Source organism: Panthera tigris, chromosome E2 (genome assembly GCF_018350195.1).
Source record: "Panthera tigris isolate Pti1 chromosome E2, P.tigris_Pti1_mat1.1, whole genome shotgun sequence".
Classification (NCBI taxonomy): Eukaryota; Metazoa; Chordata; class Mammalia; order Carnivora; family Felidae; genus Panthera; species Panthera tigris.
In genome coordinates, this window is record NC_056674.1 from 7172414 (window position 1) to 7307904 (window position 135491).

General features: G+C 52.6%; 10 protein-coding genes, 1 long non-coding RNA gene and 1 pseudogene across 24 annotated transcripts; 7 read left to right on the forward strand and 5 right to left on the reverse strand.

The window, feature by feature from the left end:
- Positions 1-2865: 2865 nt before the first annotated feature.
- On the forward strand, positions 2866-20504 carry LOC102954774 (sialic acid-binding Ig-like lectin 10). 6 transcript variants are annotated; one of them, XR_006212120.1, is made up of 13 exons: positions 2866-3243; positions 9349-9729; positions 9884-10168; positions 10448-10495; positions 10638-10901; positions 12221-12268; positions 12400-12657; positions 12745-13029; positions 13343-13436; positions 13532-13733; positions 16376-16692; positions 17420-17718; positions 20101-20504. XR_006212120.1 is itself a non-coding variant. In XM_042970334.1 (13 exons), the coding sequence occupies exons 1-12, from the start codon at positions 3012-3014 to the stop codon at positions 16658-16660; spliced, it is 2346 nt and encodes a 781-aa protein (XP_042826268.1). In that variant the 5' UTR covers positions 2866-3011; the 3' UTR covers positions 16661-16692; positions 17420-17682. The 6 variants fall into 6 exon arrangements, 5 of the variants coding, with proteins under 5 accessions (XP_042826268.1, XP_042826270.1, XP_042826272.1 ...); XM_042970334.1 differs by lacking the exon at positions 20101-20504 and having other exon boundaries at positions 13532-13559; positions 13596-13733; positions 17420-17682; XM_042970336.1 differs by lacking the exon at positions 20101-20504 and having other exon boundaries at positions 10058-10168; positions 17420-17682.
- LOC122234360 lies at positions 17224-24591 on the reverse strand. Its single transcript, XR_006212136.1, has 3 exons — positions 24256-24591; positions 17634-17810; positions 17224-17388 (listed from the first exon to the last, which is right to left on the reverse strand). It is a non-coding gene; the product is annotated as an uncharacterized LOC122234360 (long non-coding RNA).
- A 45-nt stretch (positions 24592-24636) lies between these two features.
- On the forward strand, positions 24637-30356 carry CE2H19orf84 (chromosome E2 C19orf84 homolog). Its single transcript, XM_007074216.3, has 3 exons — positions 24637-25239; positions 27945-28055; positions 29185-30356. The coding sequence occupies exons 2-3, from the start codon at positions 28021-28023 to the stop codon at positions 29711-29713; spliced, it is 564 nt and encodes a 187-aa protein (XP_007074278.2). The 5' UTR covers positions 24637-25239; positions 27945-28020; the 3' UTR covers positions 29714-30356.
- A 675-nt stretch (positions 30357-31031) lies between these two features.
- LIM2 (lens intrinsic membrane protein 2) lies at positions 31032-36865 on the forward strand. The gene is made up of 4 exons (XM_007074215.3): positions 31032-31206; positions 35443-35592; positions 36095-36229; positions 36460-36865. The coding sequence occupies exons 1-4, from the start codon at positions 31032-31034 to the stop codon at positions 36519-36521; spliced, it is 522 nt and encodes a 173-aa protein (XP_007074277.1). The 3' UTR covers positions 36522-36865.
- Positions 36866-43228: 6363 nt separating this feature from the next.
- NKG7 (natural killer cell granule protein 7) lies at positions 43229-44241 on the forward strand. Of its 2 annotated transcripts, none has more exons than XM_042970434.1 (4): positions 43229-43385; positions 43467-43613; positions 43698-43832; positions 43952-44241. In XM_042970434.1, exons 1-4 carry the CDS (start codon positions 43229-43231, stop codon positions 44170-44172), a joined length of 660 nt encoding a protein of 219 aa, XP_042826368.1. In that variant the 3' UTR covers positions 44173-44241. The 2 variants fall into 2 exon arrangements, with proteins under 2 accessions (XP_042826368.1, XP_007074276.1); XM_007074214.3 differs by having other exon boundaries at positions 43924-44060.
- A 970-nt stretch (positions 44242-45211) lies between these two features.
- On the forward strand, positions 45212-47340 carry CLDND2 (claudin domain containing 2). The gene is made up of 5 exons (XM_042970052.1): positions 45212-45276; positions 46004-46185; positions 46520-46657; positions 46882-47001; positions 47226-47340. The coding sequence occupies exons 1-5, from the start codon at positions 45212-45214 to the stop codon at positions 47297-47299; spliced, it is 579 nt and encodes a 192-aa protein (XP_042825986.1). The 3' UTR covers positions 47300-47340.
- A 20-nt stretch (positions 47341-47360) lies between these two features.
- On the forward strand, positions 47361-61375 carry ETFB (electron transfer flavoprotein subunit beta). 2 transcript variants are annotated; one of them, XM_042970414.1, is made up of 7 exons: positions 47361-47379; positions 48098-48171; positions 55399-55557; positions 55670-55828; positions 57939-58001; positions 60447-60605; positions 61162-61375. In XM_042970414.1, the coding sequence occupies exons 2-7, from the start codon at positions 48115-48117 to the stop codon at positions 61330-61332; spliced, it is 768 nt and encodes a 255-aa protein (XP_042826348.1). In that variant the 5' UTR covers positions 47361-47379; positions 48098-48114; the 3' UTR covers positions 61333-61375. The 2 variants fall into 2 exon arrangements, with proteins under 2 accessions (XP_042826348.1, XP_042826349.1); XM_042970415.1 differs by lacking the exon at positions 47361-47379 and having other exon boundaries at positions 48031-48171.
- Positions 59282-59377, reverse strand: LOC122234463 (annotated as a pseudogene).
- A 3081-nt stretch (positions 61376-64456) lies between the features above and the next one.
- On the forward strand, positions 64457-72433 carry VSIG10L (V-set and immunoglobulin domain containing 10 like). Its single transcript, XM_042970333.1, has 11 exons — positions 64457-64583; positions 64664-65494; positions 65928-66221; positions 66382-66666; positions 67581-67835; positions 68284-68562; positions 68787-69083; positions 69911-70024; positions 70242-70396; positions 71123-71188; positions 71882-72433. The coding sequence occupies exons 1-11, from the start codon at positions 64544-64546 to the stop codon at positions 71972-71974; spliced, it is 2709 nt and encodes a 902-aa protein (XP_042826267.1). The 5' UTR covers positions 64457-64543; the 3' UTR covers positions 71975-72433.
- Positions 72434-74913: 2480 nt separating this feature from the next.
- IGLON5 (IgLON family member 5) lies at positions 74914-90895 on the reverse strand. Its single transcript, XM_042970385.1, has 8 exons — positions 90817-90895; positions 83042-83120; positions 81631-81863; positions 80110-80229; positions 78569-78703; positions 78284-78404; positions 77597-77751; positions 74914-76312 (listed from the first exon to the last, which is right to left on the reverse strand). The coding sequence occupies exons 1-8, from the start codon at positions 90893-90895 to the stop codon at positions 76224-76226; spliced, it is 1011 nt and encodes a 336-aa protein (XP_042826319.1). The 3' UTR covers positions 74914-76223.
- Positions 90896-100672: 9777 nt separating this feature from the next.
- Positions 100673-115302, reverse strand: LOC102968421 (SIGLEC family-like protein 1). Of its 6 annotated transcripts, none has more exons than XM_042970401.1 (6): positions 115181-115302; positions 108469-108749; positions 107839-108120; positions 107590-107692; positions 102696-102834; positions 100673-101831 (listed from the first exon to the last, which is right to left on the reverse strand). In XM_042970401.1, exons 2-6 carry the CDS (start codon positions 108488-108490, stop codon positions 101562-101564), a joined length of 816 nt encoding a protein of 271 aa, XP_042826335.1. In that variant the 5' UTR covers positions 108491-108749; positions 115181-115302; the 3' UTR covers positions 100673-101561. The 6 variants fall into 6 exon arrangements, with proteins under 6 accessions (XP_042826335.1, XP_042826337.1, XP_042826334.1 ...); XM_042970403.1 differs by having other exon boundaries at positions 107590-107680; positions 108469-108754; XM_042970400.1 differs by having other exon boundaries at positions 108469-108754.
- Positions 115303-116779: 1477 nt separating this feature from the next.
- Positions 116780-132513, reverse strand: SIGLECL1 (SIGLEC family like 1). 2 transcript variants are annotated; one of them, XM_007074212.2, is made up of 7 exons: positions 131794-132513; positions 128537-128654; positions 121853-121961; positions 120123-120404; positions 119898-120003; positions 118600-118756; positions 116780-117542 (listed from the first exon to the last, which is right to left on the reverse strand). In XM_007074212.2, the coding sequence occupies exons 3-7, from the start codon at positions 121854-121856 to the stop codon at positions 117528-117530; spliced, it is 564 nt and encodes a 187-aa protein (XP_007074274.1). In that variant the 5' UTR covers positions 121857-121961; positions 128537-128654; positions 131794-132513; the 3' UTR covers positions 116780-117527. The 2 variants fall into 2 exon arrangements, with proteins under 2 accessions (XP_007074274.1, XP_042826375.1); XM_042970441.1 differs by lacking the exon at positions 128537-128654.
- Positions 132514-135491: the final 2978 nt, after the last annotated feature.

Consider the following 135491-nt stretch of genomic DNA (forward strand, 5'->3'; position numbering starts at 1 on the left):
CGCACCTCCAAATACCACGGCACCGGGGATTCGGGCCTCAGCACTTGAATGGTGGGGGGAAGATACAGCATTCAGTCCATAGCAAAGGCTAAAACCACATTTGGTAAATATTCGCGCAGTCATTCATGTTACTCTGGATTAGGGGCGGGGTGGGGTGGGCTGCTGTGTGGTCATTTTGTAGCTTAGACTGTTCTTGTTTGTGTCTGTGTTAAGACAGGACTATGGAGAATCCTCATCCTTAGCTTGTTCCATCTCAGTCACAGAGTGGACTCGTCTGGTGTGATATCCTGTGAGATCATTTAAAAAAAATTTTTTTTAGGTTTTTTATTTTTGAGAGAGAGAGAGACAGAGCACGAGTGGGGAGGGGCAGAGAGAGAGGGAGACATAGAATCTGAAGCAGGCTCTAGGCTCTGAGCTGTCAGCACAGAGCCCGATGCGTGGCTTGAACTGGTGAACCTCGAGATCATGACCTGAGCCAAGGTTGGATGCTTAACCGACTGAGCCACCCAAGTGTCCCATGATCATTTATATTTATTTTATTTTATTTTATTATGTTTTTAAATTTATATCCAAATTAGTTAGCATACAGTGCAACAATGATTTCAGGAGTAGATTCCTTAATGCCCCTTACCTATTTAGCCCATCCCCTTCTCCCACAACCCCTCCAGTAACCCTCTGTTTGTTCTCCATAATTAAGAGTCTCTTATGTTTTGTCCCCCTCCCTGTTTTTATATTATTTTTGCTTCCTTTCCCTTGTGTTCATCTGTTCTGTGTCTTAAATTCCTCATATGAGTGAAGTCATATGATATGTCTTTCTCTAATTTTGCTTAGCATAATACCCTCCAGTTCCATCCATGTAGTTGCAAATGGCAAGATTTCATTCTTTTTGATTGCTGAGTAATACTTCATTGTATGTGTATAGCACATCATCTTCATCCATTCATCCATTGATGGACATTTGGGCTCTTTCCATACTTTGGCTATTGTTGATAGTGCTGCTATAAACATGGGGGTGCATGTGTCTCTTCGAAACAGCATACCAGTATCCTTTGGATAAACACCTAGTAGTGCAATTGCTGGGTCATAGGGTAGTTCTATTTTTAGTCTTTTGAGTAACCTCCATACTGTTTTCCAGAGTGGCTGCACCAGTTTGCATTCCCACCAGCAGTGCAAAAGAGATCCTCTTTCTCCACATCCTCGCCAACATCTGTTGTTGCCTGAATTGTTAATGTTAGCCATTCTGACTGATGTGAGGGGGTATCTCATTGTGGTTTTAACTTGTATTTCCCTGATGATGAGTGATGTTGAGCATTTTTTCATGTGTCGGTTGGCCATCAGGATGTCTTCCTTGGAGAAGTGTCTATTCATGTCTTTTGCCCATTGCTTCACTGGATTATTTGTTTTTTGGGTGTCGAGTTTGATAAGTTCTTTATAGATTTTGAATACTAACCCTTTATCTGATACGTCGTTTGCAAATATCTTCTCCTATTCTGTCAGTTGCTTTTTAGTTTTACTGATGATCATTTATATTTAATAGGAGAACACCGGGGCCTGGCTGTGAATGCCAGCAGGGTCTGCTTTACTCTTTATTAAAGGGGAAAAAATGAAAATAATAGAGTAAAAAGATAGGAAGTTGAGAAGTAAATGGGGATCACATCACCGATAGTCTTGTTTCTTCATGTAAAGAGCTGGCATTTCACTTTGGAAAACAGATACTTCACACTGAGTGTCAAAACACACACCAGTGAGTAGCAATCACATCTGATAATAAAATACTGAACCTGCAGAATTTTCCCTTTACTAGAAATTAGCGAATCCAAATGTATCCTAGATCAGTATTTCTCTCAGCATCTTGCTTTTTAATATGCCATCTTGACTTGAAGAGAAAAGGGAAGGCCCCGCTGAGTCTGCCTGTGTGTGATATTACACGACCCCAACCTAGACAGTGGGACCTGAGTAAGACCACATGCTATAGACTGGGTCCCCCCAAAATCTGTATGTTCAAACCTACCCACCAATGTGATGATAGTAAGAGGTGGTACCTTTAGGATGTCATTAGGTCATGAGGGTGGCACCCTCATGAATGGGATTAGCGCCCTTGTGTAAAAGAGGCCCCAGAGACTCCCTTGCCCTTTCCACCACATGAGGGCATGGCGTTTTAGAAAATGGTCATCTGTGAACTAGAAAGTGGGCTCTCACCAGACATGGAATCTGCCAGCGCCTAGATCTTGGATTTCCAGCCTCCAGGACTAAGAGAAGTGAGTGTTCCTTCCTTAAACCACCCGGTCTGTGGTAATTCTGTTATAGCGGCTGGATGGATGAAGATAACACAGGAATGTGTTTTCTTATGCGGCCATCACATGGTGAGTGTGCCTGGGTGGGACTCCATTTGAGAACACTGTGTGAGCAGGGGCAGTACTGAAGTGTTTTACATTTGGGGGAGGGTAGGGGCCCCTGCGCCGCTCAGTTGGTTGGGCCTCTGACTCCTGACTTTGGCTCAGGTGAGTTCGGTTCGTGAGTTCTAGCCCTGAGTTGGGCTCTGCATTGACAATGTAGAGCCTGGTTGGGATTCTCTCTCCCTGCCTCTGTCTCTGCCCCTCCTCCACTTGCTCTCTATCTCTCCCTCTCAAAATAAATAAAAATAAACTTAAAAAAAATTGTTGGGGGTGGTTAGGGGCACCTGTGTGGCTCAGTCAGCTGAATGTCTGGCTTCAGCTCAAGTCGTGATCTCATGGTTCATGGGTTTGAGCCCCATGTTGGGCTTTGGGCTGACAGGCAGGAAGCTTGCTTTCTCTCTCTCTCTCTCTCTCTCCCCGCCCCTCCCCCGCTCTCCCTTTCTCTCTCAAAAATAAATAAACGTTAAATAAAAAAAAATAAAATAAAATTATTTTGTGGCAGGGGAAGGAAGAAGAGTGGTTCCCATGACTGCTTTAGTAGGCTCTCCCTGGCAGAGACTGTGTTTATTGAGGTGCAGTGAAAGCAGTCATAATTTCTAGGTGCAGTGAGAACGAATGCAGCCTTTTGGGAAGAGCCCCGTTTGCAAATGTGTGCGGCACGGGAGAAATACTCCCCGAGTTCTCCAGGACCAAGGCCGCACAGACCCTGGGGCCTGGGGCTCCAGAGGGGTCAGTCGGAGCTGCGGGGACGGAGCGCCTCCTGGGGGCTACGTGCGGAGCTGCAGTAGAGGCAACGGAAGCCCCAGGGACGGGTCGCGTGCGGGACAAGCGGCAGGAAGAGGCTGGTGTGTGTGCGTGTTGGGGGGTGGGTTTGTCTAAGATGCCCCCTTCCCCAGATAAAGGCTCCTCACCACCCTCAGGGCCTCCACTACAGCCAGACCTGGACTCTTCATCCTGCACTGGGACCCGGCCTCGCATGCCCTGGTCCTCAGGTCCACATCCCTGCACCCTCCTGGGGCAGAATCCTGAACTAATTACCTCTCTCTCTCTCCCCTCCCCAACCTCTCCCGCCCCTTTACCTACCCCCCACCCCCACCCATCCACCTATCTACCTTTGACCCCATTGTGAGTTCAGGGGTGGAGGGAGCCTGAGCCCATGCTCAACATCTATTAATGAAACAAGAGGGGAGGCTTGCAGGGCTGGGTGTTTGTTCTAAAGGAATCCGTTCAGGGGTGCCTCGGGGGCTCAGTCAGTTGATTTCTGCTCTGGTCAAGATGAGTTCAAGACCTAGGTGAGGCTCTGTGCTGACAGCCTGGAGCCTGCTTGGGATTCTCTCTCTCCCTCCCTCTCTGCCCCTCACCGGCTCTCCTTCTCCCCAAAATAAACATTTTCTTTTTTTAACATTTATTTATTTTTGAGAGCGAGCGAGAGAGAGACAGAGTACAAGAAGGGATGGGGCAGAGAGAGAAGGAGGGAGACCCAGAATCCGATGCAGGGTCCAAGCTCCAAGCTGTCAGTACAGAGCTTGGTGCCAGGCTCAAACTCACAAACTGGGAGATCGTGACCTCAGCCGAAGTCAGATGCTCAACAGAAGGAGCCACCCAGGTGCCCCTAAAATAAATAAACATGTTTTTAAATTTATTTTTTAAAATTTTTTTAATGTTTATTTATTTCTGAGACAGAGAGAGACAGAGCATGAATGGGGGAGGGTCAGAGAGAGAGGGAGACACAGAATCTGAAGCAGGCTCCAGGCTCTGAGCTGTCAGCACAGAGCCCGATGCAGGGCTCGAAATCACAGACTGTGAGATCAGACCTGAGCTGAAGTCAGAAGCTCAACCGACTGAGCCACCCAGGCGCCCCTAAACATTTTTTTTTTAAATAAAGGAATACCTTCAGAAAAAATCTGAACATTCTTTGGCCCAAAAAAGATTCTCATGGCCTCAGCTAGCTGCTTGGCCCTTGTCTGGCCAAGGCTGGGGGATGGGCAGAGGTGATCTGGTCACACTGAGGAAGGGTGGAGAATTCTGAGGGAGGCCCAAGAAGCCACAGGAAATTCAGAAGGGTGTGGGGGTGGGGAAATGTTGGGGACAACTCTGAACTGAGAACAGTGGGAGGGGCAGCCATGGGAAGAGCATTCCTGGAAGTGACAACCCCAAGTGTCACACATCACTGCCCCCCAAGTGGGAACAAACTTAGTAAATGTGAGAAACAGAGCTGGGATCACTGGTGGAATGCAAAAGCAAAGCAAAAGAGGGTTCAAAGTGAGTTTGGGGAGGTCATCGGGAGATAGGGTGAGCAGTTTGGATTTTCTCCTAAATATAACAGGACACCACTGCAAATTTTAAGTAAGAGAGGGACTCGGTCTGATTTATATTTGAAAACATTTTTTAATGTTTATTTATTTCTGAGAGAGAGAAAGAGAGAGCACGGGAGCAGGGGAGGGGCAGAGGGAGAGAGGGAGACACAGAATTGGAAGCAGGCTCCAGGCTCCGAGCTGTCAGCACAGAGCTTAACTCGGGGCTCGAACTCATGAACCATGAGATCATGACCTGAGTTGAAGTCAGATGGGTAACCGACTGAGTCACCCAGGTGTCCCTAATTGAAAAGTAACTCTGGCTGCTGTGTTGACAAGGCACCTTGGAGAGAGCAAACTAGAAGCAGGAATAATCAATCAGTCACTGCTGTCTTACAGATGAGTGAGGGTGATGGCTTGGACCCAGGAAGTGACTCTCCATTGAGGGTGACTCTGCCATCCAGGGGACAGGTGGCAATGTCTGGAGTGTTTTTAGTTGTCACAGCTGGGGTGGACGGGGTGCTACTGACATCTGAAGGCTGGAGGCCAGGGCTACTGATGAACATCCTGCCAGGGACCCCACCCCTCAGGAACTATTTGACTCAAAATGTCAGTAGTGCTGGTCAGCCTGGGTGGCTCAGTCTGTTGAGCATCCAACTCTTTTTTTTTTTTTTTGAAAATTTTTTAACGTTTATTTATTTTTGAGACAGAGAGAGATAGAGCATGAACAGGGGAGGGGCAGAGAGAGAGGGAGACACAGAATCGGAAGCAGGCTGCAGGCTCTGAGCCATCAGCCCAGAGCCCGACGCGGGGCTCAAACTCATGAGCCATGAGATCATGACCTGAGCTGAAGTCGGACGCTCAACCGACTGAGCCACCCAGGCGCCCCAAGCATCCAACTCTTGATTTCGGCCCAGGTCATGATCTCATAGTCATGAGATTGAGCTCCAAGTGGGGGCTGCTTGAGATTCTCTCTCTCCGTTTCCCTCTGCCTTTCCCCTGTACTCTCTGTCTATATAAAAAAATTTTTTTTAATTTTTGAGAGAGAGTGAGAGAGAGAGATAAGCAAGGGAGAGGCAGAGACAGAGGGAGAGAGAGGATCCTAAGCAGGCTCCCGTGCTGTCAGTGTGGAGTCCAACACAGGGCTCATCCCACAAATTGTGAAATCATGACCTGAGCCCAAATGAAGTGTCAGATGCTTAGCCGACTGAGCCACCCAGGCAACTGCCCCAAATTGAAAAAAAAAAAAAAAGTGTCAATGGTGCTCAGATTGAGACATCTTGGATGAGAGTAATGAATGGTAGTGGGGTGGGGATAAGTGGATGGAATTTTTTTAATACCTAAGAAGTTGAGCTGATGGGTCTTGTGGGTAATTGTACATGGGAGTAAAGAAAGTAAAGGAAGCCGTCAGGCCAATGCTCAGGTGTGGGCAGGGCTTGGTGCCGCATAATATTTAGAGAGATGAAAAGCAGGCTTGTGGTGAGAAATAGTGCTGCATGATGCATGTTAAGCTTGAAATGCACACTGCAGATTCCTGAGTAGGTGTCTAATAGACAGGGAAGGGTCAGGGCTGAGATACAATTTACAGTCATCAGCTCGTTTATTGTTGTGTTTTGTGGTTATCTATTTTGGCTTGCTTTTTATTTTTATTTTTGAAAGAGAGAGATAGAGTGAGCTGGGGAGAGGAACAGAGGGAAGGAGAGAAAGAGAATCCCAGGCGGTTTCCATGCTCAGCATGGAGCCCAACACAGAGCTGAATCCCATGATCGTGAGATCATGACCTGAGCTGAAATCAAGAGTCAGATCTGGGTGCCTGGATGGCTCAGTCATTTAAGTGTCTGACTTTAGCTCAGGTCATGATCTCATGGTTCGTGGGTTTGAGCCCAGCATTGGGCTCTGTGCTGACAGCTCAGAGTCTGGAGTCTGCTTCCGATTTTGTGTCTCCCTCTCTCTCTGCTCATGCTCTCTGTGTCTCTTTCTCTCAAAAATAATTTTAAAAAAAGCGGCACCTGGGTGGCTCAGTCGGCTAAGCATCTGACTTCGGCTCAGGTCATGATCTCACCACTCGTGAGTTTGAGCCCGCATCGGGCTCTCTACGGTCAGCATGGAGCCCGCTTTGGTTCCTGTCTCCCTCTCTCTCTGCACCCGTCCCCCCAGCTCGTGCTTTCTCGCTGTCTCAAAAATAAACAAAAACATTAAAATAATAATAATTTTTAAAAAAAGAGACACTCAACTGGCTGAGCCACCCAGGCTTTTAACCTCATTTTGAAGAACCTTTAGACTCACAGGAGTTGCAAAGAAATGTACAGGGACATCCCGTGGACTCAAATCTCCCCCCTCCTCCATGTTATCATCTTCCACAACTAAGTACAATCTGAAAATCAAGGAATTGTCAGCACACAATCAGGGCAAACCCATGTCAAGACCCAGTCCTCCCTCCTCTCTGGGAGGCCCCTCCTCTGTGAGCTCCATGCTGTGATATCTCTAGACAAGAGCCTACCCTGGGAAAAGGGACCCTGGCTCTCCCCTGATAGAGCCCAGGTTGGGCAGTGGGGACCTGGATCAGAGTGCAGAAGGAGGTGGGTATTAGGGGCTGGATTGTGCCCCCTTTGCCACGTTCATATGTTGAAGCCTTAACCCCAGTACCTGCGAATGTGACTGTATGTGGAGATAGGGCCTTTAAATGGGTAATTCACTTAAAGCAAGGCCATAGAGCAAGCTCAAGTCCAGTAGGCTGGTGTCCTTTTTTTTTTTTTTTTATGTTTATCTATTTTGAGAGAGAGTGCAAGCAGGGAGGAGGCAGAGAGAGAGAGAAAGAGAGAGAAAGCATCCCAAGCAGGCTCCGTGCTGCCCAGAGCCTGACTTGGGGCTCGATCTCACAAACTGTGAAATCATGACCTGAGCTGAGATCAAGAGTTGGCCGACTGAGCCACCCAGGCGCCCCAGGACTGGTGTCCTTCTACGAAGAGATCAGGACACAGGCACACAAAGAGAGATGGCCACGTGAGAGCTCAGTGGGAAGATGATGTCTACACCCCAGGGAGAGAGGCCTGGGAAGCAACCAACCTGTTCTTCCAGCCCTACTGACGCCTTCGTCTTGGACTCCAGCCTCCGAACTGCGGGCAAGATGTTTTCTGTCATTTGAGCTGTTCTGTCTGTGGTGCTTTGTTACGGCAGCCCAAGCACGTGACACGAGAGCAAGGACAGAGGTGGCCACAGGTCACCTCCTCCAGGAGGCCTCTTCTGGTTTCCCAGGAAGAAGTGACCATGCCTTTGTCGTGAACATCTGTCCCAGCATCGGCTGGGGGGTGGCAGCGAGGGGGAGCAGTTACGAGCACTTCAGTGCTTTTCCATTTCTCAGAAGCTTCATTTACCAAACTGGGTCCCCTTGAGGTCAGACACCGTGACTGATTTGCCTGTGTCCTCAGGAGGCCGCGTGGCACCTGCACACACCAGGTCCCAGGCACGGAGGTTGACTGTGGGGGCAGGTGCTCCCATCACAACAGGTATTACCAGTAGGTGCATCCAACCTTAGGGCAGAAGACGAAGGGGAGCTTGAGAGGTGGACTGAGGTCTTGGCATGGGTGCTTCCGGTGGACCTGGGGGCGGAAATCAGCGAGCCCTCCCAGTGAGGAGGAAGGGGTGGGACTGACACCAGCCTAGGGGTACCAGATTTGGCAAATAAAAACACAAAGGCGCCCAGTTTAATTTGCATTTCAGATATGAACGCCGAATAATTTTAGTATAACAATGTCCCGTTGCGATATTTGGGACGTACTTCTAAAAAAAAAAAAAAAATCATTCATCATTTAACTGAAAGTCAACTTTAACTGGGGCACCTGGGTGGCCCAGTCGGTTAAGTGTCTGGCTTCAACTAGGGTCATGATCTGCACGGTTCGTGAGTTGGAGCCCCTGATGGGGCTTTCTGCTGTCAGCACAGAGCCCGCTCCAGATCCTTTGTCCCCCTCTCTCTCTGGCCCTCCCCTGCTCTCTAAAGTCAACTTTAACTGGAGATTCTGAGTTTTAACTGGCAAGACCCGTCAGCCCCCCACCCCCCACAACCCCCTTCCTGCATCCACTCTTGCTGTTCCCCACTGCCCTCCTTCCCCAGGGGCCCCCCGTCTGAAGAAAGGCTCATTGTACACTTTCACTTCTGCTTCCTCAGCCACCTAAGGCCCAGCGGGAGAGCCCCGACCCTCCACCCACCCAGGGCCCATGGCCTCACCCACCTTCCACTCCCTCCCCACCCCCAGGGGACCCCCAGAAGGACCAGCTCTGCCATCCCAAGCACCAGGCAGCCTCCCCCCGCCCTGCCCAGCCCCCCAGGAAAGATTCAGAGTCCTAGCGGGTGAGGTGGGGCTGGAGAGTGACAAGATAGGGCGGGGGGGGGGGGGGCGGGCGGGAGCGAGTGGGGGTGGGGCTCAGGACCGGTCACCTGGCCCCGGGTACAGCTTTCGCAACCGGCGGTTCCCCTTCGTCAGTGGAGGCGTCCGGGGGACGAGCCTGTGTGAGGGCAGGTCCAAGTGCACCCTCGTGCAGAGATGGCCCTGTCACTGCTGTTGGCCCTGCTGTGGGGCGGTGAGTGGGCCACGGGGCCAGAAGGGGCCTGGGTGGGGGCGCGGGCTGGGCTTGCAGCTTGAGCCCTCTGTCTCTTTCAGGGTCTCAGGCTCAGGCCCCAGGATTCTCCCTGCAAGTGCAGAGCGTGGTGACGGTGCAGGAGGGCCTGTGTGTGCACGTGCCCTGCACCCTCTCCTACCCCCGGATAGGCTGGACGGAGGACACCCCCGCCCTCGGCTCCTGGTTCGTGGTCGGGACAGACACGAACAAGGGAAGACCGGTGGCCACAAACAAGCAGGATCAAGTGCACGGTGGCTCCGGGGGCCGGTTCCAGCTCACTGGGGATCCCCAGAACCGCAGCTGCTCCTTGCTGATCAGAGACGCCCAGGTGGAGGACTCGGCACAGTACTTCTTTCGGGTGGAGAGAGGCAGTTACGTGCGGTATAATTTCGTGGAAAGCCCGTTCTATCTGGAAGTGACAGGTATGGACCGGGCTCCAGCAGGACTGGGAGGGAAACTCTCCTCCTCCCTGCCGTTCCCCAACCCCCCCCCACACACACACTGTGGGGAGCAGATCAGGGTCACCCCTGCAGCACCCCCTCCCAGGGCTAGGATTGTGCCCTCTCTCTGCCCCAGCCCTGACACAGAAGCCCGATGTCTACGTCCCAGAGACCCTGGAAGCAGGGCGCCGGGCGACACTCATCTGTGTGTTTAACTGGGCCTTTGAGGAATGTCCAGCCCCTACTTTCTCCTGGATGGGGGCCGCCGTCACCACCCCAGGGCCCGGACGCAAATCCTCCTACTTCTCAGTGCTTTCTCTCACACCGAGACCCCAGGACCACGGTACCCACCTCACGTGCCGGGTAGACTTCTCCAGAAAGGGCGTGAGCGCAGAGACAACCGTTCGACTTAACGTCACCCGTGAGTCTGGTGGCCAGGGCATCAGGGTGTGCAGACAGGCACGGCGGGATGTGGCCGGCGGGGGGCATCCAGACAGGTCGGTGGGGAGTCGCATCACGCTGCCTCGGCCCTGGGAGGGCTTGGGGACGCCATCTGCTCCCCAGCCACAAGCATCTTTGACACCAGTTCGTCACTAGCCTCCCGGAGGATATCACGCTTTCTTTCCCCCCCGAGGGGGTTCCCTCTTACTGCCAGGAGCCCCACGGTCCTCCCCCAAGCCAGGTCTCAATCTTGTTGCAGATGTCCCCAAAGACCTGGTTATCAGCGTTTCCAGAGCCAAGGCATCAGGTACGTATTGAGGGCCTGGGAGGGTGGGGCTGGTCCTCTGCGGAGGGTGGAGGCGAGGGAGACAGAGGGTGAGGGACACTCTGTTCCTCCTTCAGCTTCTCTCTCTCGCTCTCTCTCTCTCTCCTGGCTTCTGTCTCTGCAGCCCCGGAGCCCCAGGGAAACAGCCCATATCTGGAAGTCCAGAAAGGCCAGTTCCTGCAGCTGGTCTGTGCTTCCGAGAGCCAGTCCCCTGCCACCCTGAGCTGGGCCCTGGAGGACAGGATCCTCTCTTGGTCTCACCCCTGGACCCCCGGCCCCCTGGCTCTGGTGCTGACCCAGGTGATGCCTGGGGATTCAGGCTGCTACACCTGCCGAGCAGAGAACAGGCGTGGCTCCCAGAGCCGCACCCTGAACCTCTCCGTGCAGTGTGAGTGCGACCATCAGGAGCCTGGTTTCCAGAAAGGGAGAAGGAAGAGGGGGGCTGGGGCTGGGGGGCAGGGCCCCGGGGCTCGAAAGGGACCCGGAACCCCAGGCTGAGGGGGCTAACAATTCCGATTCCAACTCCAACGTGGGTTTTCCACCATACCACCAAACAATTCTCTGGCGCCAGCGGGGTGTTCTGCAACTCAACTCGGTTGAACACTGTCTACCTGGAGGTGGTGGCAGATCTCACAGGTGAAGGGCTCAGTCCCGCAAGGTCCCCCCCGCTCCTTGGGCCCCCACCTCAGAGGCCAGTCACAAGCCGAGTCGACCAACTGGCTCTAGATCGGAGTTTCCCATGACCCCCCCACCCCCACCTTGAATTCAATTGATTTGATAAAATGGGGCACAGAACTCAGAGGAACACTGCACTTACTGGATGGGGGGTCATTATAAAATGATACAACAGCAGACAGAAGAGATGCGTGGGGGGCAAGGCCGTTGCCCGCGTACCTCCCCGTGTTCACCAGTAGGGAGGCTCTTCAAACCCCATTCTCTTGGGTTTTTATGGAGGCTTCGACACGGAGGCAGGATTGACCAAAGCTTTGGCCGCTGCCATCCAATCCCACCTGCAATCGCTCTCCCTTCCCCGGAAGTCAGGGCAGGGATGGAAAGTCCCAAAGCTTCAGTCACCGAGGTTGGTTCTCTGGCCACCAGCCATCCCCCCCCCCCCCCCCCCAAGGTGCTTTCCAACGGTCACCTCATTTACATCAACCCAGGTGTGGTTTGAAAGGGGTTTGTTATGAATATCAAGACACCTTTATCGCTCTCATCTTTTAGGAAATTCCAAGGGTTTTAGGAACTCTATGCCAGGAATGGGAGAGATATGTATATTTATTTAATTTTTTTAAGTTTATTTATTTTGAGAGAGAGAGAGAGTGTGTGTGTGTGTGTGTGTGTGTGAGCAGGGGAAGGGCAGAGACAGAAGGAGACAGAGAATCCCAAGCAGGCTCCATGCTGTCAGCAGAGAGCCCGATGTGGGGCTTGAACTCACAAACCGAGAGCTCACGACCTGAGCCAAAACCAAGAGGCAGACACTTAACTGACCGAGCCACTCAGGTGCCCTTATATATTTTATTATAAATCACAAGCATAGAGACCAGCCCTTCTTACCAGTCTGTTCCCTTGGGCCACTCAGTGGAGAATCAGTCACTAGGTGATTCCATGCTCGGCAGCCCTGCCCTCTTTGTCTCCCAGGACCGTTCTCTGCCCTGAGGGAACACCCCTCCCCTCCCTTCTAGAGCCAGCACCCTGTCTCTGTTTCAGATGCCCCAGAGAACCTGAGAGTGATGGCCCTACAAGCAAACAGGACAGGTATGAAGGGGGACAGAGAACCTGGGGCCTCTCGGTGCCACACTGGGGGCCTCGGCGTCTGGAATGCTGCCATGCAAAAGGGTCCCTGTGCCCTCAGCTGAGCCTCTGATCTTGCCTCTTCCTTCCCGCAGTCCTGGAAAACCTTGGGAATGGCACGTCCCTCCCAGCCCTGGAGGGCCAAAGTTTGCGTCTGCTCTGTGTCGCCCACAGCAACCCCCCAGCCCAGCTGAGCTGGGCCCTGCGGGGACAGACTCTGAGCCCCTCCCAGCCCGCAGACCCCGGGATCCTGGAGCTGCCTCAGATACAAACGGAGCATGAAGGAGTCCTCACCTGCCGAGCTCAGAACTCGCTGGGCTCCCAGCACGTCTCCCTGCTTCTCTCTGTGGTCTGTGAGTGTGGGGACCCCCGGGGGCGAGACGCACGGGGCCTGGGGAGCAGAGGCGCCGCTGACCCTGCCCCTCCCCCCCCCCCTGCAGGCCCCCCGCGGCTGCTCGGCCCCTCCTGCTCCCGGGAGGGCGAGGCGCTGGGCTGCACCTGCTCCGCCCGAGCCCGGCCGGCCCCCACCCTGAGCTGGCGGCTGGGGGAGGGGCTGCTGGAGGGGAACCACAGCGACGCTTCCTCGACCGTCACCTCCAGCTCCGAGGGGCCCTGGGCCAACAGCTCCCTGAGCCTCAGGGGACCGCTGGGCTCCGGCCTCAGACTCAGCTGCGAAGCCCGGAATGCACATGGGGAACAGAGCGCCGCGGTCCTGCTGTTGCCAGGTCTGCGGGCCAGCTGGAGGCCCCACCCCCACCCCCGACGAGTGGAGGCTGAGTGGGGGCAGGGGCAAGGTCCTGTGGTTGGAGCAGGACCTGGTGCACGTGGCACCTGCGGCTGGGAATGCAGAGGGCAATCCAAACTGGAAGGCCTGTCGCCTGGGCCCTGGGCGCAGAGGGGTTTCCAAGACTTGGACAGAAGGGGTTGCAGATAAAATCCTGGAATGGGAGCTGGAACCTGAGTGCCCGGTGGCAGGTGGGCGTGAGGCCCCACGTTAACGGGGGAGGCTCAGAGCTGGCTGACCGTCTCCTTGCACAGATAAGAAGGGACTCCTCTCAAAGGCGTTGGGTAGCGGAATATTTCTGGGGATGGGCATCACGACGCTCCTTTTCCTCTGCCTCATCCTGGTCACGTGAGTTAGGAGCCTGCGCGATGGGGCGTGGGATCCGGGGCTGGGGACCGGGGAAGTGCCAGGGCGCACAATCAAGGGTCTTGTTCCCCGGGCAGGAAGACTCTGAGGAAGAAACAGGCCCAGGCAGGGACTCCGGCCCACGCAGGGACTCCGGCCCAGGCAGGGACTCCGGCCCACGCAGGGACTCCGGCCCACGCAGGGACTCCGGCCCACGCAGGGGCTCCGCCGAAGCCCAAGGCCACGCGGAGAAGCACGATCCTGGACTACATCAACGTGGTCCCCAATCCTGGTCCCCTGGTGAGTGGCTCCGTGTGCTGCCTCTACTTTCCCTGCTCAGACTCCCAGCCCTCGCCCCCGCCCCTCCCCTGCCCTGTCCCAACCCTTTTCCCCCAAGGGACATCAAGGTGGAAAAGGTATGGGTGTTGGATTCGAGTCCTGTGAGATCTTGACCAAATCACTCGCTCTCTCTGAGCCTCCATTTCTTCCTCTGCTTCCTTCGAGAGCTGGTTTGAGGATGAGAACACATCATGCACTTGCTCAAAATGTAGCAGCTCGCCCGTTCTTATCACCCCGATGAGGTTACTAATTCTAATTAATGATGTGATCATTCTTAATATCATGGAGAGTCCGTGTATTTAGTGATGAAGAGCGCGGCTCTGAAGTCAGCTCGTCCGGGTACACTCTTGGTTTTATCGCAGTGTGTTCTTGGACAAGTCTCTTAACTTCTCTGTGCCTTAGTTTAAAATGGGGGAAATGGGGGCGCCTGGGTGGCTCAGTCCTTAAGAGTCTGACCTCAGCTCAGGTCATGATCTCATGGTCTGTGAGTTTGGGCCCCGCATCGGGCTGTGTGCTGACAGCTCAGAGCCTGGAGCCTGCTTCGGATTCTGTGCCTTCCTCTCTCTCTGCCCCTCCCCTGCTTGCACTCTCTCTCTCTCAAAAATAAACATTAAAAAAAATTTTTTTAAAGAAAATGGGAGAAATAGTAGTATCTATTACCTAGGATCATTCTAAGTACTCGCTATGCTCCTGGAACCTGTAAACATTTAGAATAGTAGCCGGCACCTAGTAAGTGTTCTACAAATGCCGGATAGTTTTAGGAGAGAACATTTATTTGTTTATTTACTTACTTATTTATTTTTATTTTTACTTTTTTTAAGTTTATTTAGAGGGGAGGTGCGCATGCGCACAAGCGGAGAGAGAGAGAGAGAGAGAGAGAGAGAAAGAGAGAATCCCAAGCAGGCTCCCTGCTGTCAGCACAGAGCCTGATGCGGGGCTCGAACCCACATCAGATCACAACCTGAGCGGAAACCAACCGCCCCCCCCCCCCCCCCCCCCCCCCCCCCCCGCCAGGCGCCCCCAGGAGAGAACATTTGTATGCTGATGACTCCAAAACTTGCATCTCTCAAACTCACCCTTGACCTTTAGACTCCTATCCAACGGTCGGGCGGCATGTTTGTTTGAGTGTCTAACAGGCGTCTCGGATTTAGCCCGTCCGAGTCGAATTTAGGACTAACTCCACTGCTTACGCTCTCCATGCGGCCCGGCTCGGCAAACAGCACCACGTCCGCCTGGCTGCCCAAGCCCGTCTTTCGCTCCTCTGTCCTCCACCACCCCACGATCAACCCATTGGCAAGACCCCCTTCCCAATACACCCAAACCGCCTCTTCCGGTTCTGCCACTTCCTGTGTGTGCCCCCCCGCTTCCGCTCTCGCCCCCCCCCCCCCCCCCCCCCCCCCCCCCGGCTCTCGGCTCTCTTTCCGTGTGCATGGTATCCTTTAAAAACCCAAATAGGGAGGCCCCTGGGTGGCTCAGTCGGTTAAGTGTCTGAGTCCTGATTTCAGCTCATCATGATCTCACCTTTGGTGAGTTTGAGCCCAGCATCAGGCCCTGTGCTGATGGTGCAGAGCCTGCTTGGGCTTCTCTCTCTCTCTCTCTCCCTCTCTCTGCCCCTCCCCTTCTCTCTCTCTTTAAATAAACTTAAAAAAAAAAAACCCCAAATAGGGACAACTAACCCCCGTGGAGTACTACTCAGCCATCATAAGGAACAAATGATTGAAAGAAGCTACTGGTTGAAAAAACCTTAGAGACAAAAAAAAAAAAAAGGAAAAATGCTGATCTCCAATGGTCACGTATGCAGGATTCCATGTTTATAACACCCTGCAAACGATCAGATTGTAGAGACCGAGGACAGATTAGTAGTGGCCAGGTTTAGGGACAGGAGGGCAGTGAGGACTAGAGAGGAGCAGCAGGTGGGGAGAGCTTTGTGGGGAGGAACAGTTCTGTGTCTTGACCGTGCTGTGGGCTGCACGGATCTCCCTGTGTGTGTTCGCTCTGGCTGCCATAGCAAAGGACTGCAGCCGGGGTGACTTAAACCACAGACATTGTTTATTGTTTGTTCCTGCCCCAAGATGTAATCCTAGTTCTTTTTTTTTTATTTTTATTTTTTAATGTTTATTTATTTTTGAGAGAGAGAGAGAGAGAGCCAGCAGGGGAGGGTCAGAGAGAGAGGAAGACCCACAATCCGAAGCAGGCTCCAGGCTCTGAGCTGTCAGCACAGGGCCCGAGGCGGAGCTCGAACTCATAAAACATGAGATCATGACCTGAGCCGATGTTGATCACTTAACTAAGCCACCCAGGCGCCCCAGTCCCAGTTCTTAATTAGTGTCTGGTGCATGGTGAGCTCTCGAGTATTTGTGGAAGGAGGGAAGGAAGGAAGGACACAGGGAGAGAAGGAGGGGAGGGAGGGAAGGGAGGAAGGAGGGGAAAGAGAGAGGGAGGAAGGAGAGGAGGGAGGGAAGAGGGGAAGGGAGGAAGGAGGGGAGAGAGAGGGAGGAAGGGGAGGAGGGAGGGAGGGAAGGAAGGGGGAGGGAGGGAGGAAAGAGGGGCGGCAGGAAGGAAGAATAGAAGGAGGGAAGGAAGCCTGGTTGTTTCTCTCCCAGGCTCGCAATCGCAATCGGAACCAGAACCGGAAGGCCATGCCGAGCAGTCCTTCCCAGGCCTCTCCTCCAGGCGCTCCCTCCCAGGAATGTAAGAAAAACCAGAAGGAGCTACATGCTGCTCCCCACACTTGTCCAGGACCCAGATCATCCACGCAAGCCTCAGAATCAGAGAGTAACCAAGAGAATCTCCATTATGCTGCCCTCACCTTCTCGGGCCTCAGACCCTGGGACACCTGGGAGTCCAAGGACACAGGCCCGGAGTACGAGGACATCAAGTTTCACTGACGGTCTCCCGGGCTGCAGGGCTGGGATCCAGGGTAGGCGGAATGGAGAGGGTGAGGAAGACAAGCATCCTCTCTCTCTCTCTCTCTCTCTGTCTCCCTCACCCTCTTGGTCTCCAAGCATGGGTCCTCCCATTCCAGACCCGATCATTTGGAAAAGCTGGATGCATCTCTCTGGATGCACTATTCTGAGAGGCAAGAGAAATCTTCTCTGCCACCACAGCCCCCCCCCCCCCCCCCCCCGCAGCTGATCACACAGGCTCACAGTTTCTCAAAGGTGGGAGGGACTTTAAAGGCAATTAACCTATCATCTTTGCGAGGTCAGCCAGCTAACCTCACAGGTCAAGTCTGACCCACTGCCTAATTTCGAGCCAAGAGTGTTTTCCACATTTTAAATGGTTGTGGGGAGGGGCCAGCTCAGATGGGAGAGCTTACAACGCCTGATCTCCGGGGTGGTGAGTTCAAGCCCCAGGTCAGGTGTAGAGATTACTAAAATAATAATACTAATAAACTTAAAAAAATAAATGGGAGCAGGGAATCGAAAGCAGAAAAATGTTTCCTGATACGTGCTAAGGATATGAAATTCCAATTCCGGTGTCCATAAATAAAGTTTTATTGGATCACAGTTGCGCCCATTCAAAAGAATGCAGGACTCTGGCCCACGGCAGGCAGAGCTGAGTCCGAGATGTCTGCTGTCTGGGCATCTGCAGGAAGAGTTTGCAGAATCTTCACCTAAAGTAAACACAGCCACTTATTTTTACAGAAGAGGAACAGAAGCAGATGTTCAGAGTGAGTTCAAGAGCAGCCACCGTAAAGATGTCCTGCTAGGCGACAAGACAGGAAGTCCCTCAGGGCAAGGACACCACGTGGAGACTGGGCGCAATTGTGCCCTCCAACCCATGAACCTGAGGAAGAACGATCGCAGGAGGGCATGGTACTGGGAACGCTCTCAAAATGTAATGGAAAGCAAAGCTCACCATGTACTCTGAATCAACCAGCCGGTGAAGAGAGAAGATGGGTCTATTTCTCCGAGGGGAGCAGGTCCTTCCTCCTTCCCCAGAGGTCAGAGTCCTAATTGCTTCACAGAAAGCTCTCATGGGGGATGGTTGCTACTTGCCAGGCAGAAAATTGAGGAGCCCAGAAGAGATGTTGGCCTTTGCATTAAAAAAAAAAAAAAAAAAAAAAAAGTTGGGGGCACCTGGGTGGCTCAGTCGGTTGAGCGGCTGACTCTTGGTTTTGGTTCAGGTCATGATCTCCCGGGTTGTGGGTTCAAGCCTGGCATGGGGCTCTGTGCTGACAGAGCGAAGCCTGCTTGGGATTCTCTCTGCCCTCTCCCCTGGCTCTCACCCTCTCTCTCTCTCTCTCTGTCTCTCTCAGAAATAAATAAATAAACATTTAATAAATAAATAAATAACAGGGCGCCTGGGTGGCTCAGTTGGTTAAGCGTCCAACTTCAGCTCGGGTCACAATCTCACGGTTCGTGAGTTTGAGACCCACGTGGGGCTCCATGCTGACAGCTCAGAGCCTGGAGCCTGCTTCGGATTCTGTGTCTCCCTCTCTGTCTGCCCCTCCCCTGCTTGCACTCTCTCTCTCTCTGTCTCAAAAATAAATAAACATTTTAAAAATTTGATAAATAAATAAATAACAATAATAATAAAAATAAAGCCACACTGGAGAAATCTGTGGAACCAAGAGCGTGTCCACACCCCAACAGCCGCCTGGCTCTAAAAATCTTTCCCCACTGCTTTGCCATGCTGCCTGAAGGGGGCGCTCTTGAGCGAAAAGGACTCGGAGCCTTGGGGGGCTTTTGGCTGAACTGGGACATAAAAGGCCCGTCTCTGACCATGCTTGTGGTCCACAGGGTCAAGAGCTAAAGACCAGGGAAAGGGTTAGAGGGGAGGGCATATCATTTCAAAGGGTGACAGCTTCCACGAAGAGGAAGGAGCTGGTGGTGGACAGGTTCACGTTTTCCCAGGTATTTGGCTAAGGTCCTGAGGCTTTGTGTCCTGAGAGAGAGAATAACCGGATGTTCGCAGACAAGCCCCACTTCACCTAAACCCTCTCCAATTCCAGAGCTATTGATCTGTGGAGACATTTGTAACACGGACTAACACATATTGAGCACTTACGCCAGGCGCTTCGGTGAATGCTTATTATATTATCCCACTCAACACAGAAACTCTTAAGGGAATTTTTGACTGAAGACTGGGGAAGTCTCCCTTCATCTTGCCAGATCCCAATTAACTGGTTCATGTAAGGCAGCCCGAAAAGGTTCAGAACTTTAAGAAAGAACAGATGTTAATCCAGAAGAATTTAACAAAACCTCTTAATTTGTCTACCCAAGGTAATCGTCAGTACTAATGAGCTGAGGGGCGCCTGGGTGGCTCAAGACAGTTGAGCATCTGATGTTTGTTTTTTTTTTAAGTTTATTTATTTATTTAGAGAGAGTGTGTGGGAGGGCCAGAAAGAGAGGGAGGGAGAGAGAGAATCCATACTGTCAGAGCAGGGCCTGATGCGAGGCTCGTACTCGCGAACCGCCAGAACGTGACCTGAGCTGAAACCGAGAGTCGGATGTTCAACCCACTGAGCCACCCGGGGCACCCCAAGCATCTGCCTCTTGATTTTGGCTCAGGTCATGATCTCAGGGTCGTGGGATCGAGCTCTGTGTGGGGCTCCACATTGAGCATGGAGCTGGCTTAAGATTCTCTCTTTCTCTCCCTCTGCCTCCCTTCCCTATTCATGCGCTCTCTCTCTAAAATAAAGTAATAATAATAAAATAAAATAAAAATATAATAATAATAAGCTGATTCTTGCACTGGTTTCTTAGCCACTACTGGCAAGATTTATCTAATTCTGTTCATCCTTTTAGGGACTAAAGATCCCTTCTCTCCACCCCCCCCCCCCCACCATAATCTTAGAAAGACAAAAACAAAAAACAAAAAGCAAATCTTCCACAGTGGCCAGCTGCGTGGACACAGTCTGGCCGCTGCTTCCTCCAGAGATGAAGTGACAGACTCTCTCCCTCTTTTTTATTGTTTATTTACTTTTTTTTTTTTTGAGAGAGAGAGAGTGAGTGGGGGAGGGACAGAGTGAAAGGAGACACAGAATCTGAAGCAGGCTCCAGGCTCCGAGCTGTCAGCACAGAAGAACCTGAAGCAGGGCTTGAACTCAGAGACAAGATCACGACCTGAGCCAAAGTCAGTCGCTTAACAGACTGAGCCACTCAGGTGCCCCTGGGCTCTCCTCTCTTTATACCTGAAATGATTGACAGGACTCCTGTCCAATCACAACTTTTCTCCTCATTCGAGCCACTAAGAGGCAGGTTCTGACTTTTCTCTAATACAAATGTTACAGAGAAGTTAGCATGTGAAAATTTTGATGACTTAGGGCCAGATGTGAAAACTGAAGACCAGCTCATAACTTTTTTCCTTTTATTAATCACAGCTTGCAAAACTTCCTTCTTGTGAATGAAATGGCCTGAGCTTTGTGGTACCAAGATCTCCTGGTGACAGTTTAACAAATCACTCTGGTTCTCAGATGAAGATCACTGTGCAGCAAATAATGAAGAGGGAGAAAGAAAGGGGAGGGGGGAGACTTTGAGATGGAATTTTCCAAGGGTTTCGTGATGCAGATATTACGATCTCTGCTTTATAGCTGAGCAGACTGAGGCACCGGAAGGTTGCAGACGTGCCCAACACCACATGATTAGTAAGATTCAATCCCAGGCAATCTGATTCTGGAGCCCAGGCTCTTAGTCATGATCCTATATGGGCCTCCTGATGAATTGTTGACCAGAGGTGTGGCTGGGCACCTGGGTGGCTCGGTCAGTTAAGAGATTCTTGGTTTCAGCTCAGGTCATGATCTCACGGTTCATGAGTTGGAGTTTCTCTCTCTCCCTCTATCTGCCCCTTCACTCTCTCTGGAGCTCTCTCTCTCTCAAAGCAAATAAATGAGCTTAAAAAAAAAGAGGTGTGGCAGGTACAGCACATGGGAAGGACAAAGGATTTGTCCTTGTGTCCAGATTCTACCACTTACTAGCAGAGTAAGTGTAGGCCAAGTGAGTTTCCCTCTCGGAGCCTCTATTTCCCCCTGTATTCAAATGACGGTAGCACCCTTGCTCAAAAGTGGGTTGTAATGACTGAATAGAGACTGTAAATATAGTGTATAAACTGTAAAGCATCATTTAGACATTAACTATGCTTATCTGAGTACAACGAAGTAGGATTATTTAAGTATGGTGGAGAGCCTTCAGAAGAACAGAGAAGTTATCTATGGGGATCCAAATCTCACGTTTGTTGAATGGCAACTATAATGTGTGAAATCTTCTCAGCTCGTAAGAGGCTGCCCATTTGCATTAGCCATGGCGCCCCAGTCTGCAGGGGGGTTGCAAACAGCTTTGGAGAATAAGATACAGAGCGAGGGCGAGCACTGTGGTCACCGTCTCCCGCGCTCTTTCTGTTCTTCCTCCCATAGTCACCGTAGGAGCCCCGATTGGGCTGTTATTGGGTAGCTGGTGATATACCAGGGAGACCCCCTCAGACCTGTTTTGCCTTCTTCAGTGAGTGAGCCAACGCTCCTGGGGACAGCGTGAAGTACAACAGTGAATTAGGTGCAAGGATTCAAGTTGGCCACTAGGAGCCAGTATGCACAGAGTGAGAGAATTAGGGACTCGGCTTAGGATCACCCAATGCAATCCCCTCATTTTAGAGATGGGGCTTAGAAAGAGGGACAGGGTCTTGCCCAAGGCCATGCGGCAAAATGGAGGAAGTCAAACTCATACCCAGCCAGGTCCTAGAATGGATGAGCATTGACTGCACAGCATGAATCCCTTTTAACAAATTTGGAGCGGGGAGGATGCCGGAGGGGCTTCTGTTTCCATTCCTGTACCCCCAAATCCTGCTATGAGAGCCACCTTTCAAAGTTTGTATGACCTAGGACATTTCTTTTTTTTTTGTAAGTTATTTACTTATCTATTTTGAAAGAGAGAGAGAACAAGCGGAGAAGAGGCAGAGAGAGAGGGAGAGAGAGAGAATCCCAAGCCGGTTGGGCACTTTCAGCTCAGAGACCAACTTGGAGGGCTCAGTCTTGCAAACCGTGTGATCATGACCTGAGCTGAAATCAAGAGTTAGATGCTTCACCGACTGAACCACCCAGGCGCCCTGACTTGGGAAATTTCAAGAGTGAGTTGCTAGGGCAACAGGTTTGGCCAGGGGTCACTAACTTTGAAATATGTGAGCTAAGGTCCTGACTTACCAATAACGACTTGGGACTCGGAGGGAGCGAGGACGGTGTTATCCGGGACTCTGGGGAAGGGCAACGTTGTGTAAATGAAAATATGAGTGACAACAGGCTTGGAGGCAGAAGACCCAGCCTGGACTTTCCCCCTTGTCACGCAGTCTCTATAACCAATTCACTAGGAACTATCAGCCCCAGGAAGTATAAATACAAAACAGCTCTATGTTTCTGATCACTGATCCGATCATTCTCTCTCAAAACATTTTTTTCTCAGGTCATCTGACTGGCTCAGTCAGTGGAGCATGTGACTTTGATCTCAGGGTCATGAGTTCAAGTCCCTATTGGGCATAGGGCCTGCTTTGAAAAAAAAAAAAAAGAATATTTTTCTTCTCAGCTCCTAACTATGTCTCAGATACTCTGCTCAGCCTGGTCTTAAGCCTTCCCCTCAGATTCCTCTCCATCCAGTAGTGGTTCAAGCTGGGACTTGCCTCCTTGGAGAAGAGAGGGACACCAATCATCCTGGACACATCTTTTCTCCATCCTCATTTAAAGCCCTGATTTCCCAAAGTTTAGGGGCCTAGAGGAGGGATGGGCATGGGGACAAGTGACTCTTGACCCGACTGGCCACAGCAGTAGCTTCTTGTTGGCTGAAGCCTTCTCCAGGCTAACCCTGGATGTGTCCAAAGACTGGCTCTCTTGCGGAGCAAGAACGTGAGAACCTGGGTGGGTCCAGTGAGGTTTTCTGAACTCCTCTGTTTTTTTGTTGTTGTTTTGTTTTTTGTTTTTAATTTTATTTTTTTAAGTAATCTCTACGTGTTGGGGCGCCTGGGTGGCTAAGTCAGTTAAATGTCTGGCTCTTGGTTTTGGTTCAGGTCGTGATCTCACGGTTCATGAGTTAAGCACTGTGTCGGGCTCCGCACTGACAGTGAAAAGCCTGCTTGGGATTCTCTCTCTCTGCCCCTCCCCCCACTCGTGCTTCTCTCAATTAAAAAAAAAAAAAAAAAAGCCTTAAAAAAAGTAATCTCTAGGGGTGCCTGGGTGGCTCAGTCGGTTGAGCGTCGGACTTCAGCTCGGGTCATCATCTCGTGGTCCGTGAGTTCAAGCCCCACATCCGGCTCTGTGCTGACAGCTCGGAGCCTGGAGCCTGCTTCAGATTCTGTGTCTCCCTCTTTCTCTGACCCTCCCCTGTTCATGCTCTGTCTCTGTCTCAAAAATAAATAAACATTTAAAAAATTAAAAAAAAAAGTAACCTCTACATACAACCTGTGGCTCAAACTTACAACCCCAAGATCCACAGTCACATGCTCTAATGACTGAGCTAGCCAGGAGCCCCTGGACTCCTCTGTTTCTTTTCTTTTCTTTTTAATATATACCCCTTTAAATTTTTTTAAATGTTTATTTTTGAGAGACAGACAGAGAAAGAGATAGAGACAGAGCATGAGCAGGGGAAGGGCAGAGAGAGAGACAGAACCCAGAGCAGGCTCCAGGCACTGAGCTATCAGCACAGATCCCCACACGGGGCTCAAATTCACAAACTGTGAGATCATAACCCGAGCACATCTGAAGTCGGATGCTTAACCGACTGAGCCACCCAGGCGCCCCTGCAGGGTTCTGATTAGAAAGAAGGTATAACTTCTGGGTCAAAGTCTAAAGGTGAGCAGTCCCCCACCGCTACCTTGAAGGGTATGGGAAGAAAGCAGTGAGGTCAGAGCCTCTAGAGGTGGGGAGAGTCTCCAAGGGAGGCAAGAAAGGCGGCGGGGGTGTGGGGGTATGGGGGGGGGGGGAAGGGGGGTATTAAGGGTGGGACGGCAGGGAGAGAAGCCCTCAAGACCAGGAGGCCCTGGTGCCTAACGGCACTTGGAAAGTCTCCCAAGTTGGAACGGTCCCCTGGAGGGGGACAGAAGTGGGGACTTAAGGGAACCCGTGAGCCCAGTAGGCTGGGAGGCCCTGAAAGTCCAGTCTTGGGACTACGCCCGAGGCCCTTGGGGGGAGGCAGTGGAAGGAAGGGGCCGAACCTAAGGCGGGGATGGGGCAACGGGGCTCCCTGGTGGGCCATGGAGACGCCTGCGCGGGATTCCCTCCCTCAGCCCGGGGTCCTGTCGCCCCTCCAAGCTTCGCTCGGCATCTCCAGGCCTGGGCTAGGTATCCCCGGACGCCGCAGACGCCACCCTGCGGAAGCAATAGCCATCGACTCCATTGAATTCCATAGCAAGAAAGTCCGGAGTAAGCCCTGAGAGAGGACAACCAATCAGAGAGCGAGCCGAGTTCGCGCTCAGAAATATAACCAATCAAAGAGCGAGGGTGCCGGCTCGCAGATCTGCGGGATGCGGGGAGGGGACTCGGGGGCAACGCGAGCTCACTCACCAATCAGAGCCGAGAATGACTGTCTCGCGCGGCTGTCTAACGCGGAGTGGGCGGAGCTCAAACGCAACGCTGCTGGAGTTTCCCCACGAATCGGAAGTTTCGCTGCCCCCGACGCAGGAGTTGATTGGTCACTTGCAGAACTTGCCTCCCAATGTTGGAAAACGGATACAGGACATTCCCTTAGAGACACTAGAGCCCGCCTCCGCTCCCTAGCGTGGGAGGAGGGCCTTAAAGGGCCAGGTTCTTGGTAAGTCGACGTCGGACCTCTTCACAGAAATAGAAACAGTAGCAGAACAAAATCGAAAGCCATTCCATTATGTTGGAATTGACCAGGAAGGGCTATCTCTCGAAGAAACAGGGGACCCCAAAAGTTTAAGCAGTTTGCTTTAGGTCACGGACTTGTAAGTAGCGGAGCGGGGATTCGAACCTTCATTTCCAAGCCCTGTGTCTCGACAAAATAGCCACGCCTCTTTGGGATACGACATAACCAAAGGATGAGACCCGAATCCTAATCACACTCGCTGAGAAAGTCTTGGCTTCAATGATAAAATCTTTTCGGTCCAGCCACCTGGCCTTTGCTCACACCATTTCTTCTCACTCTAGACCTAGCCCAAAGGCCACCTCCCCTAAACAAAACAAAACACACAAAAAACCAAAAACGAAACCAACCAACCAACCAACGCTGCCCCTTGCTGGCAGGCAGCAAAGTTTTCCTGACCCCCTTCCCTCACGTCACCCCTTTGCCCCCAGGCAGCATTCCCTTCCCTCCTGGGCTTGGGGCTCTCACTGGCCTGTTCCAGTGTCCCGGCTCTGATCGCCCTGGAATGTTACCGTCGTCCATCTCTGTGCCTGTCCCCCACTCCTCAAGTCAGCCCTTCAAGGACCGGTGATACCTCCGAGCCATCAGCATCATCCAGCACAGGACCTGGATTGGAGAGAAGGGCAAAAAGTGAAAGCTCGTATCTGGGCTTTCCCTTCCTTAAGGTGGGATGTCGTGAATCTTCTGGTTAAAAAAAAAAGAAAAGAAAAGAAAAAGAAAGAAACGAAAAGAAAAGAAAAAATCATATTCACTGGTCTGGCTGAAAACTTTGCATTATCCTCGATTCCTCATTAACTTATCACCCCCAGCAGCCCTGCTTGCTACAGGTTCTAACAAAATACCTTCTAAATCCCTTCACATCTTCCCATTCCCACTCCCCTCCCTACAAGTCACTGCCACCCCTTGCCTGGAGGATAGTGGCAATTTCCCTGGGCTTCCTGCAACCACTCTTGGCGTTCACCACAGCCTATTCTCCAAACCGCTGACACTGTGCTTTTCTTAAAACATAAATCAAATTATGTCACACTTCTGCTTACAAATGTTCAAAGTCATCTCAATGTTCTAAGAAAAAAAAAAAATCCAGTGTCTCCACTGCAGCCTACCAGGTCCTACATAATCTGGCTCCTGCTCGTGTCTCCCATCAACAGCACAGATATGAGCCAGGCTGTGGAGTTCAGATCTCACTTGTGCCACTGACTAGCCCTGTGACCTTGAGTAACTTACTTAGACCCCTTGAGGCAAGGTCTGATCACCTGTGAAGTGAGGATTAAATGAGTTAGAATTACTAATTAAAAGAGACCTCTACTGTATAAAATAACTAACTAGTATTCCTCAAAATGGTCAAGGTTGTGAAAAGCCAGCAAAGACGAGAAGCTGCTGTACCACAGACGAGTCTGGTAAATGGTATCCTGCACCAGTTCTAGAACAGAAAATAGAGGACATTAGTGTGGGAACTGGTAAAATCCAGTAAGTCTGGAGTATGGTTAACAGTCATGTCAGTTTCTTAGTTGCAATGAATGTTCCACGACAATGGAAGAAGATACAGAGTAAGCAAAGCTGGGTGAGGACTGTATGGGAGCTCTCCTTATTATCTTTATAATTTTTCTGTAAATATAAAAGTATTCCAGGGGCCCCTGGGTGGCTCAGTCGGTGAAGCACATGACTTTGGCTCAGGTCATGATCTCGAAGTTCATGAGTCGGGGCCCCGTGTAATGACAGCTTGGAGTCTGGAGCCTGCTCCGGATTCTGTGTCTCCTTCGCCCTCTGCTCCTCCCGGGATCATGCTCTGTGTCTCTCTCAAAAATAGATAAACATTAAACAAATTTTAAATAAAAGTATTCCAAAAGAAAAATTGTATTTAAAAGCAAAGAGACCTATCCCTCACCCCCTCCAAGCTCTGTCCTTCCCAGTGCTGCAAACGCTGTGCTCCTTCCACCCTCAGACCTTTGCACTTCCTGTTCTCTCCACCAGGAATACTCAACACCAACGTCTTCCGGCTCCTTCCACAGTAGCCTTCCCTGACCATCTTAGTCAACTAAACTCACTGCCCCCTGTGCTTCTCTGTCCCCTTGCCCTGTCTTCACACTTTCACAGTCCTTATTCTTTTAAAAACATTTTTTTTTAGGTGTGCCTGTATGGCTCAGTTTGTTAAGCATCTGACTTTGGCTCAGGTTATAATCTCAGGGTTGGTGAATTCAAGCCTCCTGCTCTGACAGCACAGAACCTGCTTCGGATCCTCTGTCTCTCTTTCTCTCTCTCTGCCCCTCCCCCACTCATGTTCTCTCTCTCTCTCTCTCTCTCTCAGAAATAAACTTAAAAAATTTTTTAATGTTTAATTTATTTCTGACATAGAGAGAGAGTGAGAAAGGGGCAGAGAGAGGAGAGAGAGAGAGAATCCTGAACAGGCTCTGAACTATCAGCGTGGAGCCCGACACGGGGTTTGAACCTGCAGTGAGATCGTATCCTGAGCTGAAACCAAGAGCTGGATGCTTAACCGACTGTGCCATCCAGGTGCCCCCACAGAACTTATTCTAGGAAATGTATACTTGTGTCTTGTCCCTCTTGTTCTCTCTTAAGAATATGGGCTGAGTCTATTTTGTCCCGGGGCTACACCCCCAAAGCCCAGTATGGGGCCTAGCATACAGTAGGCACTGAATACATATTTATTTTTTTAATACATACTTCTTAAGTGAAGAGATTAAGAATGACTATTGTTTCCCAATAAAATACTACCAACACTCGCAGCAATAATGATAAGTAACTCTCATTTGTTGAAACAAATTAGTCTAGACTCTGTGTTGACTATTTTACACAAGTCGTATCTTTAAACCTCACAAGAACCTGGAAGGTAATATTCGCCCCATTTCTCAGATGGAGAAACGGAAGCACAGAGTCTAGAAGGACTGAAGGTCACAAAGTCAGTCAGAGACAGGGCCTGGGTGGAATCCAGCTCTCGACTCCAGCCCATTGACGATCCCCTCTACCCTGAGGAATGTCCAGATGTCCAGAATTCCCTATCTAAATGCCCCTTTAGTCCTAAAGAACCATGGGCCCCCTGAGGAAACGGCCAGAAATGCAGGTGGAAAGAGAGGAGGGGGCTAATGCCCTGACTCCTGGGTCTGAGAGGAGGGGGCTGGGGGACTGGACTCCTGGGTCTGAGGGAGGAGGGGCTGGGGGCTTGGACTCCTGGGTCTGGGGGTGGAAGAAGCTCAGGGGCTGTACTCTTGGGACTCAGGAGGTAGAGAGCTGCGACCCCAGATACGTGGTGTTGAGAAATTAGGTCCTGAGACCCCAGCGCCCTTTCCCGCGGCTCCGCACGCCCCGAAGGCCACGCCCCACTTTGAACAAAGTCCCTCCCACTTTCTTCCAGACCTCTCTCCGCCTCTCAGGGCCCTGAAGACATTCAGGCGAAGGTGCTAGAAGAAACTCGGGAGATCTCTGCAAAGATGGAACAGCAGGAGGAAGGGACTGGGCCCGAAGGGTAAGAGACACGAGGCCCTTCCCACGGGGAGAACAGAGACCAGAGAGGGAAGGGAACAGAGAAAATCAGAGACAGAGTGGACAGACTCAGAGAGACTATCAGGAAAAAAAATTTTTTTTTCCAGTGTCATCAGTTGTTAGAAACAGAATCTTGGAGATCTTGTGGTCAGATTTGAGTGAGCTACTTAGGGATAGGGACACAGATATTTGTGGAACAGGGAGAAATTTCAAGAAGGAATGAGAAGAAATCGGTGATGTCAGGAACAGTCACAGGGCTGAAGAAATAGTGATAATAATCGTCAGACCCAGGTCTTTTAAAAAAATTTTTTTTTTCAACGTTTTTTATTTATTTTTGGGACAGAGAGAGACAGAGCATGAACGGGGGAGGGGCAGAGAGAGAGGGAGACACAGAATCGGAAGCAGGCTCCAGGCTCCGAGCCATCAGCCCAGAGCCATCAGCCCAGAGCCATCAGCCCAGAGCCATCAGCCCAGAGCCTGACGCAGGGATCGAACTCACGGACCGCGAGATCGTGACCTGGCTGAAGTCAGACGCTTAACCGACTGCGCCACCCAGGCGCCCCTGACCCAGGTCTTTAATATACACCTTTGCCACTATGCGAGGCCATCTTTTGGTGTGAAAAAATTAAGGTTCAGCACAAGGAAATGATTAGCCCAGAAACACACCATGAGCGAGGCAGCCTGGAGCTGGGTTCTGTCTGATGCTTATGTTCTGGTAGAGCTGTCTGTCTGTCTGTCTGTAAAGAGAGACGGGAAGACAGAATGAGACAGAGATAGAAAGAGGGCACCTGGGTGCCTCAGTCGGGTAAGCGTCTGACTCCATTTCAGCTCAGGTCATGATCTCAGTTTAGTGAATTCGAGCCCCACGTCGGGCTCTGTGCTGACAGTGTGGAGCCTGCTTGAGATCCTCCTCCTCTCTCAAAAATAAATAAATAAACTAAATAAAAAAATAAATAAAAGGAGGGGGGAGGGGGAGAGAAATGGAGAGAAGGGGATAAGGAGGTCACAGGTGGATGCCCAGCTCAGTGGACTCCCAGGAGAAGTGCGGGACCACAGTAGGAAGGACGTAGAGAGATGCCGAGATCTGCTGACCTGTCCTCTTGTCGTTCTAGGAACAACCCGTCCCTGCCATCACCTGGGCCTGAGCCGTGGCCCTCTGGGCCATTCCCAGCCTTGCCACCTTTTCCCCTGGGGACCCCAGATCCAGCCCACCTGGGGCTCCCTGAGAGCTTGGCCTCTGTCACCGTCCCCATCCGTCTGGACGCCCTCTCCTACCTCCTGCACAGTGCCCTGCTGGGGGCCTACACCCTTCAACAGTCCTTGCCCTCCTGCCCCTGCAACTCACAGGCATGCTGCTCCCAGCCAGGCACCGCCACGAGGCCATCCAGGGGACGTGGGGGCTGGGACGTCCGACGCAGGCCAGGCCGGGGCCAGGGCCAGCCGCGATGGGGACCCAGAAGGGTGGAACAGCTGGAGAAGGGCTGGCGGGGGGGGTCTGGGGCTGGCCCCAAGACTCCCCCAGTGATGCCAGCCTCACCACCAAGGCTGCCTGCCCAGGATGGGAAGACGGAAGCTGGAGGTCGGGAGACACCCCAGGACATGCCAGCTGCTGCAGCAGAAAACTGGGACTCAGAATACTAGGACCCTGAGGGTCCAGCTCCCCAAACTCCTGAGAGGGCCCCTCAGGGTCACCAGGAGGGTTTTCCTGGAGCCCCAGGGTGACCTCAGCTATGGCAGAGATGCCCCAAGAAACATCGTGCTCCCATCTCTTTTCCCCCAAAACCATAGCCTCCTGCCAGTCACCCCATGAAACATGGACCCGACCTAGGATCCCACACCAGAGAAAACCCTGAGCCTCGCCCCCGTGCCCCAAGCCATCCCCAGCTCCCCACCCCCCATTCCAACCCCATCTACAGTGACAACCTCAGTCCCTCCCATCCCCACCTTCCCCTGCAAGCCCTTTCCGGTCCCCACTCTCAATACCACCTTCCCAATCCCACTCATTGCCATTTCTGTCCCCATCTGCACCCTTGCTCCCAGCTTCTCTACCCACCTCAGGCCCAACCCAACCCTCAACTGTGTCCTACACTTGAGCCCTAGTCCAGTCCACCCTGGACCCCAGCCAGCCCCATCCCGTCCTGTTTCCCAGCCCCAACCGTGACACGCCCTGTGACCCACCGGCAGAGAACCCCATTGGCCCAACAGACCTGCAACCTCCCACCCCTTTTCCTGCCCTTCGGTGTGGGGAGCCTGGTTGAAAAATAAATGGAAGACTTGCCCCATATCTTGTGTCTCTGTGTGTGTGCTTACGCAGCTCAGACTAACCCAGCGGGTGCTGTGAGCAAGGCCTGTGAAAGGGGTTAGGTCGTGGGGAGGGTCACAGAGAGAGGCCAGGGTGGCCAGGGCCGCGGGGAGGGAGGGCCTGGATCCCTGTTTCAGCGAATTCTATTTGGGGCCTCTGCCACCACTGCACTTCTAGCTGCTGGAAGCTTCTGGGCCACGGGGCCATTGTGTGGGGAGGCTTAAGGGATTTGGGGGACCCAGGCAGCAGAGAAGCCATCAACCTGGCTCGGCTCAGTCTGCACAGAAGGGCCGAGGCAGACAGAAGGCTTGTCACAGGCTCTGCCACTCAGGTAGGGACCAGGCATCAGACCTGTAGACCCCTCCTCCCCCAAGATCTAGGGGTCCATCCTCCAGCTCCTTCCTCTCCCAGGGGCCTCGTGGGGTCCCAGTCCGTAGCCCCCTCCTCACTTGGGATCTGGGAGTCCAGGCCTCCAGCCCTTCCTCCCGGGACCCAAGGGCCCAGCCCCCAGCTCCTTCCTCTCCCAGGGAACTGTTGTCCCAGCCCCTAGCCCCCTGGTCACCTGGGATCTGGGAGTCCAGGCCCCCAGTCCCTTCCTCTGCCAGGACACAGGAGTCCAGGTCCTGACCCCACCTCTCGCCTTCTCCATAGATCACCATGTACAGCTTCATGGGTGGCGGCCTCTTCTGTGCCTGGGTGGGGACCATCCTCCTGGTGGTGGCCACAGCGACAGATCACTGGATGCAGTACCGGCTGTCCGGGTCCTTCGCCCACCAGGGCCTGTGGCGGTACTGTCTGGGCAACAAGTGCTACCTGCAGACAGAGAGCATCGGTAAGGCTCCGGGGCCGGGTCGAGGCCGTGCCTGGGGTCACAGGCCCTCTCGGGACAGGGGGCAGAGCCCCCCACAGGGCAGAACCTCCCCACCTGATTTGCAGGTGGAGAACTGTGTGGTTCAGAGAGGGAAAGGGACCAGCCAAAGATCACTCAGCATGGAAGGGGCAGAATTGGGATTTCAGTATTTTCTTCTAGTACAGTTAGGAGATGTACGAGAAGTTAAATAGAGAGGTGGCATTTCCCGGCACGAAATAGATGTCAGGTACAGCACTTGGGGCTGAGGTTGTCAGAACAGCATTTTCTAAGTATCTACTGTGTATCAAGAACCAGGTTAGGGGAGCGCCTGGGTGGCTCAGCCGGTTGAGTATCCGACACTTGATTTGGGCTCAGGTCATGAACTCACGGTTCGTCAGTTCGAGCCCTGAGTCAGGCTCTGCACTGACAGCACAGAGCCTGCTTGGGATTCTCTTTCTCCCTCTTTCTCTGCCTCTCCCCTGCTCTCTCTCTCTCTCTCTTTCAAAAATAAATATACGTTAAAAAAAAATAAAGCGTTCATTGTTAAAAAAAAAAAAAAGAACTAGGTTAGGTGCTATGGGATACAGAAGCAATATGGACCCTAAATTTGCTAAGTACTGGATGGTAGTTTTTAATGCCTACTGTGTGCCAGGCTATGTAATATATATGCCTCTAAGTACATGCATATGTATATATGTGCGTGTATATGTGCATATTATAATATATATTGCAAAAATGGGGATAAGAAAAGCTCTTCCAGCCTAGGGTTCTTGAAAGCTATATTATAATCATATATATTATATATACAAAATAATGTTATATGATATACTATATATCTCTATTTTCTCTCTCCATATATATGTATACAAAATATATGTACATCCATGCACGTATACAAATGTATTTGGAGAGAGATGCTCGCATGTATTGTATGCTACTTTACATAATATATATTGTATAACATGCATTATATATTAACAAATTAATAATATATAATGTTACATATTTTATAAGTACCAAATACTAGTGGTAGTAGTAACAATGGCCGGTATTTATTGAATGTTGTTGTGTCCTACACGCTGTTCTAAATGCTTGACATGGATTAATGCCCTTTGGTCTCCCAACAACACTGAGGGTGACACTTCTGCAAAGAAGACATGAGATGCGCCCTCAGAAAACCAACCATTCTCTTTACGGGGCTTGGGAGGAGGAGACAACCCTCCTGAGCCCTTCCACCCGGATTTCAGCCACCCGGGCTCACTGAACCTGCCTAGGGGAGGCAGCCGGAGGCCCATTTTGCAGGAAGGGTAAACTGAAGCAGGAAGCAGGGGAAAGATTTGCCCCGGCCTCAGGCTCCAGAGCCCGGTCTGCCTCCTGACTTCACGCGCCCCTTTCATTCCTGGCGGTCTCCTTCATCACATGTCTACCATTTCTCCTGCTTCAGCCTGGGAAAGCCCCGGGGACAGCCACCACCCCCCCCCCATCTTATCTGTGTTGGGGGTGGGGGAGAGGGAGGCACGACGGATCACATCGATAGATCGATAGATCGGTGCAGCTTCATCTGACCAACGTCGAAATCCTCAGGGACGTCCCTCACCCTGACTGATTGCCAGGGAGCTGTCCAAGCAGCTGGCTCGACTTGCACATCAACTGTAACTGGCTCGCCAAAATCAGAGCAGGGGACACGAGCTTGCAAGGGGCCAAACCCAGCCACAGACGTGTGTGGCGGTTTGAAGGTTTCTGAAGCGTCTGCCAGGATTTTTTTTTTTTTTAAACTTAAAAAACATTGTTTTTGAGTATTTATTTTTGACACACACACACACACACACACACACACACACACACGTAGAGAGCGAGCAGGGGAGGGGCAGAGAGAGAGGGAGACACAGAATCCGAAGCAGGTTCCAAGCTCTGAGCTGTCAGCACAGAGCCGGGGGCGGGGCTGAACTCATGACTTGAGCGGGTTAACCGACTGAGCCACCCAGGCGTCCCCGCGTCTGCCAGGATTTAAAAATTTGGAGATTTGGGCGCCCCCAGTCCTCCAGGCTTTTATTTTAATTATAAAACAAAAGTTTATTTACTTATTTTTGAAAGAATGAGAGATAGCACGTGAGCGGGGGCGGGGCGGAGAGCGAGACGGAGACAGAGAATCCCAAGCAGACTCTTCAAGCTCTCAGCATAGAGCCCCGTGCGGGGCTCGAACCCAGGAACCGTGAGATCATGATCTGACCCTTCACGGACCGCGCCACCCAGGTGCCCCCGGACTTTAAAATACCCAGCGGCATCTGTAACTTCCTGGGGCTGCCATTACAAAGGACCACAGATTGAGTGGCTTAAACAACAGAAATATACTGTCTCACGGCTCTAGAGGCTGGAAGTCTAATATCAAGGTGTCAGTAGAAGCGGGTCCTTCCGAGGCTGTGAGGGAGAATCTGTTGCCTGCCTCTCTCTCCCGGCTTTTGCTGGTCACCTGGCAGTCTTTGGCATTCCTTGGCGTGTCCATGCATCATCCGGATCTCTGCCCTCACCTTCACACGGTGCCCCCTGCATGTCTGTCTTCCTCCAAACCTCCCCATTTTAAGAGGCTACAAGTCATTTTGCATTAGGAATCCACTCTACTCCGGTATGACCTCATCTTCATTAATTACACCTGCAATGACCCTATTTCCAAATAAGGTCATATTCTGGGGGCGGTTAGAGGTTCAACACATGAATTTGGGGGTTTGGGGAGAGACCCGAATGGACCCCACACAGCATCCATGGAGAAACAGCCAGCCGTTTTTCTTGGTGGCGTTGGCACAAGACAAAAAGACTGCATTCTGCAAAGACCCGGACTTTGTACTTTTCGATGGCGGGATCCAAGCTCTGCCCCGGGAGCACAGGTGTTTTCCGTGCTCCCAGAGACAGAAGAGGCAAGCAGTTAAGAGCAAGGGCTTTGGTGCCTGGGTTTCAAGGCCAGTCCTACTGCTAATTATGGGACTCTGGGCACGTCGCTGTACCTCCGAGCCTTGGTTCCTTCACCTGAGAAATGGGGATAAAAATAGAACGTCCAGCTTAGGGAGGGAACCAATAGACTCATGCATGGAATGCATGCCCGGCACGCACTTGGCAGTTGCTAAGTGGAGAATGAGATCATAACTGTTATTGCCAGGGCATGTCCTAAAGGGCCAGCGCAGAGCCAGTCACCAAAGAAGAATAGTGCTCAGTGCCCCACATTCATTCGTTCAGCGGGTGCGAGGGGTGTTGCGGTGAATGAGAAAGCAAGACCTTTGTCCTCAGGTAACTGAGAAACCAGCAGGGAGACACAGATATAAACAAGTTAAAGAATAAATAGACAGGGGCATCTGGGTGGCTCAGTCGGTTGGGCGTCCGACTTTGGCTCAGGTCGTGGTCTCGCGGTTCGTGAGTTCGAGCCCCGCGTCGGGCTCTGTGCCGACAGCTCGGAGCCTGAAGCCTGCTTCAGATTCTGTGTCTCCCCCTCTTTCTGCTCGTGCTCTGTCTCTCTCTGTCTCTCAATTATAAATAAATGTTAACAAAATAAAAATAAATAGACCATTTTCTTTTTCTTTAAAGTTTATTTATTTGAGAGAGAGAGAGAGAGGGAGGGAGGGAGGGAGGAGGGGGAGGGGCAGACAGAGATTCCCAAGCAGACTCCCCAAGGTCAGTACAGACACTCATGCAGGACTTGAACCCACGAACCGTGAGGTCATGACCTGAGCTGAAACCAAGAGTGGGACGCTCAACTGACTGAGCCACCCGGTGCCCCTAAACAGGCCACTTTCAGATAGGGGCAAGTGGTGTTAAGGAAATGAAAGAGAGCGATAGGAGGGAGGACAGGAAGTGATCATCAGGAGGGGAGTGGCTTTCATTCGTTCTTGTACGTTCATTCATCCACCCAGTGAACTTTGTGCTGGGGGTATTTGTGATATAGAATCCTATCCTCAGGGAACCATCGTGCTGGAAGGGGAAACAGCCTGGAGCGGGGAAGGATGTTGCCCGAGGGCTGAAAGGGTGCTTCCTAGAGGGGATTTGGGAGCTGGGCTGTGGAGGACCAATGGGAGTTTGCCAGGTGAAGAGGACAGTGTTTGTTTGCAAAGAGGTACAGGATGAGCTGGGTCAGGGATGTGGAGAGAGGCAAGGCCTTCAGGCCTCAGAGGCAGCCCCGTTCACCGCTGAAGGCGGGGGTGGCAGGGGAGTGACCTTCTGGTGCTACCACAGCTTACTGGAATGCCACCCGGGCCTTCATGATCCTGTCGTCCCTGTGCGCCACCTCGGGCATCATCATGGGTATCCTGGCCTTTGCTCAGCAGCCCGCCTTCACACGCCTCTCCCGGCCCTTCTCCGCGGGCATCCTATTTTTCGCCTCCAGTGAGTGGCCCCCCCTTCACCCTCCCCACCCCCGCCGTCCCCTTCCCCACTCCCACCCACTCCCACTTCCTGCCTGTTCCGTCCTGAACTCCACTCTCATCCGGGGTTCCATGCCCATCCTAGTCCCACCCCGGCCCCAACCCCAACTCCTGGTCTTTCTGGTGACCAGTTCCTACCTAGGGTCATCTCAGCTCATCAACATAATTTCGTGTTGACCGGAAAGGCTCAGCAAGAACAAAGACACTCCTATTACCCAGAAAGTTCCAAGGATTTAGCGTCTCCCTTCCAGGAACCAGAGCCCCAGACCAGCCCAGGCAAATTCTTTATTGCACAGCACAGCCCCGGCCCATCCTCGTCCCAACCCTACTCCCCTGGCATACTTACCTTTTTCCTTCCCCACCCCCACCCGGCCCTCCCCCTTCCTCAATCTCATTCCCACCCTCCCCTGCAAACCCTACCCCACCCCTTTTCCCTCCCCCCTCCCCCCACCTTCTCTCCCTAGCCTTTTTTGTCCTGTTGGCCTTGGCCATTTACACTGGAGTCACTGTCAGCTTCCTCGGTCGCCGCTTCGGGGACTGGCGTTTTTCCTGGTCTTACATCCTGGGCTGGGTGGCCTTGCTCATGACCTTCTTCGCAGGTAAGGGGGCTTGGGGGTGGCAAGGTCAGTATCCGTGGCAGAGTGGGCGGCACTCTAGAGAGCGAGATGATGGGGTGTCCCGCACGGGCCTCCCAGCACAGCACGGAGCCAGAAGGCAGACTGCCGGTCTGCAGACACGCAGGGAGGAAGAGAGTGCTGTGTTGGGGTCTTGGGTTGGGAGCCCAGCCTAGAAGGACTTGGGGGGTCAACTGGGATCTCTTCTGACACAGGGATTTTCTACATGTGTGCCTACCGGATGCACGAATGTCGGCGCCTGTCTGCTCCCCGCTGAGCCCAATGTACCCCGACTTCATCTGGAAGTGAAAATAGGGCCGCTGAAAAAGAGGGGGAGGGTCTAGAGGCTACAATCCTGGTTCCTTGTGGGCAGGAGGGGGCCCAGTCCTGGACTCTGGGTGGGGGGGCCTCTGATTTCTGCATCCCAAGGGGGAAGGAGGAAGAGTGGGGCCTGGTGGGAGGCAGTTGAGAAGACCCGAGGTCCAGCCCATGATGGGGGGTGTTAGAGAAATGGAATCTCCATTAGAGCGACTTTTTGAGAGTCTAATAAAACTGATGTGAAACGACTGACGTGTGGTTCCTGAGGGGTTGGGGTGGTGACAGGTGTGAGCGGTGGATGGGGTGGGGGTAATTGTACTACTGCGGCCTAACCCACTGAGTTTGTGTGGGGACAGGGACAGACATCAGCCACACAGTCCCCACCCAGGTGTTAACTACCCTTCAACTTCTAGGAAACTGATGTGTCGGGGCCAATTCTGACAGCAATTCTGCTGTGTGTGTGTGTGTGTGTGTGTGTGTGTGTGTGTTTAATGTTTATTTAGAGAGACAGAGCGTGCGCACAAACTGGGAAGGGGCAGAGAGAGAGAGAGGGAGACAGAGCATCTGAAGCAGGCTCCACGCTGACAGCACAGAGCCCAATGCGGGGCTTGAACCCACAAACCGCAAGATCGTGACCTGAGCTGAAGTTGGACACTTAAACGACTGAGCCCCGGGCGCGTCTGAAGCTTTTTATCCCACATCGCCAAGTAACTCACTTCTGACACTGTCTGGTGGAGGTAGCATCAGATCCCTCAGGTGAAGGGCTCAGTCCTACAGACCAGCCCCCTGGCCCTGCCTCATGCTGTCACAAGTGCAGGGGGTCACCCAGGCTTCTGGTCGACCAGCAGTAGAGTGGAGTTTCCCCCCACTATCCTGGGGTTTGGTTAATTTGCCAGAGCGGCTCACAGAACTCAGAGAGACATTTTACTTACCAGATCACCAGTTTACTATCAGAGGGTATAACTCAGGGACAGCCAGACAGAAGGCATGCACAGGGCAAGGTGTGGGGAAAGGGCATGCTCTCCAGGGGGCCACCCTCCCCATTATCCATGCGATCACCGACCTAGACGCCCTCTGAACCCAGTCCTCTCGGGTTTTTCTGGCGACTTCATTGCACAGGCGTCATCACTGACCACTGGTGATTCTCAGTCTCCAGCCCCTCCCTCCCCAGGTTGGGAGCAGGGGCTGAAACTTCCAACCATCTAGTCACGTGGTTGGTTCCCCTCACAACCTGCCCCTACCCTCCGGTGCTTTCTGTGAGTCGCCTCATTAGCGTAACAAATACACCTTCAAGGCTCTCCTCACCTATGAAATTCCAAGGCTTTTAGGAGCTTTGTGCCAGGAACGGGACGAAGACCAACTATGTACACGTTTCTTATTATGAATTAGCAAAGCGGTGCGAAAACAGGATAAATGAAAAGATCTGTACAGAAAAACCACCTCGCTGTCCGCTCACACCGTCTCCACGGAGCTCTCCTAGACGCCCCTCCCCTCCCCTCCCCGTGTGGGTCCCTCCAGTGGAAACACCCCATCTCCGATCGGTACCCCCTCCTGCACCTGCCTGTTCACACACCATTCATGACCTTGATCTTCTCATTCATTCACTCATTACCTCATTCAAGAAGCTGATGCCTATTGCCATGAGATTTACGGATATCTATCATAAAATAATAAGACTCTTTAGCAAGGCCGGTACTAATGATAAGAATATTAATTAGAGCCTATGCTCAAACTGTCATGTTAATAGAGGCTTACTCCTTGGAAATATTTATTGGGCCCTCCACAAATAACAATAGTACCGTATTTATAGAGGCTTGCTCTGATAATAATGGCAATTGAGGCCATCTCTAATAATAATTTATTGAGGCCTATTTAAGTGGACACATTTACTGAGGCTTATGCCAGTAGTCATATTTATAGGTGTTTTTTTTTTTTTTTTTTTCTGGCAATACTAATGATGTTGTAACTCCAGACTCCTCTCTAATATCCACTTGAAAGGAAGAGGCATCGCAGATCTGGAATCTCACATATCCTGGTCTCTCCCGCGTCCCTAACGGCCTCCCCATCTTGCTCCATTGTCATCCATCTCTTCCAGCCAAGAATGTTGGGATCATTCTCAGATGCTTTGTTTCGTCCCACACCCCATGTCTGATTCGTCAGCAGGTAGCCTTGGCTGTACCTTAAAAGCGTGTCCAGAATTTGACTCCTTGCTCATCCAGTCGCCCTGCTGATCTGGCCTCACCTGGCTTAGGGCCACAGTCCCTCAAACAGCTCTATCAGTGCCCCTACCCATGGCCTGTCCACTGTGGTCCTTTCTCTACGCAGCATTAAAAAAAATTTTTTTTTTCAGTTTATTTATTTTGAAAGGGAGAGAGAGAGCAAGAGAGAGAGCATGCAAGCAGGGTGGGGGCAGAGAGAGAGGGAGAGAGAATCCCAAGCAGACTCTGCATTGACAGTATGAAGCCCGATGTGGGTCTCGAGCTCACAAACCTTGAGATCATGGCCTGAGCTGAAATCAAGGGCCGGATGCCTAACTGACTGAGCCACCCAGTTGCCCCTCTACACAGCATTTAGAGGGATTTTTGTGAAAGCATGATTCAAATCACGTTATCCTCTCAATCGCCTCCCGACCCCACCCCCACCCCCCGCCCAGGTGGCTCCCAGTTCAGATGAACAGCTAGCCGATCAAGGTCATACAAGGTGCCACATGTTCCAGACCCTGCCACCTCTTTGACTTAATCCTCCTTCCTTCACTACACTGACAGCATGGAACCTATTTGGGATTCTCTCTCTCTCTCTCTCTCTCTCTCTCTCTCTCTCTCTCTCTCTCCCCCTCTGCCCCTTCCCTGCTTGTGTGCATGTGAGCGCTCACTCTCTCTTTTCTCAAAATAAATATTAAAAAAATAATAAAATAAAGGGAAAGAGCACATAACCCATTTGTAAATTATAGGCTACACAACTGGAAAGCATTACTTTTCCATGGATAATATACACAACACATGTATTGCCTCCTTTACATATGGTAGCAGGTATTTTTTTTTTTAATTTTTAAAATTTATTTATTTTTGAGAATGAGAGAGACAGAGCACGAGCAGGGGAGGGGCAGAGAGAGAGGGAGACACAGAATCCGAAGCAGGCTCCAGGCTCTGAGCTGTCAGCACAGAGCCCCATGTGGGGCTTGAACCCACAAACTGTAAGATCATGACCTGAGCTGAAGTCAGACGCTCAACTGACTGAGCACCCCCCCCCAGGCGCCCCTGGTAGCAGATATTTTTATTACTTTTTTTTAAAGTTTACTTATTTTGAGAGAGAGAGAGAGAGAGAGAGAGAGAGAGAGAGAGAGAGAATCCCAAGCTGGCTCCATGCCATCAATGCAGAGCCAGACATAGGGCTAGATCTCATGAACCCGTGAAATCATGACCTGAGTGAAATGAAGAGTCAGACACTTAACCAACTGAGCCACCCAAGTGTGCCAAGATTTGTATTTTTTATTTCTTTATTTTTTATTTTTTAAAGTAATCTCTACCTACGGTGTGGGGCTTGAACTTGTAACCCCAAGATCAAGAGTTGCATGCCCTTCGGACTGAGCCAGCCAGGAGCCCTTCAGCTCACTATTTTTAGCTGACAGTTTCCATCTAACATTCTTTATTTTTTACATCAGAGTGGATACATTAAGCTAGATTCTACTCGGCAAGGAGACTAACAGACTTAGTACCTTTTTATCATCATAATAGACTGCATTAAATATTATTAATAGAGTAGGCCTCAGTAGAAATGAGGGCATCTTCCATAATAACCGTTTATAAACAGCATTCACTTCTTTACTACAGTGTAGGTTCAGTGAGAGTGAGGGTCTCATGTGCCTTCTACACCAGTGTTTCCCCGGAGCCTGGCATACTGCCTGACCTATAAGAGGCACTGGTTGGATTATCTCCAGAAGCCTCCTATGGGCCAGGCCCTTTGCTGGGCCCTGGGGGCCCCCAAATTAATCAGGCCTCGTTCCTGCCTTGGAGTTCTTGACGTCTGAGCATGTGTGGAAAGTGGTGGAAGGAGAGACACTTTGGATCACGCCAAGTAAAGGTGGTCCTGGGAGATAATAATTGGGCTAGGGGTGTGGGAATAGCGTCCCAGACTGAGGGTGGAGGCTTGGGATTGGAGGACCTCAGCTCTGAAGACAGGACCAATAGAATAGAAAGACCAGGTGTCTAGGTGATCCAGGTGGGCCTGAGGACTGGGCAGAGTTTCTGCAGGATGGAGCCTCAGAAGGAATTCCCTGGGGCTGGGAGAGGCTGGAGAAAGTTAGAAGGGACTGGGGTGACCTGGAAACACTGGTGGCACTTGGGCAAGACTGGTAGAGACCCAAGGAGACCAAACACTGGGACAGTGTCGGGGAGCCAGGGACCTGAGGTCTTGGGAAAAGCTTCAACACACACATCTTGTCAAGAAAAAGGATGGAGGTTCTGGAGGGCAATTCCATTTTCAACGTCACGTCAGCTGATTCAGGCTCTCCTGGAGGCTGTAGTCTGTCCTTATTGGCTTGAGGGGCATGTGCTGGAGGGCACCAAGAACCTGGGCCCAAAGACAGCCTTTGATGCCAACAACTGCAGAAGCCTGTTGGAGCCTGGTGTGGCCACGTGTGTGTGCACACGCGCGTGCCTGTGCCTGTGTGTGCATGTGCCATGGTGAGGGTGGGACTCAGGGAGATGAAGCAGGAGGGGTGTCTGGTTGGTTCAGTTGGGAGAGCATGTGACTCTTGATCTTGAGAACGTGAGTTTGAGCCCCAAGTTGGGTTAGACATTAAATCAATAAACTTAAAAAAAAAAAAGAGATGAACCAGGGTTAAAGGCTTGAGACTGGAGGTGGAATGTAAATGAAAATGAGTGGGATTGAGGTAGGATTTATAGGACTTGGGGTGGAGTAGGAGGAAGAGGGGCGTGGGGCCAGAAATATGATCCGGCATGGGGATGGGAGTGAGGATAAGGTTAAGTCTCAAGATGAGGATGGGTTTGAGTTGGGGGTTGAGCTTGGGTTTGGAGATGGGGTTGGGGTTGAGTTTGGAGCTGGGTTTGTGAGTAAGAGGATGGAGGTTAGGTCAGGTGGCAGGACAGGGTTAAGGAGTAGGTTGTGCTTGTGCTTGGGGATGGGACTGACCTTAGCGTTGGTGTTGGTGATGAAAGTGGGGTCTGGTTTAGGAATTGAGGTGGAGTTGAGTTTGTTAGAGCTGGGTAGAGCTGGGTTATAAATGGGGCTGGGTTTGGGATTAGGGATGAAGTTATGGATTGGGTTGAGTTGGGGTCAGGTTTGGGAATGAGAATAGGGTTGGGTTGGAGAATAAGGATGGAGTTAAGGATGGGGTTGGGTTTGAAATGGGGTAGAGACTGCAGATGGGCTCTGTGATCTGACACCTCCTTCGTCACACCTCCACGGCCCAGACTTCCTGAAGCCTGTCTGTTGCTCTCCGCTAGAGCTACATCCACCGCCATTTTTGTGTCGGCGCCCTGCTGCTTATGATCTGAATCTCTCTCTGGGAGCCTGCCCTTCTGAGCATGTTCTCAGGAGTGGCCAGCTATCTCAGTGGTGAGGGTCTGGGTGAAGGATGGGGGTTTGCAAACTGGAGTCTCCGATAATGGAAGAGGACCTGGGCTCTTGAGTCACTATGTTGTGGGGCTGCTGGCTCAAAGTCATCTTCATGACAGAGGTCCTCTTCTAGGCCATTCCCCGGTTCATAGAGGTCAAGTGTGCCTGAGCCTTCTACCTGGGCTGCCACACCTTCACCTGACACTTGCTCATCTGTGAGGCATTACCTAGGACCTGGTATTGGTATGGGCGGAGGGGGCTTGCTCTTGGAGGGTGGGAGGGTCCTGTGCCCCTGCCCCTGCCACTCAGGCACCCTGATGAAGGCCACTGGACTGGAGGCCCTGCTCAAAGCAGAGCTGTGTGTGAACTCTTCTTACCAGATAAGGATGTGGGCATGTCTTCCTCCCCACAAACTTTTAGAATTGTGATTCTCCACCCTCTGCTTGCCTTGGGTATAAGCTCCAAGCCATCGATCCAGGAATCTGAGCCCCTGCCTGCCTGCCTCTTCCTCGAGACCTGAGTCCAGCCCTCCAGACCTTTTGCCCCCTCAGCCCCAAGTATCTTGGCCTCCGGCCCCCTCTTTCTGCAGAGACGCCAAAGTCGGGGCCCCTCTCTTCCAGGATGGAAGGTTGCAGAACCCACAGGAAAGCATGACACAACCCTCAACTGTCCCCTCTGGCCACATCCCCCATTTAACTCACACCCTGGCCTCACTTGCCACCTCCCACCTTGAGGCCCCCAAGCCTCTCACACCTCTTCCAGGAAGCATCCTCTGATGTTAAGGGCTCTAAAGGTGGGAGGTACAGAACCTAAAACAGACAGGCAAGTTCTGAACCACCCCTCAAACCACTGATGAGATGACACTCTCCACCACACACTATGAGGGGACTTGAATCTCCTTGGGGGGGAGGGCATTGTCAGGGTAACCAGGAAGGGAGGGCTTACTGCGAGAGTCAACTACCGGGAAGTGCAGGAGACCACACCAGCCTGGTTTCAAAGGCTTAAAGGCTTCTCTTTCTGGAGCTCAGAGGACCCACGATCACCAGCTTCTTCATCTCCCAGGCCCCAGACACCCAACTGCTCATCTCCATGGAGCTCTGTCGGTCCTTGGCCTTATTCACTGGCTGCCTGGGCCTGGTGTCTATCCTGATCGCTCTGAGCACGGATTTCTGGTTCGTGGCCATGGGGCCTAACTTTTCACTTCACTCGGGCCTCTGGCCAGAGGGGTTTCACAATACGGTGGCAGGTAAGGGATGGCAGTCTCTTTTGGTGGGGGGGGAGAGGGGCTGCGTGAGGGGCAGGCACCCAAATCTTCTCTCTTGCACAGCCTACATCCACGTGACACAGAGCTTCAGCATTCTGGCCGCCCTGTGTGGCCTGGTGTCGGTGATCCTCATGGTCCTGTCCTACATCCCCTCACTGTCCATTCCAGGCCGCGGGCCCCTTGCCTCCTCTGTCACAGCCTTTGTTGCAGGTAGATACCAGGCTGTACCTGGGGACTGGGGACTGGTGAGTTCCCACAGAGGTGCTGAGCAGTCTCTTCTGTCTTCATCCTCAGCCATCTTCGTGATGGTGGCCATGGTCGTCTACACCAGTGAGCGGTGGAACCAGTCCCAACACCCCCAGATCCAGTCCTTCTTCTCCTGGTCCTTCTACCTGGGCTGGGTTTCGATGATTCTCTTGCTCTGTGCAGGTAACTGCTGCTCCAGGAACTGGAGAGGCCGGCTGGGGGGCCTCTGAGAGAGCAGGGTGGGGCAGGTGTTAACCTCTCTCTGTCACCCCAGGTAGCCTGAGTCTGGGTGCTCATTGCAGTGCCCCCCGGCCTGGCTATGACACCTTGTGAGCGAGAGAGGCGACAACAGCAAGATGAGGCGCTATTCTCTGAAGACACCATCAGGAGCCTCAGGCCCCCGCAGCCCCCCCTCCGGCCCTTACCCCCAGCCCTCCCCCAACCCCTTCATTTGCTTCTTTACCCATTCAACAAACATTTGCTGGGATCTGGTAATTCTGGGATTAATTCCTTCATGACATAAGCTGAGGGCAAGCCAGCTCCATGCTGGGTGACAGAAAGGACTCAGAGCCCTTACCTGTCATCCGTCTGCTACCAGCCGGTATAGGGGCCACTGTGGCCCCATGTCAGCTCCCTTCTCCAGGCCTTGCCTTTCTCCCTGTTTCCATCTCAAGACCCTGTCCTTTGTCTTTCCCACATTAGTGCTCTTTCCTTCTTACTCCCTGATTTTGCCACCCCTGTCTTCCCTATGGTCCTCCTTGCTCATTTCATTCATTCATTCATTCTTTCACTCCTTCAGCTGGCTTCTCCTGAGTTCATCCTTTCTGTTGGGTCTCCCTGGGGATGCTGATGGGAACCTGAGACCTGGGCCTTGCCCACTGGGGGCTGCAAGTCCGGTGGGGGAATTGAGATGGCAGGGCAGAGCCTGGGATGGTGGGGAGAAAGGCCGCGTCAGGCGGTGGTGGGGGGAGGTGAGCTTTCTGGGGAGAGGGTGTTTAGGGGTTTCTCGAGGGCCAAGGCAAAGTCATCCGGGCAGTGGGGCCCAAAGGTGTGGAGAGGCTGGAGGTTTTCAGGGGATGGAGAACAGTGCTCTGTGGCAGAATGTGGAATGCAGAGGCCATTGGGGTGTGAGGGTGGAGAGGTGGGTGAGAGCCAGGCCCCTAAGGCCACAGTGACTCTCTCTTGAGAGCAATGGGGGGCTAGAAGAAGGTTGTGAGGCGGGGAGGGACAGCACCAGCTGCAGGTGCCCTATAGATCCCTCTGGGATATGCAGGGAGGTCAGAAAGGACAAAGGAGCTCGGCAATGCAATGGGTATGACTGGGACTGGGGCATGAGACGGAAAAGAGGGAAGGGGCCAGAAAGATTCAGGGGCCAGAAGGAACGGGACACAGGGATCCAAGGGCTTTGTGGAGTGATGGGCAGGAGGGGGCCAGGTTAGTGCCCAGGGTTCTGGTGCAACCAACTTGGGTGGGATGGTAGGGTCATCCCTGTTTTGGTGGGAGATGTTGAGCTCAGTTGGGATGTGGTTGGCAGGGGTCTGGGACAGAGAAGTGGGCTGGAGATGGTTTGGGTTGCTATCAGAGAATCAGTGGCCGAGGGAGCCGTGGCTTCGAGGAAACTCATCGGGTAAGAAGGTGCAGGATGGAGATTCCAGGAAAACCAGCCCTGGGAAGTGGAGGGAAGATCAAGAACAGGAGCCTGCATGGGGGTCTGAGAGGGCACAGCCAGAGAGTTGGGGGCCTGGAGAGCTTCTGGGGTCAAGGGAAGAATTTTCAGAAGGATATGGTCTATCGTGTCATGGCCATCTGACTCTGAGCTGTCACTTTGTTAGAAAAGCTGTGTGTATGTGGGTTTATGTGTGTGTGGGGGTGTGGGTGGGTGGTTGTCTCTTTAAGTGGCTGATGGGAGAGGGGGTTCTGGAACTCCTCCTGCCTCACAGAGACCCAGTCTCCCTTCCCCCACACCTCTGGACTCTGTGTCTAAGAAGCCCCCCTGAGCTGGGTGTCAGTCATTTAGGTGGGTGTGTGCATGGGGGCTGGGGGAGGGCACTGGACAGGTTACAGGCACACTCCACTGAAGAATGGAGATCTTTGAAAGACAGAGAGGTCCTTAAGCTGTGACTCCCTGTGGGTAAGGTCTCAAAGCGCCCAATAGTAGCAGTAGGACATGGGGGAGAAGGAGGTCTTGGGTTTGGGAAGGGCCTGAGGGAGGGGTCCCCAGACAGGGGTGCTGGGGTGAAGTCTGGGATATGTAGGGACATGTGTGTGTGGGTCTCAAGGGCTTGAAAGAGCTGAGACAGGGGCCTGGGGACGGGAGGGCTGTTGGCCAATCTTGCGTGTGTGACCCTCCGCAGCAGCCTCCCTGGCACGGGGGTGAAGCGGCGCCTTCAGAGCAGGGGCACCTTGCTGGGCTTCTTGGCCCAAATCCTCACGATTCTCTCTACTGCCACCAACTACTGGATCCGCTACCCAGGGGGCCACAGTGGCCTGTGGCAGGAGTGTAATGGCGGCATCTGCTCCAACATCCCCTGCCAGAGTGAGGCCCCGCCCGCCCAGATGTCCCCCACTGGACAGACAGCACCCCCCCCCCCAACCCCGGCACTGAGCCCAGCTGGCCCCCTCGCCTCACACAACAGCTGGGCACATCCTGCGGCGCCCCCACCCTCACCCCTTCCTCTCCAGTCTCAGATCCACCTGCTCCTCCGCGACAAAGACTACCACGAACCCCCACTTTGGGATCTGCTCCCCTGTTGGGACCTTAACCGCCCCTCATGAAGCAACTTGCGAGTCCCTATCCAAACTAGACCGGCGGGTGGGGGTGGTGGCCCGGGGCGGCACCGGCGCGCGGCTGAGGCGGCCGCTCCCCCCAGCCATGCTGGCGGTGGCGGGCGCGTGCATGGTGCTGGCGGCGTGCTCCGCCGTCGTGGGTTTGGTGATGGGGCTGCGGATTCTGTACCACGAGGGTGACTCGCGGGGCCAGACTATGAGCGGCACCTTCTTCCTCTGCGGTGAGATGGTAGCGGGCCCCCAGGCATAGGGCGGGCTTGGGAGTTGCGGGGGACAGGGGCCCAGGGTCTCGCACTTGGAGGCGCTCGGAAGGGAATGAGGGGAGGGGCCGGAGACCCAGAGGAGGGCGTGGCTGGGAGGAGGGGCGTGGCCTGGGCGACGGGCGCGGTCTAGGGGCGCCTCGGCTCTGCGCCCTGGCTACGCTCACCCAGGGCGCGGGGCCCAGGGCTGCTGCTGCTGATCGCCCTGACAGGCTACACCGTCAAGAACGCGTGGAAAAACGACGTCTTCTTCTCATGGTCCTATTTTTCGGGGTGGCTGGCTTTACCCTTCTCTATTCTCGCGGGTAACCTGGACAGCGGGAAGAGGGTGGAGGAGACTGCCCTGAGCACCCCCCTCCCCACAGACTCCCCGTCGCCCTCCCAGGGACTCCCCAGCACACTCCGCTCCCGACTCCCGCACACCCGGCAGGATCGCCCTTAGAGCTCCGAACCCCCGTCCCGGGGAGCTCCCGGTCATCCGCCCCAGGACCCACCGTCCCCCACCCGCCCTCCGCTCCTCTCCCGCCAGGCTTCTGCTTTCTGCTGGCGGACATGATCGTGCAGAGCACGGACGCCATCAGCGGATTCCCCGTGTGCTTGTGACCGCAGCCTGCCTGGGGCAGAATAAAGGAACGGCTTTCACCGCCGCGGCTCGTGTGCCTTTCTGGGGGACACGAACGCACGTGGGAACATGGATATGAAGAGCACGGGGGACCGGGACACGGGGATCCCTGGGGGCTCAGGGAGGACATAAGCACATGAACCTACAGGGAACGTGGAACATGGGGACACGAGCTTGGAGAGGACAAGGCACACGGACTGGGAGGGGGAACGGGAATCAGGGGTAGTGGGGTCAGGAGCGCACAAGGTCGTTTGGAGGGGATGTAGGGACTTGCAGGGAAAACGAGTATAGGGGAACATAAGGGGCATGATCATGGGACGAGGAACATGGCAAAAAGAAAATGGGGAGACACAAGAGGACGTAGGGGACACGAGCATGGCGACTTGTACAGTTGAGGAAAAGGCGGGGGACTGGGGAAGGGGATAAATCGAGGACACTGGGAAAAGTTTAGAATTCGTGGGAGGAACTCCACTCCGGCAGCATCTCCCTACGCTCACGGCCTTTCCCCTAGTTCCCGGCCACGCCCCCTCCTCTAGGTCCGTTTCCTTTCCCCTCGGGTCCCGCCTCTTTGTCCAAGATTCGTTCCCTATTGGCCCCAATCCTCTTGCCACACCTGCTTCCCTTCCGGGCCTCCGGTTGGTCCTCTGTTGGGGCGGAGGCGGGCACCACAGCGGTTGACTGGCTGGCTGCGTGGGGCGCAGGCGCAGAGAGGGGCGGGGTGCGGGGGCGGGACGAGAAGTCTCGGTCTGGGCGCCCAGCGAGCTCACTGACCCCGGCAGGTGGCAGAGGCAGGAAGATGGCGGAGCTGCGTGCGCTCGTGGCTGTCAAGAGGGTCATCGACTTCGCTGTGAAGGTGACCGCCCCCCCCCCCAACCTCCCCGAATCCCGCGGCCGTGTGCTTCCGGGGTCACTGTATGGGAGGTCTTCTCATACCTCTGATCTCTCCCGCTCTTCCCCCAAACGTCAAAGTACACCAGAGGGCAAAGATCAAGGACTGTGAGGTTCAGACTTCAGATCTCTCTTCATTCAGACCAGGCCCCTCTGGGGTCATGACCCCGTTCCCTTTTCTCGAGTCTGGACTCGCTGTCTTCATAGGGTGCAGTGCGAGTTACCTTCTCTATTTCTTACCTGCTGGAGGTGTCATGGCCCCTATTTATTAACACATGGAGAAACTGAGGCACAGAGAGGTCACTCAGCTAGGATGGGATAGAGCTGAGATTTCCGCTCCAGGTCTGTCTGACTCCTCAACCCAACTAAATGCTTTGCACACAAGCCACACTTTAACCTTTAGGCTGCTTTGCACACCCCGTTGATTATTCCAATACCGGGCGCTGTGGGAACCCAGAAACTGTCTTTTACCCTACGTAGCCACAGGGTGAGTGAAGAGGTCCTGCTGGGAAGGGAGGGTGGAGTGTTTGCTGGAGACGGAATCCCGTCGGACTGAGCTGGTGGAATGACTCACATTCTCCATGAGGGGGCTGGGGGCAGCGTCTCTGAGGGCCTGGCTTGCCCCCAGAGAGAAGCTGGTCTGGACAGAGGTGAATCAGACGCAGTCTCGCAGGCCCGTGTCTCCTATTACTTGGCTTAAAGCAGACTGAAGGTGGTGACTGCCCGTCCACGTGTGTCCCCACCATCAGACTGGGGTTCCACCTCTGCGTCTCCAGCATTGCCCAGCATAGGGCCTAGCTTGCCAGAGGCCTCGGGATGCATGAAACCAGGGCCCCTGCCAGTTTGGGGGGTGGGGTGGGCAGGAGGTCCCGGCAGCCGGGCTTGGCGTGGAAGCTTCAGTGATCGTAACTGCCCATGTGTAGTGAGCGATTACTACGGAGGGGCAGGGCTCCAAGTCCTTGACAGAGATTAACCCATTCAGTGCTTTCAAAAGCCGCTAGGTGTTATCAGTCCCGTTGGACAGGTGAAGAAACTGAGTACCGTGGAGGTTCTGTTACCTGCCAGGTCACCCCGCTCCAGGCCACCAGAGTCAGAATCACAAGTGCAGGCAAGTCCCGCTCTGGTCTCTCCTCCTCCCCTTTTCACTCAGCAGCTGGGAGGCCTGATGACAGCAAATGGCAGGGATGTTGCTCGGGGTCCTGGGACCTGCTCTCCTGGTTTCCTCCGACCTGTAACTGTTCCTTCGGGCTCCGTCGCCCCCTGGGTCTCCTTCTGCCCCAGTCCTGGTCTCCATGGCCTGAGATGCCTAGGTCGTATTTGTCTCCCCGACCCGGCAGGCTCCAGTTTCATGGGCTTTGGGTCGCAGCCGCATCCAGCACAGGGACTGGCATGGGTGTGTGCCAAATGAGAGAACAAAGAGGGGGTGTCAGCTGCTGTCCTGTCCCTCCGGTCTATCCTCTCCCAGCCTCACAGCTCTTCCTGCACTGGGAGCTGCCCCGAGGCTCCCCAGCACCCTCAGGACAAAGTCCCAGCCCCTCAGTGTTTGAGACCCTTCGTGGTCCGGCCTTGGCCCCTGTTCTGCCGTCCACGGTGCCCTGTTCCTCCCTTACCCCTTGTGCTTCCATAGCTCCCACCTAATCTTTCCTGACAGACAGGGCCCCTTCTTGGCTAGGGCCCTTGTCCCCGCTGGGCCTTCTGCTTGGATACCCTTCCCTCTCCAGCCCTACTTGTACCTCCCTTGTCCTGCTTAACGCTGATCTGTCAATCACATCGGCATTTAGTGATTCTCTGGTATCCCCTGTCCCAACCCTCTCATGCTCCTTGTTGTGTCCTTGGACACTCCTGCAGCCCCCTGGGCTTGCCTCTCTGCACTCTTCTCCCACACTGGATTGGGATCCTCTGTCCACCCAGATGTCCCCTCCCCCCCATCGGTGGCTCCTCAGGGTGCATGCACTTCGTTCCACTCTTGCCTCACTTGTCACCTTCTCTGGGAGGCCTGCCCTGGATCCTGACTTAAAGTTGCAACCCCCATTGTTCCTGTCCCCTCCCTGGCTGTAATTTCACCCATACTCTTGTCTCTTTGTAATCTCCTCTCATTTACTGATTGTTCTCTTTAGTGTCTGTCTCTCCTTCCAGAATTCCAGCTCCAGGGTGGGGAGGAGGGTCTGTCTGATGTAGTCACTGCTGTCTTAGTCATTGGTTCCCTCACAAGAACGGTTCAGAGCCAACTCCAGGCCAGCTGCCTGGGTCAGCTTCCTACTATGTGACCTTGGGGAGCTGCGTAACCACTCTGAGCCTTATTTTCCTCCACCCTACAGCAGGGATAACAAGAGTATCTCCTGAATTGGGTGGCGGTGAAGATCGGATAAGCTCTTAGAATAGTGCCTGGCTATGGGGCGCCAGGGTGGCTCTGTCGGTTGAGCGTCCAACCTCAGCTCAGGTCATAATCTCACGGTTTGTGAGTTTGAGCCCCGCCTTGGGCTCTGTGCTGACAGCTTGGAGCCTGCTTTGGATTCTGTGTCTCCCCATCTCTGCCCCTCTCCCCACTTGCACTCTGTCTCTCTCTCTCTCTCTCTCAAAAACAAGTGTTGGCTGGCACGCAGTGAGTATTGTTATTATTGATAGTACTAGTAATGCAAGTTTATTTAGTCATTTGCTCAGAAACAGATGCTGTGCTCAGTGTGTGTCCGTGTGCACGTCTGTGATTGTGTGTTTAGGGTATTACTCAATAGGCAACCAGTGACACTCAGTTCTGGCCCATGAGGCTGTACCCTTCAGAGTTTCTTTCGAGGCCCGGGGAGAGGCCGAGTCGATTTTTGCATTCGTGATTTGGTATGCATTTTCTATTTATTTATTTATTTTTGTTTTTCTTATTTTTTATTTTATTTTATTCTTTTTTTTTAATATATGAAATTTATTGTCAAATTGGTTTCCATACAACACCCAGTGCTCATCCCAAAAGGTGCCCTCCTCAATACCCATCCCCCACCCTCCCCTCCCTCCCACCCCCCATCAACCCTCAGTTTGTTCTCAGTTTTTAAGAGTCTCTTATGCTTTGGCTCTCTCCCACTCTAACCTCTTTTTTTTTTTTTTTTTCCCTTCCCCTCCCCCATGGGTTTCTGTTAAGTTTCTCAGGATCCACATAAGAGTGAAACCATATGGTATCTGTCTTTCTCTGTATGGCTTATTTCACTTAGCATCACACTCTCCAGTTCCATCCACATTGCTACAAAGGGCCATATTTCGTTCTTTCTCATTGCCCTGTAGTACTCCATTGTGTATATAAACCACAATTTCTTTATCCATTCATCAGGTGATGGACATTTAGGCTCTTTCCATCATTTGGCTATTGTTGAGAGTGCTGCTATAAACATTGGGGTACAAGTGCCCCTATGCATCAGTACTCCTGTATCCCTTGGGTAAATTCCTAGCAGTGCTATTGCTGGGTCATAGGGTAGGTCTATTTTTAATTTTCTGAGGAACCTCCACACTGTTTTCCAGAGCGGCTGCACCAGTTTGCATTCCCACCAACAGTGCAAGAGGGTCCCCGTTTCTCCACATCCTCGCCAGCATCTATAGTCTCCTGATTTGTTCATTTTGGCCACTCTGACTGGTGTGAGGTGATATCTGAGTGTGGTTTTGATTTGTATTTCCCTGATGAGGAGCGACGTTGAGCATCTTTTCGTGTGCCTGTTGGCCATCGGGATGTCTTCTTTAGAGAAGTGTCTATTCATGTTTTCTGCCCATTTCTTCACTGGGTTCTTTGTTTTTCGGGTGTGGAGTTTGGTGAGCTCTTTATAGATTTTGGATACTAGCCCTTTGTCCGATATGTCATTTGCAAATATCTTTTCCCATTCCATTGGTTGCCTTTTAGTTTTGTTGGTTGTTTCCTTTGCTGTGCAGAAGCTTTTTATTTTCATAAGGTCCCAGTAATTCATTTTTGCTTTTAATTCCCTAGCCTTTCTGGATGTGTCGAGTAAGAGATTGCTACGGCTGAGGTCAGAGAGGTCTTTTCCTGCTTTCTCCTCTAGGGTTTGGATGGTTTCCTGTCTCACATTCAGGTCCTTTATCCATTTTGAGTTTATTTTTGTCAATGGTGTGAGAAAGTGGTCTAGTTTCAACCTTCTGCATGTTGCTGTCCAGTTCTCCCAGCACCATTTGTTAAAGAGACTGTCTTTTTTCCATTGGATGTTCTTTCCTGCTTTGTCAAAGATTAGTTGGCCCTACGTTTGTGGGTCTAGTTCTGGGGTTTCTATTCTATTCCATTGGTCTATGTGTCTGTTTTTGTGCCATATTTTATTTTATTCTTAAAAAAATTTTTTTTAATGTTTATTTATTTTTGAGAGAGAGAGACACACAGAGTACGAGTGGAGGAGGGGCAGAGAGAGAGGGAGACACAGAATCCGAAGCGGGCTCCGGGCTTTGAGCTGTCAGCACAGAGCCCAAGGCTGAACCCACCATCCGTGAGATCATGACCTGAGCTGAAGTCGGACACTTAACTGACCGAGCCACCCAGGCACCCCTATTTTTTATATTTTTAAATATTTACTTATTTTTGAGAGAGACAGAGACAGAGAGAGAGGCAGAGCACACGTGGGGGAGGAGCAGAGAGAGAGAGGGAGACACAGAATTGAAAGCAGGCTCCAGGCTCTGAGCTGTCAGCACAGAGCCCGACGTGGGGCTCAAACTCATGAACCGTGAGATCATGACCTGAGCCGAAGTCGGACACTCAACCAGCTGAGCCACCCAGGTGCCCCAGCTGCATTTTCTTAAAGCAGATCCTCCAAAGGATGGAAACTTCAGGCCCCAGAAAACCTGTTTCCATCTCTGGGCCTTACCTCAACCAGCCATGTGTTCCTCGGTTCTGGGAGGACACGGCCTTTTCCCCTTCCCCTTGTTCCTTCTGCGCTTGGGATAGCTGGCACCTCCTCTTCCTTCAGGTCACACCTGTCACCTCCGTGAGGATGTTGGTCCTCTTTGCCTGCCCCAGACGCGATCTCCCGTAGAAGGGTCTCAGCCCTGACCACCACCTTGACCGTCGGTTGTGGGCATCTCTCCCTGCCCACCGCCTCACTGTCTGGCCTTGGCCGTCCTGAATCACAGAGAAGTCCTTGAGCTGTGTCAAGAGTTCAGGAACGGCTTTCAGAAGTCACTTTACGAACACCTGCTCCTGTGTCGTGGGCCACGGATAGTAGGACTGGCTCTCCTACCTCTCGAGGGCCCACCTGGCAGCCTGGAGAGTCTCACGATTCCCAACTCAGACTTGGAGTGAGGCTCTACTTCCTTGTGGTGTCATCCTGGGCAAGGCCTTTGGCCTCTCTGTGCCTCAGTTGGCCCATCTGTACAATAGGGATGGGAATGGCAGTAACTAACCTCCTAGGCTGTCAGGACAGTTACATGAGTTCATGCATGTAATAAAGCCCTCGGGGCAGTCGATGCCTGCCGGGGTCATGGCTATTTCTGTTGAACGTTAATAGTTTGCATCTTTAAGAGACAGACGTCCTGACTCATCTCCTTTGACTGATAAAGCCTCATTATTTAAAATAATTTGGGAAAAAAAAAAAAAAGACCGGCACTGAATTTTGAGACCATCCATTGTTTCCTGACTTAGATAATTGAACTCAACAGTGTTTTCAAAGCTTCAAATCTTCTCTGGCTTGAAAGGTCTTCCGTGGAGAAGATGAGCGGGCACCTTTCCCTGGTGCCGGTGCCAGAGGGCTCTCATCCCCTTCTGCTTGGACGTGGGCAGCTTGGTGCCCGGGGTCTTGCCAGAGCAAGAGTGGGCTCGGGGCCCTCCACCAGCCCCCTGGCCCGTCAGCCAGCCTCTTACTGCGGGGGGCTGCTTTCCTGTTTAAAGGGGAGACCTATGTCTTGGATTTTATTTTTGTAACAAGAGGGCTTTTGTGTTTTATTTTTTATTTTTTTTCATGTTTTTATTTATTTTTGAGAGAGAGAGACTGAGAACGAGCGGGGGAGGGAGAGGAAGACACAGAATCCGAAGCAGGCTCCGGGCTCTGAGCTGTCACAACAGAGCCCGATGTGGGGCTCGAACTCACAAATCATGAGATCATGACCTGAGCCAAGGCTGGACGCTTAACTGACTGAGCCACCCAGTTGCCCCTTTTGTATTTTAGTTTCTATGCTGTTTACAAGTGTTTGAGCAGTTCTTTTTTTTTTTTTTTTAATGTTTATTCATTTTCGACAGAAAGAGAGACACTTCGTGAGAGGGGAAAGGGCAGAGAGAGAGGGAGACACAGAATCCAAAGCAGGCTCCAGGCTCCGAGCTGTCAGCACGGAGCCCCACGCGTAGCTCGAACTCACAAACTGTGAGATCACGACTTGAGCCGAAGTTGGACACTTAACCGACTGAGCCACCCAGGCGCCCCTACAAGTGTTTGAGCGGTTTTAATGCAGGTTCTTACACATGCATCTGACAAGTTCTTTTTTGTGCAGGAACCTACAGTATGCCAGGTGCCACGCTAGGCCTGTGAGTACAGTCGTGAACAGAGCTGACAGAAATCCCTGTCCTCAGGGACTTGACATTCTAAGGGAGAGAAGATTGATAGTAAATCTATATAAGTACAGCATAGGGGCTCCTGGTGGCTCAGTCAGTTAAGCGTCTGACTTTGGCTCAGGTAATGATCTCGTGGTTCGTGAGTTCGAGCCTTATGTCGGGCTTGTGCTGATAGCTCAGAGCCTGGAGCCTGCTTCGGATTCTGTGTCTTCCTCTCTCTCTTCCCCTCCCCCACTCAACACGCTCTTTCCCTCTCTCTCTCTCTCTCAAATAGAAATTAAAGCCTTAAAAAAATTAAAAGGAAATGTCAGGGTATGGTGTGCAAAGTAAGGGTAAGTATTGTTCAGCAAACCTCACATTCTGGTGGCATTCGTATTTGCATGCAAGTATATGTTACGTATTTGTAATATATTCCCGAGTATCAAAGATGCATTTCTCACCGTGGGTTATGGTAAACGGAAATTGGCGAAACATGCTTTCATGCCCAAGGAACAGAGCAGTGACAAGATGTTTGAGGTCCCCAGTGCTTAGCACATGTCTGAATGACACAATGAGAAGGTGACCCTCCACCTGCCTGTGGGACCCTGGGCAAGGCCCTGCCCCTTTCCCTGTCGTCCCCATCCGGCCCTTGCCTTCCCTGATTCCCTGACCCTGGCCCTTCCCTTCCTGGCTGGGCAGATCCGGGTGAAGCCTGACAAGACGGGCGTGGTCACAGATGGCGTGAAGCACTCCATGAACCCTTTCTGTGAGATCGCCATGGAGGAGGCCGTGCGGCTCAAGGAGAAAAAGCTGGTGAAAGAGGTCATCGCTGTCAGCTGTGGGCCTGCCCAGTGCCAGGTGGGAGAGGGTGCTGGGACCCTGAGTCCCGGGTCTGAGGGAGGAGGGACGGGACCAGGCTCCTGGGTACCCCTTGGGGCTACAAGCCAAGCCGAGTCCCTTCTCCTGGCAGGAGACCATCCGCACTGCTCTGGCCATGGGCGCAGACCGAGGCATCCACGTGGAGGTGCCAGCTGCAGAGGCAGATAGCCTGGGTCCCCTGCAGGTGGCCCGGGTCCTGGCCAAGCTGGCAGAGAAGGAGAAGGTAGACCTGGTGCTGCTGGGCAAGCAGGTAAGTGTGCCCATCCCTCCCCCCAGTCCCCATTCCTGCTCAGGACTGGCGGCGGGGTGGGCAGGAGCTGAGGCTTCAGGGGACCCAGGCTGGGTGGAGAGTTTGAGCAGGGTGGACAGGGTGACGGGCGGTGGGGGGGGGGGGTCCTATGGGGTAAAGTGGGAGCCCTGGGGGCTGGGGCGATGGTCTGGGTGGGGGAAAGAGAGGCTTGATGGGACAGAGCAGAGAGACCTGTGGCTGGAGGGGCAGCGCTTGAGCTGCAGGGAGTGAGGGGAGGCGGAGAGGAGGTGAAGGTGGTGCTGGGGTCTGGCTGGAAGGGACAGAGAGGAAAGTTCTGGAAGAACTGAGGCTGTGAGGAATAGGCTGGAAGGGGAGAGACTGGAGGCCAGGGGCTTGGGGAGGAGCTTGGGGGCTAACATTGAGCTAGAACGCTACCTACCCCCTGAGGTGGGTGTGAGTCTGGCTCAGCTGTTCCCTCTGGAGGCCGGGCAAATGACAGCCTTCCTTTGGGTAGCCTGCCCACACCCTCCCATTTGAGATAGACATTGTGGCCTCGCCCAGGGAGGGGCAGAGGATCTTCAGAAGAGACCCAGACGACAGCAGTGGGAGGGGAGAGATCTAGGGGCGGGGGCTTAGGGATGAAGGCTGAGAAAGAATGTGAGAGACTGAGAGATCATACAGGGCACTGGGATCGCACAGGAGGCTCAGAGGTAGAGCCAGGGCCCTGGTGGGAAAAGACAGGGATCCCAGCAGGCTGGATCGGTCCCTGGGGAGAGGCGGAGGCTGATGAGTCTATATAGGTGGTTGGGTGTCCTGCCCAAGTCGGACAGTGGAAAACGAGAGATGACAAACAGCAAAGGAATCAGTAGAAGTCAGTAAGCTGAGGCAGGGGGCCTAACCAGAGAACAGGCCAAAAAGGCACAGTCTGGGTAGGCTCAGGGCTCTGGGGACCCAGGTCTCTCACCAGCGCCCCAGGACACTGGTGCTGGCATCATGGCCTCTTGATGCCCCCTCCGTTCTCTGGTGGGTCTCAGACTCATGTCCTGCCTGTCCTGGTTGTCAGGGACGGTTTCTGGGACCAGGGCCTCCAACTGGGAAGATACAGGATAAACTGGTCAGGACAGTCTTTATTGTAGGTGGCAGGGTCAGAATCAAACTGGCAGAAGCCAAAAAGTGAACCTGTTAGCTCATATAATTCAAGCTTCATGGGGCGCCTGGGTGGCGCAGTCGGTTAAGCGTCCGACTTCAGCCAGGTCACGATCTTGCGGTCCGTGAGTTCGAGCCCCGCGTCAGGCTCTGGGCTGTCGGCTCGGAGCCTGGAGCCTGTTTCCGATTCTGTGTCTCCCTCTCTCTCTGCCCCTCCCCCGTTCATGCTTTGTCTCTCTCTGTCCCAAAAATAAATAAAAAACATTGAAAAAAAAAATTTAAAAAAAAAAAAATAATAATTCAAGCTTCAGGCATGGCTTGATCCAGGTTCACATGTCAGCTCTAGGCTCTACTCCTCTATCTTGTTTTTACCTTCTGCACCTCCAGGCCCATATCTCAGGAGCCCAGCAACCTCAGCAGAAACAAAAGAGCCTCTTTCCCAAGAGCTCCAGGAACACCTCCAGAGCTGACTCTTCATTGGTCCAGCTTGAGTCAAGTACCAATCCCTGAACCAATCACTAGGGTCAGGGGATAGCTCCTACTCACTCAGTTCCCCAGTGCAGCTGGCCCGGGTCCTGGCTCATGGGAGGCTTCTGTGAATTATACAGGGGGCAAAGATTTGGCACTGGGGATGCCAGATGTCCTTGTGTGCCCCTGGACAGGTGACTGCCTCTCACCAGGCCCAAGTGAAGGGATGGGATCATTCTAGTCCAGGAGTCAGCAAACTATGGCCCATGGTCACCGCTGATTTTATAAAGCTTTATTGGAACACCACCACGCTTGTTGCTTTATACAGGCACATTTCTATCTACGGCTGCTTGTGTACTACCGTGGCCGAGTTGCATCTCTGTGACTGAGACCGCATGATATTGAGAAAATGTTTGCTAATCCCCATCTAGACAAAGGCCCAAACGGTGTGTGAAAAGACCCATTGTCATACAGTCTTCTCTCTTTCTCCACTCAGGCCATCGATGATGACTGTAACCAGACGGGGCAGATGACCGCTGGATTTCTAGACTGGCCACAGGTGAGGCTGGAGTGAGGCGTACCTTCTGGGGGCTAGACCTGGGGGCTCAGAACAGGGCCACCCTTGTCCCTGCCTTTCTGGAGGAAAGCATGTGCAAGGATGGCTACTCCTGCTGGCAGGAAGGAGAAGTGCACAGCCAGGATGCCAGGCCTCGTCCAGGCCTTTGGTGCTCTGTCTTCAGCCCTGTCACTCTCCAACCACACACCAACGTCATCCCTGCCTCAGGGCCTTTGCACTTGCTCAACCCAGAACATGGTTCCCTCAGATTGCCTCATGCCTTTCCCACTCTCTCCTTTAGGTCTGTGCTCAGTTATTACCTCTTTAGAGAGGCCTTCCTTACCCACCCTGTATGATATCCTCATGTCCCCTCCTCGGTTCCAGATTCCCCACTCCCCACCTCTGCCAGTCCAGTAGAAACACGAGCCACCTGGGTAATTTAGAATTTTTCACAGCCAGATTAAAAAAGGAAAAAGAATCAGGCAAAATGAATTGCAATAATATTTTATTTAACCTAACACATCTAAAATATTATCATCTCAACATATAATCAATATAAAAACTCCTGAGCTCTGTCATATTCTTTTTTCTTTTTGTATGACGTCTTCAGAATCCAGTGTGGATTTTATTTTATTTTATTTTATTTTATTTTATTTTATTTTATTTTAAATTATTTTATTTTATTTTATTTTAAATTATTTTATTTTATTTTATTTTAAATTATTTTATTTTATTTTAAATTATTTTATTTTATTTTAAATTATTTTATTTTATTTTATTTTATTTTATTTTATTTTATTTTATTTTATTTTATTTTATTATTTTTTAAGTTTAGTTATATTTTGAGAGAGAGTGAGAGTGGAGGAGGGACAGAGAGAGAGGAAGAACGAGAGAATCCCAAGCAGGCTCCCTGCTGTCAGCACAGAACCCAACATGGGGCTCAAACTCACAGACCATGAGATTATGACCTGAGCTGAAATCAAGAGTCAGATGAGTACTCGACTGAACCACCCAGGCACCCCTCCAGGGTGGATTTTATATCTACAGCACATCTCCATTCAGATGCTGAATTTTCATCAGAAATACTTAATTTAGATTCCTAAAATCCACAGTTGAAAACGTAGATTCACACACCCAGGTTGTTCCAAACACTGTTCAAAGTTTTCCAGTGATCGCATTGAGTATTTTTTTAAATAGCTTTGTTGAGATGTAAGTGGTCTACAATAAACTGCACATTTTTTTTTTCTTTTTAATTTTATTTTTTATTTTTTAAAATTTACATCAAACATACGGAACACTTCACGAATTTGTGTGTCATCCTTGCACAGGGGTGGTGCTAATCTCTGTCAGTTCGTAGGATCGAGCCCGGCATCCAGCTCTGCACTGACAACCTGCTTGGGATTCTCTCCTCCTCTCTCTGTCCCTCCCCCGCTTGCATGCATGCACGCACGCACATGCTCTCTAAATAAACAAACAAACAAGCGAACGAACAAACTTAAAAAAAAAATAAAGTAAGATGAAAAATTCCATCCCGCAATCACACGAGCCACATTTCACATGCTCAGAAGACACGTGAGTCCACTTGATTACCGTTATACTTGGTTACCGGTCACTTGGTTACCAGCAGTCTTCCCGGCCAGGATAAATGCCCCCGAAAGCCCAGGCCTTGTTGGTCATGTTCACTGTGTATCCCCAGGGCTGGCTCATGGGGTGTTCGGATGAGACTAGGGGTGACGGAACATCCCGGCTAAGACTTGAAAGGTTTGTCCGGTGAGTGAGCGAATGGAGACAACGGGCCGATTGGACAGAGAGGGTGTAGGTACATCAGGAAACGTTGATTCAGGACTGAGGCACAGAGGGGCGTTGGCGAGAGTGTGGGCGTGGGCGCTGAGCAAAGAAGATGGGGTCCCAGCTGATGTTTCCAGGGTCAAGGTGAGCACATGAGTCTGTTGTTACCCCAGCAGAGGGGCCTCGAAGGGAACTCCTGGGGACAGAATGGTGGGTAGTGGGAGCATGACGTGGAGCTTAGAGCCAGACTGCCAGCTCTTGGGCGACAGCACATTTTTGAGCCTCGCCCTGCCTCAATTTTCCTCATCTGTAAAGTGGGGATAATAGCGTTTCCCGTATAGAGTTCCCGAGGGCCTGATGACTTAGTGCGCTGAAGTTGTTTACACGCAATACGTGTTCATCATGATTAAGGAAGGTTAATAATAGGTCGGAACCTAACTGGCAGGTTCAGGTCATTAAGACCTACACGTTGGCTGCCAGTGAAAGTACAGATTTTTGAGATTCCCTTTCTGTGGCATCTTCCTGTTTGTGAACTTGACGTCTAAAGGTTACCTTGCAGGACTCTCTTCTGTTCTCTCATTCATTCCCTCACCTGTGCATGTGCTCACGTCGCTCTGTGCCTGCCGTGAATTAACCTCACCCACCCTCCCATCTCCCCAGGGCACATTCGCCTCCCAGGTGACACTGGAAGGGGACAAGGTGAAAGTGGAGCGGGAGATTGACGGGGGCCTGGAGACCCTGCGCCTGAAGCTGCCTGCCGTGGTGACCGCCGACCTGCGGCTCAACGAACCTCGCTATGCCACGTTGCCCAATATCATGGTGAGCACTTAGCAGATGGGTCACTGAGGGCCCAGAGACTTCTTGTACGAAGGAAAGGATCATCACCCTGCGGAAAGAAGAGTTTACCGTTCATCTTGGCTTGTAGGATGGGTTCATTGGGTCATTTTAGCCAATAGGGAGAGTTTAGTGTGCCATCTTAGCCAATAGGAAGGGCATCATCTCAGCCAATAGGAAAGGTACAGTGGATCATCTCAGCCAATAGGAATGGTTCAGTGGATCATCTCAGCCACCAGGGAGAGTTCAGTGGGTCATCTCAGAAGGGTGGGTTCCGTGGGTCAGATGGGCCGGACTCGTTAAGCTAGAAGGTTGAGTTTGCCAGTCCATTTCAGCCCGTGAAGGGCTTCTCAAGACACCTAACTAAACAGGGACCCTCAGCAGAAGGGCTTCCCAGTAGGTCACGTCTGTCTGGCTAGCGGGGTCTAGAAAAGTTCGGGCAATGGGATTGGTTCTGCAGACATGGCACTCGTGGGTGGGAGGCTGTGGGAGGCTGGGCAGGGCTTCAGCAGCCCTGTGAACTGTCACTGCCCATGTGCAGAAAGCCAAGAAAAAGAAGATTGAGGTCATCAAGCCCGGAGACCTGGGTGTGGACCTTACCTCCAAGCTCTCCGTGGTTAGTGTGGAGGACCCGCCCCAGCGCACGGCCGGCGTCAAGGTGGAGACCACGGAGGACCTGGTGGCCAAGCTGAGGGAGATTGGGCGGATTTGAGCCCCTTCCCTGACACTCAGCAATAAAACTATGACCCTCCCGACGACCGTCTCTGTTAACTCATTCCGTGGAGACCTGTTCTTTGATTCATTCAACAAACATTTACTTAAGTCTCCCGTGTGCCAGGCCCTGTGCTGGGTGACGCCGGGGACCCAGGTGAGTCACATCCAGTCCCTGAGAAGCTTCCATGTTGGGGGGGGGGGTGGGATGGACGTGGGCAGAGCCAGCTGTAAGCAGAGGTGACACCACACACTTAGGAGCTCACCTGGGGCGTCTGACCTGGAATGTGGGGTCGGTGACTTCCCAGGTAGATGGCATCCTAGTTGAATTCCTGAAAGACGAAGATCAGTGAGGGGGTGTCACGCTGCAGAGCTTTTGCTGGGAACTCGCAGGTGCCAGGCCCCCGTGGAGACTTGGGGAACAGGAGACAGCAAGGCTGGAAGTTCTGGTTCTGGTTGGGGACACAGACAACATGTAAGGTGGGGATGAAGAGCCGGGGCCTGGAGTCAGACTCTGATTTTATTATTTTATTTTTTTAAAGTGTATTTATTTATTTTTGAGAGAGAGCGCGTGTGCACGTGCCCGGAGGAGGGGCAGAGAGGGAGGGAGAGAATCCCAAGCAGGCTCTGTGCTGTCAGTATGGAGCCCGACGCGGGGCTCAATCCCATGAACCGTGAGATTGTGACCTTAGCCGAAATCAAGAGTCAGATGCTCAACCGACTGAGCCCCCCCAGGCGCCCCCAGACTCAGTGATTTTAGATCCTCCCTCAACTTTCCCAGCTGTGGGATCTTGAGTGAGTTACCTTGCATCTCTGAGTTCTGCTTTCCTCATCCGGCTGATCAAAATAGTAAGAGCTTAGTGTAGTGGTTAAGGGCTTGGGGTCTGGATCCTGAGGCCCTGGCAAGTTCCTACTCTCCCAACGCCGATTTCCTCCTCCCTCAGGTGGCGTTAGTAATAATACCCGTGTTCTGATTGGCTGATGTGGCATAACGAGGCACCCCAAAACTCGCTGACTTAAAACCACCAATCATTTATTTTGCCCATACATCTGAAAGCTGGGCAGGGCTTGGCAGGAGAGCTCGCCTCTCCTCCACGCGGCGTCAGCTGGGGTCTCAAATGGGGCCCGGGGATACATGTCCGAGATGGCTTAGTCACCTGGCCTGCATGCTGGCTGGCTGGCTGGGGTTGTTGGCTTGAGCTGGCTGTTGACCAGGGGCCATGATTCCTTCCCATGGGCTGCTCGAGCTTCTTCACGGCATGGTAGCTGGCTTCCAGGAGGGAGTGTTCTATGACCTGTGAGGTGGGTTATGCCCGTCTCTGGGCCTCCATGCAGACACTGGCACAGGATCACTTCTGCTGTAGTCTCTTGGTCTGGTAGTAAGAATCTACCTGGATCCATGGGGAGGGGACATAGACTCCGTAAGGGAGGAATTTGCTGGCATCTTTAAGTTACAAAACTTCCCCCATGAGGTTTTGAGGGAATTAATGTAGCACCTCCAGAACCACACCTAACGCATAGAAAATGCTCACTATGTATTATTACCCTTGTCATTACCATCAGCATGGTGAGAACTCCCTGGGTGAGCTCAGGGGACTGGATGCTGAGCAGAGATCCTGAGCCCAGCATGGGGTGGTAGCTTTCTTTCTTTCTTTCTGTTCTCTTTTTTTTTTTTTTTAATGTTATTTATTTATTTATTTATGTTTTTTTTTTTTTAATTTTTGAGAGATGGAGCATGAGTGGGGGAGGGACAGAGAGGGAGATACAGAATCTGAAGCAGGCTCCACGCTCTGAGCTGTCAGCACAGAGCCTGATGCAGGGCTCGAACCCACGAATTGTGAAATCATGACCTGAACCGAAGTTGGATACTTAACCGACTGAGCCACCCAGATGCCCCATGGGGTGGTAGCTTTCTGAAGGAGTGAGCAGTCTGGCCATCCTGAGCCAAAGCCCACCTCCTCTCTCTGGCTGTGCAACCTCCTCCAGGTCCCTTGACCTCTCTGAGCCATAGTCTCCTAGCCTGTAACACAAGGATAATGACACCCAGCTCATAGGGTGTTTGGAAGTGTTTGGCCAGATGATGCCTGGGAAGCATTTCGCATGGTTCCTGGCACGGGAGAAGTGGTAGTTATTATTATGATTCTTAATCAGGTGAGGCTGCAGGACAAGTTGTTGGGGGGGGGGGGCAGGGAGTGACCAGAACATTCCAGGTAGAGAAGAGTGCCCGCAAATCTGGGAGGGGAGAGATGGGGCATGAGAATGGCAGGGTATTCAAAGAGTGAGAGGGTGGAGGGTGTGGCTGGAGTGGGTGGGTCTGGGCCACTCAGGGTCTGGAAGGGTCCTTGGATGTCTCCTGAGGGCACAGGGGAGCTGTGGGAGGGGCAGGGGCAGAAAGAGGGGCCATGTGAGGATCCAGGGACTGGCACTGGTGGAGATTTGGAGGCTGGAGGGAGGAGGCAGAGCGGATGGGGCCTGTGCTACGGTCTGGCCAGTGGGAACCCAGAGGTAAGGCTGTGACAGAGATTCAGGGGGCAGAGCAGGAGGGGAGGGGGAGAGAGGAGGGAAGACGCCCCACAGCCTCTGCGTAGATGGTGCCATGGCACTTGAGATGGAGAGCCCGGGAAGGGGGTTGTGTTGGAGGGAAGACGCTGAGTTTAGGGGGATGCAGGGCACTTGAGGCCCTGGGGGGCACGGAGATGCAGCTATGGGTCTCTGGAGAGGGACTGGGTGGGAGGGAGCCAATTGAGACTTGGTTCTGAGGGCAGCAGGGAGCCATGGGAGGAGTTGGAGCAGAGCAGGAGCAGGGTCAGATGCAGGTGCTGCAGGCAGGACAGAGTGGACTCGAAGCCTGAACTGAGGCCAAGACCATCAGAGGTGGGACTCTCTGAAGGGTCACCTCACCCTCCTCCAGGAAGTCTTCCTGGCTGCCTTCCCCACGGGTTTGCTACCACCACGTTTGCACTGGGACTCCTTTCCCGCCATCTTCACCTCGCGTGTGGGGAGAGCAGAGTCAGATGGGACCAGCTGACGAGGACCAGTGGGGTGGGGGTGGCTGGCTCTGCCACTAGATTGGGGGTGGGGGCACCTCCCTCTGGGTCTGGCTTCCTTCCCCGCCCAGGAAGCTACCAGTCCTGTCGGACTTGTCGACCTGGGAGGCACAGGTGCAGGTCCTGGAGTCTGGCTGCAGTGTCCTCACAGGTGCGGCCAGCACCATGGACACCTCACGGGCTCTGCTGCTCTTCCTGCTCCTGGGTAAGTCCCCTGCGCAGCCCCTTCCCCACCAGTCCGCCCTCTTGGCAGCTCCCCAACGCCCTCCCCCCCTCTTCTTGCAGCCTCCGGAGCAGGGGTCGTCACCCACAGAGCCTCTTCTGGAGTTCAGCAAACCAATTTCTCCTTGGACTCAGAAAGCTCTTTCCAGGGCCCAGGTTCGAAAGTCTCCTCCATGAAACCCCCCGACTGGAAATTTCCAGAGCCGTCTCCAGGTTCAAAAACCACTGCTGCTATCCCTCATTCCAAACGGTTTCCTGAGGTCTCAAATTTTAACGACGTGCCTAGGTCAAACGTTTCTGCTGAGGGCCAAAAGTTGAGCCCGGATCCTCCTACCGTCCCTGAGGTCCCTGGTTCCGAAGTATTTTCTGATATCTTGGGTTCTCAAGTTCCTGCCGAAAACTCAGAGCCGTCCTCGGTTAAGACCCCAGCTTCAAACATTTCTGCTCAGGCCCTGGAGACTGAAGTTGAGACCCCAGGTTCACAATTCTCCCCTAAGGATCAGGACCTTAAAATATCTGCCCAGAACCCCGAATCCAAAGTAACTGCAGTAGCCCACCCAGTGGAAAGCTTCCCCCAGCAGGTGGGGAGGCCTCTGTCGGTACTAGTGGGGACCACCATCCAGCTCCCTCTGGTTCCAGTTCCCAGCCTTGGCCCTCCTGCGCCTCTGGTGGTCTGGCGCCGAGGCTCCAAGGTGCTGGCAGCTGGAGGCCTGGGGCCGGGGGCCCCCCTGATCAGCTTGGATCCTGCTCACCGGGACCGCTTACGGTTTGACCAGGCCCGGGGGAGCCTGGAACTTGCCTCTGCCCAGCTGGAGGATGCTGGGGTCTACACTGCTGAGGTCATTCGGGCTGGGGTCTCCCGGCAGATTCGGGAGTTCATGGTGGGTGTATATGGTAAGTGGGCACTGAGGTCCAGAGTGCAGGCTGCAGGGTCTGCTCTGCCAGACCTTTGGGCAGATCGCTGCTGTCTGACCTGTTTTCTCCCCTGAGGAAGGGGTTCCTGGACAGGGGAGAGAAGACTTCTAGGCTAGAGGGAGGAAGGATAATAGGGGCTGGGGGCCAAGACAGGGGTTCTTGAGAGAAGTTGGGCCTGGGGATCAAGACTCCTGGGGGCTTGGAATCACGGGTCTCTGGGAGAAGAGGGGGTGGCGGAAGGGAGGGCGGGGGGTGGGCCCCGGGGGACTTAGTGGGTCCCTGAGAAGGAGGAATCCTGGGCTTGGGGCCCTGAAGTCCTGGGTGTGAGGAGTGAAGGCCGGGGCCTGGAGTCCTGGATCTGGGGGACGAGGGGGCCAGGGACCGGGTCCTGAGCCCATTCCCCTTCTCCCAGAGCCCGTGCCCCAGCTGTCTGTGCAGCCCGAGGCCCCGGAGATAGAGGAGGGGGCGGCCGAACTCCGGCTGCGCTGCAGAGGGTGGGGGCCGGGTCGCGGGGAGCTGAGCTGGAGCCGGGACGGACGCACCCTGGAGGCAGCGGACCCTGAGGGAGCGGAGCCACCGCGGATCCGCACAGAGGGCGACCAGCTGCTCATCGGGCACCCTGTGCGAAGCGACCACGCCCGGTATACTTGTCGCGTCCGCAGCCCCTTCGGCCACGCTGAGGCTGCGGCCGACGTCAGTGTCTTCTGTGAGTCGGGGTATGCCTCCGGTCGGGGGCTAGGATCTGGGCGCTCGGGGTCCCGACTTCCTGGGGAGGAGGGGGTTTGTTGGAGGTCCAGTCCTCGCGGGTCGTGGCGGAGTCCCGGGTGACCCCAACTCTCCCGGTTGCGACCCCTTCCCCCACCCAGACGGCCCGGATCCTCCGGTCATCAAGGTCTCCTCGGACCGCGACGCCACCCCCGCCCTCTATGTCACCAAGGGCAGTAACGTGACCCTGCGCTGCTCCGCCGCCTCGCGGCCGCCCGCAGACATCGCGTGGAGCCTGGCCGACCCGACGGAGGCCGCCGTGCCCGCCGGCCCGCGTCTCCTGCTGCCCGCGGTCGGGCCGGGCCACGCCGGCGCCTACGCCTGCCTCGCCGCGAACCCGCGCACAGGCCGCCGCCGCCGCTCTCTGCTCAACCTCACCGTGGCAGGTGAGCGGGCCCGGGCGGGACGGAGCGGGCTACCCCGAGGGGGCGGGGCCGCACCAGAGGGGCGGGGCCGGCAAGGGAGGGAGGAGACTCCCCGTAAAAGGGGCGGGGATGCCCGGGAAAAGCGGCGGGGCCAACGAGGGCCTGCGGGACTTGTTCGACTGGGTGAGGAAGGTCACGAGAGGGGAAGGGGGCCAGATTCCCGGGCCAGGAGCAATCTCAACAAATTAAGAGGAGGATCAAATGGTGAAGAGTGGAGGCCGGAAAGGGACGGAGTTTCAGTTGCTTGGGCCAGTTAAGTGGGATCAGCAAATAAATTACCTGAGGGCCCCTGGGTGGTTCAGTCAATGAGCTACCGACTCTTCATTTCAACTGACGTCATGATCTCACAGTTAGTGAGATCGAGCCCCACCTTGGGCTCGTGCTGACAGCGCAGAACCTGCTTGGGAGCCTTTCCCTCTCTCTTTCCCCTACCTCCGCTCATGCTCTCTCTCTCAAAATAAATATTTTTTAAAAATTACCTGGGGAAAGGGGAGGAGTCATTAGAGAAGGGGGCTGGGCCATTGTAGAAAGGGCCGAGTTATCTTAGAAGAGGTCGGGGGGAGGGGTGTCGCACCAGTAGGGGCATAGATGTCTGGTTGATGGCTCCCAGTAACTTGGTGGAAGGAGGAGGACTAGAAAGGAAGGGGGGGGGGGGTTATGTTTGCAAGGAAAGAAATCCGTGCAAAGATGTTTTCCTAGGAGAGAGGGGCAGTCAGTGGGGCTGCCGCTGCCCACTCAGCCCGGAAGTTTCTGGGAAAAGGGACGCCTATGGGGCGGGTCCAGGTGAAGAGGGGTGGGCGTGACACGCGGAGATGAGGGGCTGGAGGGGCGAGGGGAGAGAGGCCGAGCCCCTGTTCTCTCCCTCTGCTCCACAGATCTGCCTCCGGGGTCCCCACAGTGCTCAGTGGAAGGCGGTCCAGGGGACCGCAGCCTCCGCTTCCGCTGCTCGTGGCCCGGCGGGGTCCCCGCGGCCTCCCTACAGTTCCAGGGTCTCCCTGAAGGCGTCCGCGCGGGGCCGGCGCCCTCTGCGCTCCAGGCGGCTGTCCCCGCTCACCCCCGGCTCAGCGGCGTCCCCGTCACCTGCCTCGCTCGCCACCTGGTGACCACGCGCACCTGCACGGTTACCCCGGGTGAGAGCTGGTGGGGTTTCTTTCCTGTTTCCCGGGGAAGGGGTATACATTTTAGCTCCTTTAGGAAATGAGAAAGGCGGACTTCTAACTCCAGGAAAAGAGATTTCCTTTGTCTTCAAACCTACAGAAGCACCGATACCTCAAGCAGGGGAAGGGGCCACAGTTTCTTTCCTGGACCCAGGAGGAGGGCTGACATCTTCCTACGTGTCCAGAGCAATAAATGGTTGAGAATAATATGAGTTCCTCAGTCCAGCACCTGGGCCATAGTATGTATCTAATAAGTCCTTGCCAAGGAGATCAGGTGATGATGGACTGAGACATGGGCAGTGCTTCCTCATTTGGCTAACGTGTTGGGGTTTCACAGCTCTTTGCTTCACCAAAGCAGGCAGGACTTGGTCTTTGACTCCAGGGTCAGGTCTGGACTTGGCCCGGTTTCTTCTACCTGCAGAGGCCCCTCGGGAGGTGCTGCTTCGTCCTGCGGTGGAGGAAACAGGGTCGGGGGAGGCAGAGGTGGCGCTGGAGGTCACTGGCTGTCCTCCACCATCCAGAGCATCTTGGGCCCGGGAAGGGCGGCCCGTGGCCCCAGGAGGAGGGGGTCGCCTGCGGCTCAGCCCAGATGGGCGCAGGCTCCTCATTAGCAACTTCAGCCTGGATTGGGACCTGGGAAATTACTCCGTGTTGTGCAGCGGGGCGCTGGGTGCCGGGGGCAACCAGATCACCCTCATTGGTGAGTCCATTCCTTTCCCAGAACTCCTCTCTTCCCTCAAACCCAGTCCCCAGCCCCTTCTCCATCAGATCCAAGAGTCCAAGCCCTCAGTCCCCTTCCTCTTGTAGGCCTAGAAGTCTGGCTATCCAGACCCTCTACCCCAGGACCTATGGGTCCAGGTCCACGGCCCCCTTCCCTCTCCCATCTAGGACCCACAAATCCAGCCCCCACCTTAATTCCCCCAGGACCTTCCATCTCCTCATGGAGGCTGCAGAGAACCCGGGATGCAGCAGTGCTGACTTGGGATGTGGAACGCGGGGCCCTGATCAGTGGTTTTGAGGTCCAGGCACGACCAGAAGGCCCCAACCTGGGTAGAGCCACCACCTACAGGGACTGGATCACCCTGCTCACCCTGGAGCCTCAGGAGCGGTCAGCTGTGGTGCCCCTTCCTCATCGGAACCCTGAGACCTGGGCCTTCCGTATCCTGCCCACCCTGGGGGGCCAGCCAGGGACCCCATCACAAAGCCAAGTCTACCAGGCCCGTGAGTTGGGGCTGCTACCCTCAGTCTGTTTCGTTTATCCCCCTTCTCTGCTTGTATCCATTTTCTGGGGCTCCTTTAACAAAGTACCATGAACCGGGTGTCTTGGACCCATAGAAAGATACTCTCTCACAACTCGGCAGTCCTCCTTCTAATGGAAATGAGGGCCGTGCTCCCTCTGGGACTCTGGGTAGATGCTTTTCTGGCCTCTTCCAGCTTCTGATAATGGCCATTAGTCCTTGGATTGAATCCTTGGAGTTCCTTGGCTTATAGCTGCAGCGCCCTGGTCTCTGCCTCCAGTTTTCCACAGCCTCCCTGTGCGCACCTCTGTCTTCTTCTTGTAAGGACACTAGTCCAGTTGGGTTCGGGCCCATCCTCATGATCTCATCTTGACTTGATTGGTTGAATTGTGTCTCCCCCAGAAAGCGATATTGACATCTTAACCCTCAGTACCTGTGAATGTGACCTTATTTGGAAATAAGAGTCTTTGCAGAAGATTGACTCTATATCTATTATAGCACATTATTTCTGTCATAGCACACTTAGTTTTTGTCATAGCATAACCCATACTTAGGATATTAATTTGTGCCTTCATTTCTGATTTCCCTGAAAATGAATCCCCATGAGAGTAGGTATCTGGGTTTGCTCACCAATGGATCGTTACCAGTAGAGTGCCAGGCACACCACAGTTACTCAGTAAATGCAAAATGAATCAAGAGTCTGGGGTCCCAGGTTCTTGGGTCCTATAAAATAGTTGGAGCAGGCAGCTTAGGAAACTTGGCTCCAGCTCTGGTTCTTCCTGCTTCTAATTATCCTCTCTGGTCTTCCAGGCCCCACCCTGAGCCCAGGGGCCATTGCTGGCATCGTCCTGGGTTCCCTACTGGGCCTGGCGCTCCTGGCAGCACTTCTCTACCTGTGCATCTGCTGCCTGTGCAGCTTTAGGGGTAAGTGAGGGGCCATCTGGGAGGGTCCCTAGGAAGAGACCCGCTGGAGACCTGGCTGAACCAATCAGCGCAGTCACAGGTCATTCATCCCGCCTCCACCTCCATATCAGCCAATCAGAGGAAGGCTCCGCCTCTCAGCCTTGCTTCCCTGCTCATTGGCTGGGTTAGTATGTTGGAACAGCCAATCGCGTGTTTCTGTTTCTCCTCCTCTTTCCAGGAGACTCTCTGAAGAAAAAGAAGCATCCCCCCTCTTTGCCACCTGTGGTTCCCCCACTGGAAAAGAAGATGCAGAGTGTAACCCCAGTGCAGACCCCACTGCCTCTGCCCCTCAAAGTCCCGCTGGAGGACCCTAGCCCAAACAAGGCTCACCAGGTGAGTGGTGCCCCAGTGTCCTTCTGGAATAGGGGTAGAACTTTTTATGGTTTTTGTTTGCTTTTGTATTTAAAAAAAAAATTTTTTTTTAACGTTTATTCACTTTTTGAGAGAAAGAGAGAGAGAGAGACAGAAACCGAAGCAAACTCCAGGCTCTGCGCTGTCACCCCAGAGCCTGTCGCGGGGCTCAAACCCATGAACTGTGAGATCATGACCTGAGCCAAAGTCGGATGCTTAACCGACTGAGCCACCCGGTCTCCCCTTTTATGTTTTAATCAGGGAGAGGAGACGGTCTGAGTTCTCTTCCTCCAGGTTTACTTGTTGGTTTACAAAATTAGAAAGTCCCCCCCCCCCCGTTTTTTTTTTAATATATAGAAATCGGACAGGAATTCCCACCCAATTTTTGTCATGTTAAGAGTGAAATTCCAGCTTACCTCCAAAGGAGAGAATACTCCTTTACTCTTCCATAAAAATTGGCAAAACTCCCGTTTTCTTTCTGAAGTGGGAGGGAATGTCTTCTTCCCTGAAAAAGCTGGGTTGTTGCATGTCTTGTCTCTCCCAAGGGTGGGTGAACATTTTTTTATTCTCCTTTTGCAAGTGAAGGGAACCCGGCTAATTTCTGAATAGCGTGAGCTAGCGCTAGAAAAGCGTGAGTCATGTCACATTCAGCATGTCACGTTCAGGGTAACCTCTGAGGTTGTCTCCTTCCCTTCCTTTCTCTTCCAGGCCACTGGCCCCAGTCCAGTCATCTCTCTGGGTGGGGGCCCAAGGACTGTTCGGGCAGCCACACAGGTGTGACCTGCTTTGCACAGGAGTTTTTGGGTAGGACTTCCTGGTAGGCAGGGCCATCCTGTCCTGCTGTGACTAAAGACTGGACCCTGAAAGTGGGACTTCCTGTCTCCTTCTCAGTGCAGAAGACTCCACATGTATTTGCACAACCAAGCCGCTGTGGCTCCTGGGCTGGGAGAGACCCCCGCTGATCTACCAGTGTGGTTTGCACACCCTCTAGGCAAGCGAGGGGCCTTCCTACGTCCACTTGCTCCTCCAGGCCACCCCCATGCAGCTCCCAGGGTCTTTGTCTTTTTTTGTTTTTTAATGTTTACTTTTGAGAGAGAGCGTGTGCAAGTGGGGGTGGGGTAGAGAGAGAAGGAGGCAGGGTCCCAAGCGGGCTCCACACCGACAGCAGAGACCCCAACGCAGGGCTCAAACTCATGAACCGTGAGATCGTGACCTGAGCTGAAGTCAGACACTGAACTGACTGAGCCCGCTAAGGCGTCCCCAGAGTCTTCATCTTAAAACAGCTCAGACTGTGTCCTTTTCTCTTTAAACCCTTCCGTGGCTGCCCTTTGCCCTTCAGAAATCTTCCTGCATCCTCACTGTGATTTTCAAAGCCTTATGGTTTGGCCTCTTGGCCTCTGACCACCCCCTCCTGCACTTTCACCCCTGCTCCTTGATTAACACAAGGCTTTTTTTTTTTTTCACCAGATGCTGGATTTGGCCTCCAGGGCTTTGCCCCAGAGGTTGCTCTGCTTGAAATACCACTTTTTGCCCTGTGCCATCCACCTCAGTGATTTATAGGAAATATATATTTGGTCATTCGGATGACCAAAATATGTTTTGCAGATATATCTGGTCTTGATCCACGGTTTCTGAAAATGATTCAGAGCCATAAAAGCAAAATATCCATTTCTTGCTATTAATGAAGGTGACTTTTGGATGCCCCCAAAGGCGGGGCTGGTTGCCTGGAGGGTAAAACCTGCAAATGGGGGATCTGGAACTTTCAGACCCATCTCCAGGAGGGGGAAGGACTGGAGGTTGAATCAGCCAATGGCCAGTGGCTTAGTCAATCATAATTATATAACGAAGCCTCCATGAAAACCCATAGGAACAGTGCTTTGGTCCATTTTGGGAGAGCTTCCACTCTTGGTGAACCAGAGTGCTCCCACGTACCACTAAGCTGGACTCCAAGATCCACAGGGACAGAAGTTCCTTTGTTTGGGAGCTTGCCCTGTGTATCTCTTTGTCTGGCTGTTGATTCCTGTCCTTTATCGTATCCTTTAATAAACTGATCAATGTAAATAACTGTTTCCCTGAGTTCTGTGAGCCACTCTAGCAAATTAACCAAATCTAAGGAAGAGGTCTTTGGAACTTCCAATGTGTAGCCAGTCGGTCAGGAGCACAGGTAGCAGTTTGGGGCTTGCAGCTGGTGTCTGAAGTGGGGTGTGGAGGTGGTAATCTCGTAGAACTGCACCCTTCACCTGGAGAATCTGATGCTACCTCTGGGTAGAGTGTCAGAATTGAGTTGGTGTCTGAGAATTGCTTGGTGTTGGGCTGCTAGAAAGAAGCCCATCAACCCAATCAAAGGAGGGATGTGGAGATTCAGAGCACAGTGAAGCGAGGCTTTAATCAACGTTCTTGCAAGAGGAAGTATCTGACGGACAGGCACACTCGGGGCAGTTACAGCAGACGATTTATCTCCTAGCACGCAAGTCCCTCCCCTGGTCCCTCATTGGCTGAGTACTACAGAGGTTACAGCCTGACCCGGAAGCTGCCTATGCCCATATAAGGCAAACAGTAGACTGAATGGAATAAATGTACATTCCCTGAGGTGATGCAGAGACTTTCAGTCCCTCCTCCCTTTGTTCTTTGGCACATGCCCATTGCAAAGCCCGCAAAGCTGAGAGGGCAAGAACCAGGAAGTGAAGTGTCTAAGAGTTTGGGAGTCCATTGTGGTGGACTATTTCCAATAGGTTGTAAATCTATTGTTAATTAGCACAGCTTTTATTTGGTATTTCTGAAAATGAATCATCTCCTTTACTTCTCACAGGGGGAACTCCCCAATGTTGGGATCAGGTCCAGAAACCCTAAAAATGTAACCATTACAAGCTTAGGAGACCCTTCCCTAACCCATGACCCTAACCTGCCTTGACCCTGACCCTTCTGCTCCTCGAACATAAATACAGAAACACTTGTTTAGCCTCTGACTCCGTCTCTAAACTGAGAACTTCAGGAAGGCAGAGACTGTGCGTGTCATTTTATCCCCAGCACTTAACACAGAGCCTGGCACATAGCAGGCAATCAATAAATACTGCACATATTTCGGTGCCAGCGAAAGGCTGGGCTTGCAGCTGCTGTCCCCAGTGATGTCTTTCTTTTTTAGCTGGGTTTCTCATTGGAAATTTAGGGAGTGCATCAATGAAGATTCCCTTGGCCGCAAGAAACAAAATAAATGGTGGCAAAATGGATGGTGGTTTCAGGCTGGCTCAGCAACTTAGTGACCCCATCAAGGACCTGAGCTCTCTACATCCTGCTCGGCCACCCCCAGTGGGTTGGCATATTGTCTTATGTAGCAAGATGGCTGCCACAGTGCCAGGCATCACCTCTTCACACAACTGTATCTGAAGGCAAAAGGAAAGGAGCAAGGTTCCCTTCCCACACCCCTTCCCTCGACCAACCTCACTAGTGAGGAAAAAACTTTCCTGGAAGCCTACTGGCAAAGTCCCCTTATTGACCCCAAACTAGCCACGTCACTGCAAGTGAGGCTGGGAAACCAAGTATCTCAGCCTGTGTCGTGGGAGGCGGGTCTGAGAGCAAAGAAGGAGGAAACAACCAAAGCAAGGGCAACCAGCATCTGTCTCCGGGAAGGAAAGGATGTGAGGTATTCTGGTTAAAGATTGGGGTGAAAGAGTCCTTTGGGAAATAGAGCTCTTAGATCTTTCTGGAAAGGTGAAGCCTGGGGTGCTGGGTACCTGGATCCTTGATGTCATTTGTGTATCAGAGCTTTCATTTCCTTTTTAATCACCAGAGTGAGGAACCTAACACACGTTGGCTTCTACATACAGGGGGCTGTGTTGCTTATGTAAGTGAAAGTGGGCATCAGGTAAATTTTGATCCAGCTACTCAAATGATGGCATCGTGGACTCAGTTTCTTTAGCTCGCTCCCCCTCCCCCCGCCACTCTGTATTTCAGTGTTTGTATCATTCTCAGGCTCTACATTCCCCACCATTGCTATCCCCACAGACCCAAGATCTTCCATGTAATGGAGAAAAGCAACTCATCTAGATACACCTCACACCATTGAGCTACATGATCCAGTGGAATAGCATCTTGTGAATCCATACAGCTCTGGAACTCATTAGCTGAGGGGCTGAAGCCAATCAAAATCTACCAAAGAGAGAGAAGGCAGAAATGATGCTGGAGAGGCACCACCAATGACCATGACCCTTTGCCCTCCACTCACTCAAATCCTTAATGACACGGATACTTGCAGGCAGAGACTTTGGAAAAAGGCGTTTATTGGTGTGGTGGTCTCAACACTCCCCATGAATCGGAACACACGGCCCCCAGGGCCCCCCGCCCCCTCCCTTGCATCCCTCCCCCTCCCCTCCCCATCCCCTGGACCCTGGGAATGGAAGACAATGTGGGATGGGGCCCACGCCCCCGTCTGAGGTACAGTCACTGCCCCTTGCCCCCCTGCCCCTGCTCTGAACTCCCCCCCCCCCCCCACCAAGCTCTGGGTAGTGTGGTTTGGGGCGAGTGTTTATAGCGGGTCCCCCAGGAATCGGAGTTGGAGACTTGACATCTTGGGCTGGACTGGGGATGCCTGTGTGACGCCTCTCTCTCCCCCACTTTGTGTGATGTGTGCCAAGATCGTGTCTTCCCACCTCAGAGCTGGGGTTACAGCCTCTCAGCACGCCCTCCTGACAAGTTGCCCACCCTCGGGGGGAACACAGCCAGTCACCAGCTGCAGTGCAGCCGGAGCCGGGGGGCCTATTGCTGGCCACGGTCGCTGGTATGTGTGTGTGTGTCTATGTGAGTGTGTGTGAGGGCGGTCAGGTCAGCCTTTGGGAGACAGGCCAGGGAGTGGGGGAGTGGGGGAGTGGGGGACCAGCAAGCCCACACCCGTGGGAAGCTGCGGGGGCACTGAGGGCAGCCGGTTGGTGCTGCGGGCGGCCAAGGGGTGTCGGGGGTCGGGGAGGGCAAAGCACTGAGACAGACAGGTGGCCACAGGCACCGGTCTGACAGTTGGATGGAAGCACCGATTGGCCCAGAGGGGGCCAGAAAGTCGGGGTGGGGGGCAGGGAAAGTGGGAAGGTCTCAGGCTGCTGAGCCAGCGATGGGGCCTCTGGCTACAGGCAGCTGGTGGTTGACAGCAATGAGGCCCCGGGCCAAGATGGAGATCGCTCACCTGCTCACAGAGGCTGAATGGTAGCTTGACAGGCGAGCGAGACACCCCTCCCCACCCCCAACCTGCCCAGGAGATGCTCTTTTAACAGGGAGGGGAAGGGGTGGGGCGCGTGCATACACTGGGGAAGCAGGGGGCCTGGAAAACCTCCCCTCACAGCTCCAGCCGCGAAGCCCACATACCTACCTCCAGCCAGAGGAGAGAGGCAGCAGCACTGGGGGGCAGTGGGCATGGGGGTGTTAGGGGAGGGAAGATTGCTGAGCCCCTCCCCCCACACATACACACACGTGCAGGCTCATGCTCACACACACCCACTACATACACACGATCCAGTTGACAGCCTGAGCTAAGAGAGGGGTGTGGGGTGGCCGGGGGTGGGTCGCAATCGGAAACGTGAACGGTGGCGAAAATGGCTGTAGAAAGATGCATAATTTTGCGTTATCCCTCACAGTGATGGGTTCTCTAAAGAGCTTTCCTCCTCCTCCTCCTCCTCCTCCTCCTCCTCCTCCTCCTCTCTTCTTCCTCCTCGGTGGCAGAGAGCTCTTCCGCCCCCTCGAGACCCACGGCGCTGGCTCTCCCTTTTTCTCTCGCTCTCGGCCTCAGGCCCCTCGCAGGGGGGAGGCGAGCTGCGCTGGGTTCTTCCTACATCCTCCACCACAGCCAGCCCAGGGCGGAGAGGAGGGTCAGGGGCCCCGGGGGCCTCGGGGCTGAGTTCTCCAGGGATCCTGGGCCTGGGGAAAGACAGAGGGTCACGGGGGTGGCGTGGGAAGGGGAGACCCCGTGTGTGTTTCCCGGTGCCTTGTGTCTGCCCTGTCTCTGGGGGCAGAGACGCTAAGACACTTAGCGACACTTGTTACTGTCTGCCTCTCAGTCCCTCTCTCTTTTTCCGTCTTTCCCAGATGTTCTTTTTCACCGCCTCAGCCCGGGGCTCTCTCCACGTCGGTCTCTCCGTCGTACGGTTTCGGTCTATCCAGTATGGCCACCAAGGGTCTTGCAGTCGGCACATCCAAAATGGTCCTCTTGACTTTCCTCCCCGAGACTGGCTATGGCACCCGTCGCAGCATCTCTCCACTTCAATACTTTACTACCACACGCCCATCCACCCAGGTGCTCAAGTCGAAACCTGTGATCGCCTCGACCCCCACTTCCTTCTTCCTCCACCTTCAAAACGTCTCCGCATACAGAGACTTTGTGCCACAGAGCGCGGTCTCCTGCCTCCATTTTGCACCCCCCCCCCCCCACAGCCCATTCTTTAAATAGCAGTCAAAGTGATTTCTCTTTTGAAGCACCAACCACTAGGTCATTCCCTTGCTTAATAGCCTCTGGTGGCCTCACTCTGCAGTAGAATAAAATCCAAAATCCTTTCCGTGGCCCATGAGACTCTGCCCCTCCCTTCCTCTTTCGGCTCGGCCTTCACGTGATCACTGTGCTCAGGTCATGCTAGCCTTCTCACTGTGCCCTTCCATATACTGTTCCCTCTGCCTGCAAGCTCTTCCCGCAGATCTTGGCCGGGCTGGCTGTTTCTTACCACTCAGGTCTCAGTTCAAATGTTACCCTCTCTAGGAAACTTCTGATGATGAGCTTATCTAACGCTGCCATTCCCAATCCTTATTTATTTTCTCCGTCACCCTTATCGATATCCACTTTTTTTTTGGTGCTTCTTTATGTACGTTTTTGTTTGCTTTTTATTTTATTTAAGTGTCTGCTTATTTACTGCCTTTCTACTACTACTAGGCCATAAGCTCTGCGAGTCCCCAGACCTTGTCTCCTTTGGGCACTGCTGTGTCCCCAGCGCCGAAAGCCCTCCCCTTAGTGGGCACTCAGTGAATCGACATTCATTGAGGGAATGGGTTTCTTGCTCAGTCGCCTTGCTTGGGTCTCCGGGTCGACCTCTTTCCTAAGTTGGCAGTCGGTCTGGGGGACAGTCCCGGCCCCGCCCCTCGCCGACCCCGGCCCCGCCCTCCCGCCGATCCCCGCCCCCTCGCCCCGGCCCCGCCCCTCCCTCTCGGACTCACGCAGGAGCCTCATAGAAGCGCTGGACGCTCCGAGCCGGTTGGCGGCGCGACACGTGTAGTTGCCGTAATGCCGGGCGCTCACGTTGGCGAAGAGAAGCATCGAGCGGGTGCGCTCCGTCTGCACCTTCAGGCCCTCGGCTGTGCCGCTGATCAGCCTGCCGGGGACCCGGGTCAGGGACCGGGCCTTGGAACCCTGGCCTGGGACCCTCTCAGGGCGCAGATCCCACTGCACGCAGCTCTCAGTCTCCCTGATTTCCCAGAGACCCCGTATTCTGCCCCCTACCCCAGAGGCCCCTAGCCTCAGGCTCTAGCCCCCTATGGATCTCTGGGCCATTCGCACTGACACCCTTCTCTCCAGGCACCCCTGGGGACCCCTCAGGGACACTGGACTCTCCTGGCGTGGGCCCCCAATCTCTACGGGCTCCCAGATTCTGCTGGACCCCAGCCCCAATGGTCCTCTGAAGCTTCCCCGCCACAGCCTCAGCATCGACCCCTGAACTTCTCCCTGAACAGCCTGAGACCAGGCTCCAACGCTCATCATTGTGACACCCAAGTTTTCAGCAAGTCCCCACAATCTCGCTAGAAGCTGGGCCCCATCCCCCAGAAGCTGGATTCCCCCAGTTCTCGAGACCTAGGGCTCGGCCACCTCCCCACCCCCACCCGGGCCGGACCCGGTGCTGTCCTCACAGCCTGTCATCCTTGTACCACTGGAAGTCCGCGGGGGGCACCGCCATAGCTTCGCAGCGCAGGAGGGCGGCCCGGCCCAGGGCTGTGCGGGCGCTGGTCACGTCCGTGATGGTCGGAGGGTCTGGCGAGGGGTGAGAGTCAGCGAATTCTCCTAGCCAGGTGGGGACTCGGGGGTCCCGTCCCCATCCCCCTCCTCCCTCCTTCCCAGGAATCCAGCACTCCCCTTCCCCCTCCCCAGGGACCCAGGGCCTGCCCCCCTTTCGTGCCCAGTGCCAAGGGGCTCACAGTTGACTGTGACCAGCACACGGCGGCTGTCTGGCGCAGAGTTAACGCCGTTGTGAGTCACGCACTCATATTCGCCGGCCTGGCCCCGCTGGATGTCGGAAATCTCCAGGATCTCGCCCTCTGAGGTGAAGCCGTCTGTGCGGGGAGGGAAGGGGTGGGGGCGGGGCCGGACACAAACACTTAACACGGGACAACACGGGCACAACACGGACACACATCAGCGGGGCAGGCACCGCAGGGCCTGGAGTGCCCGGGTCAGTGGGAGCCAGGAAGGGTTTGCGGGAGGTTTGGGGTGGGGTGTGAATCAGCAGCCTGGGGTCTGGCAGGGAATGAGGGTCTGGGGCTTAGTAACTAGAACCCAACGGGGCGTGTCCTAGAATTGGGGGGTGCATGGGAGGATCCAGGGATCTGGGAGCTCATGATTCAGATCATGGGGCTTAGAGCACCCAGTGGGGACAGTCCCAGGACCTTGGTGCTCGGAAAGCTCCAGATAATACGGACCCAAGGCAGGGGTGAGGGTGGAAGGTGGGGGCAGATCCAGAGTTCTGGGATCTAGTTCTTGGGTTTAGTGAATCGGGATCTAGTGATTGGGATCAGCAATCCGGGTATTTGGGGTCTTATGACACATCACTGGGCTCAGAAGACATTTTGGACGAAGGGCATCCAGGAAGCCAGGATCTCACGCCCAGGCTTGTGGGGCTCAGATGACCCAGCGGGAAAGGATCCAGGATCTGACACCTAGTTATTGGGCCGAGTGATAAGCACCATTGGTCTCCAAAGACCCAGTCAGTGAGGATCTAGGGATCTGGGGAATGGTGGTGGAGATCCAGGCAAAAAGGGTGGTGAGAGAGATCCGGCGAGCTGGAATATCAGGTTCAGGTACCTTGCTGCTATGTTTGGGGGTAGTCTAGAGCAGTGGTTCTCAGCTCGATCACCAGAATCATCCCAAGGGCTTGTTAAAACAGACTGGTGGTGGTATGGGCGGGGAGCTGGGGATCAGGTGGGGTGAGGTGGGGTTCTCATTCATTAGGCCTGGGATGGGTCCAGGATGTGCGTTTCTGGCAAGCTCCCAGGTGATGCTGCCGTTGCTGGTCTGGGGACCAAACTTTGAGAACTGACGGGCTAGAGAATCCAGCGAGATGTAGTGAGGTGACCAGGAGATGGGAATAGGGACAGGGGCCACTGGCCATAGCTTGACTTCGGGTTAGTGGTAGGGATTCAGAACCCAGAATTGTGTGAGCTGCTGGGGGGAGACCAAGGATACTAGCGGTGGGGACAGGGGCAGGCTGGAATCTAGCAGGTGATTTAGAGGAAAGGGCCCAGGCCTGGGACGGCAGGTGGTGAAGGCTCTAAGGCTCTGGGGGCTGTTGGTAAAATAATGGGATCAGGTGGGGGTGGGGGAATCAAACCATGACAAAGGTTAGGGGGACCAGGGAAGGGGGAAAGGAGGAGTCCGGGAGTCTAGCTAGGGATGTGGGGAATCGAGGGGCCCAGATTGTGGAGTGGGGAAAGGGGCTTTGGGTCAGGGGAGGGGTCCTCACCTCGGAGCTGCCTCCAGGTCACTGTGGGCTCCGGCCGTCCCACGGCCAGGCAAAGCAGGTTCACATTGCCTCCCTCGTTCACCGTCACGGGCGAGGAGATGTTCACGATGCGGGCGGGGACTGCAGGCCGGGAGGGGAGAGGTCGAGAGAGGGTGAATACGGCCTCCCAGGGCCCAGGAGTCCGGACCCCCAGCCCCTCCTCCCTCAGACCCAGGAGTCCAGCCAATATTCCCTCTGTCTTTCTGTAAGAATTCCTCTGTGTTTCTCCTCTGCCTCTGGGTCTGGCTCCTTGTCTAACTCCTGGTCTCTGCCTTTCTCGTTCTTTCTCAGTCTCTGTCTCTCTGTCTCTCTACCTTCCTCCTAACTTGGTTCCTCTGCCCTCTGGTTTGACTTTCTCCCTTATCTCTGTCTACGTTTATTTATTAATTGTTATTATTCTTAAACAATTAGTTGATATAATAAATACTCATATGGTGCTTCCAGCGTGGTAACCCCGTTCTAAATGTTGTACAAAAGTTAGCTCATTAAACCTTCACTACCCTACCTTCCTCTGAGGTTAATGCTGCTATTTAAAAAAAAAAAAAAAAGTTTACTTATTTATTTATTTATTTATTTAGAGAGAGAGAGAGAGAGAGAGAGAGGGAGAGAGAATCCCAAGCAGGCTGTGCAGTGTCAGCACAGAGCCCAACATGGGGCTCGATCCCACGAACCGTGAGATCGTGACCGGAGCGGAAATCGAGAGTCGGACGCTTAACCGACTGAGCCGCCCAGGCGCCCCAGAGATTGCCAGGGTCGGCAGTTCGAACGTGTACGGCTATTTCTTCCAGCCATTTGAACGTGGCTCCAATCAGACCACATGAGATGCCAGCGTTTAACTGACGGGGTGCTTTCTCTTTGTCTTTTCTGGCAGAGCGTAAAACGAAGCTGCCCCTTCCAGTTGACGAAGTCTTGGGTTTGATGTGTGACAGTCCTCCCCGCTCTGCAGATGGCGAGTCCGAGGCCTCCTCGGATGCTCAGGGTCCCTCAGTAGCGGGGGGTGGTCTGGCTCCTGAGTCGGGCCTCGTCGTGGCCCTGTTGAGCTGTCTCCGTCTCTGGGTTCCTGTCTGTCCACCGGCCCCCGGCCCTCCAGACCATTTCTGGTGCCACGTGGGGCAGCCCCCTGAGCTCTGTCCCGTTACTCTCTCTGTCTCCTGCCCCCTCGAGCCCCAGGGCCTGGAGCAGTGCCTTCACGTGGCAGGCGCTCAACCAACAGAGCTGAGCGAATGACCGCGATCTTCCTCGGAGCACCCCCTCACCCCTGTAGCTCTCCTGTCCTCGCAGCTGTCATGCTGAAGGGTCACTTTCCGGGTGCCTGTCCCTCCTTCTGCTCGGCTGAAATCTGCGAGGGCAGGGGGTGTGTCCGCCTCGCACACCACGTGTCCCCAGGGTCGGGGAGCGGGCACTGGGCGAGAATACGGACAGTCCCCCCACCCCCGGCGCCCTCCACCCTCTCCGCCACCCAGGGCCCCGCTGAGGGCTCACCGTGGACGATGAGGTAGACCTGAGTGGTGTACGGCTGGTGGCGGGTCTGGAAGGAGCAGGTGTAGAGGCCCTCGTCGCCGAGCCCCACCTGGGTGATGAGAATGGAGAACTCCTCGGGCGTGTTGATGAGCAGCCGCACCCGCGGGTCACTGGTCCAGCGGTCATTGCCAGCGTACAGGATGTTGGAGCGGTTCAGCCAGGCCACACGGGTCACGTGCTCGTCGATGAAGCAGCTTCAGGGAGGACACGGGAGGATGGTTTTTGTCTCCCCCACTCCAGCCTGTCCCCCCAGGTTCTACCGTCGTGGGGGCTCGCAGGTGGGGGGAGGAAGGCCTCCTGCACGGTCAGTTCCCCCTGAAGCCCCGTGAGGCCGAGGTGACTGTGCCCACTTTCCAGGTGGGTAAACTGAGCCTCAGAGAGGGAAAGTGTGAGCCCAAGTGCACAATGAAATGGTAGCTGATGGTTACTGAGTGATTGTTGGGTGCTAGAAACTGGAAAAGTATCTGGGGCACTCTGGGAGAGAGAGAGACAGAAATGCAGAGAGATGAGGCACAGGGACCCAGAGAGGGGGGACAGAGATCCAGAGGGAGGGGGACAGGGACCTAAGGAGAGGGGAAAGAGACCCGGGGCGGGGGGGACAGAGACCCAGAGAGTGGGGATAGAGACCCAGAGAGTGGGGACAGAGATCCAGAGGGAGGGGGACAGAGATCCAGAAGGAGGCGGACAGAGATCCAGAGGGAGGGGGACAGAGATCCAGAGGGAGGGGGACAGGGACCTGAGGAGAGTTGATAGAGACCCGGGGGGGGGGGACAGAGACCCAGAGAATGGGGACAGAGATCCAGAAGGAGGGGGACAGAGATCCAGAGGGAGGGGGACAGAGATCCAGAAGGAGGCGGACAGAGATCCAGAAGGAGGCGGACAGAGATCCAGGGGGAGGGGGACAAGGACCCGCGGAGAAGGGAAAGAGACCCGGGGGGGGGGGGGACAGAGAGACCCGGGGGGGGACAGAGAGATCCAGAGAGAGGGAGGCAGAGATCCAGAGAAGGGGACAGAGGCCCGGAGAGGGGGGCAGACCCAGTGTGGGGAGCAGCATTGATCTGGGGGGAAATAAGGCTGGCTCTCATTTGCTGAGCAGTCACAATGTGCCTTGCTTTCTAAACTCAGAGAGTGTGTGCAAAATCTTGAATCTCCACAACAGCCTCTACAGTGGTTATCATTCCTCTACCCATTTGGCAGATGGGGACACGGAGGCCCAGACAGGAAGCCAGGCCCAGAGTCCGTGCCCCTCACCACCTCTCCTGAGTGACAGGGACCAGGCTGCGCCTGCAGGTGAGGACTGGCTTCCCCTAAGGAAGGTGAAGAGTCGGACTGGGTGATCTTCTGAGTCCCGGAGATGGGGGGGGGGAGGTACCTGAGGGTGGCGTTGTCGCCTTCGCACACCGTGTAGTTGTCCGCGGGAGAGCTGAACTCCAGGCTCTGGGACAGCAGCCCTGCAGACGGGAGGGCCAGTTCGGCTCGGCAGCTCAGCGGGGACCGTACACATGTGCACACACACGCACGTGCCCCGGCCCACACAGGCATCTCCCAACCCCGCGGGCACACGCATCCTTCGGTATTTCCCGAGACGCACGGCAGACAGGCGCAGAGCAAGCACATGCAACGTGTTCCTTCCCATAAGCCCACACTGATCCAGACGGACCTGGACACACAGACCTACACGCCTCCAGATACTAAGACAGCACCTCGGTGACAGCGCATAAACACGTGTGGATATACGCACACACACACTCACAGATACTGCACGCAGACACATACATACACATGCACAGACTCACAAGTACCTAAATGTATATGCACAGACACACACGTGCAGATACACAGACAGCCGTGTACCTGGGCGCACGCACACATGTTCAGACACGTTCACGTGCTCGCGCGTAGGCACACGAATTCAGAAATACACGGAAACACACACAGAGCCACCCACACATGCGGATGCAGACACCCAGACGCGTAAACGCAGACACAGACGCACGCGTATATCCACTTGACGCACATCTATCACAGACGCACAAATACACCCCCTGGGCACCGTGTACAGCCACACGCAGACCTCGGCAGACACACGCGTCTGCAGACACGCCCGCCTGCCCGTGGCCACGGGGCACACTTGCAGGGGCACGCCCACGCCTGCCCGCACCCCCCCACTCCCACCCCCCAGCGCCGCTCATGGGCACCGTCGCCCGGCACAGCCCCCACCCCCACCCATTCATCTCTCTGTGGACCGTGGCCAGCGGGCTGGACCGGGGCCAGGGAGTGGGGGCTGGGCATTCGGAGGCGGCGGCTGGAGACGGCATCAGGCGGGGGAGAAGAGGCCGGATGACCTTGGACGCCTGGGGAAGGAGGGCCTCGCAATGGGGCCGCCCTGCCCCCGCCCTGGCATGAGGAGCTAATTAATCTAATGAATTAATTGCCCGTGCCGTCCCCAATGACTCCCGGGGGCCCTCTCCATCAGCAGCCCCTCAGGACCGGGTTGGGGCAGAGCCAGTGCGGTGGGCTCCCCGGGTCGTGGGGTATGGGGTGGACCCTGCAGCCCTTTAGCCCGGCCAGAGTCACTCCCCGAGCTGCGTGCGGTGGACGCTGCCACACGGGCCTGGTGACAGCAGGAGACGGCCAGGGGATGGACGCACACACACAGGGACAGACACAGCACCAGGGCCCGGGGAAGGCACACGGAGCCAGGGCCGGAGGGGGAAACGGTCCGGCACTCCGACACAGGAACGGCGATGGGGCCTGCTCAGAGGCACGGGGGGCGCACACAGTCCCGCTGACACGCAGCCCAGGACACGCAGCCAGCCCAAGGTCACCCCACCACACACAACCAGACCCACACAATCGTGCTGATGCCAACAGCCCCCCACACGCAGGTGCAGTCTACGCACGAGCGGTTACAGCCCCATCCAGGGGGCCACCTCTCTCTCTCTCTCTCTCTCTCACCCGCCCCCCACGCCGGCCTAATCAGTCACACTGACATTGCCAGCCTGAGGGCCATGCTCAGCAGCCCACGCCCCTGCCCTCTGGAAAGTCGTGCAGAAAGCTACAGTGTGCAATGAGACATTTACACGGCCACAGCCTCGCAACACAAAGGGGCTGCCCTGGGCCAAGAATCGGGCTCACACAGTCATGCTGTCACCTACGATCGGATCACACACACACACAGGATTGGTCACACTCCTGCTCATACACTCCCAAGCCGGGGCCGGACAATTCTTCCCTGTGGGGACTGCGCAGTGCGGGATGCTCAGCAGCATCCCTGGCCTCTACCCACCAGATGACAATAGCTTCCCCCCTCTTCACAGCAGTGACAACCATACATGCCTCAGGTATCGCCGGATGCCCCTTAGAAGGCAAAAATCCCCCCTCCGCCCCCTGTGACAGCCACTGTCCAAGGTTACAGGAGAAACGTGGGCTTAGGGGTGAGGACGGAACTGTCCCAGGTCCCCTGGGGACTGAGGGCTCCCGGGCTGAGCCCCTGACCACAGCCAGGAGCCACCCAGAGGAGCTAGGCCCACAGACACAGGCAGGCAGGACCTTAATCATATGTCCTGACAGACACAGGCACACACTCCTTCCAGAGGGAAATCCCCGACCCTCAGAGCTGCCCGGGGCCCCTCCCGTGGCTCCCTGCTGCCCCCAGGACAAAGTCCCAGCCCCGCAACCTGGATCCGGGGCCCTGGGGTCGCTTCTCCTGCTTTGTCTCCCCTCGCGTATGTGTGGCCCAGCTTTGTGTTCCCCACCTTCCTCTTCATCGTGCCACCGTTTATGGCAAAATGTTTCTCCTTCTCCAGGGGTCTAGAATAATGAGGCCTCTCCTAGGAGACACAGCCCATATGTGCCGGGATGAGCTCCTGCCCCACTCCCAGGGCACCTTGGATCAGACTCAGCTGCCTCCCCAACCTGCTCCTCCCGGCCAGAGCCTGGCTCAGACCATCTGTGTCCCGGCACACCCAGCTCCAGGCTCAGCCGAGGGCAGTCCCAGGAGACTTCGTGATGAAGGACTCCACGTCTCAGGCGGGTCTTGGATTCCTGGTCCCCGTGTCTATAAATCTGGATGTCTTGGGTCCGCGAATCTGTCTCACACAATTCCCAGACTCCAGGATCAGGAACCCCCTCCCTGCTGTGTGACCTTGGGCAAGTCCCTTCCCTTTTCTGGGCCTTAGTAAGTGGAGGTGGGGGTGGGAATAGTCATTTCACACCCAGTTGGTCGCTGAGCACGGCTCCTGCCTCTCTCTCGGTCCTGATCACCCTGGATCCTGTCTGAGCCTGCTTCCCTCACCAGATGGGAGCCCCTCCGGGTGGGGCCTGTGTCTGACCCACCTCCAGGGTTCCAGCATTGCTGGCTCTGGGACTGGCCCATAGGAGGCCTCGCAAGATGTTTAATGTATAAGCGAGCTGGTGCACATGAGATCCACTCGGTAGGAATTCTGCTTGGAAAACTCTCTCTCAATTCTGGGGAGCCCTCCCTACCCCTCCAAGCCTGGTCTGTCTTCCCACAATGCCTGGACTACCTCCCTTAGAGCTCATATCACACACTGTGGTGACCATCTGTGTCTGTTTCCCCCATCAGACTAGAAGTTTCTCAAGGGCAGAGCCTGGGTCTGACTCAGGTCTGTATGTACCCTCAGCATCTCCCAGCACAAGGCCTGACCCTGGAAGGCCTTGGGAAATACTTACTGGAAGGATGAATGTAAAGAGATACCTACAACATGTGTCTCCAGCTCTTGAACTCCTACTCCTTCTTCAAGACCCAAACTCAAATGCCCCTCCTCCGGGAGGACCTCCCTGACTGTTCAAGATGGAGAGTGTCTCCACTCTCTACTGGATCCTCTCTGACCCGGCTGGGGCAGTGTTCAAGGGCGCCTCCCCCACCTGACCAGGTGTTCCCCAGGGGGCCCAATTCTTGGCTGTGTCCCCCAGAGCTGGGCTTAGCTCAGAGCAGGGACATGTTTGTAGGGAGAATGACTGGTCTTGAGAGGCTGGATAAGAAAGCCCCGAGGAATCCGTGCCACGAGATCAAATGTCTGCGCCACCGTTTCCTGGCCGGGGGACCCCCCCCCCGGGCAGTCTGAGCCTCAGTTTCCTCATCTCTGAAAAGGGGGAAAAGAGCAGCTCTTCCCTCTGAGGGTTTTGTGAGGGATTTCATGGGAACATGCAAGAAAAACGTTTAACTCAGCGCTTAGCATGCAGAAAGGGCCCAATAAATGCGAGCTGCTCCTAACAGTACCTTCTTTTTTAGGAAACATCTATTGCTATCCCTGGTTCGGTGTCAGTCCCCTGGGGGTGGGGGTGGGGGCAGGGTGTAGGTCGCTCTATGCCCAGCACCCCCCCCGCCCCGCCCCGAGTCGGCGACTGGTATACAGGTGCCCTGTCAGCATCTGCTCTCACACCACCACGCCAGCATGGCCAGGCCGCTGAAAGAAGAGACTGGAGAACCCGGCTGCTCGGGGTTCGAGTCCCAGCTCTGCCGTTTGGTTGCACAAATTACTTTCAGGTCCCTGGGACTCAGGGTTCCCACCCCCGAGTTGTGGTGGTGAGGATGAAAGGAGGTCACCCAAGCAACAGGTTCAACGCAGAGGCTGCTGGTTAGGTGCTAGCCAACAGCTACAGGTGTGCCGGCTGTTGGGGTGATGAGGCGGCAGGTGCCAGCCTGTCCTGGGGGCGGGGCCGGTGGTGAGCAGAAGGACCGCTCGGGTCTCTGCCAGTCTGGACTAGTAGCTGGCCAGGGAGCAGGTACGAGGGCTTGATTGATCAAGCGAGGAAGGTCACGGCTAGGTGAGTTTCCTCTCCTTAAGAGAGAAGGAGATTTCTGACAAGATGGAGGGCCCTGGGCCACCCCTCAAAGGGACATAGGTGAAGCTGGGACCCTCCAATGGGGGGATGCTTGGATTCCCCCGACAGGAAGCCAAGGCCCGCAAGCGTGTGTGACTTTGCAAAGGTCACTCTAGGAGCTGAGGCGGAGGGGAGGCTGGCCCGAGGGAGGGGTGGGGGAGGTGTTGGGAGGGGTGTGGCTCCGGCAGGGAAGAGCCGGTGAGAAGACCCCCTCTTCCTCTGAGCTGAGCTTGAAGTGTAGAGGCCTTCCCAGCACCGATGCCCCCGACTCCCGGAGTCTGGACGCTGAGCCAAGAGCCCTGGAACTTTCCACAACGTGTTGGCTGCTCCTTTCTGCTGGTTCCCACCTCAGGACCTTTGCCTCCACTGTTCCCTGGGGATCTTCGAAAGGCTGACTGCTCTCCTTTTAGTCCAAACTCCCCTCCCAGCGGCTCAGAGAGGGCTTCCTCAACCACCAGAGACCACATGCGCAGCGCGTCCCGAGTCAGTCTTACTGTTTTAGGCTACCCGTCACTCTCTGAAATTACCTGTTGCCTTACGTGCTTGTTTTGAGGTTTTGATCTCTCTCCGTCCCACTGGGATGGAAGCTCCTTGAGAGCTCCTTGAGTTCGTCTGGCTTGCTCACTGCTGTGTACGTATAGATAGATCCCCAGTGCCCAGAACGGAGACTTTGTGCTCAGTAAATATTTGTCAAATATCCAGTCCAGACAGACCGGGGGTCCGGAGGGCCCCGTGGACAGTGGCTGGCACGCCTCATTCCGCTGGCCCCACGCCACCTAATACCCCACGCCAGCCGGCCAGGAAGCAAAGGAACCGCCTGCACCATCTCTGGAAGTGAATACATATGTGTGGGTGTGGGTGTGTCAGCGTGGGTGTGAGTGTGTGTGTTGGCATAAAGAATTTAGGAAAGAAATGAAAAACAGAATATCTATGGATGCCAGGGAACTAAGGTTAAGTGGAAAAAAGCCAGTGGCAGAGAAATGGGCTTATTTTGTTTCTATCTCGGGAGAAACATCCACAAACAAACCAGTACCTTGCGTATAAGTGCAACTCTGCGTGTCTGACTTCGCACGAGCGAGGGGGAGAGCCGGGACGGGCTCTCTCCGGAGTGTGGAGTGTGCGTTTTGGGAGGGGCGGGGCGGGGACAAGGTGGATTTACAGACTCGTGGTGGATTGCTCCCTTGCAGGCATTCCTTCCGGAATTTGGAAACCAGCAAATGAATCAAAGAGGAGAGAAGATGCAGTTTTGCAGACATGGACCCAGGCTTTTTCTTAGAGCGCCCCAAATGACAGTGGGTGGGGCTGTCTGGCTGCCACCTGGCTCTGTCTCAGCCCATTCCCCCGCCCCGTCCCCTGTTGTCCCCAGATCTCCCCCGGGGACCCCAAGGCCCAGGAGTGGGAAAGGACTTGACCTAGGTCGCAGACCGCCTCCTGGCTCCAAGAAGCTCCCAGCCCAGGATGTGCGTACAACAGTGATTTCTGGGATCTGCAAGACTCAGAGTGGAAAATGGGAAGTTATCTTGAGATCAAAGGAAAAGAGGGGGTGGGAAAGGGAAGAGGGGGAGGAAGGGAGTCTTGAGGGTACAGGGTACGAGGAGTGGGGGAAGGAGAAGCAGAAGGCAAGAGGCAAGGGGAGGACAAGGACAAAAATGAGAGGTGCCAGTGGGGACGTGAATTCCCAGAAGTGAAAGGCACACGGACTGACCAAGGCACACGTGAGGGGGGCTAGGAAGAGACAGGGACACGCGTGTGTGACAATGAGAAACAGTTCTCCAGGCAGGGAGGGACAGATGTCAAATTGTGCTGAGACCAGCAGGGATGGAGAGACAGAGACCCCGAGAAAGAGACAAATGGGATGTCCCCCAGAGCTAGGGAGCCTCCGGAAATGACCTAGAGAGACGAGAGTCAGAGACAGAGAGGCAGACAGGCAGTCAGAGAGTCAGACGGTGATTCAGACAGGTCAGGCTGGAGGAACGCTCCGACCTCAGACCCACTGAGGCCCCAGCCAGCTGAGGCCCGGGGGCTGGGGGTCCCGAGTGCAGAAACAGGCGTCCTGAACACACGGGGCCATGTTTGTGAGACCGTGGGTGTCTGCGGGTGCGGCTCTGGGTCAGACTCGGTGACGGGTGTTTATGTGTCTGTGCGTGACCCGCTGTGTGTGGGTGGAAGGCTGAGAGTGGCTGCCTCCCTGAGATTGTTGAGGACTCTATGTTGTCCCTGATTGTGTCCCAGACTCTGTGATCCTCGGTTCGGGGCAGGGCCTGGGGGAATCCTCCAGAAGCACCGAATTAACCCTAGTGCCTGCCTCCTGCCTCTTTGCTCTCTCTCCTGTCCTCAGGGGGCACCTCCTGGACCATCTCTGGGCTGCTGGCCCAACGGGGACACACAAAGTCCAGCTGCACACCTGCTATCCAGAGATGGCCCAGGTCACCCCTCCCCATTCCACACAAACAGCCCCCAGCCCCCTGCTCCTGCACCACCAGGACTGAGATTAACCCATTGACCCCATGTTAACCCTTCCCTTCCCTTGCTTCTCGATCTGCCTCTCCCATTCTCAGTCAAGCCTCTGAACCCTGCTACCCAGCAGGGGCTTCCCACATCTGAGTCCCCAGCCGGGGTCCCCAACTTCCTGGATCACCAGCTCCTTTCTCCCACGTAACTGCAACCTTCCAAACACCAACACTTTCTCCCAACCTAGATGACCCAGCTGGGAGACCAGAGCCCCCCTTCTTCTCCTGGCCCTGGGCTGGAGCTCTGCGGACACCCCTGCCGCCTTCTCTTACAGACCCTGGGAAGGCACCATCCCCCCACCCTTGCTCAGAAACGCCTACCCCAGCCCTCAGGCCAGGACCCCCCTCAGGGACCGTCTTCACTCAGAGACGAAGACCCCCGACGGGGCATCTCACTTCCCCTCCGCACCCCAACTCAGTTCAGAAATCCTGCCCAGGGACCCTTACTTTAGCGTTTGATCCCCCCTCCCTGGTAGGGAGCCGCAGACTCCCGCCCCCAGGCCGGGATCAGGTGTCCGCGACCCCTCTCTCGCCGGCCAGGAGAAGCCGACCTCCGCCCCTAGGCCCAGGCTCGAGCCCCCGGGACGCGGAACCCTGCCCCCGGGCACGAATCCAGACGTCCGAGACCCCCTTCCCGGCCAGGGGGTGCAGCCCCCGCTCCCGGGCCCAGACCTCGGCGTCCGGGGCCCTCCCCTTCCTCGCCCGGGAGGCGGTCCCCCCCCACCCCCAATCCCCTCTCGGGACCCCGGCGTCCCGGCCGAGCCCCCCGCCCCCGACGCTGCGGTACCTCGGCTGATGACGGCCAGGCCGGCCAGGGCGGCGGCGGCGAGAAGCCGGAGCCGGGCCCCGGGCGCAGGGGGGGGCATCGCGGCAGCGGCGGCGCGAAGGGGGAGGGGAAAGGGGGGGCCGGTCCGGGGCGCGCGAGGCCGGGGGGAGAGGGGGAGGGGGAGGGGGACCCCGCCTGCGGCTGCACCGGCCCGGGGGGCGGCGGGGGCGGGGGGAGGGGGCTGGGGGGGCGCGACGAGGCGGCCGGAGCTGCTGCAGACCCGGGGAGGGGGGCGGCGCTGACGGGCAGGAAGGCCGACCAATCAGGGGAGGCGGGGGGCCGGGGAGGCGGGGCCGAGGGGGGGTTGCTTGTTGGAGGGAGAGGCCTTTGTTACTGCGGCCCGGCCCCTACCCCCTCCCGCCCGGGGCGTCCCCACGTCTTCCCACCTCGGATCCCCAGAACCCCGGGTCGGGGACACTTCCTGAGCCCACCTCCCTTCTGCTTCGGGGCCCAATATCATCATCCCTCAGACCCAGGAGTCCTGCCCCCAGCCCCCTCCTCCCTCAGACCCAGGAGTCCTGCCCCAGCCCCCTCCTCCCTCAGACCCAGGAGTCCTGCCCCCAGCCCCCTCCTCCCTCAGACCCAGGAGTCCAGACTCCCAGCCCCTCCTCCTTCAGACCAGGAGTCCTGCCCCCAGCCCCTTCCTCCCTCAGACCCAGGAGTCCTGCCCCAGCCCCCTCCTCCCTCAGACCCAGGAGTCCTGCCCCAGCCCCCTCCTCCCTCAGACCCAGGAGTCCTGCCCCAGCCCCCTCCTCCCTCAGACCCAGGAGTCCTGCCCCCAGCCCCCTCCTCCCTCAGACCCAGGAGTCCTGCCCCCAGCCCCCTCCTCCCTCAGACCCAGGAGTCCAGACTCCCAGCCCCTCCTCCTTCAGACCAGGAGTCCTGCCCCCAGCCCCTTCCTCCCTCAGACCCAGGAGTCCTGCCCCAGCCCCTTCCTCCCTCAGACCCAGGAGTCCTGCCCCAGCCCCCTCCTCCCTCAGACCCAGGAGTCCTGCCCCAGCCCCCTCCTCCCTCAGACCCAGGAGTCCTGCCCCCAGTCCCCTCCTCCCTCAGACCCAGGAGTCCTGCCCCCAGCCCCCTCCTCCCTCAGACCCAGGAGTCCTGCCCCCAGCCCCCTCCTCCCTCACCCCAGGAGTCCTGCCCCAGCCCCCTCCTCCCTCAGACCCAGGAGTCCTGCCCCAGCCCCCTCCTCCCTCAGACCCAGGAGTCCTGCCCCCAGCCCCCTCCTCCCTCAGACCCAGGAGTCCTGCCCCAACCCCCTCCTCCCTCAGACCCAGGAGTCCTGCCCCAGCCCCCTCCTCCCTCAGATCCTGGAGTCCTGCCCCCAGCCCCCTCTTCCCTCAGACCCAGGAGTCCTGCCCCCAGCCCCCTCCTCCCTCAGACCCAGGAGTCCTGCCCCCAGCCCCCTCCTCCCTCAGATCCTGGAGTCCTGCCCCCAGCCCCCTCCTCCCTCACCCCAGGAGTCCTGCCCCAGCCCCCTCCTCCCTCAGACCCAGGAGTCCTGCCCCAGCCCCCTCCTCCCTCAGACCCAGGAGTCCTGCCCCCAGCCCCCTCCTCCCTCACCCCAGGAGTCCTGCCCCAGCCCCCTCCTCCCTCAGACCCAGGAGTCCTGCCCCCAGCCCCCTCCTCCCTCAGACCCAGGAGTCCTGCCCCCAGCCCCCTCCTCCCTCAGATCCTGGAGTCCTGCCCCCAGCCCCCTCCTCCCTCAGACCCAGGAGTCCTGCCCCCAGCCCCCTCCTCCCTCACCCCAGGAGTCCTGCCCCAGCCCCCTCCTCCCTCAGACCCAGGAGTCCTGCCCCAGCCCCCTCCTCCCTCAGACCCAGGAGTCCTGCCCCCAGCCCCCTCCTCCCTCACCCCAGGAGTCCTGCCCCCAGCCCCCTCCTCCCTCACCCCAGGAGTCCTGCCCCAGCCCCCTCCTCCCTCAGACCCAGGAGTCCTGCCCCAGCCCCCTCCTCCCTCAGACCCAGGAGTCCTGCCCCAGCCCCCTCCTCCCTCAGACCCAGGAGTCCTGCCCCCAGCCCCCTCCTCCCTCAGACCCAGGAGTCCTGCCCCCAGCCCCCTCCTCCCTCAGACCCAGGAGTCCTGCCCCCAGCCCCCTCCTCCCTCAGACCCAGGAGTCCTGCCCCCAGCCCCTTCCTCCCTCAGACCCAGGAGTCCTGCCCCAGCCCCCTCCTTCCTCAGACCCAGGAGTACATGCCCCCAGCCCCCTCCTCCCTCAGACCCAAGAGTCCTGCCCCCAGCCCCCTCCTCCCTTAGTCTTAGGCCCCCTCCTCCCTCAGACCCAGGAGTACAGACCCCCAGCTCCCTCTTCCCTCAGACCCAGGGGTCCAAGCCCACAGCCCCTCCTCCCTCAGACCCAGGAGTCCTGCCCCAGCCCCCTCCTCCCTCAGACCCAGGAGTCCTGCCCCCAGCCCCCTCCTCCCTCAGACCCAGGAGTCCTGCCCCCAACCCCCTCCTCCCTCAGACCCAGGAGTCCTGCCCCAGCCCCCTCCTCCCTCAGACCCAGGAGTCCTGCCCCCAGCCCCCTCCTCCCTCAGATCCTGGAGTCCTGCCCCCAGCCCCCTCCTCCCTCAGACCCAGGAGTCCTGCTCCCAGCCCCCTCCTCCCTCAGACCCAGGAGTCCTGCTCCCAGCCCCCTCCTCCCTCAGACCCAGGAGTCCTGCCCCCAGCCCCCTCCTCCCTCAGACCCAGGAGTCCTGCTCCCAGCCCCCTCCTCCCTCAGACCCAGGAGTCCTGCCCCCAGCCCCCTCCTCCCTCAGACCCAGGAGTACAGGCCCCCAGCCCCCTCTTCCCTCAGACCCAGGGGTCCAAGCCCACAGCCCCTCCTCCCTCAGACCCAGGAGTCCTGCCCCCAGCCCCCTCCTCCCTCAGACCTTAAAGTCCTGCCCCCAGCCCCCTCCTCCCTCAGACCCAGGAGTCCTGCCCCCAGCCCCCTCCTCCCTCAGACCCAGGAGTCCTGCCCCCAGCCCCCTCCTCCCTCAGACCCAGGAGTCCTGCCCCAGCCCCCTCCTCCCTCAGACCCAGGAGTCCTGCCCCCAGCCCCCTCCTCCCTCAGACCCAGGAGTCCTGCCCCAGCCCCCTCCTCCCTCAGACCCAGGAGTCCTGCCCCCAACCCCCTCCTCCCTCAGACCCAGGAGTACATGCCCCCAGCCCCCTCCTCCCTCAGACCCAAGAGTCCTGCCCCCAGCCCCCTCCTCCCTTAGTCTTAGGAGTCCGGGGCCCCTAGCCCCCTCTTCCCTCAGACCCAGGGGTCCAAGCCCACAGCCCCTCCTCCCTCAGACCCAGGAGTCCTGCCCCCAGCCCCCTCCTCCCTCAGACCTTAAAGTCCTGCCCCAGCCCCCTCCTCCCTCAGACCCAGGAGTCCAGGATCCCAGTTCCTCTTATTTCACGAATAATACTGCCTTTGGGGTGAAACTTCCTTTTTCTCTTCACTCCAGTCCTCATCCTCAGAATAATAGGGGGAATGGGGCAGGACCAGGACCTGATCATGCGAGTGGGGAGGAGATGGTAACCCAGGGCTTAGGTGCAGAAACTCTAGACTCCCCATTCTTTCACTTACTTGGCTGTGTGACCTTAGATGAGTCCCTTCTCTTCCCAGAACCTCGGTGTCTCCCAACTACGTGTGATTAGTTCTTTCCTCCTGATCCCACCATATACTCACTTCCTAGGTACTGTCCTCCCTCTCGGGTCCTCTCTCCCTGGGCCCACCAGGAGAGGCTTGCTTGTCCCCATCCGCCCTCCCCCCACCCCTCCGCCACAGGCCTCTGAAGCAAGGGAAGTCTCAGCCTCCCTGTCTGTGACATTTGGAGTCAGGAGTTTCTAAGTCACCCCACAGGGGCTGTTTTACTTCACAAGCACATCTATCGTCCCTTCCTGCCCCCACATCCAGTCTTTCTGCAAGAGCCTCCGGTTTTGCCTTTAAAACGGGTTTCTACTCTGTCCCCTCCTCCCTGTCCCTGTCCTCAGTACTCTCCCCAGTTAGAGCTGCCACCCCCCACCCCCCACCCCAGCACTGCTCTGACCACAGCCGTGCCCTGGTCTACCTTTGTCTCCACCTTCAGATCAAAAACCACTAAGCACACAGGCCAGCACACTGATGCCGCTGCCGGCCTCAAACATTCACTTCAGCTCCGGCTGCCGCGGCCCTCATTCTGTTCCTCAAGCCAAACTTGCTGTGGCCTCAGGACTTTGCATGGGCTGTTCCCTCTGCTGAAATGCTCTTCCCACCAGGTTGGCACTAGCCTGTTTCTTATCAGATGTCACATTTGAGAAGCCAAAGTAATCCCCCTCCTAACACCACAGCTCCCTTGTTGTCTCTGTAGCTCTTACGATTCTTTTATTTCACGTGTTCCCTTGTTTATCTCAGTCACTCCTCTCCGCCGCCCCCGCCCCCCCCCCCCCAGCATATCTTGGCTAGGGAGGGTCTTGTTGTCTGCTTCTGCAAGCCGGATATGAAACCAGGTTAGTTTCTTTTTTTAACATTTATTTTTATTTTTATTTTTGAGATAGAGAGAGACACAGCATGAACGGGGGAGGGGCAGAGAGAGAGGGAGACACAGAGTCCGAAACAGGCTTCAGGCTCCCAGCTGTCAGCCCAGAGCCCGACGCGGGGCTCGAACTCACGGACCGCGAGATCGTGACCTGAGCTGAAGTCGGATGTTTAACCGACCGAGCCACCCAGGCGCCCCTAAACCAGGTTAGTTTCAAAGTGGCTTTACGAAGGGAGTATTTACACCATGGCAATTAGCAAACACCACAGAGCAGAACTTTCTTTTTGGAGGGCCATTGTCCCAGGGCACCTCTGTACAAAATCGTTGTCGACCCTGGCAAAAGACCATTTATTGCTCCCCTTGAATTCAGGACCATCCAAGGAGCTCCCTCTTCCTGGATTGGCCGATGCCAGGCCTGATGACAACACGAGTACTTACCACATGTAGGCATCTTTCTGAGCACTTTTTCGACATTATCTCCTTGAAGCCTCACGACATCCTTATGAGGTGTGTCTTGTCTTTATCTCTATTTCACAGATGAGGAAACAGAGACACAGAGAAGCGACAAAATTTCCCAAAGCCTTAGACATGGCTGAAGATCTTTGTCATATGTGTATCTGACAATGAACTGGTAGCCAGAATATATAAAGAGCCACTACAAATCAACAAGAGACAACTCATTTTTTAAAATTGGCAGGAACGGGGCTCCTGGGTGACTCAGTCAGTTAAGCGTCTGACTCCTGATTTCTGCTCAGGTCATGATCTCACAGGTCTTGAGTTGAGCCCCCCGTCAGGCTCTGTGCTGGTGGCACGGACCCTGCTTGGGATTCTTTCTCTCCGTCTCTCTGCCCCTCCCCTTCTCTCTCTCAAAATAAATAAACATTTTAAAAAATTGGCAAAAAGACTTGAACAAGCACTTTACACACACACACACACACACACACACACACGGAAATCTGCCAATCACGTAAAAAGAATATCCCACTCCTCCCAGACCTGACAGAATGAATGGATAATCATACTACTTGGCTATTGCCTCTATGCTCCAAAGCCATCCTTTATTACCTGTTCTGCAAAAATAGAGCTGGAACCTTTAAACATTCCCCCTTTGCGGTAAGCAGGTTGCTAAGCTTTGTCAGTAGAGGGAAACTGAGGGACACTGCAGGAGGAACAGGGCTTCTGCCTTGTTCTGATTTTTCCTTGGGCTTCTTCTTGCTCTTACCACGTGGTCACCAGTGACACGTGTGGCGTGCATTCAGTGGCGCTCACCTCCATCAGGTTTCGGGGGTGCCCACGGCGATGGCGTCTCATCAAGTTTCAGTGCTGTCCCAATTGATGGCTTCCCAGTGTGTCCTAGAAGCTGGCTTCCCAGTTTCACCCGCTGGCCCTTGGGTGGGGTGTTCTCTGCTTACTCAGTATCTGTGGACCAGCTCCGGTCTGGGCAAGCCAGCCAACTTCCCCGAAGTCCAAGGGTCCACACCCACATCTCTTGCAGTGTGGGCTCAACTCCAGCCTTGGCGGGGAGGGCCCTTTCCAGGCTCATTCCTTCCTCCGGCTTCCTCCCTGAGTCCCACAATATTCCTTTACCCCTTTAGAGATTATTACCTGTTATAGTTAATAACTCCTTATATTAAATTTTCCCTGTTCAAATTAGAAAAGAAAATGCTCGGTTGGACCACTTACTTTACAGTTTCTGTGCCTTAGTTGTGTCATCCAAAACACTGAGGGTAAGAATAATTGCTCCATGCCTTCCCCATCCGCCAGGGCTCCCTAGGGCTGCTGGAACAAATTGCCAAAAACATGGAAGCTTAAAACCACACACGCTGTTCCCTCCCGGTTTTGGAGACCAGCAGTCCGACACTGATGTCCCCCCTGGGGCCAAAATCAAGATGTCGACAGGGCCATACTCCCTCCGGAGGCTTCTGGGGCTGGGTGGGGGAGAATCTGTCCCCTGCCTCTGTCAGCTTCTGGTCGCCACCTGCACGTTCCTTGGCTTGTGGCTTTGTGGCTCCCAGCTCCGCCCCTCACGTAAGGGTACCTGTGATTGTATTTAGGGCCCACTTAGATCATCCAGGATAATCCCCTCAGGATCCTTCATTCAATCACATCTGAAAAGACCATTTTTCCTTCGTAGAGTAGCGTCCATGGGTTCCAGGGATTAGGATCTGGTATCTTTGGGGGCCATTACTCGGCCTCACACTACGCGTCCCCTCTATCCTCCACGCCCCTGGTCCATGCCTGGGAGGCTGACCTCTACTGACCACATCAGCAAGCTCCCCTGCCCTTTGACCTCAAGGCGGGTTTGGCCAGAGAGAGGCACAGGCTGAACGCCGGAGGGTGGGTGGCCAGAGAATGCTGTCTTCCCTGCCTGCTAGCAGCCTTCCTTGGTTCCTGTCTGGTGGCCCCTGGGGGCCACAGCGCTGCTTCTCAGCGGTGGGGGGAAACACAGGCACCGGGGGCAACAGGTTGTCTCTGGGGACTGGGATGAGGCCAGGGTCTTGCTTTTTCGTTCTGTTCCCCTTTGTAACTTGCTCCCGCAAAACCTCTTTGAAAATGAGTAATTCATTAAAGCCCAAAGTTGGAAGTTAAAATAAAAGTGTGTGGTCTTGGAAGGGGCCCACGCCTTGTGTTTGTGCGTTCGCAAGGGGCTCTTGGTTGGGTCCTGAGGGAACTGCAGCATCCTTCTGGAGATTTTTTTTAAGTTTATTTTGAGAGAGAGAGAGAGAGAGTGCACAAGGGGGGGGGGGCGGCAGAGAGAGAGGGAGAGAAAGGATCCCAAGCAGGCTCTGTGCTGACAGCAGAGAGCCTGATGTGGGGCTCGAACTTACGAACCATGCGATCATGACCTGAGCCGAAATCGTGGATGCTTAACCGACTGAGCCACCCAGGAGCCCCTCTATACATTTTTTAAAAGAATAAATAACCCCTGGGGCTCCTGAGTGGCTCAGTTGGCTAAGTATCCAGCTCTTGGTTTCAGCTCAGGTCATGACCTCTCAGTTTATGGGTTCGAGCCCTGCATTGGGCTCTGTGCTGACAGTGTAGAGCCTGCCTGGGATTCTCTCTTTCTCAAAGGAAAAAAAAAAAAAAGAAGAATAACTCCTTACCCTCTTCACCAGCTTCCTCCCCACGAAAGGTCAGGTACGATCACCCACTTTGTAACTGCCACTGTCATGTCCCTGGAAATGTGCTGGGTGTTATTAATATCAGTTGAAGATACTCACTGCCCCAGGCAGGGCGGGTAGGGGGTGTCGGAGCACTGGCTCCCACGTCTCTCTATCTGTGCTCATCAGGCAGGCTCCTTAACCTCTCTGAGTCTCGTTGTCCCTCCCTACAGCATGGAAATAATAATAGCATCCACCTCCCAGCACTGGGGTGGGGATCAAATGGTGGGGTCAGTTTTACGCACGAACTTGGCTAGGGCCAGAGGTCCCCATCAGTCAAACCTCCACCTAGTGTTGCCCCAAAGGTATTTCATGGGTGTGACTGACATCTTTAATCAGTTGAGATAATTCTCAATAATCTGGGTGGGCTTGATTCAATCATTTGAAAGGTCTTCAGAGCAGATTGGATTCCCAGGAGACGAAATTCGGCTGGGGGACAATAGCTTCAGGAGCCTGAGAGCCTCCTGACGGCCTGCCCTCCGGATGTCAGGCGTGCCGAGCCAGCCCCACAGCCACATAAGCCAATTCCTTGCAATACATCCCTCTTTTTCTCCATGTTTGTTTATTTTTGAGAGCCAGAGAGCCAGAGAGAGAGAGAGACAGAGACAGAGTGTGAGTGGGGGAGGGACAGAGAGAGGGAGACCCAGAATCCGAAGCAGGGTCCGGGCACAGAGCCCGATGCGGGGCTCGAACCCACCAACTGCGAGATCGTGACCTGAGCCGAAGTCGAGCGCTTAACCAACGGAGCCACCCAGGCGCCCCACAATAAATCTCTTCATGTGGATCGGCTACTGGTTGTTTCCTGGGTTGGACTCTGGTGGAGACAAATGCGAGGATGTTGATGGGCTTAGAACAGGACCTGGAGCAAAGAGCTCAAACCGACGAGAGCTGCCAGCCGGGGCCCTCAACGTCACGCGGTGCCAGGTAGCCGGGAACACGTTCCCCCCTCACAGCGACGCAGGAGGTTATGGTCCCATTCCGCAGATGAAGCTGGGGATAGGGCAGCGCTGGGGTCCCGGCACAGGTAGCCCAGTCCCCGCGCGCGGCGGCTGATCCCGAAGCTCCCTGCTCTCTCGGCCCTGCTGCAGTGACCTCGAGGGATCCCTCCGCTGGAGAGGCAGGGACAGTGGCAGCCCTGTCCTCCATCCTCCAGGCGCAGCACGGTGCGGGCACACCAGGGGTTAACTGAGCCTGGAACCGGGCTGGGGGAGGGCGTGTGAGATGGATGGGGAGCCAGGGACTCTGGAGAAAGAGGTCGGCCCTGCAGCCGCTCCTTGGCCGGGGATGCGTTTTCCAACCTCATCTTTGTTCGTGGAGCTCCTGCGGGCTCCCGCCCCCGCCACCCTGCCACTCCCCCACGGGGACAGTCCGTTTTTCCTGAACTAGGTATCGCCGTGTCTGGGAGTCCTTTACCCGCTGGCCGCTGAAGTTGAACTTGCCTTGTGTGCCCTCCAAGCATCAGTCCCTCTAGCTTCTCTGGAGAGCGGGCTGGGTGACTCCTCGGGCCCAGCCGGTGGCGTTTTGCCCGGCTCCTTTCTCCCTGTCGTCGCCCCCTTGCGGGAGCGCTAGGGCTCCTGCCTCCTAACTTCCCTTCCGTGGCTCCCCTGCCCCCAGCACGTCTGCCCAGCGCGAGGGCAATGCTCCGGCTCCCAGCTGGGGCCACACGCTCTCTTCCCAGGGCTGGCCCCTGCCCCTCCCCTTCCAGATGCTCCCCCTACGCAGCCCTGGCTGCGCAGCACCTGGACCTCACTCATCTGTGTCCCCAGCCCAGGGCCTGGCACACGGGGCCACTGCAGTCATTTGTGGCAGACGAGTGGACGAATTCCTGGAACGTCCTTCTCCACCCAAATAATTCTTCCTCATTCTTCCAGACCCAAGCCCCTTCCCAAGGTCTGGGGACTGTTTCCACTGGGCAAGGGCCCTGGCATTCTGAATGACCACACCTCCTTTTGGCAGGAGGTGTGTTTAGAGAAAAGGTGTCTCCTCCAGGTCTATGCTTCTGATCAGACTTGCAAGTGATAGGTTCACACGGGGCTTTACATGGATCTATGCTGCCTTTTTTTTTTTTTTTTTAAGTTTGTTTATTTTGAGAGAGAGAGAGAGTGTACGAGTGGGAAAGGACAGAGAGGGAGAGAGAGAATCCCAATACTGTCAGCACAGAGCCTGACGAACCATGAGAGCACGACCTGAGCCAAAATCGAGTTGGATGCCTAAATGACTGAGCCACGCAGGCGCCCCAGGACCCATGGTGCTTTTTAAACACTGTTACTAACGTGTGTGAATCCAGAAATTTCACACTAGAATCTAGGTGTCTGGATTCTTCTGAAAATACAGAGATAGATAGATAGAGGATGGATAGATGATAGATATAGATAGATAGATAGATAGATAGAGGTAGATAACAGATAGATTAAAACAAAAACCAGAAGACCCAGCAGTTCAGATCTCATTCCTGCCGGGAGGTAAGAGTTGGAGCTGAGTTCGCTGTTGCTGGCACCCCCTTCAGGTGGGGAGCCTGCTCTCAAGATGGACCAGGTCCCCACCAGGCCAACGGCACCCATTTTGTTACCTGCGGGGCCAATGTGGGCTTTTGATTTTGCAACCTGTGCACTAGAATCTTAGTGCAGGAGAAAATGGCCAGGGATGGGGAGAGCTGCTCCAGGGATCAAAAGTCCTGGGATGGAGGGGTCCTGAGCAGTGCACAGCGTTGCTGTGTGGCCTGAGGCACTCTGAGGCTCGGTTTCCCCGTTTGAAATGTGGGGGTGTGGAGGACGGGCTTCATGATCCCCAGTGTCCCTGCAGAGAGGCCTCTGGGGCTTCTTTAGTGTTTCGGGCGCTTCCCTCCCACAGCTCCCTGTTTCTCTCTGCAGAACGCGGAGGGCGGATTTGCTTGGTAGCGCCCGAGGCCTCAGGAGGGTGACTGTCGCTCTGGGTCACAGTGCCCGTGTGGCCTCTGCCACAGCATTAGCCCATTTCCTAGCGCTGCCTCCCCCCAGGCTCCTCTGTCCATCCTCCGTGCTCCTGCACGTCCGCCTGCCGGCCCAGACCGTGTCGCTCAAGGGCAGGAAGCAGGTGTGTCCCTGGTGGGGGCTGACCAAGAGGCCCAGCACCTAGGAGTCTTTTGGGGGATGTCTGCCCAGGGAATGAGTGAGCTCCTAGCAGTGGTCTCTGGTCTTAGATTCTCAGACAAAGTCGCTGCTCCTGCCCTGTAGGTCTGTGAGGTCTGGCTGGGCTGGTCGGTCTCCGCATTTTCGATCCATGCGTGTGTCTTGATCCGTCTGGGAGTCTGTCTGTCCATGGTCTGTCCTCTCTCGGGAGCCCTAGACTGTGAGAAAACCAGGTCCTGGTGTTCCCCTGCCCTGGCCAAGCCCTTCCCCTTTCTGGGTCCCCATCAATAGAGGATACAAATAGCTGAATTGTGCCCGCCCACCACCAAATTCATATGTTGAAGCCCCAATCCCCAGTACAAAGCGACTGCATTTGGAGACAGGGCCTTTAAAGAGATGATTAAGTTAACATGAGGCCATTAGGGTGGGCCCTAATCCATTATGACTGGTGTCCTCATACAAAGATGAGATTAGGACACAGATGCACACAGGGAAGGCCACGTGAGGACGCAGGGAGAAGGTGGCCGTCTGTAAGTCAGGGAGAGAGGCCTCCGAAGGAGCCAGCCCTGCGGACACTTTGATCTTGGTCTTCTGGCCTCTGGCACTGTGAAGATAAATTTCTGTGGTTTAAGCTCCCCAGTCTGTGGTACTCTGTTATGGCAGCTCCGAGCAGACTGAGAAGGCCCCACTCTCTGGTACTGACTGTTCTCTCCCGGCAGGGCAGCAGCCACTTGTGGCCAAGGCTGCCTCCCCAGGTGGGGCAGGGGCTGGGCCTGGAGCCCCTCAGGGTCCTCACCATCCATGGCACGGACTTGGCTTGAGGAACTAGACAGACACTCTGTTCAGACCCAGCCCTGCCAGTGGCCACGACTCGCAATGCGCAGGAGAGATTGCGGCCCTCTGGGCTCTGACCCTGGGGACTTGGGTTCGCAGGTCCAGGGACCCCTGGGAATCCTAGTTTGTAACCAGTGTTCCCCAGTGGTGCTGCTAGGCAGTGGGTGAGTTCCGGCAGCTTGTGGAGATCAGCTGGCGTCAGCTGTGCAGCAGCCTGGCTGGTGGCCCTGCCGAGCCCAGGGACTTACCTCCAATTGAGGCCCAGGAGTTTTGGCTTCAGACTCCACGGCTGTTTCTGGCTCCTCCGGCAGCTCTGGCTTCTGGATAATTGGGGACTCTCTGGCCTTGGGAATGTGACTGTCCTCCCGCCATTTAAGAATCTTCATTCTAGGGCAACAAGCCTTGTGGTTAATACTGTGCTTAGTCTCCCCCCACCCCCTCCCCGTTCCCTGGGCTGGGGGTCAGAAGACCAATTTTCCCTCCATTTGCTGGTTCTGTGACCAGCACTGCACTCCCCTCATCAAATGCAGATACAAATCCCTATTCTCTTGAGCTGGATCCTCTTCCTAGCCTCTTTCTTGGCCTCATGCCCCAGAGATGGCTTGCAACTCCCCTGCTCCCGGCCCTCCCATGGCTCCCCAGCACTCCCAGCACAAAGTCCCAGCCCTCCCGCTCAGTGGCCCTCCTCAGCTTCTCTTCCAGCCCTCTAATGTCTCAATATGTATACGATTTTTTTTCCTAGACAAATTTTTGCACCTTTCCTCTTAGTATTTTTGGCATATGTGTGCATATTAGTACACAGAGAGCTTCCTTCGTCTTTTTTACAGCTGCATAGTGCTCTGTTGTTAAGACGTACCATTGATTACACGACTGGTCCCTTCCTTTCTTGCCCTGGCAATGGCAACCACCCTGCTCACTGGTTCCCCTGCTGTGCCCAGTCTGGCTCTTCCCAAGGAGTGGGCATGCACGTGGGATTTTGTTTGTATTCAGGTATGGTGAAGCCAACAAATTGAGGGATGACTGCCATTGAAGACACTTTGTTATTCAAAGTTTCTGAGAGGGGGCACTCTGTGCCACACAAGGCCACACGGGGAAGCACTGGGGTCAGTCAGGAAGGGGAAGGAGTGAGGGGGAAGCATGTGTAGGAGCTTTAATTATGGTTTCCATGGGACTGGAACAGCACAATACACAGATTTAGGACTGGCCCACCAAAGTACTTTATCCACCTGGACAGGCCATTAGTTGAGGATGGGCCTGTGACTCAAGCAGGGACAATCAGAGTCTTCTCTGGGATTGATGTATCACCAAGAGGAAGACAAGTTCTATTTCAGCTAGAGTTGCTGAGATCAGAGAATATAATCATGGGGCTGCTTTGGCCATCTTGCCACTAGGTGGAAGGAAAGAGCCTCCAGAGGTCAAGTGAACACAGAAGGAAGCAGAACAAAGACACGGAGACAGCAGACTCTTAATAACGTCATGTGTGGGGTGCCTGGGTGGCTCAGTTGGTTAAGCACCTAACTCTTGATTTTGGCTCAGGTCATGATCTCATGGTTTGTGAGACTGAGCCCCACATCAGGCTCTGTGCTGACAGTGTGGAGCCTGCTTGGGATTCTCTCTCTCCCTCCTCTCTCTCTGCTCCTCCCCTGCTTGCTCTCTGTCTCAAAATAAATAAATAGACATAAAACAATTAAAAGAAAAAAGGTAACTGAGGTAAAATGAGCTCATATGGATGGGCCCTAATTGATAGGGCTGTATTTGGATAGGGCCTTCAATGAGGTGTAAGTTAAATTGAGGCACCCAATTTCAATTATGAGGCCCCCATAATCCAATATGACTGGTGTCCTTGTAAGAGGGACAGACGGGTGTGCTTGCACACAGGGATGACCAGGTGAAGAGGCAAGAGGGTGGCCATCTGTAAGCCAAGGAGAAGAGTCTCAGGAGAAACCAATCCTGCTGGCACTTTGATCTTGGACTTTCAGCCTCCAGAACCATGAGAAAATGAATCTCTGCTGTTGAAGTCTTCGACTTAACAGATGGTCAATATGTTCTTGTAGCAGATTACAGATGGCTGCAAGTTTCTGGCACTCTTCCCATGGAGAAATGGGGTCTCAAGTTTTCTCTTCCCCTTGAATCTTGGCTAGGTTATGACTTGCTCAAAGAGGATATGATGGAAGTGACACTCTGTTAATTCCAGGCATAGCCTTAAAGAGGGCTGGTGACTTCTGCCTTGGAAGAGACCATGATAAAAGAGGCCCTGATACTCCATGGAAAGTGAGAGGGGCCCAGATGAGCCCAGCCTTCTGGCTGTCCCCAGAAAAATGTCAGGCACATGAATGAAGGCACCTTGGACTTTCCAGCCCAGACAGCCCAGCTGCTAGATAAATACCAAGTGACCTCTGTGGATACCATGGAAGCTGAAGAATCATTCAGGTGGGACCCCATTGTTTAAGGTCGCTAAGTTTAGGGGACTGTGATATAGCAACAAATAACTGTTCCTCGTTCCTTGAGCTTGCTGAATTCAGCTCTCGTCACTCACAACTGGAAGAGTCCTGACTAATGTGACTTATCTCCTTAAACCATCATCCCATATGCATCATCTGTCGAAACTTTTCCACCTATGACAGTTTAAACCATAATAACCCCATGCTCTGCCTAGTTCTGTTCTATTCAGCTTTCTTTTTAAGTTTATTTATTTTGAGAGAGAGTAGAAACGTGCACGTGAGCAGGGGAGGGGCAGAAAGTTGGGAGGGGGAAGAGAGAGAATCCCAAGCAAGCTCCACGCTGGCAGCACAGAGTCCAATGTGGGGCTCAGTCTCATGAACCATGAGATCATGACCTGAGCCGAAACCAAGAGTCAGACAACTGACTGAGCCACCCAGAATCCCCTGTTCTGTTCAGCTTTCTTGGGCTCTTATCTAGTCTTGTGTTTCTGTTTTTTGATCTCACAGATGGAGGCTTCAGATCCAAGACGCCACACTCTATGCCTGTGAAGGCCCTCCTGGTTTCTCTTCCTTATCGCCCGGCCCACCGGGTACAACAGCTGTCCACTTGAGTGCCCTCTCCCTCCAGCTTCCACAGTCTCTTTGGTCTCCCATCCTGTCACCCTTCCATGGCACCCTGCCTGTGAAGACCCGAACCCAGATCAATGCTGCCATTCACCCCTTTTCTTCCAATGACAGCTGCTGGGAGGAAACATGACATAGCAATGATGCTTGGTGCTGCTAACAATGAGCAACCTGCAGTCACCACTGGGCCTCTGTTGCTGGTCGCCAATTGTTTTCCTTGCTCTTGTGTGGATCCCATTCATTCTCTTCAGTGGCCATTCCAACCACCTCACCACCATTACCATTCTTCCTGATCCCTTCCCCCGACCCCTGCCCCCACCCACGTCATTTTCAGCAGACAGCCTCCCCATACTTCTTCGCCGTGAAAAAAAAAAAACAACCCCATGTGTAGGAGGGCCTTACCCCCACCCCAACCAGAATCACAAACGCCACCTAAAGTGAACAAGAAAGATATAGAACATCTGCCATTGGACCCTGAGAATAATTTTGAGAGCAAGGATAACTGGCTGCCTCAGACAGTGCCATTTCAGTGGCTTGATGCTGGAGAGCAGACAGCAAGGGATTGAAGAATGTAAGAGTGAGGAGAATCAGGCAGCGGGTATAAGCTATTCTCTCTCAAAAAAATTGGATGGTACATAGGAGGAGTTTGTGGGGCTGATGCAGGAGAGATTTGGGCATGTTTATATCTTTCAGAGAAAGAGCCAGTAAAGAAAGAATGATTGAAAATTTAAGAGACAGAAGGGATGATTAATGGAGTGTGGAGGAGATGGATTCCCAGGCAAAGGAGGTGAGGCTAACCTTGGACAGGAAGAGGGATGCCTCTTTCTCTGAAAAAGGCAAGGAGTAAATCACCAGTGCCAGTGGCAATAACTGTAGGTGTTGGGGAGTTGCTTTTTTTCCTATGAAGTAGGTAAAACTTATTGCTGAGAGTGAGGGGGAGGAGATAAGAGAGTTGGGGAAAGAAAGAAAACATCTGTGATACTGACAGAGTTGTCTGTTGGGGAAAGCTCCCCAAGGGTGGGTGGGAAGATTTCTAGGCGGTATGGATGCTACCCTCCCCTACAAAGATGGAGATTCTGAAGCAGTGGGGTCCTCTTGGTATCTCCCTTGTATGGACCTCTAACCTAGCACTTGTTCACTTGTCTACGTCCCTGGAAAATACGGGACACAGGGCAAGAGGTAAAACAGAGAAAAAAAAAGTCTGAGAAATATTAAATGAGAAGCCCACAGTGAAAGGAAAGGGTGGATGCAGTAATGCATGCAACAATGGCTGAAAAATTTCCAGAATTGATAAAATACACCAAATCACAGATGAAAAAGGCCAGATGTACACAACAACAAACAAACAAACAAAAAAAGATACCCACACTTAGTCACAATAGAGTAGAACTATTAGCGCTGACAATATATGAAAGCCCAGTTGGCTGGGGGGGGGCTTGAAAATGCACCCAGTCCAGGTGTCAGGGAAAGTTTCCTGGAGTGCATGATGGGAGGGCTGTGAGCTGAGCCCTAAATAATGACTAAATTTCAGCCAGGTGAGAGAAAGGGGCAGGGATGGGAGGTGACATGCAGAGAAGGGCACCGAGTAGAGGTCACAGTACAACTAGAGAAGATGTAAACACGATCAGTAAACCTGATTTAAAGGCTATATATCAATGGAACACTTCCTTCAACAAATATAGAATATACATTTTTTAAGCCTATGTGGAATATTTATAAAAACTACACAAAAATTGTGCCACAAAGAAAATAAAGAATTGAAATCATGCATAGTATATTCTTTCCACTTACTGGATTTAAGGTAGAAATAAAGAAAAGAGAATTATTAGAGAATGCTGTTGTGCCTGAGGAAAAAACCCATGGGTCAAAAAATCGTAATGGAAATTAGAAATATTTTAACCAAGTGATACTAAAATACTTTATATTAAAATTTGTGAGATGCAGCTATAGTTGTGCTTAGAGGGAAATTTATAGCCTTAAGGCAAATACTGGAGAAGAATGGAAGGGAATAAGGGACATAAATAAATGTAGTAGGTGTTGGAAAAGGCTTGATGATGAATTTCAATCTGATACTCACGCAAGGAGGACAAGGAAGAAGAAGAACAGTGCCGATGCAATGGATCCATACACAAGGCCCTGGATCAGCCCCTTCATGAACACACTGTAAACTGAACGTTTATCTGGAATCAGAGGGAAGTGAGAGTGTTTTTTCTTCTAAGGCTGTGAAGTCTGAGCTACTCCTCTTCCCTCTGGCCCTGTGCCCATCCTCATCTTGGTCCCCAGGTGCTGTCATTCTAGCTCAGTCAGTAGTCCCCTGTGTACTTACCTGGTAGGAGGAAGATGCTTGAAGTATGGGTTCCATACTGGTTCTTCCCCTCACAGCGGAGACTCATGACTATTTCTGGCTCCCCTATGAGGCTGATGGTGCTGTTGGTCCAGGGGCCAATTATGGTGGAAGTCACCTGGAAGATGTTGTCTGTGCTGTTCACATCCACAGGAACACCTTCCATCAACCACTGCACAGAGGGTGTAGGGATCCCATGGAAGGAACAGTTGCACTGTAGAGTCTTCTCCAAGGAGCAAGATGAATAGAGCAGCCTAGTGGGTGCTACGGGAAGGGAAGGTCAGCAATCAGCAAGGTATCCTGACTTCCCTTTTCTACGTCCTTCAGGACCCAGCCTTTTCCTTATTCATGATTCTCAAGGAGCTTTGGAAAGACTTTCTGGAAGCCCAGAGGAGTAGGACTTCACAGACCAGTTACCCTACATCCTCTTTCCTCATCTATCTCTGACTCTGGCTCAGCTCTTACCTCTGGCCTTCCAGCCATAGAAGCCCTGAGAAGATGTGACAGCTTCCCAGACTCCTCCCACCCAGCCCCACCCCAGGACTCAGGAATTTCTCTTGAGCCCACCAGTTCTCTCAGACTCTGCGTCTTCCTTTGCCCACCAGCACTTACAGACCGCCTGGAACATGACCATGCTACTTCTGGCCAACTTAGCTAGGGAGAAGTTCAAATAACATCTGAGAGTGGTGCCATAATCCTGAGGCTTTGGGGTGAAGTGCGGCACCAGGAGGAGGAGTTGCTGGAGCCGTCTGTGTTGGAGGACAGAGTGGGCCAATTCCAGGAAAAGAAAAGGGCTTTGGTTTCTCTGCACAGGTGCCTTTGATGTTACAGGTCAAGGTCACAGGATCTCCAGCCACAAGAATCTCTAGGTCGTGGAGCTCTGGTTTCTGGGTCTGGTCTGAAGGGAAAGACAGACTGGGACTGAAACAGGGGATCCTCATGGACATTTAACTGATGCACAGTATTTCCAAGTTACAAAGTGGTTTCTCACCCATAGCTTACTTGGTACTCCTCCCCTCCACCCCAATAACCTCATGGAACCCGGGATTGTTGGATTTTCACAAGTATATTTCCCTTCTCTGCACTTTGTAGGTGAGCAAATGGAGGAGACTTGCTGAAAGGAGGAAGAGCTTGAACCTGGACACTGCACTCTGAAGACTAAGGGTGAGTGCATTTTCTGAGGATCTACATTGCCTATGATTCCTTACCTGTTCCCCCATCCAGACCTCCTAGGGCCAGCTCCTATGCTGTCTTCCTTTCCAATCCAACTCTCCCCTCAAGCTCTGCCCCTTCCCAGCAGATCTGTGATCATTTCCCACCTCCACCTCTTATCTGCTGGATGCTGTTGGCTAAGTCACTTCCTTTCTCTTTGCCATTTCTACTTGGAAACATAAGTTATCAATTATACCTATGTCATTGTATTATTGTTGTAAAAATGAAATACCTAAGGTTTAAAAAGCCCAGTGCCCTGTGAGGTAAAAACCACACAATTACCAAAATGTCTTCTTGGAGTTCTTCCTTTACAAACCACCCACTGCATGAGACTGAATATCACCTGATATGGAGAGTTCAATATCCTCCCACAGGAAGAAATCTTGTGTTCTATATCTGTACAGAATAAGTGTGTCATGATGTCCCTTTTAAGTACATTATGGATCAGCAGGGTACACTCTTGTGCTTCAAGATTCCAAATAGTGTGGAATGTGCCTTTGGTGTTATCATCTATGGTAGCACTGAGTTGATTTATAGCTATGGGGGACATGATATTTTTATTAAGCCAGTAGGCCACAGGCACAGAATTGCTTGGGGATTCCTTGGGAAGTTCAAATATTCAGAAGATTATACTTCTTCCACTGGTACCTTCTTGACTTCCACCAAAACACAGAACATAATCCCGTAGGAGAGAGATTCAAGTTGAAAAACTGACGCTAGTGCCCTCCAATATCCTACGTGTACATTAAAGGATTAACCTTACCCTAGAAAGGTTTGGCCCTTGCCCAGCTCCAGGGAGGTAACCTCTAAGCCCTTGGGATGTCTTACCTGATAAGAGTGTCTATTTACTTAGGGGCATGGGCCATTCCAGATAGTCTACATGAACAGTGTGATTTCTGGTGGGGACCTTGGGTCACATGTGGTATCAGCTTGACCTCTGAAGTAGCTGGAGACTAAGGTTACCCATGCCTGTGGGACCAGGCTCCCAATAAAAACCCTGGACACTAAAGCTTGGTGAGTTTCTCTGCTTGGCAATACTATGCATATCGCCAAACATTACTGCCAAGAGAAGTAAATACTGTATGCACAACTCTACTGGGAAAAGACAACTGAAAGCTCATTCTTGGTCTCTCCTAGATACTGCCCTACATGCTTTTTCCCTTGCTGATTTCAATCTCCATTTGTTTGCTATAATAAACCGTAACTAAATATAACAGTTTTTGCTGAGTTCTGGGAGTCTTTCTTGTGAATCATTGAACCTGAGGGTGGTCTTGTGGACCCCTAACTGCACCACCCCAATTTAGTCTTCTGGGTTTTTTGTTGTTCTTATTGTTGGTAGTAATTGTATCTTGTGAAGGTGGCCATGTAGCCCCACTTCTGAATCTCGGTTTCTCAATCAGAAAAACAGGCACAACATTACCAGTGCTGCAATGTTGTGAGAATGAAATACATTAACCAGATGCACATGGTGCCTTATAATCATTGTAGATTGGAACTCAGCTGTTGGCTCTTAGGTGAACAATTATTCTCTTCCCTTCTTGGTTTACCAGATGACAGCTCTCTCTTGTACAAAATGGATGGGTGGTGAACTTCATGGTTCTTGAGGCCACTTCTAGTAATGCCATCTTAAAATTACGGTAGTAGGGGCGCCTGGGTGGCTCAGTCGGTTAAGCGGCCGACTTCAGCTCAGGTCATGATCTCGCGGTCTGTGAGTTCAAGCCCCGCGTCGGGCACTGTGCTGACAGCTCAGAGCCTGGAGCCTGTTTCAGATTCTGTGTCTCCCTCTCTCTGACCCTCCCCCGTTCATGCTCTGTCTCTCTCTGTCTCAAAAATAAATAAACATTAAAAAAAAATTTAAAAAAATAAAAATAAAAAAGAAAATAAAATTACGGTAGTAATACTGACTTGTGTAAGTGTTTACAGATTTCTCAATACCTTCATAGAAATCAGCTTAAGCCATCCTCATGATGATTTTATTATAGTCCCTTAGACACATCGGGAAACTGGGGCTCAGAGAGGCTAAGGGCATTGGTCCAGGTTACAGGGAAAGGAGTAACAGCATCAGGCCTGGGACTGGCTTTTCACACGTTAAGTCCAGTACTCCAAAACATCATCACCAGGGATCCTGACACTCTTGGTTCTGGAACACCATGCTATTTCTCTGCTCTAAGATGTGACTTAATGACACCCACCACACAGATGATGGTGTTGAGAGAGAAGATGTGTATACATTTATTATCACTAAAGTTCTAGAGTGGTGTGGCACTAAAATGGCACTAGGAGTCAGAACACCTGGGTACTCCAACAGAGAAATTTCTAGGCAAGTTGCTGAATCTCCCAGAGCCTGCTTCCTCATCTGTGAAATGAGGACAATAATTCCTCATGGAGTTATTGGGTAGATGAAATGGGACCCACAGTGGGTCACAGAATATGCACATGGAAGATGTCTATTATTTATTATTTATAAAGTACTTAATTCTCTATGTGTAACCTCTTCACCTTACTTCAGCCCTGCCTGTCTTCCACCCCCCACCCATACCCACCTCACCCCTACCCTTTCTTGGCTTCCTCAGACACTTCCCACCCTACCTCTCATTCCACTTACTGAACCATGACAGTGGCAATGCCATCAGCACTGTCTCAGGGAAAAGAGAGGGCCAGGTCCTAGTTTGCTGCTAACTCTGGCCTCAGATCTGTATGTTGTGGAGGGCAAGATTTGGAATGGATGAGGAGAGAGTCAGCAGGAAGAGGCATGAGGTGGAGGTAGAGGTAAATTCATAGCCCACTAGGGGTTTTTGTCTCTTCAATCACTCTTAGGTTTCATTTGCCTAGAGAATCAGGAGTCTCATGGAAACAGAGGCTGAGGAGCTTCAAGGATAGAGCAGTGTCTCCACGAGTCTCTCTAGAGTCCAAATACCATGTCTTTCTTCTTTCCCCTCCAGCTGTCACCTCTGAGTCCTCCCTCTTTGAAGGACCTCAAATGCCAGGCTGAGAAGCTTGGCCTCTCTCCCAAGTTGATTAGGAAATCATGGGAACCACAGAAAGTTTTGAACCATGGGGGAACAGGTTTCAACCACGGGGTGTCATAAAGATCACTATGGATCTGCATCAAGGAGAAAGAAATAGTTTAAGAGAAAGATAATGCATCCTGAGCTGGAACCGTGGCTATGGAGGTGGAGAGGACGGGATATATTTAAGAGGTATTTGAACAATGGGGCACTAGGGTGGCTTAGTTGGTTAAGCATTTTGATTTCAGCTCAGGTCATGATCTCATTGTTCGTGAGATGGAGCCCCACATTGGGCTCTACGCTAATAGCACAGAGCCTGCTTGGGATTCTCTTTCTTTTCCTCTCTCTGCCTCCACCCGACTCTCTTTCTCTCTCTCTCTCAAAATAAATAATAAATAAACTAAAAAAAAAAAAGGTATTTGAGCAATAAAAGACATTTCTATGGCTGACAGGACAAATTCCAAACCCCTTTGCCTTGCATTTGAGGCTGTCCATGATTTTGCCCCACACTTGGCCTATCTCCACTGCTCCCTTCCCTAGGCTCTGCCATTCTTTGCCTGACAAAGAGAAAAGTATCTTTCCACATATGGTCCATACATTCCTGTCTCTGTATATTTACTCAGGCCACTCCCCTTTTCATGGCATCCTTCTGCAACTCTCCCTTCTGCCCACATTCAAATCCTGTCTCTCAGAATTTCTAAGTCCAGGTCAAATTTAACCTCCTTCAAGTAGCCTTCTAGGATCTCCAGAACCACAAAGAAGTCTCCCTTCCCAGACTCTCTTAAGCACCCCCATATGTCCATCTCTTTTATGGCAACGTCTCAGACAAACTCTGAGAACTGTCCTCCCTGATAACCACTCTCCTGTGTATCCCTTTATTTCAAATTTGTTCAGGTGATCAATTCCCCAGTTAAAAAAAAAAAAACCCAACAACTATATTTCTGCCTCCTGTACATCCAAAGGTGGCTCTATGACAAAGCTGTGGCCAGTGGGCCAAGTACAAGAAAAAGGCTATTAAAATATCGACAGCAAATAAAAGGCTATCCAGCCTTTACCACATTTTCTTTACTGTCACAATTGAGCTCTGAAGAACTGTTTTCTGCATATAATCCTAGCTAATAGAATTCCAGAGCCTGGTTTTAAAAAAATAAGTTTTCATAATAAAGGAAACAAGTCTCAGAAAGAATTGAAAAAGATGTTCACTTCCCCTGCAGCTATAAATCAAAAGATATTGTTCTGTGTTATAAAAGGGCTCAAGGAATCTGATTTGATATTGTACAAAACCGAGAATGTTTATAAGAATATAATTTATGTTCTCCTTTGCAATATACAGTTTTGTATGAATATTCATGACTGTTACTGACTTGTTCTGTTCTCTGTTGATACAAATCCGCCCTTGGAAGAACAATTTAAACAAAGTGGTCTTATGAGACTCTAAAGACATTAGAAATTATTCCATGTCTTATGAAAATGATATCCAAATAAAATGGAATTCTGACCAGTTGTCTTACTTGATAATTTCTTGCTCTGGTAACAATAACATTATAACTGACAACTCTGTTTTCTTAAATTGTATACCTATCTGTTAGGATTGTACCCTTCTCTTCTCCCAAATGTACGATGCAAAATAAAAACCTTGGACTCTGCTAGATTTATTATTAAGCAAATACTTTGAGAGACTTGTTTTCTTAAAATATCAACCATGCTGAAGACTTTGGGGAGTTCTGCTTTTCTGATACTAACACCACTTTCTGCTTGTTGCTTTCTTCTCCTTCCCCTTCCCCTCTTGCTCCTCCTCCTCCTCCTTCTCTTTCCCTGGAATATGGATGTGATGCTGGAGGTGGAGCAGCCATCTGGCAACCATGAGATAGCCATAAGGATCAAAACCACAGACTGAGGATGTTGTTGACAACAGCATGAGGGTTCTGGTTCCCTGCCAGCCTGATGGAGCCGCTACATTCACCACACACAGCCTACTGTCATGCTTCCTCTTCATTTGGTTGTTTGTCTAGTTGGGAAGTTGATGAAATATCCTACCAGGGGAACTATCCAAGAGTGAGATCCTTGAGAGAAAGCCCTACATCAAACAGATCTTTGTGTCCTCCACAGAGCTTAGAAAGGTTCTTGTCCGATAAATATTCACTGAAGAAAAATGTACAAGCACAAATCGTAATGATTTTCCAACTATTTGTTTCTAGGTTAATTCCACTGTGGTTAGAAAACATACTTTATACGACTTCAATTCATTTACATTTGTTGAGACTTGTTTTATAGCTCAGAACATAGTCTAAGTGTTCCATGAGCCCTTGACTAGAATATGTATTCTATTATTATTGGATGGAATATTCTATAAATGTCACTTAAGTCAATTTGGTTGATGGTATCTATATCCTTACTAATTTTTTCATCTGCTTGCTCAGTTACTGAAAGGGGAGATTTGCATTGTCTAGTTCTTTCTTCGGTTAGATTGTTTTTTTTTTTTTAATTTTTGAAATTAAAAATTCTAGTTATAAATTACTTCTCAGAATCTAATTGAATATAGTGATTTATTTACAACCTCAGGTCGAAGACTGAGGAGAGCTCTGTGGTGGTTCCACACTGGGCTTTGCAGGTTACTCGCTGGAAGTTTTAGGCAAGTGCTGTTCCCTTTCTGGTTTCCCTCCCATTTCTCCCATCTATAAAATGAGAAGGTGTTATAGCCCAGTGTGTAATGGTCCTTCTGACTTTAAAATTCCGATCTCTCCCAATTTCTCATTCCCTTCTCCAGGGCCTGGTGCAGCCACGGGTTGTCTCCACAGGAAACCTCTTTCCCCTCCCGCTAAATGATCATTTCCTTTTCCAGACTTACCCCCTTGTCTTGGGTTCCCACTGCGCCAACCAGGGCCCGCCTCAGCAGGTCTCTGCTAGGCTACTTTCCAGACAACTGAACATCCTCCTCGAGTTTGGCCGAGTGCATCACGTGATCGATTGGCCGACTCACTATCTACGGGAACTTCCTGTTCCCATAAGGAACGAACTGATTGGCTGATTTAAAGCCTCCCGACCCGCCGGATCCACCCACTGATACGTGGAATAAGCATGTGTACAACTACTGGATGACTCACCGTGAAGGGACGAAGGGAGAGGAAGGCTAACGCATCAGGCTGACTCATAACAAGTTCAGTAGGCGGCCTGGGAGTCCCCAGCCTCACCAACGTCCGACCAGCCAGAGGTCACGTGGGGAAGCCGCCCCGCGAAGTCCCGCCCCTCAGGCGTGCCATTGAGCACACGTGAATCCGTCCGGAGCCAATCAGGGCCTAATGATGCACGTGGGTGCTGCTGGGACGGGGAGGGACCATGCAGTAGAACCCTTGAGTCTCCCACGCCTTGAGGCAGTCTGGAGCAAGCGGCAGTTCGTTTATCTTGAGCAGAAGGTTCTAAAACCCTACCAGCCCTGTGAACTGCAGGCCTAATCAGCCTTTAAGAGACACTCCTTCCTCAAGCCAGTACTGTGGGCAAGCAGGTGATGGGCGGTGAATTGAAAGCCATCGACCAAGGAACAAAATGCCATGTGCTCGACCCTCGGGGCCGATGAGAAGGCATCTTGTGCCCCATTTCCCTTCCTGCAAGCAAGATCCCTATCACGAACAAAGCGAGACACGTGAGGAAGACCCAGCTCTTCTCTTGTCAAAACCCATCCCTGACCTGTTCCCAACCCAGTTCCCATCCTCTCTCCCATTTCTCGTCTAGATGGCATTCTCCACTCCTTAGGACCACACGTTCTGAAGTTACAGAGCACACGAGGAAATAACCCTCTGTGAGTGAGGATAGAACTTAAAACTTCTCACCAGAGCCTTTGAGGCCCTGAAAGATCTGGCACGTCCGGAGCTCACCCTTCCACCTGAGCTCCGGGGCATAGACCTGGGCTCTTAGACTCACTAAACTTCTCCCATCACAGAGCCTAGAATCTGCTGTCCCTCCGAGTAGCCCCTGATAATCCTTTTGGTCTCTCAGCCCAAATGTCACTTTCTCAGAGAGGCCTTCTCTGATTCTCTAATCCAAACTGGGTTTTTCCCCTTGTCCCTCATACTTTCTCATAGTATTATATCCTTTTTCTTCCTAGCACTTGTCAACATTTTAAGCTGCAGTTTTGTGTTTATTTCATTGTGTACCTGTGTAGACCACTAGCTCCACGGAGGCAGGGCCAGTGTCTGTCTGGTTCACTCCACTACCCGGCACAAGGTGGATGCTTATATTTTTGTGGAATGTGTGAACTGCATGCCAAAGGAGTGCCCGTGCATGGGGGCTTATATAAACATCTGCTCTTGAGTACAGGATGACCATCACATTGGTGCTGGATGGAGAACCATTGGATTTATGCACAAATAATGCTTCAGGGAAGAGATGACCCCTTTTTGCAACCTCTGAAAATTACCAGCATCTGGCTCCAGAAGGGAGGATGTCATCCATTCAGAGGGGAACAATACACAGCCATTGTCCATCCTCTTGCCAGATCCCTGTTCTCATTTCTTGTATGCCTGTCTTTCAGCCAAGAAATACTGCACTAACCTCTTAACTAGGCTCTTTGCCTCCGGTCTTCTATCTTCTGAGTTCCATAACTACTCCTAGTATGATTTCACTATGTATCATTCTTTGCTTCAAACCTTGCAACAGCTTATCATTTATTCATTCATTCATTCATCCATTCAATTATTCGACAAACATCTTTGAGAGTCTTATATTTTAGGAACCATTCTAGGTGCTGGTGGTTCAAGTAGAAACCAAGACAGACAAGATACCTGTTCTTGTGGAACTTACATTCTAAGGGAGTCAAGATTAAGGCTCCAATGCCTCGTCTTGGCATTCAGGGATGGTCTTTGTGTCTTTTCTCCACCTGGACCTCTGGATACCACTTTTCACTATCTACCTACATATGCCTCAGGTCAGGATACCGAAGTTCAAAGGGTGCAGTGGTGAAAGGTTTCATCCAAAGACATATAGCCACTAAGCATTAAAGTTGGGATTCAATCCATATATGATGGCTCCAAAGCCTGGTGCTCTTTGTATGTATATTCCAGGTTCTGGGCATACAGTAGGGGCTCAAAAGCTACTCCTGGACCATAGTCTCACATTTATTTTTCCTTTCGTTGATATCATCCTAGGCCAGAGCATACTTCTTCTGGTTAACCTGAACAACAGATCATAGAGTTTGCTTGCAAAGATTCCAAGACCAGGTCCCAGAGTAACCCTATTCAATGGAGAACCAGTCAGTGTGAGGGACAGGTAGGGCTTGAGAGGGCTTTGTGAGCTGAGGAGGCTCCAGGGATCCGGGTTTGTTATAGACTCCAGGGTTTCTGGGGTGCCTAAGGATTCCGTGGACTTTGGTAATCCCGCAGATATTGGGGACTCCAGGTAGGCACGTAGTTTTCATAGGCTTCATGAGCTCCACCTTATCTTGCTTTTTCTGGAAGTTTAAGGTAAGCGGTGCTACAGAGCAGGGCAAAGAAAGAAGAATATTGGAATAAGTCGAGAGGTGAGGTATCCAGTGCTTAAATGGACAGAATCCTGTCTCTCCCTATGAGCACAGAATTACAGCAATGTGGAGCAGACATTGGCTTCACCTTTTCTCAGAACCCCATGACTGGAGCCTGCAACCCGTCTTCTCTCAGTGCCCCTCCCTGTGCATTCCTAGCACTGGGAGCCACCCAATGTTCCCCAGACTCTTCTGGGGAGTTCTGCCTGACTTCCCCAGGGAGGGTCAATCCCTCCCTCCTCAACTATAACCCCTGTCCCAGCCCTGTTGCTGCAAGGCTACCTTCCCACCAGCCTGCTTGCTCTCTGAGGACAGGGGCCTGGGTCTGACCCATTTCTGAGACCCCGGCATTGCCCAGCATGGAGGTTGGGAGATACTGCAGGATATCTTGGTGGAATTTAACAGCTGCTTGGTTTATCCACAAAGGGACACCAGCTCCAATGCAGGGTTTAAGGAGGGCAGCAGGGCATTTCCAGTCCTCGAGGATTATAAATGGTACATAACAGTGAGGCCTGTCTCTTCCAAGCCCTGCTGAGGATATGGGGTGCAAGGTAAATGAAGACCTTGGCTTTGGTCTGGTCTCCAAGCACTTCAGGCTAACTTGGGCCTGTGGTATCTACAGACCGTGTTTTCTACAATCTGCCAAACACTCAGAGACCAAAGCCTTTGGCTTCCACTCTGATGCCACAAACACTGTTAGGGATTCTTTCAACCCTGTTCTCAATGGGGACTCAGTGTGCAGGGGTGTGTGTGTGTGTGTGTGTGTGTGTGTGTGTGTGTACATTGCTGCTTCTAATGCCCTTTAAGTTATTTGTCTTAATTTTCATCCTTCTTCCCCTCTCTGGGCCTTGGCTTCACCATCTATAAGATGATTTGCAAGCACATTCTGGCATTCTAGGTGCCCCATAGGACTGATGATGGTAATTCCTTTAAACACTGTATGTGCCTCTCCTCGTGAGTCTTACTGCCATTATGCTGAGAGTCTAGACTCCAGACGCAGTGGGTACCCACCAATATCTCACTCTCTGAAGATGGAGTGATTGTGGATTTTTCTGGCTCCTTAGGCTTCAGAGACAGCTTGGGTTCTTGGCATGCTTTGACTTTTGGGCTCTTTCCTGCTTTGACCGCTGCAATTTTCTTTGCCAGCTTCATTCTGATATGTTTCACCCTAAGGAAATGACCCCCCCCCCCCCCGCCCCGATCAGTTTCGGCTCTCTGCCCCCCACTGGGCTCTGGTCTTCACCAGAAGTTCTGGTTTAGAGCTTCAACGACACCACTGGCTTGCTGTGTTATCTGGGGCAAGCCACACAGCCTCTCTGGGAATTGGTTCCATCCTCTGTACAATTGGGAAACCTTGCTTATTGGGCTGTGGGGCTCAGATGAGGTCAGCCATGAAAGGGCTTTGCAAACTGTAAAGGATTGTTATTGGTCTTTAGGTGCAGCTGATTATACTTTAAAAATAGCTCCCCGGTTTGCCCTGCCACCTTGTGGCTCTTCTTTCTCACTCCTGATAGCCAGTCGATCCCAAGTGTCCCATCATCTCTCTGACTGCCCTTCATCACTTAAACCCAGCTCAAACTGGGCTCTTTATTATGTAGTCTTCCTGCCTGGCCTCATGCCTCTGGCTCTTGCCCTCTGGTCTGTGTACAGACACCTTGCACTAGGAGCTTTTCTTCCCTGCTTAACACTGTTCCTCGGCTCCCAACTGAGGATCAAGTCCAAGACACTTGGACTGGCCAGAGCCCCCCTTCCCCGCCCCCCCGCCCCCTCTCCCCCCCGCTGAAGTCTCTGGCCTGACCTCTGGCAGCTCTGCCCTTCTCACTCTGGGCCTCTAGCCAATACATTTAGCCAAGTTTCGAGAGTCTTTATGAACTAACACCAAGAAGCTTTCTCAACTTCATGTTCAGCCATTTCCCATCACTGTCAATGCATCTGACATTGCACACAGACACCGGCAATTCCTCAAATGTGTCTCTGGGGTCTGCATATGCTACTTTCCACCCAGCAAATGAGCACTCAGCCCCTCAGGGCCGCTTTAGACAGCACCCCGGGGAGCTCCACTGGCTTCTCCGTGGCTGCCACTTCCTCCTTTGCTTTCTCCTTTATGAAATTCACTGAAAGCCTCTGTCCCTTGGGCCTTGTTTGTGGCTGAGCATAGTCCTGAGGGCCCTGGACTGTGGTGACCATGTTTGGTGCCTCCTTCCCTTACCAGACCCTGAGCTCCTTGGGGGCAGGGGTTCTGTCTTTCCCTTTCCCCGCCAGCACCCAGGCCAGGGCCTGCTGGGTACGGTTTTAGCCCTGGTACTCACATGAGTGGGATGAGGCAGAAAAACAGCAGTGAGGCTACAATGGCTCCATAGACAACACCCTGGATCAGCCCTTTCATGAAAGTCTGGGGAAGAAAAGAACTCTTTCCTGGAAGGAGAGAGCATGTGAGAAAGTCTTCTGTCCTGAAAGCTTGGAGTTGGAGTCCGAGCTCTGCTCCCTCCCCAGCTCACTCCCTCACCCAGATACCGGGCCCCCTCTACCCTCACTTGGCATCAGTAGGATGCTCAAAGCATGGGTTCCATTTTGGTTCTTCCCCTCACAGAGAAGGCTTGTGCTCATTTTTGGCTGCTCTGTCAGGCTGATGGTGCTGTTGGCCCAGGGGGCGATTATGGTGGAAGTCACATGGACACTGCTATCCACACTGTTCGCACCCACGGGAGCCCCTCCCATCCACCACTGCACGGAGGGTGTGGGGATGCCATAGAAGGAACAGCTGCACAGAAGAGTCTTCTCCAAGGAGCAAGAAGAATAGAGCAGCCTGGCAGGTGCTGTGGGGAGGGAGGATCAGCAATCAGCAAGCATCCTGACTTCCTTTCTCCACTTCCTCCAGGACCCAGCCTTCTCCTTATTTGTGACTCCCAAAGGAGCTTCCAAAAGACTTTCTGGAAGCCCAGAGGAGCTGGGCTTCACAGACAAGTTCCCCTTCATCCTTTCTCCTCACCTGGCCTCAAAGTGAACGCTGGACCTGACTAATGGCAAGGGAACTTTCTGAGGATCTACATTGCCTCTGAGCCGTTACCTGACCCCCACCTCCACCCCCAGGCTCTTCCTCCCATCCCTCAGGCTCTGCTCCTTCCCAGCTCCATCTGTGATCAATTTCTTCCTCTCTCTCTCTTACTGTCCAGATGCTGTTGGGCAAGTCACTTCCCCTTTCTTTATGCTTTCTCAGTTTGGAAAATAGGGGTACTTGCTGAACTGTATCATGCTATCATCGATGTAAGAATAAATGCCCTGGAGCACCTCGGTGAATCAGTCGGTTAAGCATCTGACTCTTGATTTTGGCTCAGGTCATGATCTCACGGTTCCTGAGTTCGAGCCCTACACTGAGCTCTGTGCTGACGGTGTGGAGCCTGCTTGGGATTCTCTCACTCCCTCTTTCTCTCTCTCCCCCCGGCAAGTAAATAAACTTAAAAAAAAAAAAAAAAAGAATGAATGCCCTATGGTTGGCAGTGTTCCTAGCTGAGCACATGGTAAAATGTTCCCCATTCAATAAATAGAGCACCTTTCTAGATTTTTTTCTTCCCAGTCCCAAGTGGCCTTTGAGCATTCATCCTAAGCAGAGATTGCTATGGTGTTTTCTGAGTAAGAACATTCGAGCCTGCTTCACTCTACACAGAATGGGTGGGCTATGTTATCCACTTGGTGACTTTCATCGGTTGATAAATAAGGAACAGTCACCCTCTTCAGGGTCTTCAAGGAATCAGTTCTTAGCGTTACTGACAAAGCATATGTTGTCACCGGGAGTCGTTTGAGATTACTGGAAGAAAGGGGTAATTTTCTTTTAAAGAGTACCCTTTGATCTTGGACTGTTCATCTGGGTCACATGGAGGCAGGGGGATGAGGAAGTTTCAGGGACTCTCCCCGACTGCTGTCCTCTGGATTATGTATTTTTACCATCTGGGAAAGCGTGCCTGTGGACAGTGACTGACAGACACGGGAAAACTGACTACCCCTGGGTTTTCCAGCATTTTGTGCTTCTCGTACCTTCAACCTCCTTGGCTGAGCGCCCACCCTCACCCCTAACTCTGCTCCCAACCCAACCTGCTCTTTGCCCCAGGCATCCCCAGCCCTGCCGGGACCCAACACACAGATGTCTAATCCATGTTGGTTATTTGGTACCCTAACCCTTATGTCCTCTTCTCAGACCTCTGCAGCCTAGCCCCACCCTGGTCCTGGCACCTCAGACACCTCCAGCACTGCCCCTCACCCCACTCACCCATCTGCAGCAGCAGTGGTCCTCAGGAAGAGGAGGGGCCCGGGGTCTTTGCCTCAGCTGGCTCTCGCGTCAGAGCCATGTGGTTCAGAAGGGACGAGACGGCAAGTAACTGAAAGGATGTGGGTGGGAGAGCAGAAAGTATTCTTAGCAAGCCAGGGGCTTCTGTTTCTGGTCATCCTGGAGGTCTGTTCATCCTCAGAAGCAGGAATTACATGGGGTGAGACGTTCAAGAGCATCTAGGGACAGGAAGCACCCCGATGACCTCCGGGAGGGGGTGCCCAATGCTGCATCTCCTTCTTTCTCCCCTGGTCTTTCCCTCCCAGACCCAGCCCACTTGGGAGAAACTCAGTTACCATGTCCCTTGGGTTCTCTCTCAAAGCAAATGGGGTTTCATGGAAGGGCTGTGTGCCTCAGAGGCACAGGACCAGTCTGGGTGTTTGGCATAACCCACAGGAACCATGAGAGGAATTGCCTAGAGCAGGAGCGACTCAGGCCAGGTGGCCAGGGAGGGGTGATGGTCCAGAAGGACAGGCTCTGCATCAACAGCAGCGAGCCGGATGCAGGGCTCTAACTCACGAACCATGACATCACGACCTGAGCTGAAGTCAGATACTCAACTGACTGAGCCGCCAGGCGCCCCAAGGATGGGACAACCTTAACAGATCCTTTGGGAAAATGGGAATGGACAAGAATTCCTACCTCTGATAGGAGAAGTCCCAAACCTCCTTGCTTTGCAAATGAGATTCTCCACAATTTTGCCTCACCTTTGCTGTTCCTCCCTGCGCCTTTTTCAACATTTTCCGCACCAAAGGGAAAGTGCTGCTTTCTCCAGTGTTCACCTTACACATCCTTCCCCCTTTCACAGCTTTTCCTCTGGCAACTCTGCTCCGCCCACCTTCAAATCCTACTCCAGTTTCAAAGCTGAGTTGAGTGCCACTTCCTGCATGCAGCCTCTCCTGATCTCCCTGCCCGGTCAAAAGTGCAGAAATCTCTCCCCTTTCCAGAAGGACCCAGTTATTTCCTTTGTTGTTTCTTGAGGAAAGAGTCAGTTTTTCCCTCCTAGTAGAGTTATTTGTTTTTATGCAGCCAAACAACAACTCCTTATCCTGCTCTTCATTACTAACAAACCCAACTTTGTTTAGCGGTGCGTTGTTGCAAGTTAAAGCACTACTTTGTCCTCCTTTGCAGGTAATTTGGGGCACGTGACATTGTTTATTGGAAGTGGGCTGAGGATTCCCGGGAAAGTCTTCCTTTCCTGATATTGTCATTTCTTTCCTCCTTGTCGCTTTCTTCTCCTTCCTCCCTAGAATATGGATGTGATCCTGGAGGTAGAGCAGCCATTTGGCAGCCATGAGGTAACCACGAGGATGAACGCCACTCATGAAGGATATTCTAGCAGAATAGTTTGAGAAGCCCGGTCCCTGATGGCCTTGTGTTACTGCTACACCAGCTCTGCACAGCCTATCTCTGTTCATCTCTTTGGATGAGGAAGACAAATTTTTATTTGGTTAGGTCATTCTAGTTGGGAAACTAACACAATATCTTAGTAAAGAATCTACCTGAGACTGAGCCCTTTAAGGGAAGGCCCTACATCAAACAGACCTTTGTGACCTCAGAAGAGCTTAGAAAATGACCTTGCTTAGGGTGCCTGGGTGGCTCAGTCTGTTAAGCATCTGACTCTTTTTCTGTTTTTTAAGTTTATTTATTTTGAAAGAGAGAGAGAGGGAGGGGCAGAGAGAGAGAGAGAGAGAGAGAGAGAATCCCAAGGAGGCTGCACGTGGGCAGCTCGGAGCCTAATGTGGGGCTCGCTCTCACAAACTGTGAGATTGTGACCTGAGCTGAAATCAAGAGATGGACACTTAAACTGAGCCCCCCAGGCACCCCAAGGGTCTGACTTTTGATCTTGGCTCAGGTCATGATCTCACAGTTTGTGAGAGCGAGCCCTGTGTCAGGCTCTGTGCTGACAGTGCAGAGGCTACTTGGGATTCTCTCTCTCCCTCTCCATCTGCTCCTCCCCACTCAAAATAAATAAGTAAACATTAAAAAAGAAAGAAAGAAAGTGACCTTGTTTGGTAGTCACTGACAACATGTTCAACTGTCAGTTTTATCTTTTGTGAAATTATCCCCCCCCCCTTTTTTTAAAATAAAGCATTGACTTAAGAGCAGGGGCCCTGGATTTGAGTACTGATTATATAAGCGATGTCACTGATTCACTGGAGGACCACAGACGAGTCCTTTCCCTCTTTGGGCCACGAGTCCTCCATTTCTGCACAAATTCCTGGAAAAGGCAGGATGAGGGGATGTGTCCCTAGTCTACAATACCTTGTGGCAGACACTTCTGGCTTCTGACCCAACAGGTATCCAAGCACCATTATCCCCGTTGCCTCTACTACAGAGCCTTAAAATAACAAATATTAATGTTCCCAGGTTCCCTTACATGAATGTCCTGGTAGTCAGGTGACACAGTTTTGGTCAAGGAAAGAAAAAAACCTTTCCAACCATATTGATATTTTACTGTTCAGAAAGGTCACTTAAACCTAGAAGGGAAAAAGAAAGCAAAACCCTAAAATTGAACACAAACGAGATCTAGTAAACAAATGAAAACAATGATAACAGAATGGAAGAATGGAAGAATGGAAGACTGTCTATTTCAAGTAACCTTTGAACACAGTGCTCTGACTCTACTGTCTTGAGGGAGACAAAGAGAGTTATCAATACAAACCCTTGGCTTTAAAGAACAAATGCTATTTCCATATTCTGTTCATTGAAAGAGCCTAGAAGCAATGACATATCCCTAGTGATAAACACGCCTAGCACCTATATCTTGGTTTCTAAACAATATCCATCATTGGGCTGGAGCCTGCATAAACCAGCTTTAAAAAGCTGATTATTAAACTTTCAAAAATGTTACAAGCTGGTTGTCAAACACGGCCATTATTAAAAATTAAATTATATAAACTTATAAACAAATTATATTAAAAGCAAAGATGATAATCACTCGAAACTGATTACTCCCTAATTTTTCTAGTGCATTTTACTGTTACCTGTGTCCTTGAGATTATTTGCATCTATTGTACCTGTATGATAGAAATACCACATAACGGTGTGCTATTGTATCTCTTCCTAACTCTATGTGATGGTGGTAGCTTGAAACTACCTCCAGTGAGAGTGTCTACACAGCAGAGGTTGGTAATACTACAATTCAGGGCTTCTCTTTCCCTTTGGAGATCCGGCTAGTAAATATTTACTAGCATTCCATTGCTAGTATTTCCCACTCAAAGGAACCCCTTCATGTTGGAACAGCCTTCCATAAACCAAGCAGCTCTTTGTTGGTCAACTGAGAGCTATTCACTGTCACCACCCAAGTGGCAATAGGATCTGGCAGCTCCTCGGGTGGTAAAAGGAGGGGAAAGAGGCCATCTGCTCCCTAATATGATGACTACCTCCTCACATTCCCATGGTACCAGGTTCCCCTATAAACCATTTCCATTTTATTACAGAACTCTTCTGGGCACGGTCTTCCTTATTATCATGTTTATCCAAATTACCAAAGATGTCATGGATATTTCAGGTTTCAGGATTATTGTACTTCCCTCCGTCCTGTGGGCATTTTCAATCAAAGCTCAATAGCCAGCTAGTTGTCTGTCTCAAATGGAAATTTCCTGATAAAAAAAAAAAAAAAAAAAAAAAATCCCAGTGGTTGCCACTGGGTGGTGCTGGCTGGCTTTTGCCATAAACTGCAGTCTGCATAGACTCCCAAGACTTCACTCTAGTGGTTTTATGGTTAGGAGCTGGCCATATTCCCAAATGTAGAATGTGTGCCATCCAAAATCCAAATCAATCAAACGCTGGGTTTCTGACATGTTTTTTTTTTTTCCTCACCAGATATCCTATATTCTTCAAATTAACAACCTGTGTGGGCCTGGGCAATTTTATTGGTTCCCATTTAGCATATACTGGCTGAAGGGAGGATTTACATGCCTCCTATTTCATAATACTAGGTAAGGGAGGTGTTTCCCAGTCAGACACGGTATGTACTTACATTCAGATAAAGGAGGAGACACAATGGCTTTACATAAAATCTGTTCAAGTATTCTATTTTTCATCTAAACAAACCCTCACTTTAACTCCTTCAATCCCTCTATTCCCATATCTTCCCAATCTAACTATAACTCCCACTAGCCTCCAGCTTAAGGAGTTCCAGAAACATCTCTTCCCCTGACCATTTTACCACTAATGTGCATGTGGCTTTGAGTCTCCAGCTAGGCATGGAGCCAAAGAACTGAGGCCCTTTTATTTACTTTTTTAAAAATTAAAAAAAAGTTTTTATTTATTTTTGAGAGAGAGACAGACAGACAGAGCACAAGCAGGGGAGGGGCAGAGAGAGAGGGAGACACAGAATCCAAAGCAGGCTCCAAGCTCCAAGCTGTCAGCACAGAGCCTGATGTGGGGCTCAAGCTCGTGAACTGTGATATTGTGACCTGAAATCAGACGCTTAAACGATTAAACCACTCAGGTGCCCCAATCATCATCTTTTTTAAAAAGAATACTTATTTATTTTGAGAGAGCGAGCACGAGTTGGGGAGGGGCCACCCAAGAACCCCTGACCAATCATTACCTTGATTAGGTCATGGGACCATCACCTCAAGCCATTTGAAGTTCAGGTCCCATTGTCATATTTGCCTTTGGACTTTTGAAATTCCTCGAAACTAGGGTAACTAGAACAGATTTTATTAGGATCCTTCAAAGTTGGGGGGGAGGTATCTGAGTCTCCCCCTGGTTCTACCCAAACTCCAAAAGCATTGCACTCAGACCTTTGTTTTGATCCCATCAATTTCCATTTTATTCATTTATTTTATTTTTTTAATGTTTATTTTTGAGAGAGAAAGAGAGACAGAGCACTAGTGGCGGAGGGGCAGAGAGAGAGAGAGAGAGAGAGACAGAGAGAGAGAGACAGAATCTGAAGCAGGTTCCAGGCTCTGGGCTGTCAGCAAAGAGCCTGATGTGGGGCTCAAACCCACAAACTGCGAAATATTGACCTGAGCCAAAGTTGGACACTTAACTGACTGAGCCACCCAGGCGCCCTGATTCATAACTATTTAAAGATTTTTCTCTCTGTTGGGATGAGTCCCTTTGACACTCTCTTCATCTTTCTCCGTTCTCTTGTGAATCACTCACTCTAATTTTCTTTGCTACCTATTGTTCCAACATGACTTTTCCCTTTAATAGCAGCCCTGAGGCCAGCAGCCATAGCTCAGACTGAACAGAACCCAAGCTTGGACCAGCGTTAGGATCCACTCCAGCTCTTTTCTTTTCTTTCATTATAGCTCTTACAGGTAAAAGCAACCAAGGAATTGTTATATTTGGCTGGTTTCTTGAGATTTTGAATTTCCTTATGCACCTAGTGAGTCAATTCCTTCAGAGTTGGATCCATAATTAAAAAAAAAAGAAACACTGGTAACTTTAACTTCCTGTAACTAATTGCAGAACAGTTGCATTTTCATGCCCATGAGTGACTTTAGGGACATGTAGGAATGAAAGTTTCATCATCCCCTGATTTCACATCTTTGTTCTTCCCAAACCATATGTTTCACTGAGTCAGGTTCTCGCAAATCTCATTTCTGAGGCCAACTGCAAAGTTAGGGAACAGTTCCGAAAAGATGGCCCCACTTCTGACACCAACTGCAGATTTCAGAGGTCTCTAAAACCACCCTCACTTCTAACACCAATTGCAAGTGTTAGGGTCCCCATGACCACTCATAGGTTCGATAATTCACTAGAAATATTCACAGAATTCCGGAAAGCTGTTATACTCATGGTTATTATTTATTACAACTGAAGGATTCGTATTAAAATCTAGCCAGGGAAGAAGCACATAGGGCAGAGTCCAGGAAAGTTCCAACCAGAGTTTCCAGCTGTCCTCTCCCTGTGGAGTCATGGACAGTATAACTCATATTTCCTGGTGATGATGTGCGACAATATGCATGGAATATGACAACCTGAGAAGTTCACCCAAGCCTTGTGTCCACAGTTTTTATTGGGCCTTCATCACATGGGCCCAAATGACTGCTCCCAGTCAGTCCCATCACATGGGCTTGGGTCTCCGTCTCTAGCTCCTTCTGAAGTTGAGCTGGTACCACATGATCCAAAGACCTTAAATCACATTGTTACATGATCTGGTGTGGCCGGCCCCTGCCTTGAATCACATTTTCAGACTATTCAGTGTGATGCAAGGCCCCCAGGCAAACAAAGACACTCCTGTCAGGCATGGCATCCTAGGGGCTTAGATATTATTTCCCAGAAGCCAAGGGTGAAGGCCAGATCTTTCTTCAAGCTGGGTTAAATACCCTACCGCAAAGAATGATAAATGCCAAATCCAGGGTAGCAGTAATTTCTAGGTTTGAGTGGGAAATGTTTCTGGGGAAAGGCTATATAAGAGGTATAACACACATTCCTTTTATACCATTTTCACACCTTTCAATATGTCTGAAATATTTCACAATATTTAAATGAAAATCTGATCATTTGTCATTTATGTAAAAGCTTTATATATGTGGATTACATGAACATATGTATGTTCACATATAATAGTTATATGTTCATATATAGCACATTCATAAATGCACAAACATAAATGAAACAAAGATCTGGAAAGATACATAATAAGCTGGTACCAGTACTTACCTATGGGTAGAGCAGTGATAAGAGGAAAGATGAAGTAGGATTTTCAGTTTTTATTCTATACACGTTGGCATTGTTTGACACGTAAGTTTGCATTCATGTATTACATTGGGGAAAAATTCTTTTCATAAAGATGAATTAGTAAATGAAAACAAAGACAGGATTGCATAATTAGACCATAATGAAATGTTGAAAATCTTTGAGATAAATATTTATTTATGTACTAATACCTGCCAATTCCACCTGTACATCATCTCATTTACTACTCCCAAGAACCCGAGAGACTGAATATACAATGTCCATACCATATATGGCCCTCACGCCTCAACTGTATGACATGACTCTGATCCTCACCTTGCAGCAACAAATACAAGAAGCCAAACCACAACCTCTGTGGCAATCGACCCAGTACAGTCAGAACTTGGTCAATGAATGCTAGCTTCCCTGTTTTTTGCCCCTGCTTCCAGCTCAGAACCAACCAAAGAAAGTAGACTCTGCTCCCAAATTCAACCACATAAGATACCCCCACTTTTTCTTTCTTTCTTTCTTTCTTTCTTTCTTTCTTTCTTTCTTTCTTTCTTTCTCTCTTTCTCTTTCTTTCTTTCTTTCTTTCTTTCTTTCTTTCTTTCTTTCTTTTTCTTTTGAGAGCAAGAGGGGCAGAGGAAGAGAGAGAGAGGGAGAGAATCTTAATCTTAAGCGGTGTGGAGCCTGACGTGGGGCTTGATTCCATAACTCTGGGATCGTGACCAGAGCCGAAACCAAGAGTCAGACGCTCAACTGACTGAGCCACCCAAGTGCCCCTAAATTTCCCCCACTTCGAATTAGCTAACCTCCAGCTTCCCCATGATAACACTCTCCTGTCAGACCCTATCTGAAACTCTTTTTCCCACTATGCTGCCTCCCTTTGAGTTGTTGCCACATGCAAGTGATGGTGGCTGACTCTCCTGTTACAGCTCTGAATAAGCAACTTGTTTGTTCTCACTTGGGTAGTCTTCGCTTATTTCCAGGAAGCCTGAGGAATTAAGTCTTATAATGGCCTCCTTATGGAGGAGGAAACTGAAGCACAAGGTGGTAAGTGATTTCCTTAAATAAGTTGGAGATGGATCTAAAAGTCAAGTTCCGGGGTGCCTGGGTGGCTCAGTCGGTTAAGCGTCCGACTTCGGCTCAGGTCATGATCTCAAGGTTTGCGAGTTTAGGCCCCGCGTTGGGCTGTGTGCTGACAGCTCAGAGCCTGGGTGCTGCTTCGGATTCTGTGTCTCCCTCTCTCTCTGCCCCTCCTCTGCTCATGCTCTGTCTCTCTCTGTCTCAAAAATAAATAAAACATTTTTAAAAAATAAAATAAAATAAAACTCAAGTTCCTCTTGCTCCACACCAACCTCCCAAGGAGCAGAAAAAATGTTTATAAACTACCTACATTCTTTGGCCAACAGGCAACAGAGCAAGGGTAGAAAGTAACATTAACAGTTTAAACATCCTTGCTCTCATCTCAGAAAAATAAAAATAAAAACCAATCACCTAAAACTTAGGAAACATGTCTCTAAACCAAATGAACTAGCACCTAGGAAGAAATCAAGAGTCGAAAGCTCAGAGTCCTTTGTGACTGACGACCCTCTTTTCTCTCATGGCCTGCAGCCATGTCGGAAAATCCTGTGGGCACCGATTTCAAAATACACTCAAAATCTCACCACTTCCAATCACCTCCACTGTTGTCACCCTGGCCCGAGACACCAGGCTCACTCACCCAGATGGCTGCAGGAACCGACTCACTGGCCTTGCTGCTCTACCTTAGTCCCTGTCCATTTTATTCCCTGTGCTCTGGCCAGAGGGAACCTATCAACACTTCAGTAACATCCTGCCCCTTCTCTGCTCGAAATTCTCCAGTGCCTCTCATCTCCCTCCAAGTATAAGCCAAAGTTCTGCACGAGGTAGCCCCTCTCCCTTTACTTCTCTGACCTCACCTCCTGCCACTCTACGGAGGCTCTGCTCTCTACTTCAAAGCGCAGTCTGGGGGCGCCTGGGTGGCTCAGTCGGTTAAGCACCTGACTCTTGGTTTCAGCTCAGGTCACGATCCCACAATCTCACGGTTTGTGAGATCGAGCCCTGCGTCAGGCTCTGCGCTGACAGCTTGGAGCCTGTTTGGGATTCTCTCTCTGCCCCTCCCCTTCTCCCTCTCTCTCTCTCTCTCTAAAAACAAATAAGTAGGGGCGCCTGGGTGGCGCAGTCGGTTAAGCGTCCGACTTCAGCCAGGTCGCGATCTCGCGGTCTGTGAGTTCGAGCCCCGCGTCAGGCTCTGGGCTGATGGCTCGGAGCCTGGAGCCTGTTTCCGATTCTGTGTCTCCCTCTCTCTCTGACCCTCCCCCGTTCATGCTCTGTCTCTCTCTGTCCCCAAAATAAATAAAAAACGTTGAAAAAAAAATTAAAAAAAAAATAAAAACAAATAAATAAACTAAAAAAAAAAAAAGTACAGTCTGCTTCCTCTAATGAGTCTCAAGAAGCACATTCCTTAGTGGTGGCACTCTCACTCATTCTCTCTAGCAACCAACATTATGAGCACCTTGTTTACGCCAGGCACTGTTTTAGGGAAAGGGAATTAAACAAGAATGAGACAATCCCTGTCTTCATTCTAGAAGGGAAAGAAGGCACACAATGAATGAGTTGGCAATCAAGACAATTTGATAGCTAGGAAGTACCACGAAGAAAAATAACGTAGGATAATAGGATAGCGGGTTATGGGATGGGGGGGGGGGTGGGCAATGGAGAAACAGCTTAGGTAGAGTGGTCAGAGAAAGCCTCTTTGAGGAAGTGACATTTGAGCAGATCCCCAGAGGGAGGAAATCCATATCTGCTCCCTTTTTGCATTGCCAATATATTCCCCCCTTCTCTGATTTAAAACCACATTTGGGGGCGCCTGGGTGGCGCAGTCGGTTAAGCGTCCGACTTCAGCCAGGTCACGATCTCGCGGTCCGTGAGTTCGAGCCCCGCGTCGGGCTCTGGGCTGATGGCTCGGAGCCTGGAGCCTGTTTCCGATTCTGTGTCTCCCTCTCTCTCTGCCCCTCCCCCGTTCATGCTCTGTCTCTCTCTGTCCCCAAAATAAATAAAAAACATTGAAAAAAAAATTAAAAAAAATAAAATAAAATTCTGATTTCTTCTTGCTTTTCTCCTGCAAGGCTTTAGAGATACAGGGATGACTCCTCATGCACCCTCTTTTTTTCCTCCCCCGTATACTTCCCTTTGCTCATCCTTTCTCCTCTTCATTTTACCTTTGGCTCTCGTTCCAAGGGCTCCAGGATATTTTTCCTCCTCAGCACACTTCCGACCGTGTATGTCCTTGGCAGAGTCTAAATGCTGCAAACGGCTTTTCCGACTTGCTGCGGGAAGCACCCCACTTTTGGACGACTGGCCTACTTATGCTGACTGGAAAGCTGATTTTCTAGGGACACCAAGGACAGTGAAACTGATTAACCCGCTTACACTCGGGATAACCGTGGGACTAATGACTGAACGCCTCACAGGGGGGATTAATTTATTAAGAGACGGATTCAGAGGGAGCATAATTAACAGATGAGCAGGGCAGTCTACCAAGTGGGTGGATTATCAGATTCACTGATTAATTGGTTTGCAAGGGGACTACCTTTTTGACTCATAAGGACGCTAATCTGATCCTTAATCAACAGACTGCTTGGTGGGCTTATTACACTGGTGACCCCCCCTGACTGCCCTTGAGGCCGACCCGGTAACCGACTTGCAGACAGGCTCCTGGTGAACTGAGCCTCCCCAGACGAGCAATTCAGAAGTAGTCTCTGTCCCACCGACAGGCTCCAGGGGGCCTCTCAGGTTGGAGAGCCGTCCTGGCACCCAACCGACCCCCCCAGTGACTGCCAAGCCCAGGGCCGTCTGACTGCCAGAGAAGCCCTGCGTTATGGAAGCCCAGTTGGCAGTTCCAACGGGCCAGGCCGCGCGTTCAACGGTAGCCAGGAAAGAGAAGAGGCCAGGAGAGGGCGCCCGACGCCAGCCGGCTTCCGTCGGTGGCACGGGGAAGGTCGGAGGGCAACATGAGTCCCCTGATCCCGCCTTCCAGCCTTGCATGGGGCGTGTCTACCCTGCAGCCAGTCACCGGCTGCATGGGCGTATCCCGCAGCCAATCAGCGGCTGCACGCGCCTTTCCGCCGCAGCCAATCAAGGAGGCCGCTGAAGCTTGGCAACCCCCAGAAACAGTCTTGACGACTTGAACCGGTTGTGGTGGGAATGTGGGTGCCCGTTTTCCTTTTAGAGAGGCCTTTCTTCATGATGCTAATGAAAACTCTTCTACCCTGCCTGATTCTGCTGGCTCAAGCTCCTCGTTGCGCTCATGAAACACTTTCTTAGCCATTAAACCTTTTCACGGGTCGCCTGATTGGCTCAGACAGGTGGAGCATCCACTCTTGATCTAGGGGGTGTGAGTTGGAGCCCCACGCTGGGGGTAGATATTACCTAAAAATAAAATCTTTTTTTTTTTTTTTTTTTTTTAGGACTGCCTGGGTGGCTCAGACGGTTGAGCCTCCTACTCTTGATTTCTACTGGTCATGATCTCACCGTTAGTGGGTGGGTTAAAGCCCTGTCTGTGGCTCTGTGTTGGCAACGGGAGCCTGCTTGGGATTCTCTCTCTCCCTGTCTCTCTGCCCCTCACCTGCTTGCGTGCTGTCTCTGTCTCTCAAAAATAAATAAAAACATTAAAAAAAAATTTTTTTTTTTTTTAAACTGGGGCGCTTGGGTGGCTCAGTCCGTTAAGTGTCCGACTTTGGCTCAGGTCATGATCTCACGGTGCGTGGGTTGGAGCCCCCATCCAGCTCTGTGCTGAACGCTTGCTCAGAGCCTGGGGCCTGCTTCAGATTATGTGTCTCCTCTCTCTGCCCCTCCTCCACTCATGCTCTGTCTCACTCTGTCTTTCAAAAATACATAAATGTAAAATTAAAAATAAATAAAAGTAAATAGAGTTATCGTATTTGTTGTTGAGTTGTAGGACCTTCTTTTATTATCTGTTAATCCTTTATCAGACATCTGATTTGCAAATGTTTTTTTTCCATTCTGTGGATTGCTTTTTCACAATGTCAAAAGTGTCATTAGATGCACGAAAATTTTCAATTCTCATGAAGTCCAATTTATCTACTTTGTTGCCTGAGTTTTGGTGCCATATCTAAAGGATATTGGTCTGTAGTTTCATTTTCTTGTAGTGTCTTTGTCTGGCTTTGGTATCAGGATAAAGTTCGTCTCATAGAATGAGTTTAGGAAGTGTTCCCTCCTCTTTGATTTTTTGGAAGAGTTTGAGAAGGGGTGGTATTAATTCTTTATTTATTATATTTTTCTAAAGATTTTATTTTTAAGTAATCTCTACAGCCAAAGTAGGGCTTGAGCTTGCAACCCTGAGATCAAGAGCCACACGCTCTACCAACTGAGCAAGCCAGGTGCCCCTAATTCTTCTTTAAATGTTTGTTAGAACTCACCCATGAAACCATGTGGTCCTGAGATTTTCTTTGTTGGAAGATTTTTGATTCCTGATTCAATCTTACTAGTTATAGGTCTATCAGATTTTTTATTTCTGATTGAGTTCTGCTAGATTGTGTGTTTCTAGGAACGTGTTCATTTACCTAGGTTACCCAATTTGTTGGTGTACGATTGATCATAGTACTCTCTTATAATCTTTTAAAAATATTTCTTAGTTGATCTAGCTAAAAGTTGGCCAATTTTGTTGATCTCTTCAAAGAACCAACTTTTGGTCTTGTTGATTTTCTTTATTGTTATTCTATTTCATCGTCTCCATTATAATTTTTATTATTTCGTTCCTTCTGCTAGCCTGGGGCTTAGTCCATTTTTCTTTGTCTTCCTTAATATGTGAAGTTAGGCAGTTTATTTGAAATCCTTCTTCCTTTTTAACATAAGCATTTACAGCTTTATATTTCTCTCTGAGCACTGCTTTCACTGCATCCCATGAATTTTGGCAGGCTGTATTTTAGTTTTCATTTGCCTGCAGTATTTTCTGGTTTTCCTTGTGATTTCTTCGTTGATCAAATGGTTGCTTAGGAGCCTGTTGTTTTGATTTCCACATATTTGTGAGTTTTCCAGTTTTCCTTCTTATCATCAATTTCTAGTTTTGCTCCACAGTGATCAGAAAAGATGCTTTGCATCATTTCCATCTTTTCAGATTCATTCAGACTAGTTTTGTAGCAAGAGGAGTCCTTCCCCTTTTGCAACAGTCTCCTTTTCTTATGGCAATAATCCTTTTGAACAAAGTCTTGCTTTGTCTAAATCCAGGTTCTTTTTTTTTTTTTTTTAATGTGGCAGACTGAAGGATGAAGTCCAGCCTCCTCAGCCTGGAGACAGGGCCCTTGGAGAACAGACTCCAGCCAGAGTTTTGGGGAGGAAATTAATCTTGTCTCTTTCACCCCAGGTTACAGCTAGTGCAGACTGTCTGCTCTTGCCCAGAAGCTACCAGGTCATCTCCCACTTCCTTGTGCCTGATGTTATCACTCCCCGGGCTGCTTTTCCTCTTCTCTGCTTGGCCAACTCCTGCTTGCCCCTCAAGGTGTGGCTTAAAAGTGGTTTCCTCTGAAAAGCTTTCTCTTTTTTTCTTTTTCTTCTTTTCTTAAATAAATAAAGTTTATTTATTTTGGGAGAGAGAGAAAGACAGCATGAGTGGGGGAGGGGGAGAGAGAGAGAGAGAGAGAGAGAGAGAGAGAGAGAGAGAGAGAATCCCAAGTAGGCTCTGCACCATCAGCACAGAGCCCGATACAGGGCTTGAACCCATGAACTGTGAGATTATGACCTGAGCCAAAATTGAGAGTTGGACACTTAACTGACTGAGCCACCCACCTGCACTTGGAAAGCTTTTTCTAACCCTTTTCCCACCCCTGAGGCAGAGGTCAGAGCTTTTGCCCTTGGGTCCTCAGACCATGGGCTCTGCTTATCTGTTTAATATCCCACG

Excerpts from the sequence above, each read along its gene's own strand:
- CE2H19orf84 (XM_007074216.3), top strand. The coding sequence starts at position 28,021 with ATGGAACAGCAGGAGGAAGGGACTGGGCCCGAAGG. Across the intron at positions 28,056-29,184 it reads GAAGGGACTGGGCCCGAAGG|GAACAACCCGTCCCTGCCAT; the intron begins GTAAGAGACACG and ends TTGTCGTTCTAG.
- CLDND2 (XM_042970052.1), top strand. The coding sequence starts at position 45,212 with ATGGTTTGGGTTGCTATCAGAGAATCAGTGGCCGAGGGAGCCGTGGCT. Across the intron at positions 46,186-46,519 it reads CTCCAACATCCCCTGCCAGA|CCATGCTGGCGGTGGCGGGC; the intron begins GTGAGGCCCCGC and ends CGCTCCCCCCAG. Across the intron at positions 47,002-47,225 it reads ACCCTTCTCTATTCTCGCGG|GCTTCTGCTTTCTGCTGGCG; the intron begins GTAACCTGGACA and ends CTCTCCCGCCAG.
- SIGLECL1 (XM_042970441.1), bottom strand. Across the intron at positions 120,004-120,122 it reads GAGCATCCTACTGATGCCAA|GAAAGAGTTCTTTTCTTCCC; the intron begins GTGAGGGTAGAG and ends CTCTCCTTCCAG. Across the intron at positions 118,757-119,897 it reads TTCTGCCTCATCCCACTCAT|GGTGAAACATATCAGAATGA; the intron begins GTGAGTACCAGG and ends TCATTTCCTTAG.
- IGLON5 (XM_042970385.1), bottom strand. The coding sequence starts at position 90,895 with ATGCCCCCCCCTGCGCCCGGGGCCCGGCTCCGGCTTCTCGCCGCCGCC. Across the intron at positions 80,230-81,630 it reads GGTCTACCTCATCGTCCACG|TCCCCGCCCGCATCGTGAAC; the intron begins GTGAGCCCTCAG and ends CCCGGCCTGCAG. Across the intron at positions 78,704-80,109 it reads GACCTGGAGGCAGCTCCGAG|ACGGCTTCACCTCAGAGGGC; the intron begins GTGAGGACCCCT and ends CTCCCCGCACAG.
- VSIG10L (XM_042970333.1), top strand. The coding sequence starts at position 64,544 with ATGGACACCTCACGGGCTCTGCTGCTCTTCCTGCTCCTGG. Across the intron at positions 65,495-65,927 it reads GTTCATGGTGGGTGTATATG|AGCCCGTGCCCCAGCTGTCT; the intron begins GTAAGTGGGCAC and ends CCCTTCTCCCAG. Across the intron at positions 69,084-69,910 it reads AAGCCAAGTCTACCAGGCCC|GCCCCACCCTGAGCCCAGGG; the intron begins GTGAGTTGGGGC and ends CTGGTCTTCCAG.
- LOC102954774 (XM_042970334.1), top strand. The coding sequence starts at position 3,012 with ATGCAGCCTTTTGGGAAGAGCCCCGTTTGCAAATGTGTGCGGCACGGG. Across the intron at positions 10,169-10,447 it reads CGTTCGACTTAACGTCACCC|ATGTCCCCAAAGACCTGGTT; the intron begins GTGAGTCTGGTG and ends ATCTTGTTGCAG. Across the intron at positions 13,437-13,531 it reads CTCTGCCTCATCCTGGTCAC|GAAGACTCTGAGGAAGAAAC; the intron begins GTGAGTTAGGAG and ends TTCCCCGGGCAG.
- NKG7 (XM_042970434.1), top strand. The coding sequence starts at position 43,229 with ATGGAGCTCTGTCGGTCCTTGGCCTTATTCACTGGCTGCCTGGGCCTG. Across the intron at positions 43,386-43,466 it reads GTTTCACAATACGGTGGCAG|CCTACATCCACGTGACACAG; the intron begins GTAAGGGATGGC and ends TCTCTTGCACAG. Across the intron at positions 43,614-43,697 it reads TGTCACAGCCTTTGTTGCAG|CCATCTTCGTGATGGTGGCC; the intron begins GTAGATACCAGG and ends CTTCATCCTCAG.
- LIM2 (XM_007074215.3), top strand. The coding sequence starts at position 31,032 with ATGTACAGCTTCATGGGTGGCGGCCTCTTCTGTGCCTGGGTGGGGACC. Across the intron at positions 31,207-35,442 it reads CCTGCAGACAGAGAGCATCG|CTTACTGGAATGCCACCCGG; the intron begins GTAAGGCTCCGG and ends GTGCTACCACAG. Across the intron at positions 36,230-36,459 it reads GCTCATGACCTTCTTCGCAG|GGATTTTCTACATGTGTGCC; the intron begins GTAAGGGGGCTT and ends CTTCTGACACAG.
- LOC102968421 (XM_042970401.1), bottom strand. The coding sequence starts at position 108,490 with ATGGTCATGTTCCAGGCGGTCT. Across the intron at positions 108,121-108,468 it reads GGTCATGTTCCAGGCGGTCT|CACCCACTAGGCTGCTCTAT; the intron begins GTAAGTGCTGGT and ends CCCTTCCCGTAG. Across the intron at positions 107,693-107,838 it reads AAGCATCTTCCTCCTACCAG|ATAAACGTTCAGTTTACAGT; the intron begins GTAAGTACACAG and ends CTCTGATTCCAG.
- ETFB (XM_042970414.1), top strand. The coding sequence starts at position 48,115 with ATGGCGGAGCTGCGTGCGCTCGTGGCTGTCAAGAGGGTCATCGACTTC. Across the intron at positions 55,558-55,669 it reads GTGGGCCTGCCCAGTGCCAG|GAGACCATCCGCACTGCTCT; the intron begins GTGGGAGAGGGT and ends TTCTCCTGGCAG. Across the intron at positions 55,829-57,938 it reads TGGTGCTGCTGGGCAAGCAG|GCCATCGATGATGACTGTAA; the intron begins GTAAGTGTGCCC and ends TTCTCCACTCAG.